Genomic DNA, 144,179 nt, shown 5'->3' with positions numbered 1-144,179 from the left:
GACTCTGTCTTGAAAATAAGATGGACAGCAATAGAGGAAGATGCCTGCCATCAACCTATGCCCTCTGTACACACTTGCACACATGTGCTTGTACAGCTGAACATGGACTCACACGTGCACAGACACCACACACCTAAGGACAAGCTGTTTAGGTGCTGTGCGTTAAGATTTCCTAAGTCTCTTGTTACAGAAGAAAATTCAACAGGAAGCTCTAAGATCTGGGGCTGGAAGCACTGAGGGCTGTTACACCCAAATTTGTTTCTTAGTCAGGAACTTAACAACTCTTGTCAATGGTGAAATCAGAGGGAGATGCTGCCTGAACAGGGGCTGTTCTGCCACTCTGAGGTCTGATGGAATAAAATGCACAGAGCCCCTAAGGCCATGTGAGTAGACAGTCCAGAATCGATAACTCTTTGTTAAATAAGTGATAAAGGGCTCCTCCATGATGTTCTGGGCCACATTTTACTTGGCATAAATAGCTGTGGACAGTGCAGTATCTACCTTGAATTCTTCCTGTGTGAGACAGCCATATTTCCAAGTTCTCTCTCTCTCTCTCTCTCTCTCTCTCTCTCTCTCTCTCTCTCTCTCTTTCGTGTGTGTGTGTGTGTGTGTGTGTGTGTGTGTGTGTGTGTGTGTGCAGTGACCAAAGAAGCCAGAAGATAGTGTTGGATGAGATTCCCTGGAGTTATAAGTGGTCGTGAGCCACCTGATGTGGCTGCTTGGAACTGAACTTGAACCCTTTAGAAGAGCAGCAAACACTCTTAATCGCTGAGGTAGCCCTCTAGACCACATCTTAGAGCTTCAAGTTAGTTGACTGTTCCTCTATAATGACAGACTATTATGAAATCTTGACAGCTCAGACAGCTTGTCCTTTATCACATGTAACTCCTGGCATAAGGAAAATCGTATGTGTGGGTTCAAGTTTTAACTGCAGTGACAGAAAACCCTCAACCAGCAAGGCCCATGTGAGACACAGAGCTTTCATCCCTTTAACGTTCGGCTCTGAAGCCTCGATCTCTCCCAGTGTTGGCATACCCTTGGTGCCAATGTGGAGTTTCTCACTGAGTTGGCTGACATATGAAGGGAGTAGCTCAGAGCCCCTCAGTGGCCCACTCATGAAGTAACTTGTGTACCCCAACTCTGGGCTGATCCCAGCTTCCTCAGCTGAGCCACTGCCAGTACACCTACAGGGTAGCAGGGTGAGTCTTGCTGGCCCACATCCTTATGACGTGACTCACAATACTGCACAGCCCTTGCTTCTGCCAACACATTTGAGATCGCCTAAGCTCCACTGTGATCTGAACAGGCATGCTGAATCCAGCTTGTGGTGGCTATCACCCCAAGCTTTCTGCTTTCTGTTTCATCTCCGATCTCAGGCTTTTATGAGGCCATCCCTCAGGGTGAAAGGGATTATTGAGATACATTCCAAAAATCTCATTAAACTTGTGTTCATGGTATTGCCTGCTACAGCTGTACCTCTTTCTCCAATAATCTAGTGAGGTCTGTAAACCTATTTCTTTTCTCCTCAGAGCATCAGACAAATAGAGCAACTCTTCATGAAAATAGACTATGAGACAGTGGGGAGAATCCAGTGGGTAAGTTACATTGTGTAAACCCAACTTAAAGTTGGTAAGGAATGCGCATGACACGTCATTTGGAGGCTGGCTTAGTCCCCTCGGCCAATCAAAGCTGAAGCAAAGAGAAGTGCTTGCTTGCAACTTTCAAATTCTTCTATGAAGGAGCTTGCATAGGAATCTCATTAGCTTAGGCAAGCTCCATCCACATAGGCTACCCTAAGACCAAGAGACAGAGCCATGTTCACCTAACTGCTAAAGAAAAAATAGGAAGCTAGAAATCCCTTGGATGCAATGGCCGCTGGTGGCCGGTTCTGTGAGAGAAAGGGCTTAGAGCCAGGACTGTCACAGAATAAGTCCTGCATGAGTATCACACCATCAGTATCTAGTGTATGATGATGAAGAGGTAAGACATCTGCTTTTACCATTCTTGTACATCGTGCGCTTCAACGCCTTTCCATTGTCTGGGGATGGATTAAGTTTAAAAATGACAAATTGAGCAGGAAGCCATCTCTATTCAGACCTTTGGCCAATTCACCAACTGATCCAGATGTAAGTGCCTTCAATTGTCATCTGGTTTTAAAGGGCGCATTCGAGGTTCTGATGCACAAAAAGAAACCGTCTAGCAAAGTGGGGTTTGGGAGAAATCGATAGGAAGTAAAAATTCCTAGAGTCTAAAGCTACCCACCCCCACAGAGTGTCTTTCTGTGGGCATACTCCTAAGATTCCAAGGGAGGCACATGAACTATGAAGCTCGTAGATAGGGGCACAAGTCCCTGGCCAGCCATTTCCTAGGTATTCATTCTAAGTGACCCACTGGGCTTTTCCATGCTTGAACCTTTCAATTTGTAAAAAGGGACAAACTACGTTCCTATTGAGAATTGAGGTATAGGCCCACGTTGTGTGGGTCACAAGTGGTACATGGCTAGAAACAACAACCGTCATTGCTGAGATGCCTACCTCACCTCCAAACCACCCTTAGAGAAGGAGGGAAAGTGTAGAAAGGAAGGTAGACAGACAGCTGGACCTCCAGGCCCAGCTGTTACCGCTCCCCAAGTTGGCAGTGTGTACTAACAATGATATCAATGCCCAAGAAAAGAGTTTTATCCATTCCCTGATGGGAAAGAGAATTTCTGGAAGCCCAAAAGACAACAGTTGTCCTTTGCTTTCCAGGACGGTTTGTGCACATACCTGCAGCTAGAGTACTTGGAGCAAGCCAAGGCTGCGGCTCGGCGGGCAGAGGCTGCTTTCCTGCTGCCTGCCGTACAGCAGAGGCTGTCATATGGGAGCCCCGTGCTACGCATCCTCTCTATGCCTGATGACACCTTAATCACCATCCAAGAAGATGGAGCTATTTATTTCTGGTCCCTGCAGCTGAAGTTGAAAAGGAAAAAGCCAATTTTTGTATGTGATTTTCATTTGATAAGGATGCTGAGTGCCACAATTTGATTTTATTTGCTATTTTAAACTGCTTCTCAAGTGGCGTGATTACATAAATTGTGCCCTTGAATATATATTCATGGCAGACTTTGCAAGTCTCTGGGATGCAAATAAAACATGAGCCCTACGTGGAGTACAAGATAATGCTTCGTTTTGCTTCTAACATCAGATGAAATGATGAATTACACATGCTTCTGTCATGTAATTTATCATGTGTCTTACTGAATGACAAATGGAATGGAGTCCCCGCCCCCTTTGTGGTTCCGCCTGCCAGGCGGTTCTGCTAGGCTTTCTTCTGAATCACTGATGGGACACTCAGAAGCCAAGGTGCATTTGGGAAGTGTAATTAGGAGAAAGAATGCCTGGCCCGTTTCTGCACCTTCCCTCTTCTCATTCAACAAATATTTGAGCTCCTGTGATAAAGTTGGCTCTGTGCTAGGGGTGGAAAGCCCTGTCTCTGCCCCTGGGCAACTTAGAAGCAGTTATTGCAACTAAATCTCTCAGGTTGCTGAATAGCCCATACCAGGGAAAGGCATTGGATCAGCTCTTCAAAAGTAACATGTTCCTTCTCTTGGAGGAAAAAAAAATCAATGAAGGAAAACTACAGGGGCTAGAGAAATGGCTTTGGGGTTAAGAGCACTGGATGCACTCCCAGAGGACCTGAGTTCAATTCCAGAACTCACCTGGAGGCTCACAATCCTCTATAACTCCAGTTCCAGGGGAACTGACTCCCTCTTCTGGCCTCTGAGGGCACCAGCCACACACTTAGAGCTCATACATGCAGGCAGGCAAACACTCATGCTCATAAAAGTAAAATCTTTTCAATAAAATAAAATAAATATAATTTTTTAAAACATGAATATACATTTGTTTATTTTCACCTTTCAATCCTGTAGGGCAAATCCACCAGCCGAAAGTCCCAGTGGGTGACAGACATCGTCAGCATGCCCCAGTATAACAAACTAATTGTTGGGACTGGGTAAGTATAAGAAGTTGCAAACCAAAGTGAGCAGTTCATGTTTGGTGAGATGCATAGACATGTCTGAGGTCACAGAAACATACACGTTTGCAGAGTGAGGCTAAAGTGAGTCTCTAAACTATTAGAACCCATGTGTCTGCGTAGAGATACACTTTCATGCAGTGATGGCATTATCTCGGAGGATACCCTCTTGTAGGAAATACTTCTGGAATCCAGAAAGGGCCACAGGAAGAAGACACTAGTCTGCGTACTTCTTAAGCACACTTTATTTGGATTAAATGGCATATTTGTTTTCTTATCCATCTAAATTGAGTCTCGACTGCACTGGATTAACTCAAAGGGTAAAATACACAGCGCAAACAAGGGTGCACTCGATGCTGTCACTCACAGCTGAAGCTGCAGAGCGAGCTCCTATAGGGTCCAGCCCCGAAGCAGTGTGAACTAAGATTACTGATGGAAGGTGGAGGCTGAAGGCAGCTCAAGCTCTGGGCTTTGGTATGTGTCTACAGTAAAGGAGCAGGCTGCGGGTCCCACAGCTCTCAATACCATACAAGCTGCAAAGCCTTCTCCACAACCACTCCCAGCCTATACCAGTTGTTTTATTAGATATAATTGTTCATGCTGTTTAATATTTTCTATATTTATTAATTTTATATCACAAAATATATTTATTGAAGTATCCATGTAATTAATACAATCAATTTAATATGCTAACTACTAAACAACAAATTTAAGTTGGTAAATTCAGCTTGATTTGCTTTTTAAATTTTTTTATTATACTTACTTTTTATCATCATTTTAAAAAATATATTAATTTGTTTGTGTGTGTGTGTGTGTGTGTGTGTGTGTGTGTGTGTGTGTCTGGGTATGGTATATGCATGTGGGTGCAATACCCAAGGTGGCCAGAAGAGTGCATCAGATCCACTGGAACTGGAATTATAGGTACTGAGAACCATTTGATGTAGGTGCTGGGAACCGAGCACAGGACCTGTGAAAGAGCGTCAAGCTGAGACATCCTGACATCCCCTATTTCCTTTTTTTTTCTTTTTTAAACCATAACATTTGCATACCTCTGTTGGGTACAATATACTAATCTGATAGATGGATACTATATGTAATGATCAAATTGTGGTAATCATCAATCAAATCTTAATCATTTTTATATGTTGGAAATTTCTAGTTGTTGAGAAAATGAAAGGTATTGTGGTTTATTTTAAATAGTAGCTACCCCCAGTGTGCTATAGAAAGTAAGAATTACTCTTCCTTGTGTTTGGTGTTCCTAATTTAAATTCTTCCTATCCTCCCCCTCCCCTCTTCTTTTCCATTGCCCTTCCCACTCTCTAGTGACCCCTACTCTGCTCAGCTCTGTGTGGCCCATGCATGTCAGCTCCACCACTGAGAACACTGTGCCTGCCTTTTCTCTCTGTGCTCTTTCACTTGACACAGTGACCACTGCCCCCCCCCAGTTTGATTTTTTTTTAAAAAGATGCTTAACGACCTTGTTGTGTGTGGTGTCACCACAGGTCAGAGGCTGATCTGGTAGCTTATTAAACACTCTGAGCTGGACAACAGAAAGAGGAGTCAGAGCAGACTTCACCAGGAGCCAGGGGACTGCATTTGAACTGCACTGTTAGAACGGAAATGAGAGAAAGTGACATTTAGCACAATGAGGCTCAGGCCTAGGGGCTGGAATAAAGAGTGGTGTGAACTTGTCAATTGTCATCCTCACAAAATTGCTCTCCTCTCAGCAGCCCCGAGGTAGGCCAACTGCAGGAGGGCTGGGCCAAGGTACTAGATGCATGGTCTAGGGAAGCGGGAAAGGAGGGAAGGCCAGGTTAATGTTTCAGTCAGTGAAGAAGAGCCCCTCAGCCCTTCTCTTCAAGTCTGATGCCCTGACGTTCCCCCCATACCAAAGCCTGACATTCTTGGCAGTCCAACTGCTTTGAACCAACCACTCTTTCATATGTCATCATATGTCTCAGTGGCTCGTCTCTAACACAGAGATTGCTAGGACAATATTTTCCAGAGAAGAGAACTCAGTGGTGAGCTCCAGAGCTTGGGCAGCAGAAAACTGTATCAGGCCCTGATGGAGAAGGGCTAGCAGTGAGGTCAGGCTTAGCAACCAGCTGAAGAGACATTTCCATACGGAGCTTTAGGAAGCCCTGGATTCAGTCCCCACAGGGCAGGATTTTAACTGGTTGGGTCCTCCTCTTTATGGGATCTGTGGGATTTAAAATAGTTCACCAGAGATAGAGTAAGAAGCTTCCAGTCACTGCCAACAATGCTTGCCTTAAACAGGAGCCGGAAGCTGCAACTGTATGAACTCTCAAATTTGGAGCCTTACTGTCAGATCGGTGGCCTGGAAGCTGTCCCCCTGAAACTGGACTACTGGTAAGAAGGGCCACCCAAGGGAGGCTGCCTGTGGGTGGCTCACCACCAGGCATGAGGACCTGCTCCTTGGGCGGCTACTCAATCAGCACAGGCTAGGGCTCCATACAGCCTGCTGCCACCATGACACTCAGCCCAGTTTTGCGGAGCTGAGGGACCACCTTTACCAAGCAGAGAGATGAACACTAAGGAAGCGAAATTGGGCTGGGCAGTGGTGGCCCACGACTTTAATCTCAGCACTCTGGAGACAGAGGCAGGCAGATCTCTGTGAGTTCCAGGACAGCCTGGTCTACAAAGCAAGATCTAGGACAGCCAGGGCTACACATAGAAACCCTGTCTTGAAAGAGCAGAAATTGGTTTCTGAGTCATGAACTTATCCATGATACTTTAGATATGGTTAAATTAATTTTCTTGAAACTCAATTCTGATCTGCCAACCCCCTGTCCAGCCACACAGACAGCACTGGGATGGTGTCTTAGTCCGTTTCCTGTTGCAGTAATAGAATGCCTAAGAATGGCAGGAGGTTTATTTGGACTTGAAGCTCTGGGGTCCAGGAAGCATCAGTGAGGTATCAGCAACAGCTTTGCTTCCAGCTTCCGGCTCCCAGCTCCCTGAAGCGCTAAAACACAGTAGAAAAGGGAAGTGCGTGGGTGTGGAAGAGAAAACCCAAGGACTAGGCTTGATCTGTAACAACTGTCCCTGGCAGCAACTCAGCCAGGGTTGGCCCACATGACCCAAACACCCACTAGTCTCCACCCCACAACACTGCTACAGTAGGGATTGAGCCCCCCACATGAGTTTTGGTGGGAAATAAAATACTCAAGCTAGAGCAGATGGCTGCCCAGCCTCCTCTGACTCTGCAGCCTTCAATGCAGCAGCATTTTCAAGTCATGGACACAATAATCTAATGAGCAGGACTCCCCGGTGCATTCTGGACAGAGTCACCGCTCACTACTCCCAGCACTGCTCCTCCTCCAACCAGCCTTCCCACAGTGCTGGCCGAGCATGCACTCACTGTGGGCCCACATTGTTGAATGAGGGGGGCACTGAAACCCTGCTGTTCTCCGCAGCCCTCCCTGAAAACTCCCCCAGGCACCCTCAGACATAAAGCACCCCGAGGAGCTTCCCCGACTGACTCTTGACTGTGCTGGTCCTTCATCCAGCCACAGTGACGGTAGCATCTTGGGCTTTGCTGCTACTCTCTGGCTTCTACAACCAATTAGCATGTACTAGGAGTGAGAAGCCTTGTACACACAGCTCCTGTCCAGAGGGGCCTGTCCTCCACCCAACAGAAGCACCCATTCCTCTCCACCTGCAGTCTACTGTGTAGCCCTGAGGGTTGCTTCAAACACTCCCAGCAGGGGTGCCTAGGCTCCCCGCCTACAGGAGGAGTTTCCCCAGTGAATGGTTGACACTGATGGCTCTGGTTTTTGTTTGCTTCTTTTTATTTTCTTAAGCCCATGTTCACTTACATTTTCCTGAAATGACATAATGTGATAACATTGCTTTGAGAAAAGGCCGGATAGGAAACTCACAGAGATGTGGTTTATCCTGCTGAGATGGCGGCTCTTCCACTTCAGGTTCTCCCAGGCCTCTGGGGAAGCTAGGTTGGGTGGTGAAGACACTGCAGAGGCTCTGAGTCGTGCGTGCCCTCAGCCCCTTTCCCTCTGGACGGTTGGACAGTTGACATCTTTATCCACAACCATAGAGCACATCCAAGCCTTCCTATATATAACGCCCCAACACAGCATTCAGTAGCACACAACACCCTCCTCTTCCAGCTCCCATGTGCTCTGAGGACAGTGACAGGGCTAGATAGTCCTTGCCCGGAGAACTATTCAGACTCTCTTGGTCCATTCTCTTCCCGAGTCACAGGCTCCCTGAGTTGAGCACAAGCATCAGCCTTGCAGCTGTCAGTGTGTCCTGCCCAGGGCTCTTCAGTAGCCACAGCCCAGAAGCCCGTCTGGGATGGAGCCAGACCCAGGAACCAATGGGACTATCTGTTGATGATGTCATTACCTGAAAGCTAGTCTGTGGTCCCAAGAGTCTCAAAGTGAAGTCTAGGGTGCTTCTCTGATGCTCTGAAGTGGACCCCACTTTTCTCCTCCTGTTGTCTAGCTTCCAGATACCCAACAGAAACCAGTTTGGAACAGCAGGTTATAATCTCACAGAGTAAGCAGGAGGGTTTGGGATTACGGCCTTGGACTCTGAAACACCCCTTCTCCCCTTACGGCTGGCCAGCTCTTTCTAGCAGAGCAGAAAGGCAACCACTTGGACTTTATCTCCGTTTCATCTCGCCACACCCAGACCTAATCACTTAGCACAATCCGAGACCCAATGTGGTATTTATCATAATATCCTGGGAGAGTGGAGTTCTGGGAAGTACAATAGTAGCTACTTACAGGGGGTGGCTGCTTGAGGGAACATTAATCACCGTGTCTGAGTATTTTCATGGGAGCGTATTGTAAGCTAATTACCATGTTCAGGGCCCACTCTATCATTACCTATAATGCATGATTTCAAATGTAATACCACTTGTTTTGTTGTGTTCATGCCACTGTAGACATACTTGGAGGTATTCCTCAGCCAGAAAACATCTATACACAAACATAAAACAGAAGGAGGTAAGAAAAATCCTTTTTCTAAGATGGAGCCTGGGTCTATAAGCAGGCCAGGCAAGCACTCCACCCCTGAGCTAGATCCCCAACAGACATATTCCTGATGAGACAAAGGCCCATCTCCTAGAGTCTGCAGATGGCAGAAGACATTTAAAAGCTACTTTTGACAAAATGAACAAATATATTTAGCAACAATTTTTATTTTTCTAGCTTGACCTGCTATTGTCATGTACTCACCCAGAGAAAGATGCTGATCTCTTTGTATGCTAAACAAGAGGCAGTAAATAAAAAAAGCCTTTTCAAACTAGGGATCTCAATGTCAATCTATACTCAAGATCTCTTGAACAAGACATAAAATACTATCTCAGAACCTCTTGTTACAGCGTAGCTGAGAGAACAAAGGTTGACCTCACTCCCTAAGGGCTTCCTTCCAGTTCTGTTCTGCATAACAGGGTACTCGAGTCTTGAAGCCAACATTCCAAGAAATGGGCTCTAACATATGGATTGTTAAAAATTCAGCTTTTCCTGTGTTTGCATTCTTGTGGATGAGGCAGATACACACCCTTACAGGTGGGAATCAAAGACCCAGAGGGGGGCCTTACCTTTTCAGATCCACACTCACCCCATGTTACATCTGGGGATCAGGGCTTGGGGTGGGCATCATCACCCTTGCGGGTTGCTGGAGAGATGGGGTTCACCATAAAGTCCCCGCTAAAGAAACACCTATGAGTTGGAGCGCAAAGAAGAGAAGTGACGTGTGTGTGTGTGTGTGTGTGTGTGTGTGTGTGTGTGTGTATTACAGTCAACAAGCACAGGGAATGGCAGGAGAGTGGGGAGGACTTGGATTCTTTAGAGAAGACAGTATAGATTGGAGTGAAGGACCTATTGGAAGCAGAGAAACAGAGGTCAGCCAACATGGTCAGGTTTGGTAATGAAAGGCCACCTCTGTCCTGCTAGGACTTTTGTCCTGGATCCTAAGAACATGTCTGTTTTAATATATTCTTTATAGATGTATAGAATATGTGTTTTGCTTTCATGTATGTGCATGCTTAGTGTGCCCACAGAGGCCAGAAGAGGATACCAGGCCCTCTAGAACTGGAGTTACAGATGGTTGAGAGTCACCATGTGGGCTCTGGGGATCAAACCCGGGTCCTCTGGGAGACCAGCCAGTGCTCATAACAGCTGAGCCATCTCTCCAGTACCAGCATGTATATTTTAAGTAGCTGTTAAAGGAAATGCACTCTGTGACAAACCGAGGAGGGTGTTAATAAGGGCCAGAAACATCAATGGGGAGAGTATTTGCAGCTGTCTTGAGTCCCTCACTTACAGAATGAGGGGTTTGTTTCATGGACAGCCTATCAGCTTTTTGACCATTGAATGGCACATAACATATACTCCATAACCAACAGCCCTTATCGTTTCCTTCTCCAGCTGGGCAGGGCTGAAGGTGGCCAATAGAGGTTGAAGTAAGGGTGTAGGAGGCAGAGAGGAAGAAAGGAAGGTAGAGCTTTCCGGAGGCCAGCACCAAGGCCAGCGTTCTGCCTTCTCCATTGCCAGACAAGCTTTCTTTGCCCCTCTGCTAACTTCCCCATATAGGCCTGGTGCTCAAGGCCATGCCTCCTTAAAAAGAAAAAAAATCTCCCTCCCCGCATCTTCCATGATCTTTTCTTTCCCCACTAGATCCAGCAGATCTGCTAATAAAGGTGCTATTTTTTCCACATACTGGAAAAAGAAGCAAAAGAAATTTTTTTCCTTTCTTTAGTTCAATTGTTCTTCTAGTTATTACCGCATCTTAGTCTCTTTTCTGTTGTCAGAGTACTGGAGGCTGGGTGATTTATGAATAGAGAATAGAGTCTCACTCAGCATCTGGAAAGGTCCTCTTCCTGTATCGCAGTGTGGGAGAGAGCATCAAATAGCAGAGTGCAAGCATTAGAGTCTTTCTCTTCTGTAAAGCCAGGAACGCTATCACAGGCACCTACCCTCATTACCTCATCCAACCCTAATTAGCTCCCAAAGGCTGGACCTCCAAACACCATTAACATAACAATTTGAGGGTTAAATTTCCAGTCCCTGAATTCAGAGAGGGAACAACATATTCAAGCCAAGCCATGCAACTTACAGCAGAACTTCTTAAAAGAATCCAAACAGGGCTGAACAGAATGATGCATGCTGGTACTTGGAGAGCTGGGGAAGCAGAGACAGAAGACTAAAGTTTTAAAGCTCTGGGTTATATAGCAAGTTCTAAGCTAGGCTGGGACACATAATGAAGCCAGGTCTAAGACAAGTAAGTAAGTAGGTAAATAGATAATAAATTAGAAAGATAGATGAAAAATAGACAGTATGTCGATAGAGGAATAGATGATAAATAAATGTTAGATAAATGATGATAGATAAAGATAGATAGATGGATAGATATGTGCATACACACACACACACACAATAAAGACCCAGAGACAGATTTGGGTTTTTAAGCTTCAAGCTAAAGATCAGAGAAGCAAAGCAGCCAAGCCAGTAGATCTTACCTCTACCCAGATAAAATGGCAATCCTGTCTCCATGAATTCTCAGAGGCAAAAACTCTGAATTCCTGTCTCTTCCTCCTTATATTTCTTTCTCCTCCCAGCCATATCACTCCTGACTCTACCTCCCTAGTGCTGGGATCAAAGGCATTGGCTCTGTTACTCTTCACTCTTGTGTAGGCCAGGGCGGCCTTGAACTCAGAGAGATCCATCTGCCTGTCTCCTGAGTCCTGGAATTAAAGGTGTGTGTCACCACTGCCTGATTTCTATAGCTTGTGGCTGGCTTTGCATCTTGAACCCTCAGGCATGATAGATTGTATGTAGATAACAGATACTTGATAGAGAAATAGATGATTTATAGATGGTAGATAAATGGATGATAGAAAGTATGTAGACAATAGGTAGATGGTTGATAAATAGATTATTGATAGATGGGATGGATAGATAGTGATAGGTAAATGATAGATTAGCTATAGTTACTCTCCCATCCACAGCAACCAGGTTGTCCCCTACCTTGCCTACATATATGTCTGTGTGAAAGTGTCAGAAATTCTAGAACTGAGGTTACAGGCTGGTGTAAGCTGCCATATGGGTGCTGGGAATTGAACCTGGGTCCTCTGGAAGAGCAGCCAGTGCTTTTAACCACTGAGCCATGGTTCCAGTCCGACCATGATGCAATCCATTATCATTAGGGCAGGACATGGTGGCGTGCAGGCAGATGTGGTGCAGGAGAGGTAGTGGGGTTTGATATCTTGCAGGCAACAGGAAGTTGAGACACTGGGTGGTATCTTGAGCATATATGAGACCTCAAAGCCCACCCCCACAGTGACACACTTCCTCCAAGCAGACCAGGCTTCTCCAACAAGGCCACACCTCCTAATAGTGCCATTCCATATGGTGGTCATTTTCTCTCAAACTTTAATCCTCTGGAACCATACAGGATGCAAACCCTTCCTTCTATAAGTGCCTTAGTCACGGTGTTTTATCATAGCAATGGAAAAGTAAGACAGAGTCCTTGATAGACTTTCTCCATCACCCTCTCCAGACACTCCACTCCACACCTCCTTTCAGCCTTCCTGGCACTCCTTTCCAGCCCCCTTTGGTGGCTCCTCCTCTTTTCCCAGACTTCACCCCCCCCCTGGAGCATGCCCAGTTCCTATTCCTGGTCCTCCCTTTGCACTTCTCCCCTTGGCCATCTCCCCTAGACTTGTTTTAAATACCTCCACAATGCTCATGACTCCTAAGGCTGTGCCTCTAACGCAGGCCATTCTTCCAAATTTCTGCCTCATATATTCAAATGCCCTCTCACCCTCTAACTTTCCCCGCCTTGAAATCTGGCAGAGGTACCCAAACACCATGACAGAGACAGGAAGCATTCCTCACTGTTTACACTCTGCCCTCTGCCCCTCCCTCATCTCCCCCCAAGGCTCAGGTTCCCACCCTCTGGGTCACTTGCCTCTCCCTGCCTGCGAGCAGGATCCACTCAGCATCCTGTTCAGTGTCCTCGTTCCCTGCCCACGCGCTATACATCCACCTCAACCACTAACATCCTGTCAGCCCCCAAATCCAGCCCAGAGGCCATCTCTTCCAAAAAGCCTTTGCTAATCCTCTGAACCAGAATTAATTTCTCCTGAGCCTGAGGGTATTTTATTTTTATCTCTAGTGCCAACATCAGCACCCTCAGTTTGTATCACAGCCGTGAACAGTCACTCAACAATGACCACAGAAGGACCACTGTGGGCCAGACACCTCTCTGGACACAGGGGATCTTCACGCCCTTCAAGTAGTGACAATTGGAGTTGGAGGAGACTGACAATGAAGTATGAACGCCAGGGGCTGAGAAGATGGCTCAGCTTGGAAAGCAGTTGCCATACAGTTTGAGGACCTGAATTCAGGTCCCCACGAAAAATGCTGCATGTGGTGGCCGTGTGCCTGTAATCCCAGAGTTGGGAGTTCGGAGACAGGAGGACCCCTGGCCAACCAGCTCACTGCATATCAGTGAGCTGTGGGTTCAACAGGAGACACAGATTCAGAAAGCTTAAGTCAAGAGAAACTGAAAAAGACATACCGCATCGACCTTTGTTCTCTATATGTGTGTGCCCACGCACGTGTGAGTGAACACACACACTCACACACACACCTTATTTGTGTAGTATGTGATAGATGGCTTCACCTCTGTTTCATCATTCAATTTTGACCTTGAATATTCCGGAGTTGCCTCTCACCCCTCTACCCCCCCCCCTTTAACTTTGTCTTATCTTTCCCCTCATTCTGTCCCATCTCCTCAGTCCCCATCTGAGACCCCATCCTTTCTTACCAATGCTAGTTGATAGATTTACTTCCCACCTCTCTTTCTAACTGAGCCCAGGCTCAGGATGGGTGTGATTATTCTTTGCTCAACAGCCTTCAAGGGACCCAGGGGGCTTTGACTCCACCGAGGCAGCCTTTTTGCTCACTGCAGCCCAGCATGCAGGCTGCATTCTCCCCTAGGGTCTCTGAAAGGCAAATGTGATCAACATGTCTCATGGGTCCTGGTTTTCAGTCAAGTGGAATTTAAGACATTGGCTGGCCCTCTTGAGATGTGACGACAGTCCCAATGATTCTCCAAGACAAGCCTCAGCACCTGACTGACCTGACCCTGGCCACCTTTCAAGGCTGGGTGCCATTGACTTTGTTCCTTAACAAGCACACGTCAAGGCAAAGATGACCTTGAGTCTTTCCTTAGTCGGGTTACATGTGGGATTGTTCTTTCTGGGAGTCTAGAAAAGAGAAAAGATCTAACAGCAGCAACTGTAATCAGAGTGCTCATTCCCTCTTTCACATGCTCTGAAAGGGCCAAGGAGCCCCTTGAGGATAGGTTTTAATTCATCTCAGTCTTCCCTTCATCTTTCATAACCAGAGTCAATGCTTCCCTCCATCCCGAAGAGGGAAACCAGAAGATTTGTTCTGCAATCCATCCTTCTGCACCCCGTGGGGTGGGAAGTGGTGGGGGCAGGGAGAAAAAGAAGAAAGGCTCTTTGAAAATCAAAAGCAGGTCCAGTGTGGAGGTGGTGAGGCCTTCGGGGTTTCCAATACTGAGACAGGTCAGAAATTGCCTCCCTTGCCATTCCCCGCAATTCCAAAAAGAAACAGAAACCGGAGTCTGTCCAAATGTGCCTAGGTATTTGCAACTTCCTAGCCCCCTGTTCTTCCCAGTGGCCTTGCATCTTGCATGGGCTTGCCCTGTCCTGGTGGCTGGCTGTACAAGAGCTCAAGGTGTTTAACTGTGGGAGTGCTCTTGTCCATCACTGCATTGAAGCTAGTTAAGTAAACTCACCTTTGGCAGCCTTAACTCCTTTGCTTCCTGTACAGAGGGTAAAGAGAGTAGACTAGTGGCTCCAGGTGGGAAAACCCATTTCATGGTGTGCCATGTTTGCATGCCCCAAGGGTACTGTGGCAAGTATGGATTTCAGTTCGAAGGATGTACCATATTCCCCAAACTTAATTCCATTCCTATTTTGAGTTCCTACCACTGAGAATAAAATCGACCACTTCAAGGTTTCCCCAGTAATGTCTTACTTCCAGGGTCCTGTGGTAGAGGACACCTCCTGCTCTTAAGGAGTTGACCACACAGGGTGTATTAGCCAGCTTTTTGTTGGTGGGGGTTGTCCTATATGCTGTGAATATATGTTTTTCTTATTGGTTGATGGATAAATGCTGACTGGTCAGTAGCCAGGCAGGAAGTATAGGTAGGACTACCAAACTAGGAGGATTCTGGGAAGAGGAAGGCAGAGAGGAGCCTCCGGCGAGACACTGTGTAGCTACCGGGAAGATAGGATGCCAAGCATTCCCTGGTAAGATAAGGCCATGTAAAAATACATAAATTAATAGTTAAGGGTTAATAATTAAGAGAGAGCTAGCCAGTAAGAAGCCTAAGCCATCAGCCAAATAGTTTACAATTAATATAAGCATCTGTGTGTTTATTTGGGACAGAAACTCTGTCGTCATTTTGTCACTATAGCACAATACTTGGGATAATTAACTTATAAAAAGCAAATGGTTATTTTGGCTCAGTTTTAGAGATGTTAGTATTGCCCTTGCTGTTATGGGCCTGTGGTGACATAGCACGTTGTAGTGTATGGTTGAACAAAGCCAAGAGAAGAAGACACTACAGGTCTTGAGACCCCTTTGGGGTCAAATCTCCAAGACCTAAAGACTTCCTGGCAAGCCCACCTTAGAAGGTCCCATCGACACCTAACAGTGCCACCTTGGGGAGGGGACACGCTCTCAGCACAAGGGCTCTGTTCCCTGCACCATCTCATCCCAAGGTTCTGTACTCTGTGGCCCATGCCAGCCTCTGCCTCTGTGCGTTATTAGCTTTCTGTCACACCTAAGATCACGGGTGTAACATTACTTTGGACCTGAGCTGAGGCTGAGCTGGTGGCGAGTAGAAGTGCAGGAGGAAGCTATTCACTCAAGGTAGACAGGAAGCCACCAGGTCTAACTGTAACCTTCAGAAGCATACTCCCAGTGACTTACACTAGGCAGACCCTCCCTACAGATTCTTATTACCTCCCCAAACAGCACCAGCAGCCAGACCAAACATTCAATACAGAAGCCTGTGAGGGTCATTTCACATTCAAAACATCATTTTACCACCCAGTGCCTGCTGTCACTCCTCCTTGGGTGCTCACTGCTTTCTTCTCCACAGTACATCCACAGTAAACACACAGTAAACACACAGTACACACACAGTACACACAGTACACACAGTACACACACAGTACACACACTACACACAGTATACACAGTACACCCACAGTAAACACACAGTACACACACAGTACACACAGTACACACACAGTACACACAGTACACACAGTACACACAGTACACACACAACACACACACAGTGCACACACAGTACACACACAACACACACACAGTGCACACACAGTACACACAGTATACACAGTACACACACAGTAAACACACAGTACACACACAGTACACACAGTACACACACAGTACACACAGTACACACACACAGTGCACACACAGTACACACAGTACACACAGTATACACAGTACACACACAGTAAACACACAGTACACACACAGTACACACAGTACACACACAACACACACAGTGCACACACAGTACACACAGTACACACAGTACACACACAGTACACACACAACACACACAGTGCACACACAGTACACACAGTACACACAGTACACACACAGTACACACAGTACACACACAACACACACAGTGCACACACAGTACATACACAGCACACACACAGTACACACAGTACACACAGTACACACAGTACACACAACACACACAGTGCACACACAGTACACACAGTACACACAGCACACACACAGTACACACAGTACACACAGTATACACAGCACACACACAGTACACACACACAGTACACACTCAGCACACACACAGTACACACAGTATACACAGTACACACAGAACACACATAGTATACTCAGTACACATACAGCACACACACTACACCCACAGTACACACACAGCACACACACAGTACACACAGTATACACACACAGTACACACACAGTGCACACACAGTACACACACTACACACAGCACACACACAGTATACATAGTACACACAGTATACACACAGTATACCCACAGTACACCCACAGTATACACACAGAGTACACACACAATACACACACACTAAACACACAGTACACACAGTACACGGCACACACACACACAATACACACACACTAAACACACAGTACACACGCAGTACTCACAGAGTACACATACAGTACACACAGCACACCCACAGTCCACACACACGGTGCACCCACAGCCTTCTGTCTTGTCGTCTCTTGTAATTCTTCTTTGCCTAATTCCCCTCCAGCCTGAGGGCTCATTTCTCTGGGGAAAATCTTCCCTTTCTGCCCCTCGCCATGGCATTGATCTCCCTGACACTGGCTTGCTCACTTTACTGAGGGACACCACTCCTTGGGTTCTCCTAACACCCCATACTCCCCCTCACTCCTTGGTATTAATCATTATCTCCTTTAGGAGGACCCTCCCGCTTTGTACTCCCCACTCAGTGTGCCCTGGTCAGAGAGGTCTCCTCCCACCCCTGGACCCAGAATGCTTGGGACTCTCACCTGCTTCATCCACCTCCAAGGCACTTTTAAACATGTGATGTATGTATATTAGGCTCAATTTCTTTATTACCGCCCCCCACATTGAAGCACAAGGGCCATGATAGGAAAATCCTAACCCATTATGCCCCAAGGGTCTAGAATCAAGAGTGGCTGGATTTGGAAGAGTTCCCAGAATATGCCAGGCCCTGTGCTAAATGCCACACTCATTTAATTGGAAGCAAAACACGATGGCTAATTTGATTGGCAGCTTGATTGGATCCATAAATGCTTGGTCAATTGGTAAAGCTCACCTCGGCGTGTGTCTATGGGAGTTTCCAGACACCATGAGATCATAAGGACTCTCATCCCATGGCTGATTTGATCCCTGGACTGACTCATAGGTGGGAGGTGGTGAGGGGTGGGGGGGGGGGTGAGAGGCCTGGAGGGAGAAGGAAGTAGAGATGGTGTGTGTGTGGGGGGGGTTCCATCTTGCCCGGGCCCCTTTCTGCTGTACTTCTGGCCATGTGGTTGACAGCTGTTCTTAGCAGTGGCCCAAATGCACCAAGTGAGGGCTGAGCCCAAATACCTGAGCCCAGAGAGATCAGGGTCAAGGGCTGGAAGGAAGAGGGCTGAACCTCTCCATGGGCTTCATCAGCAAGGAGACCCCTGCTGACGGGGTGGGGGGCAGCTGCTGTGGGAACTGCCAGAAGACACGGGAAGGGATGATGGAAGCAATGTTACAAAGCGTTTTTTTCTGAATCCAGTAAAAACTGGAAAATGGACAACAGAAGAGAAAGAGAGATGGGTAAGATGAGGAACCAGACGCGAATCAGGGCTGGCTTCTTGGGGAGCATGACCGGTTTGTCTGGGGGAGCAGGAGGGATGGATGAGCTGGTATGGTAGGTCCAGATACAACCGTGTGTGCTTGAACGGTAGGAACTGACTGAGGGTCCATTTGGGCCAGTTTCTCCAGGCCCTAGAAAGTTCCTGTGCTGGTTAGCTTTTGTCACCTGTCTGGTAAGAAGGAGCCTCAGATGAAGGACTGGCTCCATCAAACCGGTGTGTGGGCATGGGTGTGGGGCATTTTCTTGAGTGGTGGTTGATGTGGGAGGATCCAGCCGACTGTGGGTGGTACCATACCTAGGCAGGTGGGCCTGTGCTGTATAAGAAAGCAGGCTAAGCACACCAGAGGGAACGAGCCTGGTTCTCCACGACCTTGGCTTTCATTTTTGTCTCCAGGCTCCTGCCTGAGTTCTCGCCCTTGGCTTCTCTTGATAACTGTAACCTGTATGGCATAAACCATCTTCTCATCACCCCCTCTCTTTAGGTCAGAGCAACAGAGATGCAAACCAGGACAGCTCCTGCCTGAGTGTGGGCACTGGGGATGAGATAATGGGGATCTGAGGAGTGAAGTGATCTTAGAGAAGAACAGACGAGGACCAGCTGCCTGCCCGGAGCACTTAGAACCCATTAGTGGTTTGTGGCCAAGAATTTGCCATCAAATCACTCATTCAGCTTCGTGGTTTGTCTCCAGCCACATTTGCATATTGACAAAGGCAATCAAGCCAAGCTTAGCCTAGAGAGCAGCTTCCCCACGGGTAGGACTAAGCATAAACAAACAAGGAAAGGGAGCAAGGGAGCCCAGGGTGTAGGAGGAAGTGGCTTTGCTCCACTGTGGGGCTTAAGACAGGTAGGAAGGGAGGGGGTGTACTACAAGGGTCAGAGACCCTGAAGTGTGTTAGTATCAGCATCACACCCAGCATCAGAGTGTGTAATGTAAGGGGAGAGTGTCCCAGTTACCACCAATGGCAAAGTCAAGGCAATGACAGTGGCTGAGTTATGGTTGAAGGCAAAAGACGGAGAAAATGAAAGACCAACAGACTAGAATTGTTTCAAATTGATACTAAAATCAAGAAATACAGGCAGGTGTTTTCAGCTTCATTCTGTGGCTATGACAAATTCCAGGATCAAAATTACCCAGAGGAGAGAAAGGGTTTCTTTCATCTTAGAGGTCACAGTCTGTCACCGAGGGGAGACAGAACTCCAGCAGGAACTCAAGCAGAAACCATGGAGGAATACTGCTGGTTTGCTTGCAGACCCTTGCTTAGCTAGCCTTTTCTTCCAGCCCAGGATCACCTGGTCCTACAGTGGGCTGAGCCCTCCCGCATATATTAATAGCCAAGGCCCCTCACAAACATGCCCTCAGGCTGTTCTGCTATGGGCAGTCCTTCAACTGAGACTCCCTTCACAGGTAACTAGGCTGTGTCAAGTTGGCAGCTGAAGTTAACCAGAACAACAGGGCACAGGGGCTAAATTCTGTTTAAACTCTTCAATAGAATATAAGCTATACAGAAAAACAATTTTCTGGTACAAAATGCTCTCGGCAATTTAGCATAAAGCCAACTGCTTTCTTCTTCCTCTTCTCCTCCTCCTCTTCTCCTTCCTCCTCCTTTTCCTTCCCTCCTCCTCTTCTACTTTCAGATCTATTTACTTTGTCTTACTTACATGAGTGCATTTGTCTACATGTGTATGTGTGCACGATGAGTGTGCCTGGTGCCCTCAGAGGTCAGAAGAGGATTCCAGATCCCCTGGGGCTGGAGTCATGGGTGTCTGGGAACCATCATGTGGGTGCTGGGAACTGAATCAGGGTCCTTAGCTGCTGGGCCATTTCTCCAACCCGTCAGAGAACCTTACCAGGCATGAATGATACTCTGCTCTTGCTGCTGGCTCAAGCATTCCAACACTCTTAGCTAATAGTGTCACTTCCATGTGACCCAATGTACCTTGGCTAGAAGCTCTGCCTGCTCTGCCTGCTCTCTGCCGGTGAGCACAACAGGGTCTCCACCACCAGAAACGCAACACTCCACAATCTTTCTCACTTCCTCTCTGCCTAAAAGCCTGGACTAAAACATTACATGTGCCCAGAAATGTAAGGATTCAGGCATTATGCTGGCCTGCCCCTGTCACCTGGCAGAATGCACTCAGGCAGTGCTCTGGTCAGCCCAGGGTTCCATGATCAGTCTGCAGACAAGTGCAAAGGACCCCTTTAAAAGACAGACCCCACCTACTTACTCTCTCTTTCCTTCTCTCTTTCTTGCTCTTCTCGTGGGGCAGACAGGACTTTTCCTGTCTCCCTCTTCTCTTCTGTCCTCTCTCTGTCTCTGTGTCTCTTTACCTCTTTTTTCTTTCCTTCCGTGCCCCCGTCCCTTAAGCTCTGTCTGCCTGGCATGTTTGTCCCTCTGCCTTGCTCACCCTTTCCTGTCATGGAATCCGCCAAGGTCCCCCATGCACTTTATTCTTAACAAGAAATACCCTTAACAACGATCCTTCCCAAGTCATGAAAGAACGCTTGTATATATAGGTAGCCCATGGTCCTTGATAGAAAATTCAATATTGTCAAGATGTCCCAACACCAAAGCTCAATTCAACATCCAATCAGAACCTCTATGAGACTGTCTTGGTTTTTGGAGATAAATTTGTTATTTTAAAGTTTATCTGAAAGAGTGCATATTTATATGTCAGGATGCTAAGAAAGTGTTGAAAAAGAATCATGATGAAGGACTCAGAACTGCCCTACCATTAAATTACAGCCAGTGAGAGCAGTAGGCTGTGGGTACAAAGGACAGTGAGTAGGACAGAGACAGACCATATGATAAAATCCAGATCCCAAATCAATGGGAGAGCTGCATAGCAAATAGCCAGTTTGTTATCATCATTAGCTTCAGGGTCAACTTGACACAACCTAGATTCAAACCTGGGGAGAGGGGACCTCATGGGAGGAATCATCTTCACCAGCATGTCCTGTGGGCATGTCTATGGGGCATTTTCTTCATTGCTAATTCATGTAGAAGGGCCCAGCTCACTGTGGGCGGTACCACCCCTGGGCAGGTGGTCCTGAGTAGTATAGGAAAGCAGGCTGTGCTAGCCACAAGGAGCAAGCCAGTAAACAGCACCCTCCATGGCCTCTGCATCAGCTCCTGCCTCCAAGTTCCCTGGATGGTGGACTGTGTTGGAAACCATCAGTCTGCTGACTCCTCCCCTTGACGATGTGGGGGACACTCATGGCCATGTCATCTCTACGCCATGACTTACCTGGCTGTGCAGGGGACTCAGTTAACGCATGCACAAGCCACCACGCAGGCCCCTCTCTTGCCTTGTTCTCTCTTGCTCTCAGCTATCCCCACTCCCCCTCCCCCACCGCTTTCTCTCCCCTCTACCAATAAAGTCTATGTGGGCAGTCTCATGTTTGTGTTGTTAGGCTGTAACTAAAACAAAAGAACAGCAGACTGTGACCTGTTATTTGAAATAAACCCAAAATGGTTTTGGTCAATGATTTATCACGGCAACAAAGCAGAAACTAGATTACCTTTTATCTAGGGAAGACATTAAGCCCTTGTGTTATAGATGACAATGAAGTATAGGCACGAGCGACACGGAAGCAGAAAGGCCAGATGAGGGAGGGGTGAAAGGTCAAAGGGAGGAGGGGGGTAAGGGAGGAGAGGAAAAAAAATAGTAAAATCAATTTTTTTTGAAAAAATTCAATAACAAAACCTAATGTGCATGCTAAAAAAATAAAAAATAAAAAGTGCAAGGAAAGCAAAGATCTAAAAGGGTTTCTTAATCAATTTATTTAACTCTAGTTTATGTGCATTGGTGTAAAGGTGTCAGATCCCCTGGTACTGGAGTTACAGACAGTTGTGAGCTGCCATGTGGGTGCTGGGAATTGAACCTGGGTCTTCTGGAAGAACAGTCAGTGCTCTTAACCACTGAGTCATCTCCCCAGCCCGATCTAAAAGTTTTTAAGCTATATGCTTAAACAAAATATATAAGAGTTTCTTATGTTGTTGTTGTTGTTGTTGTTTTGGTGGTTTTGTTGTTGTTTTGAGACAGGGTTGCTCTGTTTAACAGCCCTAGCTGTCCTGGAACTCGCTCTGTAGACCAGACTGGCCCAGAACTCACAGAGATCCTCCTGCCTCTGCCTCCTGAGTGCTAGGATTAAAGACGTGTGCCACCACCACCCGTCCTTTTATTTATTTTCTTTTTCAGACAAGGTGTCTCTGTATGTATTCCTGGCTGATCTAAATACTTGCTCTACAGACCAGGCTGGCCTCAAACTCACAGAGATCCTCTTGCCTCTCCTCCTTAATGCACTATAGCTCTATGGTTGGTCAAGAGAATTTTTTCATCTTGGTGGGGTGAGAAAAAATGTTTGCAAGAACAGGATCATAAGGCAAATGTGAGAAACAGAATTTACAATGACAGACTTCTTCAGGATATTTTATATTATGCAACAAAAGGCTAAGGTGCCAGAGCATAGGTAGGCAAAGCGTAGTTATTCATAGTTTTGTTAATCGATCACATCAGTGTCCAAAAGAGGGATCAGAGATATTTACATGGATGAATGTGGAAGACAGTACACAATAGCATTCTAACACACATTTATGAATAGAGGCAAAAGTGAAAAATACACATGAAGATAAAAATCAATAAATGAAATACAGCCCTTAATACCCTCTGCAATCTTAAGAAACAAACACCATCTTTCTTGCACTGTTCAGATTTCCAGAAACACAGAGAAATGACATTCAGTGTAAGGTTTGTGCAGTATCTAGAGAACGATTGTAATTAAAGTGTGCTGATGACAGACACTTCTCTGATGCTGACCCAAGAAAGAAATGTATTCATTTACTCCGTTCCTTCTAGAACTGAATAAAGCTGATGTTCACTGATGCGTTATTCGTGAGCACTTAGTGGAGCCACAGCACGGCCACCAAGCCTTGCACTGGTTGCTCTAGGGGATGACTCCTGGATGCAGCTGGTGCTGTCACATCCTTGGATTCCGCCACTTCAAGCATCATGAGAGTTCTGTACAGTCCGGAGCTTGTTATGCCACTCAGCATCTTCCCAAAGGGTTCTCACCTCCCCTTTCTAAACTTCCACACCATCTGCCTGTCACATCTGCCCCCGTGCGAGCCCCACCCTACTCAAGTATTTCTCCACTAGAGAATTGCTCCCCCAAATTCTAGTTGCCCCCAACAAGCAATGGCACCCAAAGTCAGACAGCCACTCAAATGGGAGCTTCCCTCTTCCTTTCCATTCTTCTTCAGATGGGACAGACGATGGGTGGCCATGCCGGGGGAGTCCTGGAACCTCCTTCCAGGGCACCAAGATGGTACATAACCGACTCTCAGAAAGACTCTTGGCCCAGGAATCTCCTGCTGGTCTCTCACTCCCACACTGCGCTGAGTTTTTTGTTTGTTTTCATTCTAATCATGAATCTGCACAGTGGAAGTAGATGATTAAAGAGAACTAGAAAACACTTCTCATGCAGGCAAATAAGTGTGTTCCCAAGACTGTGACAAACGGGGCTCGACATGAAGGCCCCTGGCAGCTCCTGTTCTCCATGTCCTGCCTGAAGGTGGTGTTTTCTGTTTGTGTCTTTGCTTTAGCTCCGTGGAGCATGACAAGTGCCTGATCCTCTATGGTGATGACCAGGTAGGTGTGAAGATGCAGCTGAGGCAAGAATCAGAATGGTGCATCCAAGGCAGAGGTGGAGTACTCCTACGGGGGCATCTGTGTTCTGAGACTGAGGCAGATGGGAAGGAAAATTGAAAAGGAAATACACAAGATCATTCAGAGAAAACTCAAGTGGTGCTCACTAACGTGTGTGGTGCTCCCTAAGATGTGAGTGGTGATCAAACATGTGTGGTACTCCCTAACATGTGAGTGATTCTCAAACGTGTGTGGTACTCCCTAACATGTGAGTGATGCTCAAATGTGTGTGGTACTCCCTAACATGTGAGTGATGCTCAAACATGGGTGGCAACCACTCACATGTGAGTGATGCTCACTAACATGTGTGATACTCCCTAACATGTGAATGGTGCTTGCTAATGTGTATGGTCCTTCCTATCTTGTACTTATTGCTCTGCAACGTGCATATGGTACTGTCTAGTGTGTGTGGTGCTCACTAACATAAAATCAGGTTCACTAAGACACCCATTGTGATCACTAAAAAGCCAGATGCTTTTAGTTCTATCTATTCACATCACCACACTCCACAAAGGCAGAGATTACCATGAATACTTATAAGAATGAAGAAACTGGCCTGGTGGTATCGCGGTTAAATAAGGATCAGGATAAACAAATAGGCCGAATAGATGTTTATTCAGGGAGAAACAACTTACAACCTAGACAGATGAACACCAGGAAATTCAACCCAATCCTCTCCTGTCCGAGTCATGCCAGCCAGAGAGCCTTTCCTGGCTCCCCTCTGACCTCCTTCCACAGGTCACTCCGCCCATGGCTCCACCCCCCAATGGGCGTGGTCAGTGCCACAGATGGACTATCTCACTACACTGGTGGTGGTGGCACACACCTTTAATCCCAGCACTCGGGAGGCAGAGGCAGCCAGATCTCTGAGTTTGAGGCCAGCCTGGTCTACAGAGTGAGTTCCAGGAAATCCAGAGCTATTGCACAGAAAAACCCTGTGTAAAAAAAAAAAAAAAAAAAAAAAAAAAAAAAAAACCCTGAGGGGCAGTGGGGCTGCACACAGCACAGTTTGCCCAAGGTTCTGTGTCCTGAGCTGGGTGGCTAGTCTATGTCCTTGGCTCTGGATCTTCATGACCACCAAGTAAACAAACAAACCAAAATGTCTCCGGGGAATAGATGTGTAAAGACATGGGCTAGGGACAGAAGAGCCCATGTGCAATCCCTGGAGTCATGCTAGGGAAAGGGGGAGGGTCTTCGCCTAGCCAAGATGGTTTTTGCTTCACAATAATAAGGCTTAAATGCAGATTCCTCTAGTGGAGGAGATTGAATAATGCCAACATAAACTGTGTCTGGATGCCAGGATATTCTACACTCTTCCCAATTCAGACAGGCCAGGAGGGAATGGAACATGCATGGAATTGCATCTGGCTTCCCTTGCCGGGCTCACTAGGATGCTGTCCCTCTGTGTTTCTTGAAATGCAGAGGTTTTTCATAGGAGACAGCAGAGGGGGCTTTTAATCCTATGGAGATCTACAACCCAAGGTCCATATGCTGGAAGAGGGGGCAAGCAATGTGTTGCCCCACTGTAGGGGGTACCGTTCATACAGAGTAGTACAGGAATGGTGTCTTGAATTTGTGCCACACAGTCTCCAGGCTGGAATTCCCCAAATGGAAGCCGGCAGAGACTTTGTGGCAGAGGGAAGCCTCTCTGTGTCCGTGGTGTCCAATGGCGGCCAGACTCTGTGAGTGGAGTTCTCTGCCTCTGCCTCCTCTTGGATGCTTTCCTGGGTATGGTCTGGCCTGGTTACTGCTTTCCTGCACAAGCCAAAGAGGGAAGCCAGGACAGGTCCAGGCATCACAGGCTGCTCGTTAGAATGCAAGTTCATTGCTGAAAATGCAAATGACCCATTTCACCTTATCCTTCTGACAGATGAGCTGGGAGCGATGACTAGTTACTCCCTACCTGTCACCACTGTAGCTCTGATCATTGTGTGAAGCGCCTGCCACACTTCAGGTGCATAGATAGACTGCACAAACGCCCTCATGCTTGAGACACAATCATCCACTGCCCCCTAGTGGACTCCATGTGAATGACATGATAGGCACCCAGTGTGTGTTGGTTTAGGATCTAAGCAAATCAGGATTGCATTTTAAGAATGGCTTGCAAATTCTGTTGATTTCATCTCTGCTGCTCATATCTATGCTTCTTAATTAACAGCTCTGAGATGGAATAAAATGTCAGTCACGGTGACTTTGTGAAGCTGTATTTGAATGTTAAAAAGTCATGGCATTTTCAAACCATATTAAGACCTCTTTTGATGATCATTTCAAAATAATTTTTTTCCTTAGTCTGGGAAAGGGTTTAAAATGAATGTAGTGTTAAATATCTCAGGTTGGCATTTTGCTAAGCCTCTGGTTATGTGAAAGAGAAACAAGATTATTTGTAGGACAGAAGCATTAATTGTGCTTGCATTGTCATCTAATCTGTCTCCGAACCCTGCTCTGGCATATTTCAGAGGCTTCACAATTTGCATAGTTCTTTATTATCCTGCATCCTTGGCACCAAGGACCCAGTCATACTTAGTATAAGGGAAGCCACATTTGCGACAGGGGAACTTGTTTATCACTATGCTTGTGAAGGTTGCTCCATGAGTGACTGTCCTTGAGATGTCTGCAGGTTGAGCTAAGCCTCATAGCGGCTTAAAATATGGCTCCCAGCAGTGCTCCAGGAGGCTTAATAAGGGATCTACTTTTTCTTTAAAGAGTTAATTTGCTATTTTTAATTGTGTGTGTCTGTGTGTGAGCATGGACACATAAGTGCATGTATCCACAGAGGCCAGAGAGTGTGTCAGATCCCCTGGAGTTAGAGTTACAGGAGGCTGTGAGCTGCCAAGTGTGGGTGCTGAGAACTGAACTCGGGTCCTCTGGAAGAGGCAATATGTAGTTGTCTTAATCACTGAGCCATCTCTCCAGTCCTGAAATCTACTTCTTATATTTTTATTAATCTTGAGTGTGTGCATGCGTGAGCGTGTGTGTGTAAACATGAGGAGGTCAAAGGACAATTTGCAGAGGTCAGTTCTCTCCTTCTGCCAAATTTGGGGCATAGGGATCAAAATTCAGGCTGCCAGGCTCATGGTAAGTGCCAGCTCACCAGCCCTAAACCAATGCCAGAACTTCAGCAAGGGTACTTTGTGAACATTATCCCTTGGTCAGTGTTCGGGGATTTCTGACCTTGTTGAGGAACCTGGCCACAGGATAGTTAGGAAAAGCATTGTGTATCTGAAGAGATTGTGCACAGTCCGGGTGATACCACCACAGGCCATGATACCTGGGTGATACAGTCAGGGGATCATGCTATCCCCCTCCCTAACAGCTCAGTCCAGTGCCTTTGTTTACAATAGGCTGACTGTGGGTCAGTTAGCCCCACCATAGGAAAACTTCTAAGAGAAGGTTCTACCAGTGAGAAAGCGTTCATGTGTACACAGGAAACAGAACTCGATCAACAAAATTTTCCACCCATGTAGAGCTGAAGCCACGGTCCACAGGGTGCTCCGGCGTTCTTCCTCAGCAAACCGTAGTTTTCCCCAGCATGCTACGGAAGCTTCTACCGCTGACTCATCATGTTAAACTTTTCCTCTTGAGTCAGAAATGAACTAATGCTGAGGCTCAGTGTGGAGGGGAAAGCTGCTGTCTGGCCAGTGGTGTCTGTCATGGGGTGGGGCTCGACTGTTTAGTAACTAACCAGAAATTGCAGGGACTGCTGAAGAACTCCATCAATCCAAATCAAACTTGCAAAGAGGTGAAACCAGTTAGGACAGTCAGGAAAGGGGTTTTGTTTTGTTTTGTTCCCACTGTTGTCCATTATATTACAATGACCCGATTTCGATGAGTCGCTGTGGTCCATAGACCCTAAGGTCCCAGGGCTGAATTGGATCACCGCTATTAACAAAGTCCTAGAGCTCAGATAAGATTTAGTGGGAGGAAGGCACAGCACAAAGAGGCTGTGTTTGAAAATTAAGGTTTTCTTTAAATCTTATTAAATCTATATTGAAATTAAGATGGATGTCTCCATCTATGCCTGGCTATTTCCAAAGAGACCTAGAGGGTCTGGGGTGTATCTCAATGCTAGAATGCTAGCATGTTCAAGGTCCTGGGTTCAGTCCCCAGAACTAGGGGGAGGGGTAAGTGATTTTTAAGCCATTTTAAATAATTCATATTTAAAATGATGGCATAGAACGTACTGACGTTTCTGCTTCTTAGCCTCTACTACAGCTTCATCTGGTACTAAGATCCTAGAGACCTGGTGGTAGGCACAGAGAAACCTTGTTCTGAGCTGGCTGTCATCTGGCTAAGAAGCAGCTGTCCTTGTGGTGTTTCAAGCGCCATGCCGGGGGTTGCCGCTCCCCCTGCCTCAAGGACCACACCAGGAGGGTTTTATGTGAGGGCTTTGAAGCCACTGCAGCCACTGCAGTGGCTGTAACCTGGCCTTTCATATTGCAGTCCAGACAAATGCATGATTGAAGAGAGGATTCATCCAAGCCTGTGTCACACTGGCCATCTGGAAAATCGCCAGCCACTCATTTAGCAAATCACTTTGTTTAAAGGCGGCTCTGTGTCGCAGTATTTATGCTACCAGGATGGATAGCATAATTCCTCCGCCTTGGTTTATCTGCATTGCTCCTCTTCGTCTGCCTAGCAACTTAAAGGGCCGTTAATGCGTGACAAGGCACTTGACCCGCATGATTTCCAAGCCAAGGGAGAGCATTTGTCTTGTGCTGGATTGTCCTCTCCTCCAAAGCAAGGGCGCTTCGCCCGCACTCTCTGTCTTAATGAAGCCTGCCTTTATTAAGGATCCCATTAAGCTCCACACAGCCCAGCCATCCAGCACTGTAAATATTACCCTGCTGAGATGTACCCAGGGACCTGTCTGGGGGGTTTGAAGGGGGGAGGCTGGCTCCACAGTGGAGGGGACCTCAGCTCTCTGCAGAGGAAAGTCTGTTGGTTAACAGCTGGTGCCTCTCTGTTTGGGAGGATCAGTTAGAATCATTAGCAGGTAATGTCACAAGGCCCCTGGGGTGGCTTGAAGAAGAGCTGGAAGCAACATGACTTCAGAATAGCAGTGAGTTCTCAAGGGTCTCATCTGAGTTTCCTTTTTCCAAAAGAGGAAAGAAAAGGAAGGAGCTCATGGAGGCCAAGGCCACTTCTTAGCAGAAGATTCATGGTCACTCTGTCCTGATATGGATTATCAAATGTCATTTACCAGGACCAATGATCTCAGTGACTGTTGCTTCCATAAATTGCTCATCTGAGGTCATGTTATTATTAAGTCTGGAAGCCAGGAGCTCAAATCAATGAGCCTGTGTGTCCAAGACGTGTTATGTGCTCAGTGCTTAACTAGGCCCATGGGGTATAAAAAAAATAGCACAATAAATGTGTTCCGCAATCAAAGCCTTTCAAAGACAAACAAATACAAACATGCCTGTTTAGTGACTAGTAAAGACACAGACTTTGGTGCCTAGTGCTGATGCGATTTGGGTCAAGGTTTCTGTCTGAGATTTATTCTCCTTGTCTCAAAAGGAAACAGATATTTACCTCTTTGAATTATTTTTAAAAGTACCGAATCAGCACTTACATAGAATAAGAACTCAGCAATCCTTCTAATGGCAGGTAGTGGATAGTGATCTTCTGTGTTGACTGGAGAAAATAGTCTTTGGACTGGGGTAAGGGAGGAGACTCCATACTACAAGAAGTACCAGCTCCAGGTCGGGTAAGGATAGCCAATGAATGGCACCCTGTAAACAAGACACGGAGATGGTGGACAGGGAAGGAAGTGGGTAGCCTGGTGGACTGGAAGGAAGCTCTAACTCAGAGCACAGAAGTGGAAATGATGAATGAATGAATGAATGAATGAATGAATGAATGAATGAATGAATGGCTCCATTGATGGAGGCTTGAAGGCCACGATCTTTAAAGGATTTCAACATAATCAAACAGGGAACAGGCTGCCATCCTGGGTTTTTTCAGGAGAGCAGCAGAGTGGGCGCTGTAGGTGAACAGGCAAGATCACTGGAGAAGATCGAGGCTGGAAGATGGGGTCCAAGGCCAGACATCAGCCCAGATCAGATAGATGAGTTCAGTGGAGGGAGCCAGGGGATGGGGGGGGGGACTGAAGCTGGAATTCCCTTATAAAGCAGAAAGACCTGATGCCCATATGTGCAGCAGGCAGGTGGAAGGAGGGAAAGGAAAAAGAATTCAGCCTTACAGAACGAAGCTGGTTGCTTCCATTCTAGCTTAGCTTGCCCAAGCATAGGTCCCTAGGACACCAAGAGAATAACAAGTGTTTGGAAGCAGGCGAAGCTGGCTAGCTGCATTTGGGGCATCGGTCTGGCTCTGTAAACGATGTGGGCATCAAAGAGTGAAAGTCAAGGGCAAGGGCCCAGTGGGAAGATGCAAGTCCCGGGGGCTCGCGAGATCTACACAGACGCGAGCACCATTGGTTTAAGGAAGACAATGCCATGGTTAAACCAGGTCCTGCAAGGACTCAGATTGCTGGGAGAAAGCTGCAAAAGCCCGAGGCCCAAACTGTAAAGTGAGACAGGAGCGAAGATAAACGAGGCCCTTGCAGAAGCCAAGGGCCAGGAGGTGCTCAAATGCCTTGAGAAGAGTGGCAGGGGAGGGGCGGGGAGAGGACCCAGCTGGCCGAGGGAGGGGTATGCAGTAAGAAAATAATGCTTTAGTGTTGATTAGGAGAGGTCTGGGGCGGGGGAGGATTTCTTAAAATGGAATGAGTTCCTCCGTGACAGTGTAATGTCATGGAAAGGGGACAGAACCCGCTGGCGCTGATGAGATTCCCATTAATAGATTGTCCACTGGAATGGTCTTACATAAGACACCAGTGGCATGGACTTTGTAGTGTATGTCACACTGAGGGTTTAAAAAGCCCGGCAGACTAGGAGTGTGAGCACCCAGAGTAGGTGGCTTATCAAGAAAATGACACAAACCACTGTGAAGGCAACAGATTCTGAACCCTGCCAAGTTTCTGGCTTGCTGGGTCCATTTGTCTGAACTCAAAGATCCCAAAAGCGGCCCTGCTCTGCAAATAACAACCTTCATTGCTTCGTGTATGTCATTGAACCTCACTTTCCCTGCCTTAAACAAAAAACAAAAAACAGGAGTCATAAAATTGTCAGTCATATGACATCAGCATCATTATTGGTTCTTTGAGACAATGTCTCATTTCAAAGTTGAGTTTGACCTTGAACGTATCAGCCTCCTGAGTTCTGAGAGTGCACGTGTTTATAAAACCTATAGGATTATTGTGAGAATTTAATGCACTAAAATGTGTGATGTCATCTCTGGATGAGTATTCCTGTCACATGGATATTGCAAAATGCTAGCCCCCTCCCCAACAGTATACAGAATCTATTAGATACCTCGTAGCAGCAAGGGCTTTTATTGTTGTATTCTTCTTAATTAAAATAAAGTTACACCATTCTTATATGTGCCATGCTACTTAAATCAGTGTATTCCACCACATAATGCAATCCCAAATACAGCTCACTGTGAGCCTTATGCCACTGTGTTCAAGGTCCTCTATGTGCCACAGCGCAGTCCCCTGTGACTCTGAGGCCTGACACTTGGATAAGTGCAGTCTGGCTGAGCTCATGTCCCACTCAAGGTTGTGGAAGCTCTGGAGTCTCTTCATGTGACATTCGACCTGCCTGGGGAGGGGCAGAACAGTCTAGAGAAATGTTGTTTGCTGTTTCTGATGAGAAAACGCATTCTTTTGGCATATGGGGAACAAGGGGGACTTGTTGAGTTTTCGCTCATTTTTCTTTCCTTTTCTTTTTCAATTGATTGCAGGGATGTGTGAACATTATGGTTCTGGCATCTGTAGGTGAACTATTAAGGTAAATATTGAAGTTTAAATGCAATTGCAGAAGAAGTGGAGCCATATGTTTTTAAAGCAAAAAGTTTTTTTCATAATATTTCATATATGAATTGCAATAGGGTAAAAGATTTGAGCAAATGTTCTCAAGATGGCCAAGAGGCTTGGGGATATGGTTCAGTCTGTAAAGTGCTTATTGTCCAAGCATGAGGACCTGAGTTCAGATACCCAGCATCCACATAAAGGCTGGGTGTGGAGTACCAGTAACCCCAGCAGCAGGGTTGGAATGGAGGAGACAGGAGACTCCCTACAGTAGGGTGGCTTGCCAGTCTAACTTAATGGGTGAGCCCTGGGTTCAGTGAGAAATCCTGTCTCTAAAGGAGGGGCGCAAATGGAGATACCTAGTGTCAACCTCTGACTCTATAGGCATGTGTATATATGAACCTGCATGTGTGCATGCATGCATAAACACACACAAACACACACACACACAGTGAGAGAGGGTAAGCAAGGGAGATATCTTGGGGCTTTGCTTTTTCTTCTCCTTTCTAAGTTCCTTACGCTCAGAATCCACTTCACATTCCTGCTCCATTATACATTCATTTCTCAGCTTTGGCCTCATGCTCCTGTCATGACTACAATACCAACATGTACCTCTGAAGTTGAATCTATTCATTCATTTCATTCAAGAAAAGTTCTCAGTATAACAAAGCAAGTGATAATAAAATCTGTAATACAAAAGATCAAGATGGATATTTCAGGTAAGCATAAAATATCTAGAGATTCCTATAACTAGCTGTATAACTCAGGGTGAGCACACTGTGTGTAGTGGTTTGGATAGGAATGGCCCCCATAGGCTTACAGCTTTGAATGCTTGGGCATTAGATAATGGTGCTACTTAACAAGGATTAGAAGGTCTGGTCTTGTTGGAGGAAGTGTGTCACTGGGAGTGGCCTTTAAGGTCTCAAATGCTCAAGCCAGATCCAGTGTCCCTCTCTCTTCCTGCTGCCTGAGAATCTGGGTGTAGGACTCTCAGCTCCTTCTCCAGCACCATGTCTGCGTGCATGCCACCGTGATTTCCACCATGATGATAATGGACTGAACCTCAGAACTGTAAGCCAGCCCCAATTAAATGTTTTCCTTTATAAGAGTTGCCATGGTCACGATGTCTCTTCACAGCAATAGAGCATGACTAAGACACTGTGTAACAAACATCCAGCAAGTTCAGTGGGATTTCACAACAGAAATTGACTTGCTCTTCAAGTACTAGTTCAAGTAATTATTCAAGTAACAGGTGGGCAGCCTCCATGTGGTGACTCAGGCACCCAGCTTTCTCCTACACACAAACAGCAAAGTGGGGGAAACACAAAGGCGTTACACAGAAGTCTTCTAAGTCCCTTGTACATGCTGCATGGCACTCCTGCCTAACGGATTAGTTACTTTTCTGTTGCTTCGGTAAAACACCATGGTCTAAAACAACTTATGGGAGAAAGGCTTTATTTTAGCCTACAGACCTGGGGGTGGGGATGAGGTCTGTAATGCCAGGGGGAGAAATCACAGCAGCCTGAGAGATCACCTCTTACACAGCAAACAGGAAACAGAGAGAGTAAACTTGAAGTAGGGTGGAGCTGTGCACAGTGAAAGCCCACCTCCAGGGATGCGCTTCCCCCAGCAAGGCTGCATCACCCTCCTGACAGCGCCACCTGCTGGAGACCAAGAGTTCAATCACCTGGGCCCACGAGACACATTTCTCAATGAAACCACCACAGCCTGTATTCCAGAGGCCACTTGCAGGATCACCTTTACTGCAACTTCCTATCACCCCACTGTTCTGAATTCTCCTCCCCAACAATCCTGGGTTCCAATCCCGACTCTTCCAGAACACAGCTCACAGCACTCCCTCTGTGATGCCCATGGCATGAGTCACACCCAGCACCTTTCTTACCATCAAATGTGCTGTCAGGAAGGAGAGCACCTGTCCTTTAGCCTGCTCTCAATTCACAGTTGCAAAGGCAGAGATAGTGTGTGTCAGCTTTCTGTCACCATGACGACATACCCAAGATAGAAATCTTTAAAGAGAAAAAGGTTTCTTTTTGCTCAGTTTGGGAGATTCCGGCCCTTGATCACTTTGCCTTGTTGCTTTTAGTTCATAAGGACACAGTACCTCATGGTGGAAACACGTTGTAGAAGAGGCCATCTCATGGTGGCCCACAAGCAAAGGACACAGGAAGAGGAGGGGCCAAGATCCCAATATCCCTTCAAGAGCATCCCTCCAATGACCTAACTTCCTGCCTGTAGGCCTCATCCCTTCAAGGTTCTGTCACCTCCCACGAGTTGGACAAAGCTGTCAACACGTTAAGCCTTGGGGGATACTCTACACCCAAGCTATAGTAGCGAAGGATATGGCACACCAGCCCAAAGGTGTGGTTCCTGGCAGGGACTCCCCCTGCCTCCAAGTCCCGGATGATTACCTAGAAAACGTTACTGCCCATTACTGCCAGTTGAGATTGGAAGAAGGTAATTCAGGTGCATCCAGGAGGAAAGACAACTCAACTAATGGAGTGACATGGGGGCATTCTGAGGACAGGACTTGGACGGGCAAAGCTGTACCTGTTCTGGAGAGGAGCAAATTGACTGTGAGAACTGTATGGTCACCAAAGCTGCTTCTTGGAAACTGAAGATGGTCTCCTGAAGGGACTCAGAAAGCATAAGTCAGGAATGAACTTGACTTCAAAGTTAGCTAGATGCCCCTTTCAAAGATGGCCAAAAATCACTATATTGCCACAAATCAAGCTCTGTTTTGACTATATGGTAGCTGACCTAAGAAGGGGGAAGCAACCCCTTCCCCCAGTATTCTGGGTTCCTGAACATTCTATACCAACATGTGCAGACACTCAAGTCCCTTAATTAAAAATGACACATAATATTTGCTAGAGCCTACATGTGCTTTAAACTGTCCAGTGTTGCGTGATATCTGACAGAATGTAAATGATATGTGGATAGTTGGTTGTTATACTGTGGTGTTTAGGGAGCATCAAGAAGAAAGGAGTCTGTATGTATTCAGTGTAGATGCAGTTTGGTTTGTCCTGAGCATGTTTGGTGTTTGGTTGGCTTAACCAGAGAATGTGGAACCTGCAGAAAGGCAGGCTGGGTGCGCCTCTGTCCAGCTCAGACCTTATAGCTTTAGTCTCATGCTTTTAAAGCTTGGGCCTCTGGTTGGCTTCCGGAATGTTGCTTATGCTGCCTGGGAACCATCTCAGAGAATCTGGCAAGCTTGATAGACAGGGATCACCCACAGTGATGGGCAGCTCTGTGAACCTATATCATGTGGGAGCTCGGGTAAGAGGGTGAGCATCCTCAGCGCAGCTTCCTCAAAGGGGGTGGGGGACAGCTGGGAGAAAATACCAGCTGCAGCCCAGACATGCTGGTGGGATCCTGCCATTCCTCCTGAGCATAGATAGACTATGGAGACAATGGAGATACTGTGTCCTACAGTGGCCTCTTGGTGAGGAGATCTTGGATTCTTCCAGATGGAACTGTTCTTGTTTGGTGTTCTCTGTGAAGCACCTCATTTCCAGACTCCCTCTGGAAACAGTGGACAGAAGTACAAGGCTGTCCCTTGTGCTCACTCTTATAGAATATGGCAGATGTCAGGCAGGGAGGGCACTTGACACACTACCTCTTCAAGCTTCCTCAGAATAACTCTGGAGATGAGGAGTGTGTGCCTTTGTGGGCTGAGGTATCAGAAGGGTGTTAGGTAGTGGGTGACCTAGGGATGGGTATGACCACTGAATGACCACAAGTGCACAAGGTTTTACACACACACACACACACACACACACACACACACACACACACACACACACGATCAACACCACCTCTCCTTTCAGCCACTGGGAGAGAGCTACCACTTGCATCAAGCAATCAGCCAAAGCTGGTTCATTTTACCAGAGACATCGGCTGGTAGCTTGAAGCTCCAGAGAGACAGAACAGCCTGGGACCAAGGAGAGCTACGGGGCAGATTCCCCAACACAGAGCCTGCAGAGTCCCGATACTGTAAGCCCACACAGTACGGGTGTCCTGCAGTCAACCCCAAAGATCCCATATATCACATAGAAGCCCTCAATATACCCCATGGACATCCATCCCAGAGACTTTAACATATACACCCAATCCCTACCCCCTCAAAATACATCCCCAGTGTTATGGGGGACGTCTCTAACACACACTCTCCACATATCCAGATGCAGCTTCTGGTCCCCGCCCCCACCTCCACAAGCATGAACCACAGAGCAGACACCCCTCTCCAAGACACCCCATAAGGAGTCCTGACCCTCACAACACATGCCATAATTACAATGGACCCCCCCAAAACCTTGAAGTGCCTGAAACACGAGCATACACATAGTCAATCATACTGATTCTCCATATGAGAGAAACAGGGAGGTTGAGAACTTCCTGTCGTACAGGGTTCTATGCACACTCAGGTGCAGATAGGATGCAGGTATCACAGTAGCCTCTCATCCATGACAATGGCCCCACCTCAAGAAGAACTTGCAGAAAACACTGGGGGCTTCATAGAAACAGCCGCTTCAAACCCAGTCAGGCACAGATAGACACTCCCTGGCCTGACACAAATGCTCAAATGCAGACACAGACAAGCTCCCTTCTGCAGTTAACATCTCAGACACCCTTCCAGCTAGGATCTAGAAAGGCAATGCAATCCATTCATCATAAACAATGGATGTTATGGTACAATACTCCAGCACACAGAGGAACAGAAAAGCACCCAGGTGACCTCAGGAGACACAGTGTCCCGCCACTCTGGCTGACCTGTGTAGTCATCTCTTTTGTCATGATTTCAGAGAAAAAGGAGCAGAGAAAATTTGAGAAAGCTGTTTCAGGAAATAGTCCATTCTGAACCCTATGAGGTAGGGGTGCCCCGTCTGCCCTTGAGACAGCTATCCATCTGCTGAATAGTAGGACTGAGGACTCTGTATTGCTCTGCAGCCAGCTAGCCTTACGATCCAAAAATTACAGGGAAAAATCAAACCAAGCCAAACCAAAACAGAGGCAATGCCTCAAAAAGAAACCTTCAAGATGTTCTTCAAAAATAGGTCCTCTCAAACAGAGCTTAAGATGGTGGGTGGCAGAGCAGAGGGAGGAGGGGACAGACGTAAGGATCAAAAAGAAAAGCAAGTGGCCTGATAAAAAGGTTGGAATGCAAGAAATAACCCTGGGCAGCTGGGAACCATCTGGGAGCCATGAGAAAGGGGAGGATTCTAACAAGTGGGCACGGCTTATCGTGAGAAAGGAGTTTACAGCCTTTCCAGAGCTGGAGAGAAGCCGAATTCATGGGGCCATTTACAAACCTAGTGTTTCCCGTAAGTTTCAGTTTGCTGTGTATCTGTTCCTGTCTGCAGTGGACTAGCCAAGGGCACCCAGGTTTTAGGGGACATCAGAAGGCTTCTGGGAATGTGCTGGAATAGAATACACACTCTCCAGAAGTCGGAGAGAACATAGAACATGAATAAATGTGGTGTTTGCCTCAGATGGAGTCTTCCATGAGTTACATGTCACCTCGACCAGCGTACCTGACAGAAATGACACGGGGAAGACCGTCTTGTGACTGCTCCTGTTTCAGAAGGTTCAGCCCATGGTGGATCATCTCTTGGGCAGAGCACCACGGTGGCAGCATGTAGTGAGGGATATCTTCACTTCCTGACAGTCAGCCATCAGTGTGACAGTAAGGAGCCAGAAGACCATGTCCCCAAGAATCCTCCCGGAAGTGATATACTTCCTCCAGGCATGCCCCACATCCAAAGTTCCAATGGCCTTCACAGTAGTGGCATCAGCTAGGACCCAGCATTCAGAACACTACCTGTGAGAGGCATGCCTTATTTCAAATTATGGCAGTGATTTTTAATGTTTTATGTAGGAAGAGTCACCCTTGTTTGCTTATCTGATGCCCAGGTACTGGCCACCAAGGTCCGACTGTTTTAACTCCTGTAATAACACTAACCCATGGTCACCTCCCAGGGACCACTGTCCTCATTCAACCTGTCCTCATTATCACAGACACAAACTTCTACCTTGTCTTTCTTGCCCTCATTTCTGATCCCGTATTTCATTTGGGTGGTTGTGTGTGGGGAAGAATACATCCAGTCTTATGTTCATTCATCAAACACTGACTGAGTGTCTGCTATGGCCAGTATTTGCCTTTAGTGTTCATAATACCTCAGTGAACAAAACAAGAGATCTTGCCCCTTGTGCAATGACAATCCAGTGTGGGCAGAATAAAACAAATATAACAAGTTATATGGTATTTTGGAAGCCCATAAATGTAAAAATTAAAAAGGTAAAATGTCCCATACCCACATGTAGATGCATGGGTGCCCACGGCCAAGTGTGCAGTGTTTGGTGAGGTAGCTGGGATTCACAGACTCAGAGGATGGGGAGGGATGGAAGAGAGGATGGAGGAGAGAGAAGGACAAGGGAGGGTACCTAGGGGAAGGATTGGGGTTGTTGCTGAGATGGGTGCCAGCCATGGGCCCTCACATGGGACATATCTGGAAAGCTCGAGAAAGGGCTGTATTAGCATCAGTGACCTGCAAGTGTGGGGACACGAGATCTGAGCTCTAAGGGAGATCCAGGAGGCCAAGATGGATCTGTCCTGGGTCTGTCATTGTGTACAACATGTTGTGACTTCTGTACTCGTAGATCTCTGCCATGGTGACGTCCAAGAGCAGATGAGATGGCGAGAGGTGACGGTGTCTCTCTTCTGGCTAAAATCTTTCATGACTGTTTCATGTGACCCACAAAACACACTGGGATGGAGTCCCTGTTTGATTTCCCCTGTGCTTTTCTTGATGCTGTCTGCATACCCCAGTGACCCCCATGGTCTGAAGCGGGTGGACTTCTGACAAGCATCCTCTTCTGTCATGTCCCTTTGTGTCTGTCTTGGTGGCTTCCTCTGCCTGCTTATAGTCCCTCCATGGAGCATCTTTTCTTAAGGAGGCCTTTCTCTCCTCTCCACATCATAATCCCAAACAAAGTTTGGATAAGTATGCTACTGACTGGCACTACAGCCCTGCACTAGAATGTCTTATTCACAGCCTCTCTGTCACTAGACTGGAACCGGCATAGGAATTAGAAGTTTTATTTATGAATCCTAGTGGGTGGGTGGGTGGATGGATGGATGCATGGATGCATGCATGCATGCATGGATGGATGGATGCATGTATGGACAGATGAAGAATGATGGAGAATGGATGGAGGGAGGCAGAGAGAATCAATGGTGAGTGGATCCACACCACCTCTCTCACCTGATCTTGAATTCAAAGCATTCTATTTTTAGTGTATAATTAGTCAAGTGCTTTTAAATGTTCCGATCTAACAGGATAACATTTACTTCTCTACTCCTGGGGGCTGGCTGGAGGAGTCTGTATGGGTACCTGTAAGCAGATGTACTCATCAGTTGCCCGTGGGGGGCTGTTTTTTTTTTTTTTTTCATCAAGTTAAAAGGAAGGAATTTTGGTAAATAGAGTCTTACTTGCCCATTGACCAAACATAACTTCAGAAATGCTTTCTTTTTTGGGCACACTTTCCAATTAACCATTTGCACTCTCGCTTTCAATTTTGTTGGACTCTCCTGTCCCTTATAACCTCTGTCCCACTCGTCATGCAAGTGAAAGTAGCTGATTTATGTCTGGCATTGTATTGGGGAGGATCCTCTCTGAACGTGAATACCTTCGCCTTGTGTGAACACCTCTAATTCATTTGGTTTTGTTTGTTTGTTTATTTGTTTTTTAATGCTGCCATGGTGAACATCTTTTTTTCTTACCTTGAGAGAAGTTGCAATATGCTGGCTGTTTATATTCTACTTGGAACAGATTGTTTAAAAATATTTTATTAATTCTTTGAGAATGTCACTTGAGGGTGTTCTCCATATGCCTGAAGGAGAGTTTATGCTATGCTGTGAGTGTACCTGCATTTATTACAATCTGTCATGTGAGATCAAGTATGAGATTTGCCACTTGTAGCCTTTTGGATTTGGGGGACATTTCTGCCTCTTTACGTTTAGACTATGGATGTTCAATCTGTAGTAATTTTTCTCTCTTATTAGGAATATCATAAAAATGTTTCCCTTGAACATCTTAATAACCCACATACATGGGTGTATTTCACCCTTTGACTACTTTTCAAGTATTAAATTTCCATGTTTCAGCAGACTGGAGAGTTATCTCTTGATAACTCCCAAGGCATTTAATCAAATGTACTTCAGAATAGGAGACCAAGGCCTGGGATCAGGCCTGTCCCCTCAAACTTGGGCTTTTAACCTCGGACCTGTGGCAAGGACATCACTTGAGGGTGTAAGAACTGTAGGTTCTCCTTGACCTGGCATCTCCATTCTGGGCACACTTACTGAAATATTATATTTGAATCACAGTTCTGAGTTTTATTGAACCATGAGACTACCATCAAGTGTAGGTAGTCAATCCATTTGCAACCATTGAAATCCACATTGCCCAAACTAGGATTCTGACTCTGCTATGTACTCACTTTGGCAAATTCTTTATCTTTTGTACCTCTATTTCCTCCTCTTTCAAAGAGAAGAATAGCAATACTCTAGTAGAGAGTTCTTTTTTTTTTTTTTTAATTACTTGCTCACTACAGAAACCCAAAAAAGGCTCTAAAAGGAGCACCTTTGCCTTCAAGTTGTACAATCATCTCATTTTTAAAAATTTAAAGGGAGTAGCCATATTATCTGTGGCAGTTACACTCTGGCTTTCCTTCCTCCCTTCCCCTGGACTCTAGAAAAGGCAGAGCTCAAGGGGTGTGGTGCATTCAGAGAGATCCCTACTGACAGTTCTGAGGTCACAGAGAATGGATGAGGATGAGGAGGGCAGGAGGATCACAGAAGACAAGGCTCCTGGCTGAGGACGGGGTGAAAGATGGCAGGCTGCTCCTATTCTGTCTGAGATTCTTATGTTCTTCTTCTTAGAACATGGAAGAAGATGCCTAAAGTTGAAGACATGCCAAGCATCTCCATTCGCAGCGCTGCAGCCTCTCCAAACACAGAGTATATCCGCTGGAAAGTGCACGGAGACTGTGTCACTCAGGTAAAAATAAACATGCAGGCTGTCATCTCTGTGCTCAGGGACACCACCGGAGCCATCAGGTAAGATGGCTCTATCCTGCTTAGTAAGCCACCTCTGCTACCAAGGTGACTTTGCAAACCTAAATGGAAACAAATAAATGTCACACAAAATTCATAGACAGCCATAGAATGATAACTAGCTGGTTTTGTGAAATGGACCGCATGGTGGGATTGGTTCTTGCTCAGTGTCCTCGGGTCTGAAGATTGTAGATATCTTCCCCTTCCTCTTCAGGGCTGAAAGCAACTCAACTCACATGATCATAAGGACTTAGGATAATAGTGGAGTTATGTGTGCAGAATTGAATTTCTGAGCTTTCATCTGACCCCGAGAGAGAGCCTAGGCCCTTACTTCTCAGGTATTCATGTAGGAAAGCAAGCACTGTCTTTTATACTAAGAAAGTCCACAACTCAGTGCAGAGTGATGTGTGGGGACATCGGGGATCCTAGGGACAGACACAAGGTGTGCAATCCTACACCGTATCTGTTCTTACTGAACACACCAGGCTTAAGCCAGACCAAGGAGATTCTAACTAAGAAGCTTATGCAAGAAACAAATGCTAAGAAACATTACTGAGGGCTGGCAAGATGGCTCAGCTGGTAACAGGTTCCTGCTGCTAAACTTGGGGACCTGGGTTCCACGCCTACGGCACAAAATGGAATGAGAGAACTGACTCCCATAAACTGTCCTCTGACTTTCACATGTATGTCATGTTGTGCACACACACACACACACACACACACACACACACACACACTCAAATAAATAAATAAATGTAATACAATTTTTTTGAAGAAATAGTATTGAGTATAAAAAATAAATTCAGGAAACCACCAAACTTACTTTGTAAATAAAAAAGAAAATGAAAGGGAAAGAAAAGTTGGATTAAGATCATTTTTCTACAACATAAAGACCAACAAAACTTCAAACACAAATTAAAGAAACAAAATATCAATCTTGCAACAGACAGAACTTTTCGGTCACCCCACAAGATCCCTTCAGATGGCTCCCTCTCCTGCTTGGTCACTACTCTAGATTTTTGTCATTTAAGTTGTCACTGGTAGCCAATTTTATGTTAAAAAGCAAACAACATCAACAACAAAGAAGCATGTCAATCTATAAATGTGTCCTTCTTGCCTGGTTTCTTCAGTTAGTGTAACTTTTTATAGAGTGTGACACTTTGGGTTCCTTGCTACTAGATATCTACTGTGTGGCAATGCTAATCCCAAAGAGTAGAGGAGAAAGACCACCTACCCAAATCATCATAGCCAAATTAATTAAAGCAAGCCTTTTCACTCATGTACACCGGTTGTCTCTCCCTAGGGGTTCAAGAGATCAACATTGGGAGTGAGAAAGGCAAGGTTTTTATGGCTCAAGGGTAGGGATTTCCAAATGGATTTGGTGAGCAAAATAGATGGGGTTACAGGAGCAAAACATAAGCATAACATAACAGAGCATAACAAATTAGTTATAACCACCTCCTGAAACAAAGACATGCCTTTGAGGTGGTCAGAGCAAGGTAGTCATAAAGACCTTTTGAAACAAAGGTAGGGTTGTAAGATGGTTATAACAACTCTTTGAGATTAAAGGCATGGTTTCTGTTTCCTGGAACAGGTATCGCAGAACCATTTGTAGTTAAGGTTACAGGTGGGACATAGCCCAATCCTTGGGAAACAGGTTTAATCATAAACAGAGATTTAATCATAAAATGAGCCTAGTTTGTCATTCTTATAAGATGATTCTTAAGCCTAAGATAGAGGAGGCAGGCTGGTCTTCAACAGCCCAAGATGACTGTTCCTCTTCAACACTTTGAGGCCCTGAAGGTTGACAGAACAATTCTCATATACAGATCCAGGGCAGTAGAAGAGATGATCTGCAGAGGGCTGGGTAAGGTAGGAAGGATCCATACCAAAATGAGGCATCAAAGCATTGGAGTTTATGCTTTGCTGCTGAAGACCTGGACCAGAAGGAACTAACTACAGTAAGAGTTCTCTGGGTCCTGCTGTCCTGCTGTTCTACCCAGGGGTGGAGGTGTTGCTGATCTTGTCTCTGAGAATACTAACTGTAATGAGTGGGTGCAGGCAGCTCCTGGCCCTTGCTGTTCTCTGTAGATGGTATTATGACCACATTGGCTGGTTACCCAGGGCTCCATCCTCCATTCTCTCTGCATTGAAAATTTGTTTTCTTCCTTCTGTCCCTTTGGATCTCTGGCCTCTGGGATCCATGGGGATCAGAAACGAAGGTTGCCTTTCTAACAGCCACTTCTGAGCTTAGCCTCCTGCCTACAAAGACCAAATGATAAGAAAGCCTATGGATCTTATAGATCACAATGGCTCTTCTCACAGAACTGTGGCTTGATCCAATTTGGAGCCTAGAGCTTCTTTTGGGAAGAGAGTGGCCTGAGACAAGAACCTGGACTGGTTCCTTTCATCTGGGACTGGCTCCCTCCCTCCAATCAGAGTCCTGCCCCAAACCCTTTAATGTCCAATCCCCCTGTTCAAGGGCCAGCTTAGTCTTCATAAATTGGAAAAGTAAACAAGCCGAAAAACTCTCGTTCAGAGTCTCTTCTGATAAAGAGTTGATTTCCAGGGAGGATAACTGTTTTCTCTGCAGACCTTGCCCAGCTTTCAGCTTTTCTCAGAATGAGCTAAACGAGACAGTAGAAGCTGTCGCCTCTGCCAGCCAGAGAATGCCCAAGGAGTTTTTGTTTTGGCATTAGCTTCTAACCCTGTGAAGGGAAGAAAGAACTGAGTATTCTTCCAACTCACCTACATGTCTGCCCACAAAAATGGGTGTTTTAAAAGCCATTCCAATTCCTGGATCTGTGGATTCCTTCTCCCTCCTGAGATCTGTGGGGAAAATTCTGTGAAAACATTGTTATTTGACCTTGTGGGTGATCTCTCTAACAATTACTTTTTTCTAATTTTTTTTTCTAGCTGAACTACTATGACTCTATGAAAGCTGTCATTTCCAGCTCCAATCATGAGCCCACGGCTTTAGTAATAGGTATGGTGCCTACTGCTTTTGGGTGGGGTCTCCCACATTTAGGGCTTCTACACTGGGACAGACTTTCTATACCCTGAGGTGTCTGTTTCCCTCCCTTCTTTTTTATATAATCCAGCCTTCTTGGTTCTCTTGGTCTCTTGGCTCCTGGTTCTTCTCTCTCCTTTCATCCTCTTTCTCTCTCCTCTTATGGCCCAGTCCAGTCTGGACCCTTCCTGCAATAAACCTCAGCGTACTTTGGAGTGGCCATGTCCTTATTTTTAGAGGACATTAGAGGGTGTATTTCGTCCCTGGCACCATCCTTCCCTTCTTTTGCTTCTTTAACACCAGAACACCAGGAGGTGAACCTTTTCAATCCATGTTTACCACACACTGTTTCCACACAGCCCAGGAGCAATGCAGCCCTAGAACCCCTGTCCTTAAGGGCCTAGTGTGAACTCACCATGCAACCCATTTGCAATGCACAAACTACTTAGGACCTTTGTAGCAACTCAGATTGGCTACCCACATGATGTCAGCTTAGGTAGACCCGAGCATTCTGAGACTGTGGGGAAGTGGACAAGCGGACATCCCCCCACTTCCCCACTTTTATTCTCAAAAAGCTAGTTCCACTTGCCAGGGTGCATCCTGGAAAATCAATGCGACTTGCAGTGGGATCTCCGCCTCTTGTGAGCACAGTCTCGCTGCTTTCTTGATAGAAACCATGGGATGCCTCTTCCAGCTCCCTGATTCACAGCCTGGGGGCTCATATCCTCTCAAGGAAGTTTCTCTTTTATAGATTTCTGATCCACTGACATTGAAATCCTCAGAGTGTTAGAAAGAAATGTTCAGTGGCTGAATTTCTTGGGATCTCTCATTGGTTTTTCTTGGAACTAGAAAAGCTTGTTTTCTAGAATGCTAGTGGGTCTGAATTCTAAGAAGCCCAGACTTAACCTCTGCAGGCAGCTCAGAATGCAGTGTTCATCTGGGAAGATCAAAGGCAATTGTTCCAGAACAAGGATCAGTGAGTCCTAGCCGACACTCTGCTACAAGAACAGCTGTGATGTTGGGCTTCGGTTTTCTTCAGTTAAATTAAATGGTGTGGTTGAGATTTCATCTGAATGTCTCCCAAAGGTTCCTGTGTTGGAGACATGGTCAGCAAAGTGGTAGCAGCAGAAGATGGTAGATGCTTTGAAGCAGGGGCTTAATGGAGGATTATGGAGTCATTAGGAACGTCATATTTGGAAGGGATTAATGTAGTTCTTCTGAGGTCTTGGATAGTTCCAGAGTATGGTGTGTGTGTGAGAGAGAAGGGGGGAGGGCGGAGAGAAAGGGAAAGAGAGAGAGAGAGAGAAAGGGAGAGAGAGAAAGGGAGAAAGGATATCCTTTCCTGCTCTGGCTCTGTATTTGTTATCCATGTTCCTACCTCTCTACCCACCCGCCAACCCCCCCCTCTCTCTCTCTCACACACACACACACACACACACACACACACACACACACACACACACACGCTTCTACCACCAGGGCATCCCTCATTAGAGTGTACCTGCCTTAGCTAGATTTCTATTGCTGTAATGATACACCATGATCAAAAGCAAATTTGGGACAAAAAGTTTATTTTTACCTTACAGTTTAGAGTCCATCACAAAAGGACATGTGATAGGCCAGGGACTCAAACAGGAACCTAGAGACAGCACATGACACAGAACCAAGGAGGAGACTTACTTACCAGCTTGTTCTTCAGGTTCATTTTCGGTGTGGTGATTTGAAGAAAATGATCCCCAAAGGGAGTGGCACTATTAGGAGGTGTGGCCATGTGCCCTGTCATGATGATAATGGACTGAACCTCTGACATTGTAATCAAGCCACTTCAATTAAATGTTTTGTTGTTTCTTCTTTTCTTTTTTAAGTAAGAGTTGCTGTGGCTGTGGTGTCCCTTCACAGCAATTAAAAACCCAAATTAAGACATTCAGCTACCTTTCTTATACAACCCAGGGTCTTGCCAGACGATGGCACTGCCCAGGGATTACTGGGCCGTCCACATCAATGGTTAATCAAGAAAATGCCTCACAGTCTTTAGCCTACAAGCTTATCTGATGGAGGTTTCATCTGAGGTTCCCTCTGCCCACATGACTCTAGCTTGTGTCAAGTTGAAATAGAAAAAAGAAAAACAGTACAGCACCCAAGGGAGCTCTCACCAGAGCCTGAATGGATGGGCTGCCTGATCCTAGACAGTAAGCCTCCAAAACTGTGATGTAAATAAACCTCTTTTGGTCCAGCTAGGCATGGGACTAAGCCGCAGTAATCCTGGTGTCCAAGATGCAGAGGCAAAAGGATCACAAACTCAGGATCAGCTGGGGCTTCGTAATAAGACCCTGTCGATAAGCAAACAGGTCTTTTTTCTTTCTAAGCATTGGGTTTCAGGCATTTTGTCTTAGAAATGTAACTCAGACTAACATATTAAGTTAGATGCTCCCTAAAGAGCTTACCAGCTCAGAGCCCAAGTCCTCATTCTGCTGTAAATATCCTGACCTCTGTCTTTTTCTGTCACAGAGGGGGAGGTCATAAAAACCATTCACAGCTCTAAACTGCTGTGACTTTTACCAACTAAATCTCTCTGGAGAGCTAAATGTCTTTAGGAGGGAAGGGTTAGCTCAGATCAGCATCACTCTAGTGGTTTTTGTTGGTGTTTATAGTGTGATGAGCATGACAATGGATGAAGAAACTCTTAAAGAGCCTGTAAAATTAAGCTTCAGGGAGAGTTGCCACACTTGTTGCCACACTTGTTGCCACACTTGGGAGATTGAATGTCATTGGCCCCCATAAGCTCATAGGGAGTGATGCTATTCAGAGGTGTGGCTTTGTTGGAAGAAATATGCCACCGTGGGGGTAGACTCTGAGGTCTCATACATGCTCAAGCCATACCCAGAGTCTCAGTTCACTTCCTGTTGCCTTCAGATCCAGATATAGAATTCCCAGTTTCTTCTCCAGTACCATGTCTGCCTGTACCCTGCCATGCTCCCCACCATGATGAAAATGAATTGAACTTCTGAAACTGTAAGCCACTCAATTACATGTTTTCCTTTATTAGAGCTGCTGTGGTTATGGTGTCTCTTCACAGCAATAGAAACCCTAACTGAGATACTTGTCCTTTCCAATTGTCTCTTCCCATTGTCCTTCAACCTGGCCTTGATCCCCACATTATGCCAGAGTGTCACCAATGTCCTTCATGTTTCTAAGTCTATGAACTAGTAGCTATCTCATTTTCCCCGTTTGCATTTCAGACACTTGACCACTCTGATCTTCTTCCTGCCCATCTCTCTCTTACCTTTAAAATTCCAACCTGTTCTGCTTCTCTTTCCATTCCATGCGCTAATCTTTCTCTGTCTCTCTTGTTTCTTCCTTCATACCTCCTTGACAAAATGTTGGAGGCTCCAGAGTTCAGTCTTTGGTCATTCCCTTTCCATTTCTTCACCTTTCCCTTGATGATCCCCTCAGCCCCATTAGCACACAGTCTACATGTGAACTCATTCATAGCTCTAGCCCAAGCCCGTCTGGTATTTCTAACTTCCCAGGCTCTACAATGGTCATATCAATCCAGATAGATAATGTACACCATCATTAACTCCAAAGCTGAGTCAGAACGTCTCCCTCACCCCATCCCACCATCTTTCCCACCTCAGCTAGGGCTGAGTCCAACTTTTGAGATGCTCATGTCAAAGACATAGTTAGTCAACCTTGAGTCTTCCCTCTTGCACCCAACATCTGATCTGTTGGCTCTACATACACAAGGGATGTGCTTGCCTTCTACCTGGGTCATCTCTTGCACTAAGGATTACTGTCTTTGCTTCTCTGAATCACTTCAAGAGCCTCATAGTTAACACTCCCTGCTTCTAACTTGTACCCCAGCACCATACAGTTCTACCCACCACATGCCAGTCAGAGAGTTTCAGAAGTTCAGACCATTATCATCATGGAGCATGGAAACTGGGAGTATGGTGGCATGCTAGAAGACATGGTACTGGCTATATCTTGACCAGAGGGCAACAGGAAGTGCACTCAGACACTGGGTGCTATCTTGGACATAAAAAACGTCAAAATCCACCCCCCACAGTGACACACTTCCTCCAACAAGGCCACATGCACTTCAATAAAGCCACATCTCCTAATGGTGCCACTCCTTGTGAGCTTATGGGGGCCAATTACATTCAAACTACCTTATTTGCTTTGGTCTTCCTGTAGGTGGGATTTTTCTGTGTTTCAGCAGCTGCTTCCAAATAACCAACATGGAGACTTAAATATTGCATATGAATGCTCAACTGATAGCTCAGGCTTGTTACTAGCTAACTAACTTTTGGCATTTAAATTAATCCATATTTCTTATCTATGCTTTGCCAAGTGGCTTGACAACTTTTATCAGTACAGCATGCCCATCTTGCTTCTCCCTGCGTCTCTCGGTGACTTCCCTGACTCTACCCATCTTCATTCCAGCATCCTTAGTTTGATCGCCCTACCTATACTTCCTGCCTGGCTACCAGCCAATCAGCGCTATATTAAACCAATTCCAATGGCATATCTTTACAGTGTACGAGAGGATTATTCCACAGCATCTTCTCTTGTTTGAATTCACAGTTCTACCCTTTTTCTGATATGCTGTCTGTGTTCTGTATAGTCAATCTCCCCTTGGTGCCAGGATTTCTCAACTGTTTTGTTCATCATTAGCACCCAAGGTCTTAGGACAGTATCTAGCGTCTAACAGAGAGGTGCTCGGCAAATATTTGTCAAGTGAGTACATTTGTGAAGCCAGAATTCAAAACCACACCTCTCATTTAACTCTGACGTGTCACACATCAGGGCAACCAGAAGACTGAGGTAACAATCCTGTCAAATGCTTATCTCATATGTCATTGTCCTTATAGCACCCCACCTCCCCAAACTCCAGGGTAGTCATATAGTTCACAGTGCCTGCTAATTGCCACTCTGTGTGTGTGTGTGTGTGTGTGTGTGTGTGTGTGTGTGTATGTGTGTGTGTGTTACCATGCTCATGCCTGGTAACAGCCTTCACCCCTCAGTAGCAGCCAGATAGTCACAGCCTCATCAGAGAGGAAATTCTTCCATTCCTAAGATTCCCTGCCACCCTTTTAGGCAAAAAGACCTTTGACAGAGCTGGAAAGCCCTTCCTTTAAATACTCAGAGGCTTTGAAGCTGGTCTTCTGGTCAGCTAACGTATTCCCAGGTAGAAGCACCTTATAAAAGGGGAACGCTGTAACTGAGGAAAGCGCTTGCCTGTGGAGCACCACAATCGTTGTCAAGCTGTTTGAAGCACCATCCATATTGCTCTTTATCTAAGACAGGAACGCCTAACCTCATTTTTTGTTGTGAATGAATATGCAAAAGGAAGTGCATCTTGGTTAAAGTCACAGGGAACACAGGGCTGGATGCTTGAGGACTGCCTTGTCTCCTACAAACAGAACCTGGGCTCCAATTTGTGACACTCCCCCCAGATTCATGGGGCACCTGCTGTGGTAAGGAGAGTAGTGAAGAGTAAAGGGTAAAACACTGGGCAGAATAAGTCAGACAAGCCTCAAAATGCAGCTTGAGTCAGAAGAGGCAAGGGCTGAACTAGGAGTACCCTCACCTGGCTGCTGACTCCAAGGAGTACCGTGAACCTGTGGCTGTGGAAACTGCATCTGGGTAAGCCGGATGCTAAGATCGAAGTGGAAGATCCATCTCAGTTCATCCAGCACCCTCATCCCTGAAGACTTGCCTGCTAGTTAATGTGCTGGGGATCTGAACCAGCACTGAATCTTGCTCTCAGTTTCCATGGTGACCACTTAAACTTTTCATCATCCTTTCTTCAGACTTTGGAGAAGAGCTATGCTCTCTGGTTTCCATGGCAACCATTTAAACGGGTATCCTTGCCTGGCTCTATGGGAAGAGAGTCGCTAGAGTTCATGCAAATGAACTTGGATTACTCTCTTTTTTACTTGGAAAATAAAATAAATTTCAAATAAAGTGACACACCTGCTCAGAAGTTTCAGAACTCTGCTCATAACAAGGAGGACGAGCAATTGTGGCAAGCTGCTGTTTGAGGCAGGTGCACCATGTCTCTTTGACACTTTAAGTGCTCACCGAGATCCTCTGGTTGAGTCTGCAGTCTGTTTGTTTGTTTTTTGGTTCTCCAAGACAGGTTTCTCTGTGGCTTTGGAGCCTGTCCTGGAACTCACTCTGTAGATCAGGCTGGCCTCTAACTCACAGAGATCCGCCTGCCTCTGCCTTCTGAGTGCTGGGACTAAAGGCATATGCCACCAACACCCAGCAGTTCTGCCATCTTATAAAGGCAGGATGGAGGGCCAGTAGCCAACTTCTCTACCCAATGCAAGCTTGAGCCATTGTGGAGAGACAAACAGGATTTCCATCTGTCAATATCTTTTCTGTCAATATATTCACCAAAGGTGACCCCAGACTGAGATGACAGCTGTGAAAATATGGAGATGATACACAAGTAGCCTGGCACTACTCCGAGTTCTCCAGCAGGACTTGTGGAGTGCATGGCTGGCGTTCCCAACTTTAGGGCTTTGGGCCAGGCAAAATGAAAGAGCTCCAGAGAAATGAAGGGGGCAATGAGGATGGCCTCTCTATATACTTAGACGCATCTCTGAACTCTGCTGCGATGTTTCCCCAAACTAGAGGTGCCAAGAGGCTGACTACAGAATAGTGGCAATATTGAAAACTACAGGTTTCTGCCAAAGAGACTTCCCATTTCTCCTGAGGAATCAGAAAGCCCATGGCAGAGTCCTACTTGACATGGTCTGCTGAGAAGAGCAGCACATGCCCTTGAAGATGGAGCCTGCATTAGACTGCATGGAACTTTCCAGAATGGCATGTTTTTCTTCCTGGTTCTTGGGAAAGTGTTGACCTTGTAACTTGTAGTGACAGACACAACACTCAGACAACCCTAACCCCAACCCAGTCACAAGCAATGAGTGGGGAGATGAACATTATTCCTCAACTTTCTTTCTCCAGAGTTCTTCTAAGTCACTTGGAACACAACGGAGGCGAGTGTCCAAGGGAAACCAAGAGACAGGGAGCAGGAAGGCCCCTCTGAGTGTGTTGAGGACCCCTCTTTATTCATCCTCCGGCCAGATCCAGATTGAAAACCCGCAGGAGGACATTGATGCCACCATTTTGATCCTCTTATAGAAGAGATTCATAAATCAACCATTCAGCTGAACATATCTATCCAAATCAGTGGAGGAAATGATTGCCTGGTTGCTTGATAAGCCCATGGGCACTCTGTGTACTTCAGTGTAGCTTCAGACAGTCCTGGGCTCAGGTCTTCCTTCTGCGATCTTCTTTGTAATTTTTAATTAGTTTTTATGTATATGGGTGTTTTGTCCACCTATTGTATGTTCACCATGTTCATGCCATGTCCTGTGGAGGCCATAGAGAGCATCAGATTCCTGGAACTGGAGTTACAGATTGTTAAGAGCAGTTTTTCTCACTATGCCAGCCCCAAATAACAAACAGAGACATTATATTAGATATAGAGACAGAATCCACACTGTCTTTAAAAAATCCCATCACGTCTCCTGTTGTGACCCCCCCCCCAAAAAAAAGCTCCAAAAAAAAGCTTGATGCCTCTGGACCCAGCCCTCCAGTGGCACTGGGGACACCCGAGCCTGAAATTGAACTCCCCAGCGATCCTCCGCCTAATGAAGAATGTCTGCAGATTCTGGAGAGTGCTGAGAAAGGTGTGAAGTTCCTTAGCGATGTAGAGATCATCCAGTTGGTCAATGCCAAGCACATCCAGACCTACAAATTGGAAACGCTAATAAAAACTCATGAACGTGATGTATCTATTCGCCAACAGCTCCTCTCCACAAAGCTTCCAGAGCCTTCTTCTCTGCAGTACCTGTTTTACAGAGATTTATAATTACTTTCTGGTGATGGGAGCTTGCTGTGAGAATGTGATTGGATATATGCCCATCCCTGTCAGAGTGGCAGGGCCTCTGTGCCTGGATGGGAAGGAGTACCAGGTTCCAGTGGCAACAACGGAAGGCTGTCTGGTGGCCAGTACCAACAGAGGCTGTAGGGCAATGGGTCTTGGTGGAGGTGCTAGCAGCAGGGTCCTTGCAACAGATGATTGTGAACCACTGTCTCAGTCAGGGTTTCTATTGCTGTGAGGAGACACCATGACCACACCAACTCTTATAAAAGACAACACTTATTTGAGGTGGCAGCTTACAGTTTTGGAGGTTTAGTCCATTATCATCATGGTGGGAACAGGCAGACATGGTGCTGGAGAAGGAGATGAGATGCTATATTTTGATATGCAGGCAACAGGAAGTGAACTGAGTGTCAAGGCTCGCCCCTACAGTGACACACTTCCTCTACCAAGGCCACACCTTCTTCAACAAGGCCACACCTCCTAATAGTACCACACCTTTAGGGGGCCATTTTCTTTCAAATACATTCCATTCCCTGGCCGCCAAAGGCTTGTAGCCATATCATAATGCAAAAATGCATTCATTCCAACTTCCCCATGGTCTATCACAGTCTCAAACATATTTAAAAGTCTAAAGTTGAAAGTCTCTTCTGAGACCCATGCAATGTCTTAACTGCAGTCCCCTGTAAATTAAAATCAAAGGGCAGATCACATACTCCCATCATAAGGGAACATAGTGAGGAAATACTGGACCAAAGCAATACCAAAATCCAGCTGGGCCAACTACAAACTCTGCATCTCCTTGCCTGATGCTAAAACTCTCTTCAGATCTCCAATACCTTTTAGCTTTGTTGAGTACACCACACTTCTTCTCTTGAGCTGGTTCTACTCCCTGTTAGCAGCTCTCCTTGGTAGATATCCCATCACTTAGTCATCTCCAACAATGGGATCTCTAAGGCAATGTGGGTGCTGGGAATCACATCCGGTCCTTTGGAAGAGCAGCTGGTGCTGTTATGCGCTGAGCCATCGCTCCAGGAGAGTTACATGTTTTCTGGATGACAAGTATCCTAAGTTTTCCAAGGAAGGTTTCTCACTAAAGATGGGGATAGATGTGCTTGCATCCACTGAGGTTCTGAAAGACTCACATAAAAGTGTTGCCAGCAAGGCTGGACCACTGGGCGATGAAAGCCTAAAACGCAAATGACCTTCACACTACCTCTGCCCTCCAAGGTGTTTCATGTCCCTTTTTAGAAAAGTGAGAAGAGTCTTTTTTTACTCACATCAGTTTTATTTTCTGGCTGTCTGGAATTTACCCCTGGGGAGGAAAGAAAATACCCACATCGTTTCTAAGAACAAGTCTGGGGCTGTCAAAAAATTAAGTGATTGCTTTAAGAGACTGTCTTGTTTTCCTGGGAATATTTTTAGGGTTCACTATGGGAGCAACAGATGTCAAGGAGAAGCCAAAAGAAATAAGGAATGTTGGGAAGATTGTCAAGATGGGGAAAAGCTCAGCATCGCTTGCCCTGCCCCAAAGGCGAGCAGAATGTGGTCACACCGTGTTCTGCATCCATAAAGGAGTCAAGACATTCTCTTTCTGTAGGAGAAAAAACCTGTTGGTGACAGGTGGGGTGGATCGAATCATCAGGTTCTGGAATCCTTATCTGCCAGGGTAAGTAGTCTTTCTCCTACCTACCAAGAGCACGGTTGATAAAGTGAAAGAGAACGTGACTGGGATTCCCTACGGGAATCATTGAAAAGTCTGTCCACAAGTAATCTCTCTCACCCAGAGCCTGGAACATTTCTGTTTCTAACCTCTAAAATTTCACTATGGGGGCTGCTGGAGAGATGGCTCAGTTGTTAAGAGCAAGGATCCGAGTTCTATTTCCAGCACCCACATCATTGCTCAAAATCATCTATAACTCTGGTCCCACAGGATCTGACTCCCTCTTCTGGCCTTCACATGCATGGTGCACAAATACACAAACAGCAAAGCATCCATACGCAGAAAACATTTAAAGCTTTTTCACTGTAACTGATGTGGAATGTAAATCCCAGCAGAGCGAGGTGTAATGCCAGCACTTAGAGAGGTGAAGCATGACTTCAAGGTTAAGGCCAGCCTGGGCTACACAGAGAGACCAGGTCATCACTAACAAAACAAAACAAATGTAAAGACTTTACAATGGCACAGACTATGGGATGTCATTCACCGGGATCTCAGAGTGACTTCCTCTTGTCTGATGGCATCCTTGCCTTTAAGGGGACCATGATCAGCTGCAGAATGACTGGAGGATTTTGTACACAGTGAGTGTGTGCCACATGTGGCCTCAGAGAAGTGGCCCCAGCATTCTCCTGAGGACATGGGGTTTAGCCCCATCAGAACTAATGACTCTACCATGCCTGCATTTTAACAGAATTATCGTAAGAGAACAGACACGAGAAAGCCATGACTGGTCTGTAAAGGCTGGGACTGGGGCCCTGGGGAACGCAACAAAAAGCCACTGAAGGTTCATGGCTACCACCCCCTCAGTGGGACACTGTCATATGCTTTGGGCCAGGCCAGCACTTCACACAGTAGGTGAGATCAATACCACCAGAACACTTGAGGGTTTCATTCACTTCATTCTTTTCAAATGCGAGTGCTGTGCACTCATGTTTATGCATGTTGGTACATGTTGGCATGTCTATGAGAGAGAGAGAGAGAGAGAGAGAGAGAGAGAGAGAGAGAGAGGGGTCACCTGAGGGTGCCAATGAGAGTTGTGCTGATTGCGTTTTGTTTTGTTTTTTGAGGCAGGGTTTCTCTGTATTGTTTTGGAGCCTGTCCTGGAACTAGCTCTGTAGACAAGGCTGGCCTGAAACTCACAGAGATCCACCTCCCTCTGCCTCCTTAGTGCTGGGACTAAAGGCATGCACCACCAATGCCTGGCTTGCTGATTGAGATTTTTATCAACCTGACATAAACTAGAGTCACCTGGAGAAAGGAACCTCAATCGAGAAAATGCCTCCATCAGGGATAGGGTGTGTGACCTGGGAGTTGTAAGCTTGAATAAACCCTTTCCTCCCCAAGTCACTTTTAGTTGTCATGTTTATCACAGGATCCGAAAGCAAAGACAGGGGCCTTCTTCTGCCACACTCTACCTCATTCATTACAGCAAGGTCTCTCAGCTGAACCCAGAGTTTGTTGTTAGCACTGGTCTAGCTAAGCAGCTGTGCCGGGACTCCCCTGTGCCCACCTTCTGAATGCAGGCTGCCGCTCCCACCCAACGTTTCCGTGGGTTCTGGGGATCTGAACTCCATTCCTCATGCCTGCTGCTTGCACTGAGCCCTCTCCCCAGTTCTACCCTCTTGATCATATTGAGACCTACTGTGTAGTGATTGATGTCTGTAATCCATCTGTCGTTTCTGGTCCTTGCATCAAGTCCCCTGATCAACGAAGGCCCTGGAGCCCAGAGAAGCAATGGCAAAGGCAGAGAGCCCCATAGGCAGGCCTGCCATTTCCCTGAGTGGTGCTGAAGATGGGAGAAGAGTGGGAAGTAGGGGGCCCACTTGATCTTCCAGTTGTGATGGGCATGAACCATGCAGCCTATGTCCAGGTTCCTGTCGGGGTCACTCTCTGTGGCGTCTGTGGGGACCCATGAGGTGACCCTGTGTCCATCCATGGCACAGGTGATAGCAGGACCATGAGGCACACTCTGGGTAAGCACACTAAATCTGATTGTGCCTCTATGGCTTCCCAGCCAGGAGGTTCTCCTGACCACCTTCAGCCGACTCAGTTTCCCAGTGTGTGATGGGGACAAGATTCTCACCCTCTAGGGCAATAACAAAAATTACAAAACAATAAAGAAAAAAAAAAGACTCAGAACAATGCAAGAGACATAAAGGCAGTTTTCTGCCTGCTTCTGTTGTGGTTAAAAGCAGGCATGTGCTCTCCCCCTTAGCCTCAGCCAGGCTTCTTTTCTCTCAGTCTCTTGACCCTCCCAGAGTACCTAGCCACGATGTCCCATGAGGGCACTTTAAACTCACTTTCTATCGCAAAGCCCAGATGTAAGCGCTGTTCACTCAGGCCTGTAGAAAGTGCCTCTGTGTCCCAGAATCCACGGCAGCCTCACCTTAGCCTCTTCCTTTTATGTGGTTACTGTTAACAGCTGGAGAAGCAGAGCCCCAGGCTTCCTGTCACCCCTAGTTCTGTTGCTTATTCTTTTGCCTCAGTCCTTTTATTACATGAAATATATACTTGTGTAATATCAGAGGGAAGCATAAGCCTCCTCCAGGCTGAATAGAACTGCTGGATCCAAGCCAAGCTGAGTTTTGCATTAAAAAGGAAGAAAGAAAGAAAGAAAGAAAGAAAGAAAGAAAGAGAAAGGAAAATAGTAATAGCAAATAGAATGGCTTTGTGTTACTTGTTCTTTTTTTTTTTTTTTTTTTTCTAGAAAACCAACAGGTATGCTGAGAGGCCACATGGCGCCTGTGATGTATGTACACATATCTTCTGAAGAAAGCAAAGTATTTTCCATGTCTGCTGATAACACTGTCAAGGTCTGTCTCTCCACTGTTTGGATGTATGCATCCTTTAGACAGATTCTACTCATAGTTTGTTTGTTTGTTTATGTAATATTTTATTTACTTTTGCAATATGTTCTCCCACTGTAGCCCAGAATGGCCCCACAAGCCTTAGCCTCCCAAGCAATTTGCCCATCCCCATCTTTGGCGATGTGAGGGGCTCAGCCTTGACAAAGGCTCATGTGGGGTTTAAATGGGGGCATTTTCTTTAGGAGGTATGTGTGTATATGTGTATGTGTGTGTGTCTACATAAGTGTCTGTGTTGGGGTGTGTGTGTATGTGTATGTATGCATATGTGTGTGTCTGAGTCTGTATACACAGGGACAGGCAGATGATCGCTAAGGCTCTCTCCATGCTGGTTCTTGGGGTGCTATGTAGCTGGGCCCCTGACTGCACACCATCCAGATAGTCCTTGTCCCAATCATTTCCCTATGAGTCTAGAAGATAGAGACATAGAGCTGGGAATTCTGCCCCTTGCTATCAGTGGCTAGCTCTTGTTTTGCAACACACTCTGGGCAATTGCCTTCCTGAAATGTCACCCATGAAACTCAAAATATGACATTTCTGACCTAGATGGGGCCAGTGGCACCATGGTTTGCCTTTGTTTGCCTTCATACACTGAACATCCCATCTACGTCTAACACTTGGTTATTCCGTGACCTCTGTGTGCTAGGATTTTTTGTTTTGTTTTTATTAAAAAAAGCAGTCTGACTGACTCCCCTCCTCCATCATTACTCTTGCTTTTTCAGAGGATACCATCAGGCTTCAATCCATTTGCCTGCTTTACTGGGCTGTCAGTGGCCACAGGGTAGGAATTTGGACAACATTAGTAGGAGGTTGGAGATCCTGTCCCAGAGAGAAAGAGAGAGATAGCTTCATGACCTTGAACTAGGCATTAGTTTTTAAGAAATGACACCAAAAGTTCAAGAAACAAAAGAAAACAAATCAGACTTTGTCAAAATTAGAAACATCTGTGCTTTATAATGTGAGGGCATCGTTAATACAAGAAATAGATAATTTATGTAATGGAGGGGATATTACAAACCATATGTCTGATAAAGAACTTGCATCAGGAATATAAAGAACTTTTAATGCTTAGTAATAAAAAATCCTGATAACCAACTGAAACACGGGCAACAGATTTGAGTAGGCATTTCTTTGAAAGTGGCCAATCATGGCATATGGCTCTCAACACCATAGTCATAGGGAAATGAAAACCAAAACCTCAGTAAGATACCTCTTCACACTCTCAAGGCTAAAATTAAAAAAAATAGTAGAGACTGATATGATATGCTGATAGAATGAGAAGAAATTGAAATATTGAAATCTCTATATACTGGCATAAAAGAAGAAATTTTTAAAAAGAAACCATCTTATCAATTCTTGAGTAGTAAATAGTTAACATATGGTCCAGAGCTCCTACCAACAGGGATATGCCCAAGAGAACTAAAGGCTTACATTCCTCAAAAATGTACTTGTTGATGCATATGATGGCATTATTAATCATAGTTAAAAGATAGCCGAAACTCAAATGTCCAGCAACTAGTAAATGGTACAAATAAAATGAAAGCAGTGTGTGGCAACAGAATGAATCCCTGATCTACATTATGACAGGGGTGAACCTTAGAGCCGTGGTGTCAAATGAAAGTCACAAAAAGCCACATATTGTCTTTGCTTCTTCCATTTGTATGAAACATCCAGAAGAAACCAGGCACTGGAGTGTGGACAGAACATGGAAAGGCTGGCAATGGGCATTGGGGTCCTAGAGGAGCTGATGGCATGCCTGGTAGTGGTCATGGCCATGTAACTCTATGGCCATGCTGAAGGCCCCCTGAGCTGAACATGTTCCAAGTGTGACTTTGGTGGTATGCGAGTTATATTTCCATAAGGACGTTTCTAAGGGTGTGAGGCCAGAGATGACTCAAGAGTGACACCAAGATTTGGGGTCTAAGCCAAAATCTAAGACAGCGTAAGTGGCAAGTGAGGGGCATTAAGACCAGAGTATGGCTTTGGACGTGTTGGATGGGGTCAACCTGAGCTTAGGGGGTGTGGCTGGGGCTAGTGGTACAAAACCAGGCCTTATTAACATTTATATAGAATCTTCACTCTGGGCTAGGTAAGATGACAAAAAGAGCAAGAGTGAGCAGAGGAAGGCAAAGTCCACTAAAGACTGTGTGCCAGGTCTGTGATGTGCTATCAGTTCTCTGGGTGGGGCCAAGATGGCTCCCCTACAGTGAGCATGGTCCACCCTGCAGTGAGCTCAAAAGTAGTTCTCCACAGCTAGGTGTGGAGAGTACAGCCAGCGTTATAGCTGAAGCCCAAACGCGAGCCATGCAGTCCTCTGAGCAAACTTGATTAAAAAGATGAGATTTATGAACTCCACTGTTTGATTTATTTTGAAAATCAAATTCATCCAAAGGCTTCACCGAAAGTCACCGTGTGGAGGACTCCAAGTTTTTAATGAGCTTTTTTTTCTTTTTTTCTTTCTCCCTTTGAATCTTGTGCCTCTCGGAAAATCATAATTTTGTATGTGGGGACATGTCTTCCGTCCTTTTTTCTTTCCCCATTGCCTCTCCATTTCCTTCCAATCTCAACTCGTGATTACAAGATTAGCATCTCGCCCAGGATGAGTCAGGCATATTGAATAGCTTCCCAATGTGTGTTTAAAATATATTAAAATCCCATCTTAGAAATATGGTGTGTAAGTTATTTCAGACTGCGCTATTCCTATTGAATAACAGCTAATCAACAAGGAGCCAAACAGCTCAATGACTAGCATGCCTGAGCAGATTAGCCTTCCTTCTTTGAGTTATTTTTCAGCCCAAATATTTTATTCCTCCAAATCATGGGGACATACAAACATCTCAGGAGGCTGCTGGTTTCTGGCATCTTCTAACGGGGAATAAAGTGACAGATTCAGATTGCCTTGAAAAAGGCAAATGAAAATTTGGTAGTCTACAAATGTACAGACAGGGCTGGGTTTTGTCAACCAGAATTAGAATTCAGGGAAAGACTTTTTTTTTCCCCCCTAAGGAAGGTAGTGTGGGGTGCTAACTAACATAACATGTGAACCTCTATCTTAAGCACATTCAGGTTTTCTCTAGGTTAAGACAGTAGGTTCATTTCTGTCCATTTTAACCCAGCACAAGTGATTCTGTGAGTGAGTGTTCCCATTGTAAGTGAGTGCTCCCATTCAAGGGCTGGCATCTCTCCGGTCAGGAGCCCTACCTTCTTCATCCAATGCCAAGAGGCAGGTAAAGAGGATACTGCTGCCACCTACAACTCCAGACACCTCTTCTCACAGCCATGATAGGTGAATGGGAAAGTGGCATGTACCTTAGTTGGTCACCCTCTTCCCAGCAACAATTCTGCAAATGGATGAGGATGTGTGGATTTGGGAGAGGGTAACAGAAAGCTTCAGAGACATACAACAAGCCAGGTGACTTGGGCAAATCACTCAATCTAGCTAACTGGACTTTGTTCTTTAGTCCTTCAGAAGATGGGAGAAAGGCCTTGTAGAGTAATGGTCCTTGTTGAAGGCAGTACATAGACTGGGCTCACTATATAATGGCCTTACTAAATGAGACTGACTTCAGCCCAGGAGACACGGGTGACATTCAGTAGGGAAGGTGCCAGGGAGGGCTTGGTGGCCACAGAAACAGTTATTAAGCGAACTGTCACACGGCAGTAGATGCTGGTCTCCTCCTGAACCTCCACTGCAGAAAGCTGCTCTCACTCATGCACCTGTGTTTGTAACAGGGAGTTTGATGCCAATTTGATGACTCAGTCTAAACTTCTATGATACAAATGTCTCCCCTGATGGACTCTTGGAAAAGCCATTTCAGGCTTAGGCACCAACTCATCCTACCTGAAATGGCTTTTCCCAGATTCCAGAATTTCCTGTGTTCCTCTCAGGAACCATATGTATTAGTCCCTTTCCTGGTGTTGTAACAAAATACCTGAGACAAACCAATGTGCAAAAGAGCCCAGGTTTGTTTAGTACAAGGTTCTAAAGCTAGGAAATCCAAAAGCATGAAGCTGGCATATCCCTGGGGTCTTCTTGCTGTGTCAGTATAGTGAGAAACATCACATGGTCAGGCAGGGCAAATGTGCTGGCTTAGGTCTCTCTTCCTCTTTGTTTTTCAATACATTTTTACAGGAAGCCCATGGTCTTGCACGTGCTAGACAAGCACCATCAAGTTATATCCCTAGCTCTGTCTTTCTCTTCTTATGGGGCCACTGATTTCATCATGGGAGCCCTGTCCTCTTGACCTCAACAAATCCCTACCTTTAGATATCACTAACATATAAACTTAGGTACTGAGCTTGCAATAGAGACTTTAGGAAGCATTTTTAAATCTTGGCATCTCATGCCAGGAAGTGGGAAGAAATCAGTGAGTAAAGTCTCCCCAAAGCAGGGGAATAGACAATGACTGTGCAGGTAATTTTCCTTCAGCAAAATGAGTGTGTTCCACTAGACTGATAGCAGACAGGGGAGGTACTGTCCCTTAAGCAAGCCACTCTTGGAACTACCCTTTCCACGGGGAGTCAATACTGGGACCCCATGCTGACTTCCCTGGAGACCCACACAGATCCAGGGATGGCCTGTTTGCTAAGAGCTCAGAGAACAAATGGAAAATATGCAAAGTGTAAATTCAAAGGATTAGAATGCAGTTTAAGAGACAAATATTGCAAATGGCTGGCATTTGGCAACTGAGCCAAGGAGAAGACAAAGCTCTGCCCAGGCTCATGGGCTCACTCGTGTCCAGTGTCTTGGCTACTTCTTAGCCTGTAAATTCAGAACTTTACTTGGAGTCAACGGATAACATCTGCCTCCCAAAGCTGGCTTAAGAGAGCACTAGTTGGAGCTGGAGAGAAGGCTCATCTTTATGTGCTATCTTCCCATTGTGTACCTCTCTCTAACTCCTCTCTTCTTGCAAAATCACCCATTGTATTGGAGTCTAGCCTGCTCCAGAATGACCTCGTCTTCATTTACTGCTTGTATCTCAACAACCCCATTTTCAAATTGATCCCCATCCTGAGGGACTGGAGTTATTTGCCATTTGAAGGGAGAGTAGCAATTCACCCACAACAAGAAGTGAAGGAAACCAGGACTCAAAAGTAGCTGACACACAGTGGGTGCACGTCGCCACTGCCTCTCTGATGGTCATGCTCTCCCTCTTTGTGCTTGGCCCAGCTGCCCTTCTAATCTACTGCAGCCTCTACCAGCTCAGTCTGCTCATAGAAGTCCAGAGCTATGGCATGATTTACAAGCATAACAATGGTTGACAGCAATATCATTCTAATCACGTTAGACCATTACTATATTTTATCCATTTTCTCTAAGCATGCTGTCCTTTAATCAATTTTCTGACTTCTCTAAGGAAAGTTATACACTAGGCAGCATTGTCTCTCTATTTTACAGACAACACTGAGGGGAAGAGTTCTTGGGGAACTGTGTGAGGCTACCTAGGCATTAGGTAAACCCACTTGGATTCCAGCACAGGTCAATGGACGCTGGGCTGTCATGTCCTCATAGAGCAGCCACACAGGAGTCTTCTGTGTGTCCTCCAAATATCTGCCTGGTGACTGGGTTGGTGGTGTATTCTTGTATTAAGAACTGGGGATAGAGGGCTAGAGAGATGGCTCAATGATTAAGATCACTGGCTGCTCTTTCAGAGGACCCAGATTCAATTCCCAGCACACACATGGCAGCTCACAGCTGTCTGTAACTCCAGTTCCAGGGCACCCAACATCCTTGTGCAGGTAAAACACCAATGCACATAAATAAAAGACAAAACAAAAGAAAAACCTCAGAACAGATTTGGTTATCAAAGTACCACAAATGAGATCCATGTCACCCGCTCCCCTTGAAAGCTGGGTGCATAGAGAAGGGGGTGACTGTTCATTTCCTTGTGGAACGAGCAGAGCCTAGAGCCTTGTGGTCACAATTGTCCCTTCTCTCTGATCACCTTTCACACACCCATGATTGAGGGAACCAGGGGTGTAGGCCTTGCTATCTTTGTCACAACAACGATGGAGAAAAACTCCTCCCTGGATTTGGACTTTTGGCAGGGGTGGACAAGGGGTAGAATTTAAACTTGGTCAAGTCAAGCCAGACCCCACACCAGGCAACAGCTGTGGAAGCACCACAACCGTGCGAAATGTTCTGAGTGTGTGACACACAGAGAGCTTAGAGTTCGAGGCCAGCTTGGGCTATGTAGGCAGATCCTATCTACACAAAGAACAAAACCTATTGCTGTCCCCCATTTCCTCCACAGATCTGGGATCTGGAGACCCATGGTTGCTGCTTTACAGCTTCTTCCAAAGCCAGTGGTATCAAGGGAGAACTTGCAGCTTGTCTCTACCTCTCTGGACCAAGAGCTCTGTGTGTGGCCACCGATGCCCTGGCTTTTCTTCACCTGAAAGTGGGGTATGAGGCTGTCTGTCCTCTGAGCTTTGTGTGTAGAATTTTCTAGAGGATGTTAGAGAATTCCAGCGGCATGGTCAGTGGTCTACTTGATGCTCTTTGCCATTCAGGTCACAGGCTCTGAAACTGTAGTCCTGAGCCTCCGGCCTTCAGCTTATATTTGACATGGGCCCTTTTAGCATCCCCTCTAGCAACACTGGAGTAATCTGCACTATCCAGAGGTAATTTTCCCTTGGTCCCATCCCACCCACCAGCCTTAAGCCTATAGTACATAAAGATTCATTGTATGGGAACAGAAACCAAATCCAAAGGCAGAAGATGAGCACACAGAGAACAGACAGAGGTCTGATAAACCTCATAGTGATGTTGCTTCTTCCATGCCCCATGCCCTAGACACCCCCTCCCCCATCCATAAAGCAAGCTAGCCATTCAGGGAGCACATACCCAAGTGATAAGGCAGGACTGTAATGGGGACCTCTGAGTAGATTCCCTTCCCCAGCAATGGGCCTTGAGAATGGACTCTCCTCGATTTCACATGTATTCTAGTTTCCTTGACATCCCCACACTCTACCCCAAATCCCAATTATAGCACCATTGCCTCCCTGACAAAGAGTCTAGTGACCACTTGCCCTTTCTTCCACTTCTGCTCTTCTGGGCTGAACCTGTCTGGTCTTACACACTCAGAGAAGACACTATACAGGATAAGAATTGGCTCCAGGTCCTTGCCTGTCTCTGCCCTACCTGATCTAAGGCTTTCTACTCTTATAGTACAGATGTATAGATGTTGTCTAGTTCAAATCTTCATAGATGAATAATTATGGATCCAGGAGTTGGGGAGTGGATGGCTATGATGCATGGGGACCAGGAGCAAAAAACAAGACATCCTGCCTCTGGGGGAGGGTAGTCTTCTGGCTTCTCTGTGCACCTTGCTACAATGAATCCAAAGGAAGAGGGGATGGTACATTACAAACCAAAACAAGGATAAAAGCATAAGAAACAAATATTGACATAGAGACACACAAATTGACTCACACAGAAATCCCCTAGAAACAAAAACTTAGAATCTATAAAAATACAAGCAAAAGACCTGTGGGGTAAGAAAAAAAGAGAGAGAAGACACAGACAAAGCATTATGAGACAAAGAACCTCCAAAGATGCCACTGAGTTTGTTTTCTGTTGGCCATCTTCTGCTGAACATGGGGCCTGGCCTTAAGAGTGGCTCATACACCAAGTGAAACTCCATTAGAGAAAATGAATTTTTCATTTGGTTATCAACTAGAGACAGCTTCTGGGTTAGGGATGTGGGCTTATGTCCACCTCCACTCTCAGCATCTCAGCACAGGCATCCCATGAGGTCCAGACAGGCGCAGGTCCTGTGCATGCTGCCACAGCCCCTGGGAGTCCACGTGTGCATTGGTCCTGCTCTGTTGAGGTGCAGGGCCTGGTTTCCTAGGTGCCCTCCATCCTCTCTGGCTCTTATACTCTTTCTGCTCCTTTTCTACAGGATTCCTTGAGCTGAGAGGAGAGGGATTTGATGAAGACTTCCCATTCAGTAGTGTTCCAAGACCTCTCACTCGCAGCACACTGTCCAGCTGTGGTCCCTGTATTTATTCCCATCTACTTACTGCAGCAGGAGGCTTCTGATCTATGAGTACAGCAGAATGTCACTAGGAGTCATTTTGTGGCCGTGCTCCTTTAGCAGAACAGTGGTATCTGCTTTCCCCTGGGTCCCCAGCCTCAGTTTCTTGGCCACTGAGCAGTGTCAGAGATGGGTTCCATCTCATGGAGTGTTTTTTTGTCTTCAGGGGACTTCTACATGTGCCAATTTGCATGTCTCTACATCTACATCTGCTTCTTGGGCTCTTTGTTTTTCTGTTTTGTTTGCTTTGTCCTATTCAAGTTTGTTTTCAGTTGTGTGCCATTCAATTTTGTTTACTTGTTTATTTAGCTGCCTGTTTGGTTTCTAATGAGAGAGTAGGAAAGGATGTGGATTTGGGTGGATGGGGAGGTGGGAGGAAGTGGGAGGGGGTGGGAGGAGGTAGGGAGGGGGTAGGGAGGAGCTGGGGCAGGACCATAATCAGAACAAAGGGCTGGAGAGGTGTTTCAACAGTTAAGAGCACTTGCTGCTCTTGCAGAGGACCCAGGTTAAGGTTCTAGCACCCACATGGTATCTCAGTGGCTCACAACTATCCACAACTCCAGTTCTAGGAGACCCTCTTCTGACTTCTGCATACATGAGGCACCAGTGTGGTACACATACATACATGCAGCCAAAACACTCATACACATTTAATTAATGAATTAACCTAAAACAAAGCCTGGGACAGAGGGAAGCATACTTCCTAATACTGGTTCCCACAGCCTGCAAGGAGGCATCCTTGCTCTAAGAGGCCCAGGGGCTATGGAATAAGCCACACCCTCCTGGGAACGGAGCTCTTCCCTCCCTGCCCTGCCAGCATGAATGATGGGGTGCTTGGCATATGCTTTGAGAACTGCAGGACTCTCTGTAGTCCAAAAGCATGGACCTCGGTACAGCCAGCCCAGTACAAGTGTGGCCCACTCTCCTTTTATTTGTTATTTTTATGTGGATACTGGGAATCAAACCCAGCTTCTCTGGAAGAATGGCCAGTGCTTTTAACCTCCGAGCCATCTCTCCAGCCCCATGTGGCCCACTCTTAATCCCCTGTTACTCTTCCTGGCTACACAACATGCATTCTTCCTCCCTACCACAGTTTTGTTTTGTTTTATCATGGTTCAGCAGTTCTGAGAATCCAAAGGCAGAATACACAGGACCAGAAGGATGCAGAAAAGTTACAGTGAATGTCATAGCATCTGTGTTTCAGGTACTGTGACACAGTGGTAACTGGCTTCCTGTGCCCCAAATCAAGACCTTTTTTCTCCCCATGTTTTCTCTTGATTTGTGTACATAGGCATGGGAGTCAGGGTCAAAGGTCAAACTACATGTTAAGAATTCATTTCAAGGGGCCTGGAGATGACTCAGTGGTCAAGAAGACACACTGTGGGCTGGAGAGATGGTTCAAAGGTTAAGAGCACTGGCTGCTCTTCCAGAAGTTCTGAGTTCAATTCCCAGCAAACACATGGTGGCTCACAACCATCCATAATGAGATCTGGTGCCTCTCCTGGTGTGCAGGTACACATGCAGTCAGAACACTGTCCATGATAGATAGATAGATAGATAGATAGATAGATAGATAGATAGATGATAGATAGATGATAGATAGATAGATAATAGATAGATAGATAGATAGATAGATAGATAGATAGATAGATAGATAGGACACATTGTCCTTGCACTAGGTGGTTAACAACTGCCTCTAACTCTAGTTCTAGAGGACCTGACACCTCTGGCCCCTATAGGCACCTATACACACAGACACATATCCACAATTTAAAGAAAATTTAAGGGCTGAAGAGATGGCTCAGTGGTTAAGAGCACCAGCTGCTCTATCCAGAGATCCTGAGTTCAATTCCCAGCAACCACATGGTGGCTCACAACCATCTATAATGAGATCTGGTATCCTCTTCTGGCCCAAAGACATGCAGGCAGAACACTGTAGACATGCATACATACATACATCTTTTATAAAATTAAATTAACTTCTTAGAAAAGCAAGCACATTTCAGGGCATCACATGTGTGGCCTTGGTCTTGGCCATCCACTCCCTTTCTAATCTCAGTGAAGCCATGCGGCTGGCTAGAATGGCTCAGAAAACTCAAATAGAGCCACAGCTGAATGACTGGTGTAGCTAGGCTCCTGAGCAATCTGGAAGGTTTCACTCAGGATGCCAATGCAGCCTGCCAATCAAACTGCTGTTTGCTCTGTATGATAGAGTTGTGTAGAACAAACAGCCCACTTGATTGATTTCTTTTGGAAGGTAATGCAATGATGGGAATTCTGCTTCAAGGGCAACACAATCTCAATCTCTAATGCTAACACTTAGCTGCCAGATCATGTCCCCTGTCCTAGCCCACCCCATCCCTGACATTACTCAGGAGCTATGCTACCTAGAGTTACCTAACCCTCATTTGCCTAAGCTCCTCCCCCAGCACTTGGGAAAGTGATCAGACCAACAGCTAGACCCAGAGATTCTTCCTTTCCCTTTGTTACTCCCTTCTGTGGACTTCTTCCTGCCTGGACCAGACCCCCAACCCACACACACTATCTCCTAAAGCACCAGGACAGGCTGCTCTTCCTTGGAGAGTAATCTGAGCATCATGCCTGAGGCTTCAGGTCCATTGGAGAGGCTCTGCCATCTTCCTGTAACCATGCTTGAGGATTCATTGCAGAAGGTCAATGAAGAGGGAGGCGGCAGGGAAATCACACATGGAATTACTGTCCACTGCGTGACAGCATTTATATCCCTTTCCTCATCATTTTGCCTCACATTCCCATAAGAGATTGTATTTTGCAGATGAGGAAATCAGGCCATGGGGCTTGAGGTGCTGTTGAGTGTTGGCCTCCGAGAGGCAGTTGTGGAACCAGGCTCTGGTTGCACTGCTCTGCCCTTTGAACCTGGGTACCCATGGAGTCACAGGGCCCTGCTGCCTGGGCCTCATCCCTGCAGTAACCAAGAAGTGTCGCTTTTTGGACACAAGGATTCTTAGTGTGCTAATTTGTTTACATTTGTTTGGGAGAAAAATCTAAATTCTCTGCAGACTAGATCATCCTGTCAGCCATCAAGTTACACTCCTCCTGCCCTTAAAAAGAGATTCATAGCCCCTTGTGGTGGCACACACCTATGATCCTAGTATTGTTCAAGAGGAAGAATCAGAAGGATCTTGAGTTTGAGCACAGTCTGAGCAACAGGAGAACCAGTCTCAATCAATCAGCCAGTCTGTCAGAAGTGCATGCTCTATTTCTTCTTTAGCAGTCATTGTAACTCAGCATGTGTCAATCACATGTGTTCTGAGTATGCCTTATCGTATGTGTGGCATTGTAAGAACATGCCCGTATCTCTTCCTACTTAGTCCCTGTGTCCTAGTTAGGATTGCTATTGCAGTGATGAAACTCCATGACCAAATCAGCTTGGGGAGGAAAGGTTTTATTTGTTTTACACTTCCATATCACTGTTCATCATCAAAGGAAATCTGGACAGGAACTCAAGCAGGGCAGGAACCTGGAGGCAGGAGCTGATACACAGACCATGGAGGGGTGCTGCTTACTGGCTCGCTCCCCATGGCTTGCTCAACCTGCTTTTTTATAGAAGCAGGAACCACCTGCCCAGAGATGACACCACCCACAATGGGCTGGGCCGTCCCCCATCAATCACTAATTAAGAAAATGCCCAACAGGCTTGCCTATAGCTGGATCTTGTGGAGGCAATAGCTGGATCTTGTGGAGGCAATTTCTCAATTGAGAATCCCTCCTTTCTGATGACTGTAGCCTGTGTCTAGTTGACATAAAACCAGCCATCACGTCTTTACAACACTTAAAGCAGGTGTTACTGCCCCTACATTGCAGGTTAGAGAGTGGGATTTTGAGCAGTTAGGCAATCTCCCCAAGTGCCTAGATGCATCATTTGAGCCCCAAGCTTCTGCTGGCCACTGTGTAATGGAGAATCAGATCAGCCCCCTCCTAGGTATCACTGGCATGCAGTCACCTCAGCTGTCCTTTGTCTCTTTTTCATGAGCCAGATCTGTCCCAGAGCCCCACCTGGTACGCTCGCACCAAGAGCCGGTGGTATGCTGCAGGTACAACCCAGCCTTCAGGCATGTGGTCAGCTGCTGCGAAGCATCCGTAAGTACCATCCACTCCTGATGTCTTAGCGATGACATGTTTGTGAGGTAGCTTGGTCCTGACATTACATTACAGATGAGCAGTGTGTTCTGCTCACATTCCATTCCTAGAAATCAACAATGGGATGGACATTCAGTTCTGCTCTGTTAATGATCCCGTATTGTTTGAACAGTCTGCTTAGAGTCAAGTGGAAGAAATTGCTGTCTCCCCAGTGGCTCCCAGGATGAGTTATTAGGAAGGAACATCCATCCTGAGAGTTATCTTGTATGCTGTAAAGCAAATACTACTCCAATCCACTATCTGCTCAGAGGACTTTGAGAGCGGGCTCTAAGCCTACCTCAAAGGAAACCCCACTGTGGTAGGAACTGACTTCAGCTATCAAGACTGAGGACACTGGGCTCCCTGGAGGCTCCCTTCCTCATTCAAAGGAAGGACTCTTACTCAAAGCCTGCTCCAGAGGTGACCAGAAAGAGACTAATGGCGAGAACAATTGTGCTGAGGGAGATCTGAGGACAGGGAGTTTAGAAGGTACAGGAAATGAACCCTACTGTCACAGTTTCTTTCCCAGTGGCTTCAATAAAATACCCTGACAAATGGGGGTTATTTTAGTGAACATTCCAAGACACAGTCCATTGTTGCCTAGAAGGCATGGCAGCAGAAGCTGCAGACAGCTAGTCCAGCACCCAAAGTACAGAAGTGTGAGCCTAGATCAGATCCACAGTCCAGAACAGTGAACTTAGGTCAGACCATATCCAAATCCAGAAACATGAGTCTAGTTCTTCATTTAGTTCAGGACCAATGCACGAACCTTTCACATTCAGGATGGGGTTTCCTACCTCAGTTAACCCAAGCTTAAGAAAATCCCCACCATGCATGCCCACAGGCCAACCTAAATCTAGACATTTCCTCGCTGAGACTCCCTTCCCCAGCGAGTCTAGATTGTGTTGAGGTGCTAGTTAACACTAGAACACCCACAACCCCTTGACTCTGGACAATGAACCTGCAGATGCTGAAACCGAACATTTCCATTGTTTAAGTGATCTAGTCATGGTAATTTGCTATAGCTGTGCTAGCAATTGGATACATTCAAATAGGCTGTATGGGAGTCCAGACACTTTCTAGGCACACATTTATTTTTATTTAATATATGTGGATGTTTTGCCTGCATGTGTGTCTGTACACCATGTGGGTACTGTCTGCAGAGGCCAGAAGAGGACACTGGATTCCCTGGACCTGGAGTTACAGATACAGATGGTCGTGGGCTGCCATGTGGGTGATAGGAACTGAATCCCTCACCCTCTAAGCCATCTATCTCTCCAGTTCCTTTAAACTGTCCTCTTTGATATTTATGTCACCAGGCCTCTAATTTCCTTTGATTTGATAGTAATTATTGCTAAGCCATCTTTCTTTCAATTTTTCATACAGGTCGTGAAAGTGTGGGACTTTGAAACTGGAAGACAGGTGTCTGAATTTATTGGGACTCATGGCAATGCTGGTATCACCTGTCTGACTTTTGACTCCAGTGGAAGAAGGTAAACCCTTTCTCTGGAGTCCAGAACCTTTCAGTAGGGTGATCTGGGTCATGTCATCCTAGGGGGAAAATCTGTTTCCTAGGCTCGTCACTGGGGGCAGAGACGGCTGTCTGAAAATATGGAGCTACAACAATGGACACTGTCTTCACACCCTTCAGCATGGCAAGTGAGGCTGGGCTTCTCCAGCAGTGTTCCCCTGTCAGAAGCTGTCTTTGTGGGGCTGCAATTGGAACCAGCCAAGCATCCCCAAGTTTGTACCTGAGTGGAAGTGTGTGGATGAGGGAAAGGCTAACTATAGAAGATAAAGAAAAGACAGAGACACAGAATAAAAGTCAGGAGGGCAGATCCAGTTAATACTGAATTGCCATGAGTTTATTTTTCACCACTCTTATATACCATAACCAAACAGGGTAGCATGTATACTGAACAGACTTTTCTTCCTCCTTTCTCTATGGGCTCAGTAACCACACCTTCGATTCAACTTGTCCCCTAGCCTTGAGAGTCAGGAGTAGTCACACCTCAAACCAGGTCTGTTGTTATTTAGAATAAGACAGACAAACATCCTACTGTGGCCAGGCCTTTGACCTCTAGGTCTTATGACTTGCTGAGGACAGTTTTGAACTCTCTGCCCTTGTGCCAGGATGGAGTGCAGCCATCCTTATGGGCACTGGCACTCCCCATACAGTACTGACACACACTTGGCACCTACCATAAATGGAAAAGGAAACAAGTGGGAAGGAACCAAATGGGGGCAGAGTCTACAGCGTGGGTGACATCTCCACCTCCCCTCTCTCCGTATTTCACATTATTCAGTGCTGCTGAGCTTGAGTTTCGTGGGGATATGCTCACAGAAATTAAATGCTGCTCTCTTATAAATCTCCTCACCTGCCCCAAGGCTACTCATTCATTCCTTTGCTTTATCTATTTTTGGTTAAAAAAGAAAAAAAAAAAAAGTTCCTCAATTCTGGCCTGTAAAATGCTAACAGAGCAGGTAAGATGCACATTCTTCAACTACTACAGGGGAATAAATAAAGTCCAGGTGAAAGAGACATGAAACTAAAATTATGAGTCTCGTTCCTGAATCTGCTTTGACCTCCTCATGACCGTCTGCCCATTCACTCACTTGGCCAGTCACATGCTATCGGATCCTCTCAGGAGAAGCCAAGCCTCTTCCTGTAGCCAATCAAAGGCAGACTCAGGGAAGGCTGCCATTAATGAATGATGCTTTGTTGATCTGGGTGACATTTGATCCCGTGCTGAACACTAGAAAACAATGAAGTCTGTTCTGACCATCAGGACAACGTATGAAAGCTGAATTAAGAGTTAATAGAGAAAAATGTTTGACATAAGATGATAATGTATTTCTAGATGAAAATCAAAGTGAAGTCTGTGATTGTACCTACATGGAGGTGAACCAAAATAGGTAAGTTTCATTCACCTTCATATATTTAATTTATAGGACCTTCCCCCCACCACCACCACCCTAGTTGTAAAAACAATTAGTTGTATTAGTTAGCTTTTCATCACTGTGGAAAAAATAGCTGAGATAAAGTGGGAGTGGTATTTTGGCTCACAGTTTCTGGGTCTCAGTCCATCATCAGCTGAGGTCTGTGGCAAGGTGGGAACGTCGTGGAAGAAAGGCAATGGTACAGGAGAGATACTCACATCATGGTAACCCAGAAAAAAAGTGAGTCAGACACAAAAGCCAAACACAAGATACAGCCTTCAAAGTCATATCCCAGTGGCCCACATCCTACAACTAAAATCCACCTCTCTTTTTCCTTCTTTAGAAGATTTACTCATTACATATACATGTGTGCCACATCCATGGAAGCCAGAGGCCATAAGATAGGTGCCCCAGAACTGGAGTTACAGACAGTTGGGACCCACCTGATATGGGTGCTGGACCCAAAACAGGAGTGGGGGTTCCTCTGCAAGAACTGAACTGTCAGTGCTCTTGGTCAGTGTGTGATGGCCACCATGTAAGGCCACTGTGTGATGGTCACTTTGTGAGCCCAGAGGCTCAGCAGTTAAGAGCACTGATTTTCTTGCAGAGGACCCAGTTCTGGGCTCCATGGGCACCAGAGATACATGTGATGCACATACATAGAAGCAATCTTAACACCATGTATTCATAAGATAAAATAATAATTATTACAAAAATAAAAGTTTTAAAAATTCAAAGTAACAAATCAGAGTGGAGCAAGTTAATTCAACCACCATAAACCAAAGAATAAAAACACAGTAATTCCTTCCTGGACACTAACAGAGTGAAGCAATCTTTGGGCCATTTCTGTGAATAGCTGGGGGGGAGGGGGCGGTAGTGTCAAACATGCCCTAAAGATCAAGCCATTCCCAGGAAGGCAGCTGCTCACAGAGGATCTGTAGACCTCAGAAATGATGGGATGGCCTGTTTCTGGCTCCCGATGCTTTAACAACTGACCCTAATTTATCAAATTCCATTTCCCATTGTTCTCCATTACGTTGGAAAAGCTCATATCAATTTTCGTTGATGTTGTGGATAGGGCAGAGTTAAACCACAAAATTAGTTCCATATAAAAGTAAACCAATGGAAGCTGAAGTGTTAAAATGTAACTTTTTGTTGTTGTGTTGCCTTAGGTGTGTCATAGCTGTTGGATGGGACAGAAGAATAAATGTGTATTTTGTAAGTGAAATGTAACACATGAAGACATTTCAAAAACCCTCCGCTTAGGTGGACTTTCCTCCCTCCCTCTCTCTCATTTTTAGTGTGTTTTTATTAGTTTTAATTGTTTGGGGGTGTGTCCACATGTGAGATACGCATGTGAGTGTAGGTGTCTACAGAGGCCAAAAGCACTGACTCCTCTAGAGTTAGAGTTAAGAGTTGAGTGCTGAGAACTGAACTGGAGTCCTCTGAGCCATCCCTCCAACACCCTGCCTCTCTCTCTCTCTCTCTCTGCCTCTCCGTTAAGAGTAGATTAGAAGCCAGGTGGTAGTGGCACACACCTTTAATCCCAGCACCCAGGAGGCAGAGGCAGGCAGATCTCTGTGAGTTTTTGGCCAAACTGGTCTACAGAGTGAGTTCCAGGACAGGCTCCAAAGAAATACAGAGAAACCCTGTCTTGGAAAACCAAAAGGAGAGAAAAAAAAAAAAAAAAAAGGAGCAGATTTGAATATGCTTTTGCTGCCTGATATAAGACAAGTGACATGCACAGGGTTCCCTCTCTTTATTTTTCCTTCTTCTTTCCTCCTTCCTCCCTTTATTTCTTTTGAAAGACGCCCCCACTACCCCCCCCCCCCAGTATCTTCCCAATGTTTCTCTTGAGAGGATGTGCCAGCTAGGAAAGCTGTCAGGATCTCTGGGTTCCTGGGAACCCTAAGGTGCCTTCACAGGTCTTGAGTTCTCCGGATAGCTCACACTTTCTCCTGCTCCCACCACCTACATCTCCTCCACCCCAGCCTGAGGGGTTTCCCAGCCTGCTTGTGAAAACACTGGTCTTAGGGGAAGACTTTTGCTTTCTTCCTTCCTCCCAGCCTATCTTTTAGAGCTTCCTAGAGCCTCTCCAAGCAGGAAGAGGAAATGAAAGGACACCCATAGGCATATCTACAGACACGAAATCCCTCTTTATGGGGGGGATTAAGAGACAGAAGTTTAAAGCACTGCCCAAAACTAAGTTTTAAATCTACCTGTGACATTTTATTACCATGCTTGCTATACTGGGTGGTCCTGGCTTTCCAAATGCATTTAAACGCTGTCCGGGCTCCTTATTCATTTGAAAGTTCACTATATTTCACAGCCTAAGCCTTGCATCCTGAGAGTGATTTGAGAGATGAATACCTGGGAAGTTTCAGCACTGAATTTGTCCTTTGGTATTACAGCTTTCGAGGCTGATGGCTTTGGGTTCAGCCCAGGAAACAGCTCTGGGTCTTATTATGAAGGCAAAGTTATGCGGTGGATAGAGAAGAGCTTGTCAGTTGACATACGATTTGCTGAAATGCAATCACCCAGACGTCAGGAGTGGATTGCTTTTTCTTCCCACTGGCACTTGGGGAATTTGCTTTGACATTTCAAAAATCTGCATCAGTGGTGGGGTGAGGGGTAGGGTTATGAAATGTGCCAACACCTTCTCTCTGAAGTTGTGAGTGTGTTGGCAGCTCATTTTATGGCTCACACAATGTGTCCTGTTTGGCTTTGAATACAGGACATACCTTGTGATTTTCATCACTTCTGGAAGCCTCAACCCCACTGGCAGGATGACCTGGTGAGCCACAACTACTGAGTGGCCCTCAGTGCACACGGTAGCACACAAGGAACATCTCCTTCACTCAAGGGGCTACCCTACATTTCCTGGACCTACCACACATGTTCAGTTTCCCAAAAGCCTCTGCTATGTATGGCAAAATTCTTGCTCTCATAGAACAAGGTGCACTGAGGTCCAGGCAGATGTCTCCTTTCTGGGAAAGGTGATGGCCCCAATGTTCAAGTAGTGGTGTGAGGCCAGAGGGCAAGGTTCCACACTGCTCTCCATGAGGCTAGCTGGGAGTCCCCATGTATGGGAAGCTCAAGGTGGGGAGGGTGTGTGTTTTTGCCAAGAAGCATTCATTTCCTCCTTCTTCTTGGTGAGCCAAATTGCATTCACCATGTCATGACATTCCTGACTCCCCATGGCTGGTTAGAAGCCCAGAGCTGGGGAGTGGCTTGCGACGCTTATTAGGGATCAGAATGTTCCAGCACTCTATAGCTTCCCAGGGATGAATGACTTCCTTCAAAACTGTCTGGGTGTCAAAGCAGCAAGACAAATGTACAGAAAACAAGGCCACCCCACCCAACTGTCTGCCACTGCCCCACCTACCTCATGTGCCCCATAAATATTTCAGAGGGCGCACGTCACTAGAATACAAACTCCATTATCTTAGTTAGGATTACCATTGCTGTAATGAAACACTGTGGCCAATGAAACTTGGGAGGAAGAGGCTTTATATGGCTTACACTTCCACATCATAGTCCACAATTAAAGGAAGTCAGGACAGGGACTCAAACAGGGCAGGAACCTGGAGGCAGGAGCTGCTGCAGAGGCCGTATTTAAGGGTGCTGCTTACTAGCTTGCTCAGCCTGCTTTCTTATAGAACCCGGGACCACCAGTCCAGGAATGGCACCACCAACATGGAGTGGGCCCTCCCCCATCAATCACTCATTGAGAAAATGTCCCACAGGTATTTTTATTTTCAACTCCTCTCTGATGACTCTAACTTGTGTCAAACTGACATAAAACTAGCCAGTACATCCCTGAAGCCAGTCCTTACCTGTCCTCCTCCTACTAGTGCCCAGCTTAGAATAATTGCCCAGTGACTAAGTTTTCATTCATTCAGCATCCACTAAGTGCCTCTTGTGGATCAAATATTCTTTATAGTGAACAAGCTCTGACACGGCCTTGTCTTCGAAGAGCTTGCAGTTTAACTAGCATCGAGGGAAGTAGTAAAGCTATATACAAGGTTCCCCGGGGGCCATGGCCTATGGATGTCACACTGGGTCAGTGAAGTGCATCTGCTGCCCTTAGTCCTCCATCATGCACACATACCTGTGCAGCACTCTATACTCGTGCATAATGATGCACAAGTTAACACACTGGATGAGGATAAAATATGGGTTATGTATTTTATTCTGGGACAAGTCACTTACATGAGAAACCAATGACCCACAAGTTCCCGCTCCAAGGATCCACAGCCAGGCGGCTCTCCATTACCCGTCCAGAACCAAGAGAACAAGCCTGTCCCGAACCCCAGACCAAATACTGCATGGTCACCTACACACCTGTGACATGGTCTCTCACTACACATGCACTTAGGAGGCAGGCAGAGGAGAGACAAATAGGATTCTTGAGATGCCCCCCCCCCAGGCAGGTGAGCAACAGAGGAGATAGGAAGCATGGAACCTAACAAATGAAATGATGATAAGTAATGATCACGATTTGAAAGCCACTAGCTTTGCTGTAACGGTATCTGAAAGATCACGAGGGTTTTTTTCCTGAAGGGAAAGATAATCTTCCTGAGGACCAAGAGGAGAGGTTTGAGCACAGCATGGTGGCATAGAAGTATGTTGTCTGGAAGGACTGTGGGGAGCCTGGCTGATTGGCACATTAAGAGTGGGAGGAAAGATATGCTAATGAGCTGCCCTAGCAGAATGTGCATGCTATAATGCCTAAACAACAGAAATCTATTTCCCTGAGTTCCAGTCCTGACGTCGGGGTGCCAGCATGGTCCGGTTCTGGTTAGGGTTCCCTTTCTGGCTTTCAGATAGATAGCTGACTGCTGTCAATATCTCTTTGCTATGTCCTCACACAACAGAGAGAGCATGAGCTGTATGCTTCTTCCTGTTTTTAGATGGATGCTAATCCCAACATGGGGACCACATCCTCTTGAGCTCATCTGATGCCAATAACCTCTCTAAGTCCCATCACTTTGGGTTAGGGTTTTGACATGTGAATTTGAGGGTAGGACACAAACATGCAGCCCAAGAATAGAAAAGAAAACTTTGTTCTACAGTTGGGGTAGGACATTGTGGAATAGTAGGGTAGGAGTGGGGATCTGGCAGTAGAGGATCATGGGAAAGAGATAGCCATTACCTTTCTCTTTCCCAAGTCTGGCATTATAATCCGTGTTTAAACAGAGCCTCTAAGGTGATCAAGCCAAGTCCTCAAAAGACACCCTGTGAGTACATGAGGTCAAGGGTAGAAGGGATGCTGGAGTGAGGACATACTGCTTCCCTAAGAACGTTAGGGCCCTAGAGGTGATGGCCAAGCAGAGACATGCAGCAGCACTGTGATTGGCATGCAGACAGAGTCGCACTCACAAGAAGAGGTAGAGGTCCCTGAGATCCCCTATGCATCTGATTTTAGGGATCAAGTTATCCCTAAAGTGGCCCTAGGTGACTTGGGCTCTGTCTTTCTTTCCTAGAACCATGGCCACAAAGAGGACATCCTCTGTGTGGCTCAGTGCCCGCCTTTTCTTCTGGCCACCTCCAGTTATGATGGAGAGATAATAGTGTGGAATGTCATCTCGGGCCACATGTACTGCAAGCTGAACCCTCCCAGCCCCATGGATGGCCAGGACCATAGAGAAGGTAGGTAAGGGGAAGCCTCTGTACACTGATGGACAGCCCCTGCCCCCATCAACTTGAACTTGGTGACTCCATGCTAGGCCACTTCCTGTTTGGGGCAGGGCAGGGGTAGCAGGAGGTGGGGGTGTGGGGGTGTGTGGGGGAGGGAGAGAACTGGCCTCCTGTCATGTTTCTCTCCCAAGGCTAGGATGAAGCTTAAGTCCAGCCCACATCTCTGGACACCTGTCCATCAGTCTGCTCCCAACCTGAAGCATGTCCCCACTGAGCCTCCAGCATTGCTGCCACCATTCTTCCTCTTAGGCCTCTATTACCATCTACCTGACACACGATTCCTCCACCCAGCTAGCAAGCCTGTCTCCCGGTCCAGCCCAGACACTGACATCCCCTCAACATCTCACCCAACTGCCAGTTTTCAGGCTTCCATGGTGTCCTCAGCCTCAGCCTTCTCTGGTGACCTGGACCCACAGATCTCCTGCCTCAATTCCACCTTATTGTTCCAGTATTCAATTGCGAAACTTCATCCCCCCCACTCGGTGGATTTGTTTGCCTGATTCCATTTCTTTTCCTTTCCTTTTTTTTTTTTTTTTTTTTTTTTTTTTTTTTTTGAGACAGGGTTTCTCTCTGTAACCCTGGATGTCCTGGAACTCACTCTGTAGACCAGGCTGACCTCAAGGCCTCAGACTCACAGAGACCCACCTGCCTCTGCCTCCTGCGTACTGGGATTAAATGTATGCGCCACCACTGCTCGGCTAGCCTGGTTCCATTTCTTCAGGGCCCTCTCTGCGAATGGGCATAGCTTCATTCACTTCTGTAGTCATTAAAGCAATGACGAGACACACCTGCGGTATGCCTGGCCGAGAGCTAAGTGTTGAGGGTTAAATCCAATCAGAGTCCTCTCCTGAATCCTGAACTTCTTCACAATCATGTGTGGCCAACAAGGCACAAGTAGGAATGTCTACCAGCTTTACTGCAGGGTGTTCAGGGCTGGAAACTGGCTATAGCCAAATAGGCTTCCTCCCCAAGCCACCCCACCAACCAGCCCAGTATGGAAAGGAGGAGATACAGGAAGTTAGTTGTTTGAGCATAGAATTAAGGAAAACCTTTCATTTCCTGAGGCTCAACCCACAAAGCCTTAGAGAACCATGAGCCAACATTAGATCCTTGCTTTAAGCATTTGAAAACTCAATAGCAATTAAAAAAAAAAAAAATCTCTGAGTCATTCAGTCAGAAAATAATTCTGAACTGCTTGAAGAGGCATAACACTCTGAGGAGTGACATCAGAGCTATATGATCTACAGGAGGCTCCTGGTCCAAATGCAGAGACAAGCTGTGGGTACAGGCAGTTTAAAAAAAAAAAAGTCAAGTCACGTGGTCAGCTTGAGCGCCACCTAGAAGAGAGAGATGCTAAAACCTCCTCCGGCAACCTAGACATAAGGGAGTCTTGCCTGCAGACCTCGTCAGTTCCTAATCCCCTTTTCTCCACTAGTTTATTGAAGTCATGTTCCAAACCAACCCCCAAAAGATTCTTCTCTGCAGTTCTCTCTGAGAACATCTAACCATTTATTTTTGAGGGTTTTTGTTTGTTTTTGTTTTTTTGTTTTGTTTGTAAATATTTTGGGAGGAAAGAGATGGTATCCATTGCATTCCAGAAGTTTATTTTCTTTGACATTAAAATGAAATTAAAGTCACTGGCCAAGACTAAACTGTAAGCAATCTCTTTTTTGAGAAGCCCTTTTGTTACAGAAACACAAATCCAGTCAAGTCCACGGTAACACTTCCACAAGGTAAAATTCTCTCTCTCCCTTTCTCTCTCTCTCTCTTTCTCACACACACACACACACACATGCACAATCACACACACTCTCTCTCCCTCCCTCTCTCTCTCTCTCTCACACACACACACACACACACACACACACACACACACACGAGCACACACACTTTCACACAATACATGTGCTCTCTCTCACACACACATGTACACATATACTCACATGTACACACTCTCCCTCTATATCTCACACACACATGCACACACACACTCACACTCTCTCTCACCCACACATGCATGTACACACACTCACGTACAACCCTCTTTTTCTCTCACACACACATGCACATACTCTCTCTCTGTCTCTCACACACATCACACACTCACACACTCTCTCACACACACTCACACACATACAAGCTCTCTCACACACATGCACACACACTCACACACACATCCACATCCACATCCACACACATGCATGTATATACACACTCTCCCTCACATACACTCACACTCACGCATTCTCTCCCCCATACACACTCACACACACTCTCTCTCTCACACACACACACACTCACACACACTCTCCCTTTCTCTCTCTCACATACACTCACATACTCTCTTCCCCCATATACACACACTCACACACACTCTCTCTCTCTCTCACAGTCTTCCTCTCTCTCACACACACACACATGCAGACACACGCACGTACACATACACTCTCTCACACACACAAGCTTTCTCACACACCTGCTTGTACACACACACTCTCCCTCTCTCACACACACATACACTCACATACTCTCTTCCCCCATATACACACACTCTCTTTCACACACAAACTCTTCCTCTCTCTCTCTCTCTTTCACACACACACACACATGCAGACACACAAACACACAAGCTTTCTCACACACATTCATGTACACACACACTCACACATACACTACCCTCTCTCTCACACACACATGCATGCGTGCGCACGCACGCACACACACACACACACACTCACACACACAGTGGTATACCCTTTCAAGAAAGGGCAGCCTGGTGGTTTCTGAACCGTCATGTCAAAGCTCAAGGAGGATGGTGAAGAGGGTGCCATCTTGTATGGAAAACTACAGGTCTCCTCAGGGAAGGGGCTTGCTCTGCTAGTGACACAAAGCTGGACTAGATGAAGTTATTATTTGGCTAGTGCACTAATGCGCTAGCTGCATTCTTTGGCATAATAGGGACTGTTGATTCTTCTTTCCCATCAGAAAGAATCTGATTGTGAGAGAGATCAGGGGATTCCAACCAGGCTGAAGTTTAGGAAAAGTGTCCCATCAGAGATGGAGGAGTTTTATGTAGGGACGTAATCACTACTCACTGGTTAACTCTGTCATCAGGCACTTTTCCACAGCTTATTTTAGCTGCTCCTCACACTGACCCTGAGACATAGGTGCTGTCTACCAGCTTCCATCAATGGGGAGCCTGGCACGTGAGAGTTCAACAGTAATCACTGTTAACAGTTGCCAAGGGTTGAGTAATTTTGAGAGGGGCACTTGGGGATCATTAATCCCTTCAGCCTTCACAGTGAGGTCGTATAAAGGACTTGCATGATATACCCTGTGAAGGATAAGGTCATCTCCATGTAACAGATAGACACAGCTGAGGTACCAGGAGGTGAAACATATTCCCAGACTTCACATGGGTAAGAAAGAGGCTGGCATTCCTCACCATACTTCTGCCACCATCCCTGGGATGGGTGTGGGCAGGTAAACGGACTTCACCTTTGGACCCGGGAGCTTTAGGGAAGTGTCTGAGCATCCTGGGCTAACTCCCATCCTGACCCCAGGGCCCATGGCTGTTTATGCTGTCTGGGCTTCTCAGATCTCTCAGCCTGTCCTTGTAGCTCATACCGCATTCCCATTATTTTTCTAGAAGTCCTAGGGTTGGGGGAAGTGAGGGTTGGAGTGCGCACAGGCTGCTGGAGCCATTATCCTTCAGCCCCTGGCTAGATTTTTAGCCAACGAGGCCATCTTTCTCTGTTTGCTTTCCAAACGTTGCCAGGGCAGCTATGTGCAAGAGAGATGAATATAATATGTCAGAGAAAGAGAATGAGAGCAAGCTACTGAGGGAAAGACAGAGAGAGGAAGAGGGAGGAGAGGAAGAGAGATGAATGCACGTGCTTGCTTGCACGCGCGCGCATGCGCACACACACACACACACATTCAGTGGGGGCATCGTGATGGAGTGGGGGGGGGTCAGGTTTAAGGCAGAGAGACTGTGAAAACAGACAGAATTGCTTTTATTTCCAGGCCCAGACAGAAGTGTTTCCCAACTCGCCTTCCTAAAGACTCGGGCAACAAAGTTGGACTCTGCATCTGCTTCTCTCATAAGCAATGGGCCCAGAGGTGAGCCTCTCACTTCCAAGATAAGGCCACCCTGGTCCAGGACGGGTGAGTTAGGCACCTGAGTGGCACGGTCACCTCAGGCTTCCTCTGCAGTTTCATCACTGGCCTTACTAACAAACCCCAGGCTAACAGCCCAGCCCACGTGAACCTCAGCAGACACTACAGGAAGACAGTCAGGTAGCTAGGCCCTCAGCCCATCTTCCTTCAAACCAAGACTCCATCCATGCCCTGTTCCAACTGCCTGCTGGACACCCGCCACCTGCAAGAGCAATTGGCCTGAGGCATGCCAAGGAGAGTGTGAGGCCATCCAATCAGGCTAAACAGAAAAGCACAAGACGAAGGAAGCTGGCATAGGCAGCCACAGGTAGCCCTACAGAGGAACCAGAGAGAAAGGCGGAAGGGTCACACTGTGAAGAGTCAGCCGGATGTTGGGGTCAGCAATGGAACTGGCAGTGTACAGAGAAGAAAGAGAGGGTTCAGCAGGGGCCATCAGCTAGCTGGCTGGCATAACCCAGAGGCGGGCCCTTCAAGCTTCAACTGTAACAAGAGGGCCCAAATCCAGCCGCCAAACACTCTAGGACTTTTAGTAAAATTACAAGTTAAAGGCAGCAGCCATGCTGTCCTGGTAGCAGGGGGAGGTTAGGCTAGATATATATTTGGTCCGAGGGTGCTTGGTTGTTTGTCACCAATGAGAAGCCACCTCTGCCTCCTTGTCACAGCCCCACACTGTGGAGCTTTTGGTATCAGTGCTGTTGTGGATGGTGGTGGTGGTGGTGGTGGGGGGGGACCAGCTGGCTCTGCCTCCTTCCTGAGTCACCATTCTTTTCCTTCCTGTTTTACCTGGTGGGAGCGCAGCCCTCTCTCTCCTAAGAGGAGAGCAGGGTTCTACAGCTAACCCCAAGAGGAGATGCCCACCACTTCACAATGCCTGGATACCTGAACCCACAAGTAAACCACAGGCAAGAAATGATGAGGTTGCTAGGCCAGGTGCATTCTGGCAAGTTTTTAATTAAAATAGTGCTCACTCCCACACACCCTAACAACTGGAAGACATTAAATCCCAGCATGGCACATACTGCCCTGCCCTTAACAGCCAAAAAATGAAACCCTCCTCTGCCAAGTAGACCCCTGATTAGTGGAGGAGAGCCCACTGAATCATCAAAATCAAAACCCCTCCGTAATGTGGTCTTACAGTTCTAACTGAAGAAAATACACCAAATAAGGAAGAGATGTTTGCCCCTGGTGTGAGACCACAGGTTGCTGTTTTACCTTCCTCATAGTGGCTGCGCTTGCCAGTGCCCCTCCCGGCATTAAGGCAGTGGGGGAGGGGGGGTGCAGGGGATTCTGTTTCTCCAGACAATGGCTCTGTTACTGCCACTAAAGGTAGTTGTAACTAAGTCTCTATCCTCTAATACAACTGGAGATTCAAAGGTTAGGGTGAAAACCTGCAAGCTCAGAGAGTTAGAATAGCAACTGGCTAGCTTTCTGTCTTTGCTGCAACCCTGGAAGCCACTCTCTTCCCCCACCACCCTCCACAAACAAACAAACAAAATATGCTAAGCTCCTACCTGCTACTTCTGGTCAAACAGATGCCAACCCCACCTCTCTGAGTCCAGGCTTATTTAATTAACGCAAGTGAAACATTCTGTCGTAAACAAAAGCAGCATGAACAAATGTAACACATCTTTGCCTAATTAAACAAATATTCATTCCCACAACAATTGGGTCTGCCCAGTATACATTCCCAGCCCTCAGCTGGCACATGCCCCTTACTGCTTCCCTCCTACTTAGGTTCTGTCACTTTCTGGAAACTCTTTAGTGAGGCTGGCCTCATTGCAAACTTCACCCCGGTAAGTTGCAGGGAACAACTGGGTAGCTTTCTGGCTATGGGTTTGTTTTGTTGCCGTTGTTAGTTTGTTGTTGTTGTCGTTGTTATTGCTTGCTTGTTCCCTGACACTAACCTATGTATTGGGATTGTCAACCAGGCTCCCATTCTTCCCTTTGATATCTTCCTGACATTTCTCCCTGACTGGGGTTGGTTACCTTCTTATTATCTTTGCCTTCAATGTGTCTCAGTCTAGAGGGAAAGCCCAGGTGAGCAGCATCGTGGTGACATCAGAAGACACACTCATCTATCTGGCTGACCATCAAGGCTTTGTACATGTCTATGACATTCAGGAGTATGGTCTCCAGGGACCAGAGCTTCAGGCACCCAACAGTATGCAGTGAATTTCTTCATGTTAAACCTTAGATAAGATTGCTTTGGTTTTGGTGATTGCCTTGTGGGGAAATTAAGTTGTTCCAGTGGGGAGGGGTTACTCTTAAAGCCCTTGAAAAGCAGAAATACGGTTTCCTGCAAACATGTGATGTCAGCAAGGATGCAGGAAAGGGGCATCAGATAACATGGAACTGGGCTGATTGCTAGATGGTGGCAGAGGGGCATGTTGACAACCTGTGTCTAGTGCTGCAAAGGATAGTTGTACTCCTAGATATTTGGTGAAGGAAATGACAAATGTACACAGTGATTTACTTGCAAGACTGTACAACACATTATTTATCAGAGAGAGAAAACACTTACATGAGGAACATAGTTTGTATTTCCAACACTCAAATAAAAGGCGGGTACACACACCCTTACATCCCCCATCCCTTCACTCCTAAGAGAGGATGGTGGGCATGATGGCCCACCTGTAATCCCAGCACTCAGGAGTTGGAGACTGAGGACCACCAGGGCAAGCTGACCAGCTAGATTAGAACCTATCAATGAACCCTGCCTCAGTGGATAAAGTGAAGATCAAATGGAACAAGACCCCAAACATCAACCTTGGGGTCTTTATATCTGTATATGTATGGGCACACACACACACACCTATACCTACACACTTGTAAACTTGCAAGCATACCATGTACATATACATATACACATGAATAAAGATCACTGAGGAAAATCATTGTGCAAGTATGTCACACTGCTCCTATTTCACACACGTTCAGAGCTGGTATTGGGGTGGGGGTCTTGCACATAGTAGGTGCATGGTGCTTACTTAGAGAATTAAAGCAGAAAGTGGGTGCCACTCTCAACTGGGCACACACACATTGCACTAGACACCTTCCTGCAGGATCCTGTTCAGATGTCTTCTTTATTTTTACTTAGCAGTGACATCCTGGAGGGCTCATGTCGGCATGGTAACATCGTGAGTACCATCCCTTGAATAGTACGGTAGTCTATAAAGGAAGGGAAATAATTGTTCAAGTTTTGATCAGATCAATCCTCTTACGATCGCTGTGAGTTTGTCAAAGGAGAAAAGCTGCATTTCCATTCTGCCCCTGATAAGACAAGAAGAATGTGGTCCACATGGAGCCAGAGGAAGAGACTGAGTCATTGTTTTCCTTGTTCATGAATAGTACTCCCTGTACTGAGCTGGCATTCTACTGCAAGTTCATGAGCTTAGTAGGTCTGGGTTTATATGAGGCTTGAAAGGAGCCAGTCCGAAGACAGGAACCCAACTTGCTAGGTCATTCTTTTTGATTGCTTGCTCCTCCACCACCCACCTGATCACCTGCAAAGCTATAGATCCCCCTTTGTTATGATCACTTTCCCACCAGCCTGGTCCCACAGCCACGTTAGCCCCAAATAACACACGGAGACACTGTATTAATTATGAAAGTGTTGACCAGTGACTAGCATTTCTTACTGGTAACTCTGTCTTAATTATTAACCTTTAATTACTAAATATGTGTTTACTGAGAACGCCAGACTCACACATTGTGACTCATCCTACATTTCCCAGAATCCTCCTCATCTCCTAGTCCTATCCTGCTTCCCTATTGGCCAACAGGGCGTTATTCATTAACCAATAAGAGAAACATATTTACAGAATGACATCTCCCATCACCCCTTGATGTCTTGGGAGTGTTCTTGGGATTTTGGAGGGTGCATGGTGTGAGAGGAGGTAGGGGAAAGAATGGCTTTTAAAAATGTATCTATTGTGTTGCAGAGCAGCCTTGACAAACCTCTTCTCCCCTTTATCTTGCTAGTCTGGAGCTGATAGAGGGAGATGGCATCTTACTGTCCTCCTCCCTTGACTGCACTGTGAGCCTGTGGAGCAAAGACGGCGCGTACATCGGTAAGGTTCTACCTCTGCTTGGTTCAGAGCCAAAGGTGCCATGGCTCCTGTGGTAAAGTATGTTAGTGTGTTCAGACTGCCATACACAGGGTACCATAGACTGGGTAGCTCATTAACTCGTCTCAGTCTAGACTTTGGAGGTCCAGGATGGTTGTCTATACATGGCCAGGCCCTGGTGAGGAATCATCTCAGGTCTCAGAGCACTGGCCTCTTGATGAACACATGTTGGAGACAGCTCTCTACTGTCTTTTACAAGAACATTAATGTTATTAGGTCTCATGACCTTATTTAAAGTTACTTACCTCACCAGAGTCCCTGTCTCCAAATGCTGTCACCTTGGGGGTTAAGGCTTCAACACACACATTTTTGGGTGATGTGATTTGGTCTGTACCATAACATCAGCTTCCTGTCTCCAAAATTAGAAAAACAAAAACCAAAGACCTTTGAACTCATCGAGATCAGTGGACTGAAGGTAGTCACTTTGGGAAGGGACTATTTTATCATAAGGATTATATCTAGATAGAGACATTCGGCTGTATGGTAGGCAAAGGCCTGGCATATATTGACCATAGCACCAAGACTAGCCTAATCCACTGCTCAGAGAGACTGTGGCCTGTCTGAATGTGGTATCCTGACCCTTGGCTTGCGTTTCTTGAAATAGAAATGTGACTGATTGAATTTTATTCAAGTTCTTAGTACATTATTGATTACCCTGCACACTTACATGGTAGGAGGCTTTCTAGGATTCTCTTTCAAGGCCTAAATGTCCTATACTTGTTTCCTATGAAACTTCCAGGGCACAGCTTAGCTGGACTAAGGTGACCTTGCCAGTGTTGAGGAGATCTGTCCATGTTAGCAGTTAAAAGACAGGTTACCTATTGTCATTTGTGTGATATTTATCTTTATTCCTCCAGGGACCTTTGGGCAAAATCACCCCTGGGATGTTTTCACTCCTGCCTCCTGGAGTCACCCAAGAGTTCCCTTTGAGATTCTGACAGATCCTCAGAGCATGCCCACCCACCTGGTACTGGAAACAGATGCTCCTGATGGGTGCTCTGGAGGATGGCCTGAGCAGGACAATGTGATGGAGAAGAAGGTCCTGTCTGAGGTTGGTGCCTGAACCAACCACTTGTGTTTCCTTCCTGGGTTCTCTGCTGATCAGTGGGGCACACATATAGGCTAAGAGAATCAAAGCAGGATCTGGTGAACCCTGGCAACAGGGGAAAGAGAGCCCATCTCCTCCATCCTGGGCAATGGCACTGATATGGACCAGGAGGACACATGTTCTGTCTGTGGCTATAGAAAGGCAGCTGTCCCTGGCCTTGGGACCCAGTAGTATGCTCAACCCTAGTGTCACATCTGAGAAAGGCAGACCTTTCTCAGCCCATACTTTATTCTGAGAAGCTTTTAAAACCAGGGTCTCCTAATAACTGAGAGGAGGCTGTGGTCCACGAAATGTTCAACTCTATGAGAGTTAACATCGGAGCAACAGATTTGGAAAAGGCCCTGGTCAATGCAGCCTTGATTTAGAGTTCCCATGAAAGATATGGCTTTCTAAGAAATGTGTGCCCCTTAATAAATTGAGAAGAAGGTCATTTCATGAGCTATCACTTGTCAGCTATGTCACAACTCAAAGCAGGACACTGCTCTGCCAGCAGAATCATGCCTGCAGCATTTCCTTGGGAGCCTCACAAAATACAGACCTTCCAGTATAACCCATCCACTGACTCCAGTTTAGAACCCCAAGGTGATCAAAATAGACACAAAGGATCCAGGCCAGCATACTCGAGGGACAGCCCCCACCTCACCTGACTCACCGCTCCAGTCTCAAGTCTATCAAATGATAACCACGGCTACAGCCTGGGGACACTTAGAATGTGGCTTGCACTGTTGGCTGATTTAGAAACAGTCATTGCAGCCAACATTCAACGGGGGAGAATGCTGATGTGTTCATTAGTTCTGATAGGCCCATAATTTGGAAAACAAAAGCTCAGGCGGAGGTGGGAAGAGAGAAGGGAGGGGGAAAAAATAAAAAGACAAAGCCCCAGCAAGTTCTTGTGTTCAGAGGCAGACCTAGGGAGAAATCCAAGTACAGGGTCAGTGGTGGGGGGGGCAGGTAGGGGGTGAGTGGGGGTGTTCCTAGAGGACAAAGTGGGAGGAAGAGGAGACAAAGAAGAAAAGAGGAAAGGTGGAGGCAGGAAGAGGGATGGAGTGGGAAGAAGGCAGATGATGCTTGGTGTTATGACAAAATAAGTCATGGTGTGCTTGCTGTCCAAGGCTGAACAAAGTCTTCCTGAGTGATCTTGATCTTGTCTAAGAAAATATCATTCCAATCAGTCGGACTACAGTAGGTACTTGGGAAACCAGTCAAAAGTTGAAATTAGTTGCTTTTCTATTGCCATGATAAAAAACACACATGACCAAGGCAACTTGCAGAAGAAAGGGTTTGACTACAGGTCCAGAGGCATGCTACCAGCTGCAAGATGGCACAGTAATTAAAAAGCCTCACTTCACAGGTCAGCCCATCAGAGCTCTGCAAACAGGAATTAAACCAAAATGTAGGATGTATTGGAGTTATAGCCTTGTGAATAAAAGTGGCTGTTTCTTGCTGTAAATTTCTTGCTGTAGCTTACTCCCGTCTATTAAAAACTTGGAATTTATTTCCCATAGCTCAGCACTATTTGATCATTTATTGGGCATAGTTTCCCCTATGCAGTTGGAGTATATTGATAACATTCCTCAGCTATGTGTGAAACCTGTTTGCCACCAGCAGGCAGCTGTTCCTTTCTCCAATGTAAATAGAGATCTGCCTTCCTGCAGTTATCTTTACTGGCAGGCATTTGGTCAACTTTAGTGCCCAGGTAAAAGTATTTCATTTAAGACATTCATAGTCACTGGTGATTCATAGCCACTTAGATAGATGAAAAGTAAGCATGCCCTGGTTTTACCTCACTGACAGATAGAGAAGCAAAAACCTAAACCCTGCACTAAAAGATTCTCAAGCGTCTTGTAGTTACCTTCACCTCTGTTCACTAACCCAAGATTTTAGGTCAGTGTTTTCCCCAGAAGATAATGACAAAGGTAATCAGCCCATTTGCGAATCCTCGGGAAAAAGTAAACTTTCCTGAAGGCCTGTGCCACCAAGGCCAGAGCACTGGAAGGTGCCAGGTTCCATTCCCTGTGCCAATTAAATTTAGGTCCTCTCCTTGACTTATAGTCCTAAGCAATTGATGCTAAAACCTCTCTTAACAACAGACCATGGCAAGAGATGCTGCTACAGACTGAAGCTGTATGTATTTCCTCTGCTGTTTATGTAGGTTGCTAGTTACCGCCCACAGCTTACCCCACCCGTTGGAAATGGCATGTGAGAGGCGTGGAAGGGCACATGAAGAAAAGGCAATTTTACCTCATTCATAAGATCTGCTGATCAATAGGCTTTTAGCTTAAATACTTCACCACATTAAAAGAATAGAGATAAGCCCATGATTTCTTCCTTTTAGATTCCCTTGTTGATTTAATCCTGAGTTGGCCCCATCTAGGAGCCCTCAATAACCACACTTACCTAGTGCCATAAAGCATAGCTGACAATTATTGCTCTATGGGTAAATCTTACCTGCTTTGGTGACCCTGAGTAACTCAAGCTTCACATTGCATTGCCAAAAGAATTACTGTTGCAAATGTATACATACCAGTGCACCCACGAGCTCGTGTTCAAACAGTAAAGAGATATACTGCGTGGAAGTCATATGTGAGCTGATTAGCATCTTTTACCCTAGACATTTTCCCTAACCGGCTATGGAGCCTTGGCTGGACCCTGTAGGGATTTAAGGGGGCTGGTGCCCCAAAAGAACCCCAAAGAGGCATAAGAGTCCATCACACCAGGGAGACATGGCAGCAAATGACAGCTAGAGCAGAAGCGGAAAGTTCATGTTCTAAAGACCGACACCAAGAGTGAGCGCTGGAAATGGTACAAGGCTCTGCAAGCCAACAGAGTACACTAGAAATGGCGCCAGTCTTTATAAACACTCAGACCCCATCTCCTATGGCACACTTCCTTCCACAAGGCCGCAGCTCCTAAGCCTCCCATACTGCACATCAGAGGTGGGCTGTCCTGGCTAGTTTCATATCAACTTGAACTTGACATAAGCTAAAGTCATCTGAAAGGGGGGACTCTCAACTGAGAAAATGCCTCCATAAGATTCAGCTGTAGGTCATTTTCTTAATTTGTGATTGATTCGGAGAGGGCCCCACCCATTGTGGGTGGTGTCATCCTGGGGCTGGTGGTCCTGGGTTCTATAAGAAAATAGACTGAGTAGCCATAAGGAGCAAGCCAGTAAGCAGCTCCCCTCCACAGTTTCTGCATCAGCTCCTGCCTCCAGTTTCCTGCCCTGTTTGAGTTCCTGTTCCGACTTCCTTCAGTGATAAACAGTGCTGTGGAAGTGTAAGCCAAATAAACCCTTTCCTCCCGGCTTGTTTTTTGGTCATGGTGTTTCCTCAAAGCAATAGAAATTATAACTAAGACAGGGAGCAAGTATCCAAATACCTAAGACTTTGGGGGGGACTTCTCATTCAAAACCCCACAAAGTTACTTCTTAGATTAAAAAAAAACAAAACAAAACAAAAAACAAAACAAAACAAAACAAAACAAAACAAAAAAAAAAAAAAAAAAAAAAAAAAAAAAAAACCCTGAGCCCTTATATAGTATATTTGGACCAGGAATCCGAAGGGTAAAATTGCAGAATAAGGTGTTTCATTGCTGTTCCTGGGAGAAGGACCCCTGAGTTTCACTGTAAGGTTGATTCATTAGTTATGTGATCTCCAGCAGTCCCTTCTGCTGAGCTATAAAATGAAGAATGTGTTTAGATGATCTAGAAGTTTCTTTCCAGCATTAAAAATTGTGTGCTTGTCTAAATATCCATTAGAGAAAAACCTAATGTATTCATTGGACTCGGAATGTTGGTAGTGCCTCTTCTAAGGTTGTCAGGACCAGCCAACCTGTTCTATCATGCCTGAAAAGGGGAATGAGTATTGAGAAAAGAAAGAGACAAGAGCTGGGAGGGCTTTCAGTGAATACTGCAGCCGCCCCAGCCTTATTACTTATCACCCTTATATGGGGGAGGGCAAAAGACTTCCTTACCATAACACAAGAGACAAGCAAATGTAACTACCTCCTTAACACTCAAAAACATCTAGTAGCCACGCCCTAAGTCAAACATCCTGTTATTTGGTCTTGAGGTGCAAGAATAGGTTTGAACTCTCTGACCTTAATTCAAGATGGAATGGAGTCAATACTGTGGGCTCCCACACAAGATGTCAAAAGATAGCTCACAACCATGGTCAAAGTAAAACTGACAAGGCTGAGAAGAGCTCACAGGAAAATGGTCCATACTAGCTGGTGCTGGAACATAGCACTAAAGCTCCAGGGCAAGTTTTCTTGTTATTTGGTCAGTTCAGCCATCATGGGTCTTGTTCTAACACAGAAAAGCCATGTACCCCACAGGTGGCTCTTGGTCCCAGTTACCGGAGTGGTCATGGTTCATGTCCTCACATCCCTGTCTTCTTCCTCCAGACTGAAAAGGCCCCTAACCCTCCTCCCTCAGAAGGACCCATTGTTGAAGCGGAGGTGAAAGAAGATAAAAGCCAATGGTCTGCGTTTTGCCCTGGCAGGTCAGTCTGGAAAGTCAGGCAGGTCCAAGCTGTTCTTGGCTGAGGCCTGTTATCTGGCCTCACACATCACCAAGGCCCACACATCCATCTTTGCTACCAGCTCTGTAACTGGTGTTGCTGGCCTCAACAGCACGAAAGGCAGTGTGGCCTCACCATCTCTCACACAGGTGCCTTGTATAGCCCTTCTGGCTTCCTGAGGACAAGGGACGAGGAAGAAGACCCCAGGGATCCCAAAGTTGCAAATCCCAGGCTACCTCAAAGCCCTGTGTGCACTCCAGGTCTCCATGTGCTGGAACATGGCAGGTTCTAGAGAAGCAGAGTAGATGAATGCTCCTCTCCAGTTCCCTGAGATGTTCTTCTCTAGATCTCAACCACCAACAGACCCAAAGAAACAGCCCCTTCAGTGTCCTCCGATGCTCCTCTCACTGTAGAATCTACAGTGAGTAGAGTGATAGAGTGATGGCTCTATCCTCACCATGTGTCATGGTCATCTACAGCTCAAACTCCTTCCCTGTACAGCCTGTTTCCATCTTCTACTAACAGTAAAGGCAGCTACAGGGACCCCTTGCCTCCCACCTACACCCCTGGAAGTGCAAACAGTGGCAGAGGGAGTGGGGGCCCAGGGCACCTACTTTCCGGCTGAGTCAGTACCCTTTACAGAATATTCTAGGAATTTCTGCTTACTTCTGTTTACATCTAGCCCTTAGTCACACAGCCACTGCGGATCACAACGGAGGCCATGACTAAGGAAGGGGTGAAGGGTGAGAAAAGGTTTTTGGTTGACAGCTAGCAAGTTCTGTCCCAGATACTAAACATGTAAAATGCTTTCGGTGCTGTCAGAATTAGAGGGCCAGGCACACAGAAGCTCCACCCACCATGTGTATCATCCTAGAATGTATCAGAAAGCCACAAACCGAAAGTTTGACTGGGTCGAATAGCCAGCCTGTGGGAAAAGATCATAGACTTGGGTTGCAGTTAATGTGACTAAAGTCATTTCAACTTCCTGTTTATATACTTGGTGATCCCCTAAGAAAGCATGGGATACACCAAGATGGCAGATGTGATGATGTGTTGGTGTTGGAGACTGGATATGGGAGGCTCCTTCCTTGGCCACTGACACCATTAGCATCTCCACTCTCAGCTGAGAGAGTTAGCAGAGAAGCTGCAGGATGATCTTTATACACATCTACTGGCCATTTTTTGCCATTGCCTCTTAAAGACACTGATGGGAGCACAAAGCACTGAGGGAGCACTGGTACAAGGGATGCTGAGAGAGAGGGTGTTTGGACAGAGGGAATTCATGCTGATACTTAAGAGGTATCAGTGCAAATACAAGGATGTGGCCACTTTAAAAGGGTTTGAGAGACAGAGACCACATGGATGAACTTAAGGATATTGTGCTAAGTGAAACAAAGCAGTCAGAAAATGATTCCAAGGCACAAGATACCCAGAACAATCAGACTCATTAGAGTCAAAGTAGAATGGCTGCTATTAGGAGCTGAGGAGAAGGGCATGAAGGGAGGATGTTGTTTAATGTGTATGTGTTCAGTTTTGTAAGGTAGAAGAGTCTGGGTGCTGAACATGGTGGAATGTAGATATAGTTCTGGCACTTGGGAGGTGGAGGCAGGAAAATCCAGAGTTCAAGGTCACCCTCAACTGTATAGGGAGTTTAAAAGGCCAGAGACCATCCCGAGGCTGTATGGGATCTTGTCTCAGAAAACTAAAGGAAAACAAAGTTCTGGAAATGATTGGTGATGGTGGTTGCACAGCAGTGTGAATGTACTAAGTATGTGTTTTGTTTAGGTGGTTAACCTATATAGTGTGTTCTACCACAATTAATAATAAAGAACTGGGGGGGGGGCTGGAGAGGTAACTCTAATTAAAAGCACTGGCTGCTCTTCCAGAGGATCCAGGTTCAGTTCCCACACAGCAGTTCACAACTCCTGGGGCTATGACACCCTCTTCTGGCTTCCACAGGTACCGCACATACATGGTACACACACACACACACACACACACACACACACACACACACTCACACACACACACACACAGAGTGAGAGACAGAGAGAGAGAGAGAGAACACCCATACACAAAACAAAAATCTTTCTTCAAAAAAATCAAAAAGAGAAGAGATAGGAATATGAAAGAGCAAAGCCATAATGGAAGAGAGGAGAGTAAGTTCTGGACTCGAGGAGCTCAGTGTAATTGGAATGGTGTTGGGGTGGGTGGGCACGATTGGAACAAGAAAAGAATTGTAACAGTTGGAGCAGTTGGCTTTCCAAGGAACGGAGAAATGACCAGAAGGAAAGAGTTGGTGACAGACAGCCAAGAGGAAAGGATCACACAGACATATGTATTTGGAAGGCCTGCTGGGGTGCTCAGTTGGGGGCTCTTGTAGATGGCAGTCTCCAGACATCGAAAGAATCCTCACTCTTATTCTCTTCCCCAGACTGCTACCAGCAGTCAGAAAGCCTCGCTGGAAGATGCCTGAGCTCAAATGGCCCAGCATTTACCAGGCCCTCCAGTGCCACGAGGTTGCCCGTGTGTCTGCTCTCGGGGAGAAGCCAGATCTGTCCATCATTGGCTCTGATATGTTCAACATCAGTTTCCGAAGCCAGGAAAGAGGAGCGGAGCTTCTGGGAAGGAAGGAACTCTCACCCTGGAGCAGTTTCTTGCCTGAGTGCTAAGGATCTCAGCTTCCATGCTTAGCAGTTCTTTCCCTGTGTAAATAAAGGTCTCACTGAGATTTAAGCTTTGCCCTGCGGGAACATCCAAGAACAAAATGAAGTATGATCTCAGCCCAGGTGGGCTCATCCCAAAACAATTAGAGCTGAAATTTCAGAGAACAAGTTGGATTCACAGTGTTCTTTCTGCAAAGTCAATGTTTCACTGTGTGAAGGAAACCCAGAGCAGGTGCTCACAGCCAGTGGCCCCCCAAACAGCTCCTCCACAGACCACAGACCACTTAGGGCATCTGTCTCTGGGTAGGCTGAGGGCAAGGCAGAGCAGAGAGGCTGCTGGGAAACACAGATGATGTTTTGCTAATGTGCTTTTTGCTAGAAGGTCTGCTTTCAGACAGATGTGGTCTCCCATCAATTCCTAACAGTACCCTGGGAGTAGACAGAAGCCATCTTACCAATCAGGAAATGGAGGCTTCCGGGAGTCATTTGCTGTAAGAGATAGAGATCTATCAAGAAGGGCTTGGCCTTTTCTTCACTCCAATACTCAGGGGAGGCTAGGTGTAACTCCTAGGAGCTGAGGGGTGGGGATCAGCCCCTCTGTGACCAGTACAGGTGGCAGATTCTGTTCCTGATCTTGAGATAGAACGCTGTGGATTTTTCTGCTGTCTTTAGAAGAGACAAAAAGAGATCTATGGGAAAGAGGAGGAAAGGAGGAAGGGAGGGAGGGAGGGCGGCCCCCAAGGCTGGAAGAGGCAGACGGGATGCGCTGAGATAACCCTGGAGCAAGTCCTGCTCACACCTTGGTTTCACACTTCTGTCTCCAGGGCTGTGAGGGGATAAATGTGGTGTGTTTACAGCATAGGCTACCATGCACCCGTGACAGGCCCAGAAACCTAATGTAGACAGCATGCTTTCTAGAAGGAAGGCAGAGTTCCCTGAGGCACACAGAGCATGGTCAGTGCTGAACTGCTAGTTATTTCTCATGCAGTTCACATTCCATGCATATGTCAGGCTCCTGGTACGCTCTGGGGACACAAACAGAACTAGGAATCTGCTCTTTTTTTTTTTTTTTTTAATCCCAAAAGCATGAAGCTTGGTGGCATAGAGATGCGTATCACTATGAAGTAGCACTGTGAACAAGACAGGGCAGGAGGGCTAGGGACCCCAGAAAAGGGGCTCCTGAGCAAGGGGTGATGAATAGTTAAAGATTGTCCTCCCATAATGCTGACCATTCCTGGGCCATCCTTGTGTGATGTGTATCCATGACCTAGTGAGTGTGTGTGAGTGTGTGTGAGAGAGAGAGAGAGAGAGAGCAGAGAGGAGAGAGAGGAGACAGAGAATATATGCATATATGCGTGTACATTTGAGGTGTGGGGACAGGCAGGGCTACCGTGGTGAGGCACTAGAATTTAGGCTGCACTACGGCCCTTCTCACCAAAGCCCCAGCCCTGCTTTAATGTCTCCTCATCCACTTCTCCTTATTTTAGGACCCTCTTCAGTCAGTCCAGATCTTTCCATTCCAATTGTAGGATAGAAGCGCCCAGCCGATCTCTTAGGCTGGGGCAGCGGGGTGGGGGTACTAACTCAGGAAGGAAATGGTGTCATAGCGAGCATGACTCTGCGAGCCGCTCGCCAGGGTTGGGCTTGTTACCTGACAGGCCTTGGCCCACAGGTCTGCTTTCACCTGCCACAGGAAGTCGCAGTCCTGGTTGTGTCCTCCCTGTGTCCTGGAAACAACCAAAATGTCACCTATCACACTGGTGGCTGGGCAGATAGAGACTTCAGTTAGGTCTTTCTTTCTTAAGATTTATTATTTATTTTCTGTATGACTGCTCTGTTTGCTTGTATGTGGGCATGTTGGAAGAGGGTATTAGACAAAAGAGGGCAACAGACCCCACTATAGATGGTTGTGAGCTATCATATGGGTACTGGGAATTGAACTCAGGACCTCTGGGAGGGTAGTTAGTGTCCTTAGCCGCTGAGCCACCTCTCCAAGGCAACCTATTATGCCTTTATCGCACAATTTTATTGTTCCTCTGAGGAACAGAGTTTGAAACGTTTTGTGATGAGACAACTGTGCAGTAAGTGCATCAGGGACGATATCAGCTATTGGCTGCCACTGATCCTTCCAGAAGGTCCCAAGTAGGAGACAGGTATGGGACAGAGGGCGAGACCTGGGGGAGGCCAGATGGACAGTGAGGCACAGGGCACTCAGGCTGCCTCGAGTTTGCAGTGTTAGTTAGCCACTCTGATTTTCAGGTCTTGTTGATTCAATGGGCAAAAGGCAAGCACAATAATCCTCTGATAAACTGAGCTAAGAGAACCTAGTGTGCACCTGCCACCTCCACCCCAGGCTCCAAGGGATACACAGGGGCTCTAAGTCATTTACTGTCCCCAGGTGACCACTCCCTTTCCTAATTCTGCCTGCCTGCTGTGTTGTTGGGATGCAGTAGTGCGAGAGGTTCCTTACACTGCGAGCATTAGCAGAGATCACCAGGACATGTTCTGTGGCACGCCTGTCCTGTGCATCCTCGTAGGCCTGGTCTCCCATCCAGTTTTCTGGCCAATCCTTTGGTTTCTTCTGATACCCTCAATACTATCCTTCTGAAGGGTTTGTTTGTTTGTTTTGTTTTTTAAATGGCATCACTCTGTTAGTCATTCAACAAATAATGATTGTCTACCAAAACGAAGAAGGCTGTGCCACATTCCTCCACTTGAGAGTGAGGTAGTGTGACCCCAGTTCCTCTTGTGTTCACGTGGAACAAACCCATTTGAGCATCTACCCCTGCTGTCTGAACCACTGCCTGCTTCATGTGTTTCAGCTCGGCCTTCTCTCTTAAGTATCTGCTGTGTTGAATACCACAGCCACTGATCTTCCTATGGTCCATTCTTTGGAGTGCATGTTTTCATTTCTCTCTTATTTTCTTCCTCCTTCCCTTCCTCCCTCTCTCCCTCCCTCCTTCCTTCCTTTCTTTGTTTTTTCAAGACAGGATTTCTCTGTATTGTTTTGGAACCTGTCCTGGAATTTGCTCTGTAGACCAGGCTGGTCTCAAACTCAAGAGATCCACCTGCCTCTGCCTCCCAAGTGCTGGGACTAAAGGCGTGTGCCACCAATGCCTGGCGGATCACATGTTTTCAGCTGGGTTTTCTTTCATGGAACAACCAGTAGTCTGTCCAATAGAAAGTAAGTTGTCTCCTCCCTGAGGACCAGGGTTCAAACCTACAGAGTAATCCCCAACAGCTAGGGACTGGTGAGAAACATGGCCAGGACACAGAACTATTGTGCAAAATGCTCAAGAAGGCAGAATGGGCATGTTTTGTCGTCTACACATGTACCGCTAAGAGAGGTACCACCGCAGGTTTTCTTCTCATGGCTGTTCAGCCCAAGAATCATTTGATCTTAGATTTGTACCATCCAATAAGGACAAACAGGGTTTTAATCAGGTCGACCAGGTAGCTTCAGCTGTCAGCTGGCCAAATGCTTTCTACATAGTGTGTCTGCCTTTTTCTGGACTACATTTAATTCTCCAATGGCTCTAAAGTGATCCACCTGGCTAATTTGTTTTAAAGCTATCCCCCAGGTTAAACACTTCGGTGTGGTAGGTGGGAAGCCTTCAAAATTCTCAAGCAAAACTTAGATCATAAAATGTTGGGTTGACTGTGGTAACCACAGTCAGTGATCTTTGATTGTATCTCAGATATAAGAAACAGTTGTAAACAATTTGCGAGAGAATGGGACCCGATGATACAACTGTATCAGGCAGTGTTCTCTTGGGCACAGTGGTAGCCAGTGTCAGGACTAGAAGGCCCCTGTGAGAAATGCGTGGGAAGCTGTGTGTGGGGCCTAGAGTGAATGGCCATGTGTTCACTGCACTGTTTTCTGCCTATATAAATAAAGATGAAAGATGGGAACGTTACAGGAATAACAGTGAGGGCTGATTTGGTATTTAAGGAAGGTTTTCTTACATTTGTGTGAAAGCTGGCAGAATCCAAACGGAATTGTGTCAAGCCACAAGCAACTAGTAAAACCGGGAGGGACTTTCACAAACTTTGCTAAAACCACAAGGACTATTCCCACACACTCCAGCCTTAAGTGAAGACACTACGTATACAGAGCATCCTAACCCCATCCACCCCAGCCTCAAGCAAAGATACCCCCGAAAAAGCCAACTCTCGCCCAGCCTCACTTATGTCCCCCATCCCCTGACTCTTATCAACCCTGCCTTTCTTACTCTTGTCTCTAGACACCCATAATTGTCAATCCTGAGCCCAAGGATTATGGTTTTAAAGTATATTATGTAGTTCTCATTTTGTCTTTGAAACCGCCCTTCCAAAGTGCCCAGGTTTTCCACCACTACCCTTTGGGAATGTGCATCTCAACCTGACTCAGGTAAACGTACAACTCAGGAGCCCCTCATCAGTAGGCACACCTTTGGGACCAGGAAGAATGGCCTGATGCTTCTGACCTGCAAATGATGATTCTGCAGACATCATTGGCACCATCTGATTCACAGATGCCCCTGAACCTAGAGGGAGCCCTGGGCACCCAACAGTAAAAGACTAGGTTTTCACTAACACACAGCATCGGTGTGGTTCACCAATCAGGAAACAAGGCATGCCCCTGATGCATGGCAGTGTTGATGTAGGAAGTCACCAAAGTGGGACCATGCTTGTGTGTGTTGTGTTGATACCACAGGCGTACTAGAGACTCAGGGATTGTTGAGCAGGAAGCTCACCAATGTCATTAAAGCCTCACTCGGTGCTCACTGTGCAAGGTCATAGACACTGCACTAGTTGCTTTAATAATCAACCACCACCGTCCAGAGGCAGGGGCTGATGTTACAGAGGGAACTAACTAGCTGAGGGTAGCACCAGGCTCTTAATGAAGGTGTGTGTTAGCAAGTATTTGGTAATCTTGTCCAGATCTCCCTCCCTTCCTCCCTCTTTCCCCTCTCAGCTGGATCCATCTCTGTACTCTCATGTTATTGATCAGAAAGGCCAACTCCAAGCACACTGGGAATGGTTTGCTTGGCTAAGACTTGTTGGAGTTCCTATGTTGGAGATGCTAAGTGCTACAAGTAGACAGAACCTATGGGCTGGTGAAATGGCTCAGTGATTAAGGTCACTTGCTGCTCTTGGCAGAGGATTGGAGCTCAGTTGCTAGCACTGACGTGGCTCAAAGCCCCTAAGTCCAGGGGATCTAATGCCCTCTAGTAGCCCCCTTAGACAAATGTGTGCCCTTGAATGAACTTGCCCACACTTTTTTTAAAAAAATCTTAAAAAGTAGAACCAAGTGCAAGGTTACCAGAGATACTGCTCCCAGGAGTTGGTAGATATCTTAGGAGACCATGCTTAGCTCTTCAGAGAAGATTGGTAAAGCAGGGCAGGACTGGCAGCTCCCAGTCTCTCGAGAACACCATTCTTGAGGGCATCCGCCATTCTGTGGAGTCCAGGAATTTTCCAGAGCTAGTGTATGCTAATTGTATGTCAACTTCCAAAATGGATCTAAGTTATCTTACAATATGCCTACCCCTGACTACCAAAGACCACCCAATACAGCAGATCTCCAGGGTAGTGTGTGTGCACCTTAAGTGTTAAGCTTCCCAATGCCCAAACCAAAGATTTCAGGCACAAAAACAAATGCCTTGCACTTTAACAAGGTCCCAAGCTGTGGCACATGGGCTGAGGAAACTGGACAGAGCCTCACCAGAAGGTGTGCCTTCAAAGGTGACACAGACCAATCTACTTTTCCCAGGCTTCCTGGCTGATACTCTCCTGTCACTTGCTGACAACCATGATGCCCTGGGCTAGGGACAGGCCACCCTGAGCTCAAAGAACTCTACTAGCAAAACCTTGAAAGACAACAAAATCACTAAAGAATACTCACATCCACCCCTGGTGGGATTTGGCTAAAATATTTTATAACAGGTTTCAGGCCAGAATTCACCAAAACTATGAATTTTTAATACTGGGCAAAACTTACAGGTAACTTCTGGGCTTAATACAGAAAACCTCTGAATGGGTCCTCACAAGAGGCCTACCCACAGTCAGTCGCCAGAGGACAAGGGCCACGAAGGTCACAGGTGCCAGCAGGGTCTCCCCAGGTGGGATTTTAAGCTGCATTCAGCAGGCTTTAAGATGCTTTTACCCCAATGATGTTGAGTCAGTGACAAAGCCGGCAGTTTAGAAATGACACCACAAGGTGAACTTTATTTTAAAGCTCATGGGGCGTTCACAATGGTCACATGATTCATAATCTCCCGTGTCACACCTCTACGGGACAGTGCACTGTGTGGTGATAGTTACAGCCTTGCTTTGCATGCTGCTACAGTTCATTAGCTGTGTTGTACTTGTTGAATTTGTAATAATGAAAGCAAAATCACTCTACGGGACAGACTTAATTTTTGAAAGCCCTTATGCAAATCAGACTTAGTCTCAATATAAACACCCACAGCCACACACATGCGGAAATGGAGAGCAAAATGCAAAAAAAACAGCCTTGGTGAGAACAACTGCTCCAAGATTCTCATCACAAGAGTGCTGAAACAAGCAAGGGTCCGTCTCATCAAAAGACCAACTCCTGAGCAGTCCAAGCAGTAATACTGTAGAGCACTCAGTGTGGGTCACATCACCACACACAACTATGTCACCAAGGCCATTCTCCCTTAGGGTCAAAGACTACAGACTCAGGCTTTTCCTTTTTCCCATATAATACACAAAATTTCTAGACAGTCTTAAAAAAGAAAGAAAATATAAATAGACGCAGTCTGTTGTACAGAATCACATACTATGGCAAACACATTTCATGAACTGGAGGAGTTACAGGCAGCGCCTAGTCCAGGTCCATGTTGACAGAGCCCTTTTCGTTAGGGTGGCATTCACCGTTCTGATGCGGGACTTCAGCACCAAAATTATCTTTGCCTTCTAAATCTTCTTTCTTGTCAAGATTTGGGCCATTTGGAGTCCTCTCCAGTTTAGGTGACTCAATTTTTGGTTTGGGTTGAGTTACAACAGGTTCACACACATTGTTCAATTCCTAAGAAAACAAAATTAGTCATCATGCTAACTTCCATCCACCCAGTTCATTCAGCCATTCCCTCATACACATCCCAGATCCAGAAGTTTCTTACCCAATTCCATTTTCCTCATCAAGCCTGTATACAAACCTTAGTGACAAGCCTGATCAAAGTGACTACATCCTACGGTTTCTTGGGGACTGACTTGCTAGGTGGCTATGGATGCTAACTTATCACTACAACATAAAATGTAGGAATTATGAACTCCACAATATGGGAGACTCAAGGTTAAGTCACTTCAAGATAAGGTTTATAGCCCAGAACTTCAAAGTGGCTGAAAAGGAAAACTCTCCCCTGACTTCCTCACGTGGTACAGACAAGAAGCACGTCTCAGGACTCTAGCTCATCACAGCACAGCATCCTGACCAATTTCACCACACTTTCTTTTTCTCCCACAGTTAACACTGACACCTGACAGGTATTGCTGCTCTCCCTCCCTCAAAAGACAAACAGCAACTACTGGCACATGGAGGGTTCGGCATATCACAGCCAACTAGGCCTCATGGAGAAGGGACAGGAGGAGTCCGTTTTGCAATGGCAATGAAGGGAAGCCAGGACAGACCAGTACAGAGAAGGTCAAGGATTTACAGCGGAAATGCCATGTGTTAAGCTGAATGAGAGCCCAGAGAAAGCTGACACACTCACCTTGACCTTCGCTCTTATTTCATGAGTGCGCACAACAGGGTCTTGGTCAAGACTCCTTTTAGCCTGAGCATTCATGACATTATTCATCCACTCCATCACTTCATTAACAGACTTCTCAACCTTCTTCATTTCCGATTCATCAATGTGGCTGTACTTCTCATCCTGGACAGAAAACACAACAGTCACTGTAGAGTCCAGACCAGACACATCTACTCTGACCCACTCTCTCTAAGTTCAAATCCACCAACACTCCTCACCATTTATTAGGACAGAGCACCATTTATTAGGATAGAGACCCCCAGGCCACGTGTTGGCTAAGTCTAAGTCTAGGTCACTCCTGGGGTGAGAGAAGCGCCCACCTTGCTTCTGAAGTCAGCTGCGATCTTGGCATAGTGCTGCAGCCGCTGTCCTAGCTCCTCCAGTACTTTCGGCCGTTCCTCGGCTTCTTGAAATCGGACTTTAACAGGAGTGCCCATTTTCTAAAATGTAATAGAAGGATAATTAACAATTGCCAAACTTACACTTCACTGATCGTCTACTGCTTAATACGTAGCTTGCATCTTTTAGGGGAGAAAAGAGCTTACCATCAACTCTTCCAACTTGTCAATATATGCTTGCTTAGCCTGGTCCTCTCCTTCCTCATACAGCCAGTCTTCTGTCTCTGTGAGAAGCCTCAGGAACTTTTCATGTTCCTTTATATGAAAGACCAAGTTTAGTGGCAGAGTTCTTAAACAAAGCAGGCATCTTAGCAGTGACCCCAGTTAGCTCACTGGGGAAGGACTGGACACTGGGCTCCCTTTGCATTAACTCTAGAGTCCTATGGTGTCACATGAGTCACAGGCACTGGGCTTCTGTCTTATCACAGGATTTTAGCATCATTTCTGGTGTGGGTTATGGAGGAGCAATCATGTTCCTATTCTCCAAAGCAACTGTCTTAATTATGCCCGGCCCAGGACTAACCAAGGTATACCGCAGGGCAGCTCGGGGGTTGAGGAATAGAGGGGGTCCCAACCCAAGTGTAAAACATCTTTTAAGAGTTAATCCCCACACCATACTAGGTTGTCTGGTCAGTCTTTGTCAGTTCTATCTGTCATACAGTTGTGCTCCTTTCTGGATTACCCAGGGCCTCACTTAGGCAAGCAAAGGGTGAAGGGGATGGTGATGCTTAGTAACAGTGCCATGATGGACTGAACAGGCCTCACCAGGCGACAGCAACAAACAGCTGCCCAGAGAACACCATCATAGAAGCTGAAGGGTTCACATTTATCTTTCCAGCACCTAAGTCATCCACCAGCCTCAAGAGCAGATGTTTGTATGGGGAAGACTAAAAGAGTGACATCCAACACAGCAAGTGAGCCTCCCTCCAGGACCCTGCTCAGTTTCTGCTCCCAGAACACTCAAGTGACCACAAGCATAGATGATAAGTGTTAAACTTGACTCTATCTAGTAACAGAACCTGAAGCATACCTGCTCGCATATGAATTTCTCATATGGTCCACACAGCTTGTCCCTGAACTCATATACACACTCTTCCACTGCGTTCTTAGCGTCGTTTCTCTCCTTCTCTAGTTTGTCCTGCATTATCATCTTTCCCTGTCAGGAAGCAGAAGTTAGTTAACTTTCCACCGACTCAATCCACATCTGAGGATGATGACTACATAAAAACCATTTCAATCTATACCTCACAAAATGTTTTGTACAAAATGCCACGGTCCTTTGATTTAGAAATACACACAGACACTGTTTCCCAAAGCAATGATAAGCCATTCCACTTTTCATTACACTCTTCAATACAGAAATAGGTGGTAATTTTTACTACGTTTCTGGATACAGTGCCTCATCTAAGTGCAAGTGGACCATGATTAATCTCAGGTTCTTACTCTGAGACTATGAAGGCAACTGCATGGTGCATGAGTATTCTAAGAGGATAATCCTATGGTTGTTTTCTACTGTGCCTGTGCTCAGATTATCAACCAACTACTTCACAGGAACATAGCAATTCTCAACCAAGTACAACTACCACAAACACTGACCCCACAGTATCCAAACCCAACAGACTCCTAGATACTAATCAGAAAGGTCCATTCTTTTGCCTTTATCCCATCTCTGAACTCACTCAGAATGTCACACCTGGTGAAGAATTAGTCACATATCCATGTAATATACAGACACAACCAAACAGAAATATCTAATTAAAGCACTTACCTCGGTCTCAATGTACATGTTAAGAAGGTCTCTCCCTAACTGCCAGACCAAGTTGGCTTCTACAGGCAGTTCTACGTTTACCACTTTTATTTTAGGTTTTTTGGCTTCTGGAGGCTGATCAACTTTCTTTTCATTTGCCTTTAGGGTTAAGAAAAAGAAAAATTCTTAAACCTAGGAAAATAAAGACCCCACCTATTTACTGATGTTTTATGCACAGATCTCTAATTCTCAGGCTGGAACTATCTAAGAACATCTACACCCTCCACCCACCTCGGATTATGGCAGTAACTACATGCATCATCTTCCTGCATCAACTCACCACTTTCTCTAGTCACATTAATCTTTACTCTAAGTTTTTTCCAAATCCCTTAAATTCAAAACTAAATTATCTACTTTTCGAGTCTAGAACCTGACAATAATACTTTCACATAAACCCAGACCAACACCAGAGGTGTCAGACTTTAGTTAGCTGCTGAAATGCCTGTCTTAGTCTCTGTGGTCCAGCACAGTACCTGTTCTGTCAAAATTAGCACCCGAGAGTGCCTCTAGATCTCTGTGTACCACGTGCCTTTCAGCTGTATCCCTTCTCATTTGGAACTTTGAAACAGCCAGGCACAGTGGTCATACCTGTCACCTCAGCACTCAGGAGCCTGCAGCTATGTGTTTGAGGCCAGGTTGGGCCACATAACAGATGAAAAGATTTTTATGGTAGCAAGTGACAGGGTATCCCAATCTGAAAAGCTTCTAAATCTGAATTTGAAGCCAGTATGCACCTACAACATGTAGAAAAACTCCATAGCTGACTGCATGTGATAGGTCATAGCCAAAATACAGCAGAAAAGTGCCTATGTGCTATGCAAGGAGTATAGAAAACACCAAATGTTTGACATCCTAACCTTAGGATATGTCACTATGTGTATGTGACCAAAAGGGAAATTGCCAGCAAATAAAATGAAACATTACTAGCAAGTATTTTAGATAAAGCCTAGTCAGTCTATTTTACTACAGATTATTCAAATGATATCAGTACAATGCTAGAGGTGGCCTTTAATTGTCCAAATACTGTCCATTTCCCTTTCTTCAGATGCATCCTGCCCCAACTGACACAGTGCTGAGGAGACTCAGCTGCATGGTAGACTTAAGATAAATAAGGACTGTGAGTGGCATAACCTAGCAGGATTGCCTAGGCTACCATGTCAAGATGGGAAGACCAATTCCACTGCATGCCTTTCCCTGGACACCTCAACTACAAGCTTCCGGGCTTGTTCAATGGCCACACTAAGACCACAGAGTGCATGCTCCCTAGAGACTGCACCTCTACTTAGTGTTGTGGACCAAGTCAGCCTGCCATGCCAATACATCACACCCTGAATCCCAACAGAGAAAAATAAACTCACTGCCCACAGCTAGCAAGACACAGGAGTGCAACTGATACTCCAGGAACGAAATACAACTGCAGTATATACAGTAGTTAACAGAAACAAAAGAGTACAAAATTCAACCAACCCCTGACCAAACCAAAACCACAAAATGGCATTCCGACACAGATGAGAAACCCTCTAACAAGTGTTTAAGGGCTGAGATCCAACCCAATGTTTTCTAGAAAGGAGCTAAGACTTTCTTTCTACAAAAGTCTGTTGACACTTAACTCCAAATTAAGGGAAACAATATTAAAATTTTTCTAAATAAATGTCACCAACTCAATTCTTTTCTACTAAGGGTAAAAACTCAGTCAGGACACAGAGTTCATGTATGCCCTTAGCCACAAGATTAATCAGGCAAGTGAAAAACTGGCAGAAAAATTAACTCTAGCCCCCACCAACCTTTCCCTTCTGTAACTGGCCTGAGTGAGGGTGAGGTATTCTCAGGATCTGAGAGGAAACCAGACAAGGACAGACAACTAATCATTTACACAAAGCTTGCAGAGATGTGAGCTCAAGTACATACAGCTTGAGCTGGAAACCACGGGGCCTTTCTTCTTAGTACCCCACTAGTTTGAAAGATCTGATTACAATCTGCCATTTCTCAAGGGATGCAATAGTTTTATTTAGCTTCCAATACTGGAAACAAGGCAAAGGAATAATCACCTGGAAATGGAGGTGGTTATTACCAGACCATCATAATTAACTCAAAATGGACAGTAACTTGAAAGGAGAAAAAGTTTACTAGACTCCTAAAACCCATGTATTAACTAGTTAATTAATCTTGCAGCACTGGGATGCATCTTTCTGCTTCTGGCATCAGCAGCTACCTTTGCCCTTCAGCAAACATCAAGCCTGCTTTAGGCTCGTCTGGGAGTGGTGTTATCAGAAGCTTTGGGATCTAAAGGAGAACACTGGTTCCCTGCTTAAGGTTGAGTACTCCTTCTGGCTGGTTTTTAGCCAGAGTCACATGTAGAAAACGAACAGAACAAAACCCTACAGCCCACAAGTCACCTGCATTACTCTTGAAGGCACAGGTTTCTAGCATTAACCATCACATGCTGCAACATTGTCTAACGGAATGAACTGGAAGAGTCACTCACTTTGTCAGCATCTGGGATTTTGTTTTCTTCTGAGGGAAGTTCAGGTGAAGGGGGAGACTGTGAGGTTTGTTGACCATCTGTTTGTACCTGGGGCTGGGTTCCAGCTTCACTGTTGTCTTGCTGGCTATTTTTCTGAAATGAAAGCCCAGGCACAAAGGATGTAGAAAGCAGGTGTACTTGTATGAATTTAAAATTATAGGGCACCAAAGACAGTACTCTCAATTTCTGAAATCTTAGCAAGGGGCAGAAAAGGTACTAGATTAAAAACAAAGCAAGTACGTGAAACTGTAGACATTTCAAACCTGTAAGAAACTTTATGAACGACAGTGGTTATGTAATCCATGAAGGCTATGATTGGTGAATGATAACACAGAGCTTCCCTGGAAGAGCCTTTCTCCTAAGGCTGTACAGATCTGACTCTCTTAAACACAGGAAACACGCTACTAGCCCAGGCTCTTTCCAAACCCAAGTGTCCGAACTCCAGGAGCAGCAGCAGCAGCAGCACAGGCCTCAATGGCACCACTCAAAAGTTACAGAAAACAACCAAACTATTGGTTATTCCAGGGTTTATCATCTCCAGCTCGTGACTCAGAACAAAGAATAAATAGCACATGCCAACTAACAACCCTGCCTAAAAATATGCCTTAAAGACAAAAGGGAAAGACAATTACCCACGAAAGTTCTTTAGTAACCCTTAATCCCCAACAATCTGTACCTGCTATGACCTTTCCCCTGTACTAGAGAACAAGGCTGAACTACTAACTACTCTCTGCCCACTCCACTCCCTCAAGTCTACCACATTTTCCACCCACAGCTTCTAGAACCTAAGGAGGCACTGAGAGGCAAGGCATTACTCACAACCAAGGCACTACACCCCATCGCTCTGTGAACAGTATCCAGATGAGAACAAGGCTCAGGTCATATGATGCTGATGGTCCTGCAGTGTTTGAGACCACTGGATACCAAACACTTACATCAATACGGCACTGCCTGCCTCTGTCTGTTCCCAGAAATCAACTGTAAATCTAAGACGAGCAGTCACAGCACCACCATTATCTGTGACATTCCTCTTCTCGACTCCCCCAACCCAGAAAGCCATGTTAATAAAAGCTAGTCCTGGAATACCAAGACCAATTTTGCCAAACAATGAAAATGAAACAAAACCCACTTTGCCATTTCAATTTTTATAGTTGATTTTTAACTAGTCAGCATCTGATCTTAACAAAACTCTTAAGAAAGCAAGAAAAAGCAACTTTTCCTAGCCATATACCAGTTTCTTCAAGGTCATGCACCTCAGTCATAATATATAATATTACTATGTCCTGCCATTAACTGGCAGGACCAGTTATTACACCAACTTCTGATCAATGTTACATAATTGAAAACATTTATTTAACCTTTAACCTCCTCCTATAGCTTAAAATGAAGTCAATTCTACCTTTGAATGTGACAATCGCTCTAGCTACTTACATCCACATCTGAGCTTTCTGCTGGCTTCTGGTTTGGACACTCCATGTCTGCTTCAACAGAAGACCCGTCGTCCTCCTCTGTTGGGACTTTTTCCACCATGGATGCCGTGGAGATGGTAAAAATGCCATGTGTGTTCACACGCACCTTGACTTTCACTTTAGACTTTTCTCCATCTTTCTGTGCAGAAACATTTTGAACGACGAAACGGCCTAGAGCAAAAAAGAACTGCCACTTTAGCGACCCTTTTTTATACCTAAAGACAGCCAAGAAAATAAAAAAGGCTAAAGAAATCAAACCACTCCACAACTCTTCCTCCATCCCCAACTTCCAAGTTCCTTGGCTGCCAGTCGGGTGTTTATTTACAGCCACACTGCTATTCCCAGCATGTCACTGAACCTGTGTGAGGAAGCACACTATTGTAGTGACTAACACTCCAGGGCAGACATTAGGGGCAGCAGCTCCTGAAAAACAGCCTTCTGCCTCCTCCTCATCTCCTGGTGGGTGAGCACATCCCAGACATGAAAATCTATGAGCAAATCGGAGACCAAGCACACACTAATTCAGGCTTTTAGAGAATACTAATATTTTCTATAGTTTATTTACTTTTATTTCATTTGCACTGGTATTTTGCCTGCATGTATGTCTGTGTGAGGGTGTCAGATTTTGGAGTTAGAGACAGTTGTTAATTTCCATGGGGGTGCTGGGAACTGATGCCAAGTCCTCTGGAAGAACAGCTATTACTCTTAATGGCTGAGTCATCTTCTCCAGCCCAAGGGAATATTAATCTTATGACTGAACAATCCCAATTATTTTAAGTCATGTTTTAAGTAGGGACAAAGCCTGCTTGCTAGGGTAGTCCTATAGTCTTGCAGAATAACTAAGAACACACTCTGAATGCTGCTGTGAACTGGTCTCCTAGAGTGGAGGTCTTCAACCTGTGGGTTGCAACTCCTTCTGGGGTTGAACAACTTCTATAGGGGCTGCCCAAGATCATTGGAAAATACAGATATTTACATTTATGGTTCACAATAAGAGTAAAATTATGGATATGAAGTAGCAACAAAAATAATTTATGGTTGGGGTTACCACAACATGAGGAAGTGTATTAAAGGGTCACAATGTTAACAAGGTTGAGAAACACTGCTCCAGACAATCACTACTTACAATGAGCACTTACTGTAGAGCCAAGCACAATAGTTATCCCCCCCACTAAATTACACACCTTTTGAAGGCTGCTGACTGACCCAAGTTCAAATGTCGAACCTACAGTACAAGGGAACCAACTCCCAAAAATCGTCCATATGTGCTTTCCATATGTGCACTCACACAACAAATAATATTCTAAAAATATGTATTTTTCCGGGCACAATGGCATATGTCTTTAATACCAGCACTCAGGAATACCTAGCAAGCTCCAGGACAGCCAGGACTACATAGACATGGTCTTCAAAAATAAAAGTGTTTGAACCAGTTATATTCATGAGTTACATGGAATGTAACTGTCTTTTAGCTAAGGTACCGTCTGCAAAGCACATACAGCTAGATTTAATTACTGGACTGGGTAAGGATGCTGGCTGGCATAGATCACTAAGTCAGGAAGTAACTGCCAAATGGTTCTTTACAGAAACAACATTTCTAGGTACCACACTCATGAGTAAGGAATGTGAAACCGCTCAGGATGGACAGCTCATGATGGACGGTTTTACTTATGCAACAGCTCATCTCTGTACAGTAGTGGACAGATAATGCAGAATCCAACCCTGACAATCTCGGTCCACAGTCTACAGCTTCCCCAGCTCTTCTCCTACATGTCAACAGGGTTTGAAAAGCAGTATGTGATGGGCCAGAACACTTCAGTCTTCAGAAGAAACCATGGCAGGCTGACTGGAACCCTTCATATGCTTTCTTTGTTAAATGAAGCGAGGGCAACTCTTAGAGACCTGGCAATAACAGCAGCCATTCTAATATAAAAACTATGAAGTTCCTAAAACTACAAGCAGATGGGACAATGACAAATCTCCCCCAGTGAAAACTGTACCTGAAGAGACACCCCTTAAGAGGGTGAAGTACACACAAAGACCTGATCAAATGCCACCTTGTTGTGGGAGCCAAGCTTCCAATTGGAAGCAACACCTTGCCAATAACACCCCATCTTGGGAGGGGGTGGTGGCCAGTATTCTGCAAATATTGACTCTATCACAACAGGAGGGAAATGCAGCAGCCAGGCCAGCAAGTTTCCAGGTCACCACTCTTCTACAGAAGCAAATATGTCTAAGTTTACACTAAATGACGGGCTGCAACTCTAACCCAAAGGGCAGCTGCACACTGGAACTTGCTTACCTATTTTTGCTTCTGGATATGGAACTCCTTGAGGGTCCGAATAGAATGCTTCCAGCTCAAAAGGCCCCCTTCTCAAGAAGGTGAGAACTTTGGAGAAAGGTGCAGCATGGTTCCGACTGAACACCTCGTGAACACTAGGGAGGAAGGAAGCAAGGAAGCAAGCTCAGCCTTGACAGACTTCTCCAGCCTTACTCACTCTGCCTGTCACTCACAACAACCAAATCAAAGGTGGACAACAGGTTCGGCTCCCAAAGACCCCAATTATTCAACCCTTATCTATCTAATGACAGCATAAGAAAGCAACCGACGGATACATACCCTTCGGTTTCTTCTGAGTCGTGGTTCCAGACCAGAGAAATTGGAAAAGGAACTGCATCGGTGACAGAGAACTCTCTAACTTTAAATGCTGGAGACAGAATGGCACACTTGAAAAGACAAAGTAGTTAATGGTTAGAAATATCATCAGCACATTATTTCCATACACCTTTTACTATGACAATTCCACTGGGATGGGCAGATTCAAACTGCCTGCAGTACGTGTCATCTTAAGCATAAGGAATGTGTCATCCTTAGGCGGGTGTTGGTGGTGCAACTCTTTAATCCTAGCACTCAGGAGGCAGAGGCAGAGGCAGAGGCAGGCGGATCTCCGGGAGTTTGAGGCCAGCCTGGGCTACAGAGTGAGTGCCAAGATAGGCTCCAAAGCTACACAGAGAAATCCTGTCTTGAAAACCCAAAGAAGAAAAAGAAAAAAGTGTCATCCTCACATTATGTTTATCACTAGCCACAAAGACAAATCACGAATCTTGGGCCAGCAATTCTTAACTCCAAGTTTCACAGACTGAAAACACAGTTTTTCCAGAAATGCCTTGCTCATGGCATTTTCGATTATGAGCTGATATTCTTTTGATGAGTACACCCACGAGAAATTCTGCTTTATTGCTTTCACATGCCAAAGAAACAAAAAAGGGCAAAACTCAAAATGTTTGTATTTTCAGTAAGATTTGTAAAATGAAAAGCAATGGCAAATTAAAAAATGGGACAGGACAGAGGCCCTGTCTACTCAGAACACACCCAACTAACTAAACAAATGAAAGCACACAGCCCCAACAAGATAAAGAGGCCAAAATATAGCTCTACTTTTCGAGACTAGTGGTCCCCAACATTTGGGGACCCATAGATGAAGCAACACAACCCACCACAAAGGAAAAAGAACGAAGCCCTCCCGAAAAGGGCTACTGGGGAATGAGACACCCATGGGCCGGTTAGCCTGGGCAACAGGTGGTCAAACACTCTAAGTGTACCTATGTACGTGTGACAGTGCCATAAGGAAGTCCACTGTTTGAACAATCAACATTAATGAACCCCAAAGCCAGGTTAGGTCGTGACACGACAGTAGGCAAAGCTGCCTATTCTTCTACTGTGGTACCCAAGGCAGGTTCTCTAAAGACCTCTGCTCCAAATATCTTCAGTTCACTACCAACATCTAGACTTAGTGCTTCTGCATCCCAATGTAGCTCTTCGGCTTCTTTGCGAGTGGAGGAGACCTATTTTCTAAAACCATTTGGTTACCAGTAACTCCCAACCTCTACAAGCGTTCTTCAAATGAAGTCTTTATTACAACTGAGTAACATTCGAGTGTTCCACCCCCGAAGTGTGCTTGAGAACTGCTGTCATCACCGCCACACAGCTGACTGTCACTCTACAGCTGTTTTCTGGCATCTCGGGAGCAGGCCCCTCCTCAACACCAGCTGGGGAGCAGTTCTTTTCAACCTTCCTCTTTCTGCACCTCCAGACAGCAGCACCCTTGTCTCTCCTAGCCTTAGGGATTTCTCTAAAGTAACTTCCCCTGGAACGGAAGCAGGCCCAGGGCTCACGTGATGAGGGAGGGATGGTGGAGACTCACCTGCAGTGCGCACCCTCTAGCCACAGCTTCGTCTGCATTGAGTGTGGTGCTGACATCTTTTCCAAAGAATTTGGCAATTCTTTCTTTCACAGCTGGAATTCTTGTGGCACCTCCAACTATCTCAATGGCACTCACATCTTCGGCCTTGAGGTGAGTTTGTTCCATCAATGAATGAAGGGGGACCTCGATTTTCTGCAGGAGTTCGGCACACAGTTCTTCAAACTGTGACCTTAGTAAACGAAAGGAGCACACCGTCAGCCATTATTAGGAGCTTTTACCAACCCAATTCATTTCGCCTTTTCCTCCCAGTACCCTAAGTCCCACACAGGCCAAGTTGTTAACCTTACATAAGATGCATATATACATGCTCATCACAGCATCAAGAGGATGTGAACAAAATTCTGTGGATAATATACAAAGAAACCAGTCGCATTTAGGAAAGATAGTTCTAAAACCCCCACAGGCTGATGAGATAGATAACTTGGCAGGCAAAGGCACTTGGCACCAAGCCTGACAGCCTTTATGGAGAAAACTGAGTCCTGAGAGCTGTCCTAGAGTTCCACATGTGCAGCATGGCAGGGAGACAGACAGACAGACACACACACACACATACTCTCTCACTCTCTCTTAAAAATGCATTCTTCACAGACACGTCCTTAAGTTCTAAATGATATACAAAGGTGCCAACAGACAATAGCCAAAATCCTGAAAGGAAAGTCAAGACAGGGTCACAGAGATCACTGGGGCTATTTGTTCAACTTTCATTTATGCCATGTGTAGAACTCAAGATACAAATACCTGTTCATCTTTGCAGAGACATCTTTGTCATTCATGAAGCATTCGATGTTCAGCGGCAGGTCTGTGCTGTTAGAGCTCATGAGCTTCTTCAACTTCTCACACTCCTGATGGAGGCGAAGGAGTGCTCGGATTTTGGATTTTGCATCTAACTTGTACTTGGCCTTAAACTCAGCACAAAAATGCTCCACCAATTTCTCATCAAAGTTCTTTCCTCCTAAGAAGGGATCAAACGCTGTGCCCAGAACCTAAAGTTGGTTTAAAAAAACAAAGAATGAGGTCACTTTCAATCATAGTTTAATTAGCCAAACGCTGTGCCCAGAACCTAAAGTTGGTTTAAAAAAACAAAGAATGAGGTCACTTTCAATCATAGTTTAATTAGAATCTTAGATAGTCCTATTCAAACAAAAGGCTAATAGTCCCACAACTGAAATCCAAGTCGGGAGGGACGTAGCTGAAGGAATGGCAAACTCTTTAAATCTATGGTATTCCCTACTTTTACTATCCATGCTGAAGAGACCTTAACATTATTTTTTTAAAAACACAAGAGACACCTGGCCCCGCAGAGCCTGCTATGAAGATGCAAGCAGTTTAAAGCTCCCGGCTTCATGGTTCCCCAAATGCTTCTCCAGCGTGGGAGTTTCAACTTTACCTTGAGTTTCCCTTTATTAAAAGCGCAGGCAGACACTTGGAAAGAGGAGTGGCCCATGTCCACAAACACCACTACCCGAGGCTTTTCATCTGCATTTGGGAGGTCCTGCTTATAAATTCCATAATTCAAAGCAACTACAGAGAAAAAAAAAGCCACATCACCAGTTGTCCAGTCTATTTTCTTAGGGATTTATTCTTACCGGAAGAAGACCCTTTACATCTTATAATCAGTTACTACTCTCTTTGTGACTGTTAGATAATGACCCATCACTCTTCAATGTAAAAGATATGATTTTAACCACAAGTCACAAACAATGCGCCAGACTATACAACACTACCACACTCGCTAGGAGACTGCTTATCCAAACTTAGTTTTCCTTAACTGTAAAAGCACCATCAGTCAACAGAAATTGGGATGTAAATCAGAATGTTTCTTACAAAGGCACCACTAAGGAACACACTAATAGGCGCTTTCTCTTACCAGCTGTCATGTCATTCATGAGCCGCAAGCAGTTCAAGCCCACGATCTGTGCAGCATCCAGGACAGACCTCCTCTCGGCGTCGGTGAAGAAGGAGGGGACCTGCAAAGGAAAACAGCAACTCTAGACACAGTGCTTCTAACTGCTCTGCAAACCATCCTAATAGTCTTAGTGCGTGCCTGGCCAGTCCCTCAACATACACTAAATTTACACTGTTTCAAGTGATTTTTTTTCTTGACTGTCAGTTGCCTTGAAAAGAGAAGAAAATTGAAAAACAATAATAATAATCTCCAAACAATTTCCAAAGCACTGGTTTTCAGCTGAGGGAAGCTCCATGGGAGACCCAGCTAAGTTGCAAATCTCTGTAGATAAGAACCCTTGTGGCTTCTAGCTAAAATTACCACCAAGCTTACTTTGAAATGCTCCAGGACATTCAGTTAAGAATACTGGTAAGTAAGGAAAGAGCATGCATATATGCAATACTGGAGGCAAAATCAAGGCAAGCTGGAACCAAGCGTACTGCCTGGCTGGGTTCTACTTACTGAAATGACACAATCTGTTACTGGCTTCTTGAGGTTGTTTTCTGCAGTTTCCTTTAACTTAGTCAGCAACATGGCTGTTATCTGCTCCACGCTAAAGAGATGCTCTTCATCCATGTACATGACCTACAATAGAAAAAGCTCAAATGTGTAACACTTCAGCAAAATGCTAACACGAACTTCCAGCTGTGGGCACACACCCTGCTCCACAAAATTTGAGTTTATTGGTTTGGGAAGAGAAAAGGAACTAAAAAGAAAGGGAGGTAAAGAAGGAAGCACTTTTCCCTAGAGAGGCTGAGTCACTAAGTGCAGGCTGACCAGACAGCTGCTATCAGTCGCATCTCTGGTGGTCACTCTACTGCTCTCCACGTGCTCCCAAAGGGCTCTCTCACTATGTTTGAGTCACCAACGTTATTTGATTTTTTTTTTTTTTAAATACCAAAGCAGCCAAAATATTACTAGAAAGTTAGTAGAACCACTGAAAAAAAATCTATGTATGTATTAACTGCTAAGTAAGTCTCCAGAGATGGCTTCTATTAACTACACTTTAAGAGGAGCCAGATGAGACGAAAGACCCCACTGTGGCCAGTCTACTCGGGTTAAGACAATGAGCTGCGAGCACTCCCTCTAGAGACACTTAAAAGAGTAGAGCCGGTGGATCAGTTGTTATTACCTTTATCCCGACGCCACCATTCTTCATAGGCACCAAATCATAGCTCAGGCCTTCCTTTTCCTTTTGAATGAAGGGGTCACTGAATGCTCTGCCATGAAACCTCTTAAAGCTAGACACTGTATTGTTTGCATGAGTGATTTGCTGCAAAAGAAATGGAAGATTTAGACTGTTTTCTGATTTTATTACCTACCAGTACCTACAGCTACTGCAGTCACTGTGCAACTCAAACCCACTGAGGGGATACCTAACTTTCCCTCACAGTCCTCGATTTTCCATGAATAGATAGCTCCTAATGTACTTTCTTCTATGGAAAATGCCAGAAGGCAATGGTATCATCAGACATTGGGGCAGATCTCAAAATTTGCAAGATAAAGGAAAAGATGGTGCAACTGTCTCCAAAGCTCTAGAACTCTTTAGCAACTGTGCTGCTGTACCCCATTGTTTCCCAAATAAACCCATAATCACTGTCCCACTGAGATCAGACTTGGAGTACCATCATTTATGGACCTTACGAATTTCTGCCTAGAAACTGGCCTAGGCTAGAGCTAGAGGTGAGGGTAAAAAGCTTCTAAATGACCATGGGGGAGGAGCCAAACTTGTACCCATCTCATACTGCTGGGCATGCATGCTAAAAAAGGCTGTACTTAGCAACCTGTCCCCTGGAACATGGTCTTGTTGCCAGGTACACATAGTAATAAGGGGCATGAAATTCAGTAAAACTGGATGGAGACATGCCAGCTTGTTCTGAGATGGCATTTCCTCAATCTACTGTTTGGGTCAACCCACTTTAGAGGACATTTCACTCAAAAGTAGGCTCCTCACTAAAAATGAGTATGAAAAACACTTAACTTCTGAAGTCATTTACGCTTGCAAGCGCCAAGAAACTATTTCTTTCATCTTCTACAGCAAGACAGTACCCCGAGGTTCATCACCAGTAGGTGTGCTCATACACTAAGCTTCTAAAACCCATATAAGTTAGACACACACACAACTATTAAGACACTTTGTAGGAGTTAATCCTCTCCTACTACATGTGGGTCCCAGGGATGGAAATCAGGTTTTCAGCCTTAGCCAACAGGTGCCTCTACCCACCAATGAGCTAGCCTTTGAGAAACTACACATTCAAAAAAAAGTCAAGTATGTTATTTAAAAAAATTTAAAGCCCAGGAGGCAGAGGCAGGCAGACCTCTTGTGATCTGTGAGTCAAGAGGCCAGCCAGAGCTACACAGTGAAAGTACATACCCACACATACACACATTTTAATTGAAGGGCAATGAAGTTACCCTAATTAAGGTTGCCAATAAAAATCTAAGGAACAAGCAAGAGTAAACAAACAAGGGTGGGGACGATAAGGCTATCACCCGAGGGTTCAAAAAGAACACACAGGCCTTCAAGAGTTCTTGTTTTCATTTTTAATGTACATGTACAGTGTCTGAATGTATGTGTAGCACGTGTGCTTGGTTCCCATGGAGACCAGAGAGGTTGTAAGAAGTGGAGCTACAGGCAGTTAGTGGCGCTGGGAACCAAACCTGTAAGAACAACAAGTGCTCTTAATGGCTGAAGAATCTCTCCAGCCCTGAAGTTAAGAGTTTCAAAACCTAGACTATATTGAACTTCAGTGCATCACTCTGGGGTGCTACTGGGAGTTTCCTTTAAGCTGGCCAGGCATCCTATTCAAGAACATACCTGATTTTTGGCTGCAACTCCAATTGTTCTGTTTTTTGGTCCAAATGATATGACTGACCTAGAAGTAATAGAAAACAAACATTTCACATTTGTCCAAAAGCATACACGTGGCCATTTCTAAACTGACCAGAGGGAAATCCCAACTCCAATGAAGCACAATTCTGCAGCTTACAACTTTCACCAGATACTCAAATCTTAGTCTGGGGTGTTAATATTTTAAAACCACAGCTCTGACTATTTGCCAAGTGTCAGCCCTGCGTCTACTCGCAGCTGGGGCATTCTTGCTCAATACCTTATTAAGAGCTAATACAGTGTCACCAGGTCACAAAGGACATGGACTGAAAAGCTCTCAATTTTAGAGTATTATTAAACTTGGCATTATGCACAACCAACAAAAAGTACTGCGTAACTGTACCTCTGTCATCAGCTTCATACAATCCTAAATGTCACCACCACTTATTTTTGTCCTGATCTACCACCTGTTCTAGAATTTAAACGGTTTTATGTAACTTGAAGAGGTCTATGTATTGCCTGTAGAGTTTAAAGCATACAGATGAAGCTTCCATCTAGAAGATTCTACTAAACAAGGTCAAATAAGAAAAAGACATAGAACCAAACTCACTGCAAACTGAAGTAAAAACTGAAGTAGAGAAAGGAGTCACATTAAACCTGCTCTGACCAGATGAAGAGTGAGGCACTTTTCTCAGCAAATGCATAGTAACAGAACAGAGACAAGATGGAGAGGTCTTGTGAGGAGGCGGCGCTGATTAAGGTTTTGGATTAGAGGAGTAATCCGATGTGCATTACTAATCCAAACCTAATCTAATTTTGGTTCAGCTACTCCTACGTGGGTAAATGAGTAAAATGTGACTATACGGAGGACATTGAAATTTGCTGTGGCAGAAAAATCTTGGAGATGGTGGTCTCAGCTGGTACCAAATATCACCCTAAAAGCCAGGGATCCTCCAGCAAAGGCTGGATTTTTTAAGGTGCAGTCTACAAATCCTGTGATTCTGAGCTCAGAGAGACGTAGACACTTGATCTTTCTCATTTTCCAAGTCAATTAACCGACTGCAACAGGAATCAGTAGTCAATTCAATCGTTAACGCTGTAGTTTAACAGTAATGTAATATAAAACATCACTCAACACACCGACTCAAGCATCTCTCCTGCCTTCCTCTGAGCCGATTTTTTTTTTTAAACCAGAGAATAAAGAAGCACAAAAGCATCCTGAACATAGAGAGTCTCGGAAGACTGGCATCTTTCCTACTAACGGCCAAGAACAGACCACCACAGCTATAAAGAGGTGGACAAGAGGAGCAGTTGCACTACTCAAAGTATTACCAGCAAGACTTATTTCCTATTCACTGTCATAAGTGTTCCTCTGCACAGAAGTAACCTAAGGCCAGAATGATTTTATCTTCAGGTTCCATGTTTAATAATTTTGGACTCTGCACATGAAGAAAGCCCTACAATAATTGTCTATAAAAGCAAGCAGCTGTTGTCATTGACTGCACACGCAGGTTTACTTGCCTATGTAATCTTCAGAAACTAACCCCCCTCAAAAAGTTGCTTTTTTACCATGCTTCCGTTTGCCCACCCACAGTGCTGCAGAATATTTAATTCAGAGACAAAAATCCATCTTTCCCACCGAGTGCTTCCACAGCGGCGTGTTAGCAACAATATGAAATTTGTATTGCTTATTCTAAACCGTGCCAAAATAAACACTCGGTCTGGAAACTCTAATGAACGGCTTTCACGCTGAGCCTTTTAAAAAAGGACTCTTCCAAAAAAACGATTCAGGGCACTAGGGCAACATTAGCAAACCGTGAGCGGATGAAAAGCCGAGGCGGTGGATTCCTCCACCATAGAGTGTTTCTGTGGTCGCTAACAACAGTCCACCCGCTCCCTAGGCAAGCAGCAGGGCGCACAGGCTCTGGAACCTTCTAGGTCATTTGGAGATTCACCATGCGGAAGAAAAGGCTCAGCAGCTCAGACTCCGGGGTGATCCCTGCTGAGGTGCGAGCTGGTGCCAGGTTGAAGCTGGATGGGGAACGGGGTGGGGGTGGGGGTGAGGAGAGACGACCCGGAAAGGCCAAGTCAAGCCAGGTGGTCACCGGGTGTCACGGTTTTCGGAATCCCCGGTCCACCATCTCCCACGAGAAGCGGCGAGCTCGAGCCCTCCCCGGCCACCCAGGCTCCTACTTACGGGGTGCAGCGGTCGCTGAACTCGTTGGCGATGGTCTCGATGCCCCCGGCCCGCGCCACCGCGATGTAGCAGCTCTGCGAGCCCACGTCTAGTCCCACCACCGACATGGCCGGCCCCGTCAGCCTCCGCCTCGGGTCCGCTGCGTGCGCCTCCTGCTCGCGACCGGCAGGGAAGATGTCTCAAGCTTACCCCGCGAGACTGCGCTCGGTCCCTGCCACCGCTCGCCCTCTCACACGCAGCCGCCGGCTCTGCTGCTGCTGCTGCTGCTCCTGCCGCGCCGCTCTGCTACCAATCCAATAGGGGAGGTCCCAATTGCTCAGGCTTATGTAGCCTACTGAGAACTTTCCAGAATCTGCGGCATTTACTCACCGGCGCCTCCACCGGCCCCTCCACGTGCCACTTCCGCTTCCTTCTTCTCGAGCCTTCGAGAAAGATTCTACCCAATGGACCGTCTGTCTCCCCGCGGGCGGCCTGCGTTGCCATAGTGACAGGGCAGCCGCTCGGATGCTATTGGCTACAGCAGACCGAGCTTGCCCGGCCTCCATCCGCCCTCCCCGGCCAGGGGGCAGTATGCGCTCCGGCGATAAATGAGAGCCGGAAACTCCTGTCGCTCTTGAGATGACCCCGAGCAGCATTGTCCGGCTTCAGATGACGAAGAACTATTGAACGGGTGGAGACAGAAACCACCGATCCGAGACCCAAGGCCTCTCGGGCTGCCGACTTTCTGTCGGCAGAGAGCATGTCGGGAAGCGTAGTTTGTCCGGGAGACCTGAGCGTCTTGCATGCTGGGGAATGCAGTCCAGCGGGGAGGCGCTTTGCGTGCTGGGATATGTAGTCTGGGCCGCGGTGCGTGCCGGGACCGGCTTTGTCTTGAGGGCTCAGAAGAGGAGGCCCCGCTAGTGGCTGCCTATTCGCGCGCTTTTTCTGGCATTGCCTTTGTACTGCGTTCTGTTCATGTCTGTTATTTCGTCTATTAGTGAATTCCGATTTCGGAACGTTTTATGCTACAAATAAGCATCACGGTTTGCATCTTTCAGACATTCATCTGCTGGAAAGATTCTTGCAGAATAAAACACCAGAGGGTTTCTTCTTCTTTTCTTTTTAAGAAAGCAGCTTTTGGTTGCTTTGCAATTTGGAAACTGTTGGGTGGGGTCACTTTTAGCTTATTTTGGGTACTAGTTTATGTCGAGCGACTGAGTTTAACCCTGCCACCTCTAATCATTAATATAAATCAATGTGGTTTCTTACTTGTTTCATATAAACTTTCGTTTTCTTTCCTTGGAAAGTGAGTTTTGGTTCCATAAACAGACAGAGAAAGGCGAGGCGGGTGCTGCTTGTTCTTGCTTTTAATTCGTATATATCGTTAACGTAAACACCCCTTGTGTACTTTAATCTCCAGGATATGGAAATAAGCACAGTTCAAACGCGTGCTGCTAAGTATATGTGTCATTGAATAAAAGTTGGGACCCAAGGTTAAAAAAACTTCCTCCAGCAAGACAAGTGCGGTTGGTTAAAACGGAGGCTGATACACAAATTACAGAGTAAATTGTGTATGCTGGTGATGGTTGGTTAGCCTTGCCACTTAGTTATTTCACCTGCTACACATAACTATCATATGGGAGAAGAGTAGTAGTTATCTCAGGGCGGCTGCATTTTTTAATTTGAAATCTGTTTAATGTAATTACTTTTGTTATGAATTTATCTGATACTTCCATGACGCCAGCTTATTTTTTTAGTATATGAAAACTTTTATTAAAATCCATAGGATCATAGTTATTTTTAACAAAGAGGACCTATAAATTATTTGATCTCCCTCCCACACTGCAGAGCGAACGATGTGGACCAGGACAGATCTGGGTCAGGTTCAAATCTTAGCATGCACTGCTGATATGCATTACATAAAATACAGCACCCAAATTTGGACTTCATGGGCTTGTGTTCTGGCTGTCCTTATTAATTTGTGAGCTGTGTGAACTTGTAATTACCAGCCCTTCTTGTATACTCTCTCACAGGATTTTGTCATGATCAAAAACTTGCACAAAGCACTGACCATGTAATTATCATGTAATCGTGCTTAATGTCTGTAATCCTGGGCAAACCCGTAAAATGCCAGTAACACCCATTCTTGGTGGGATTTTGGAAGGATTGGATGTAATAAAACATCTAGTATGCTAATGAGCATTCAATAGATTACTGTAAGAAAAATTGTTTAAGCACGTTTCAATGCTAGAATTGAAGTCTCAACTCGATTGATTGTGGAGGTTGAGATGTGCCATGACCCTGTGCTACCTTTATTTAGCCAGCTTCCCTTATCTGCTTATGTACAGAACGAGTCAAGTCACAAAGGGACTTTAGAAGCCCTCTATTTGTTATTTGAACACTTGTCACTTTCTGTTGGCCTCATTCTGTTCATTCATTTTTATTAAGTAATTTCCCATGCTATTTTTGTCATAGCATTAGAAATCTTAGGTGGAAACTTGAATCAGATTAAAAAAAAAAAAAAACCTGCTGGAGAGATGGCTCAGTGATTAAGAGCACTTGTTACTCTTGTAGAGGACTATTTTCAATTCCCAGCATCCACGTGGCAGCTCACAACCATTTGTAACTGCAGTTCCAGGAGATCTGTCACCCTCTTCTGACCTCCACAGGTACTGTACAGGTGTAATGCAAATAAATCATGCAGGCAAACACTCTTAGAGCTTTTTTTTTTTTTTTTTTTTTTTTTTTTGAAGACACTTTATCTCAAACTAGCAATGGGGGCATAGGAATATTATATTAGAGGATTTTTTTCCTTTTTTCTTTCATAACAAATACATCTTTAAAAAATTCATCATATGGGCAATTGCTCCTGCCTGCCCCTGTAGACTTTGTGTGTGTTTCCCTGCTTGGAAAGCTTTTTATTTCCAGTCTCTTGGGTAGGCCTGCTCTCCCGCACCCTTCAAGACTAGGATTGAATCTCATCTTCCTTGGAGGAGGCATCTGTCTCTTTGAGAGATACTGGCCAGGCCCAGTGCTAAGCATGGTAACTTTGGCCTGAGTCAACCAGACAGCCCATTCTCCTTGGCCATGGTGATTGGTTCAGGAATGGCATGTGATGCTGGCAGCCCAAACAAAGTGGCTGTAGCATTCTAGGATTATTTGAGCCTTATCGATTCCTGCTCAGTTTCTGTTTGTTCCCTGCTTTTTCCCGTCCCTACCCCTTCCTGGTCTCTGTTTAAGACGCTTGGAGATAGAAAACCATTACTTTGGCCATCTGGTCATTTTGGAAAGGAAAGCGACCATTGCAGAACTAAGAAATTATAGCTGGAGCCAGGCACTTAAGTCAGTTGCCAGACTACTGGGTAAGCTGTGTGAGCCACGTTGCCTCGTTGCCAGCCACCTTGAATTGGATTTTCCTTGGGAGAGCCTTCCTTGAAGGTCTTATCTACAGCACTTCTCAGTTACAGTCTGTGATTACTTACCATGCATGTATGTGCCAGAGTCTGCAGTGATCCTAGGGTATGTGCGTGTGCACACGTTTTACTCCTCTGATGATATGACGCAGGAGGTCAGTGACTCTTGTTTCTTCTTTCCAGTGCTGTGGAGAAGCTGAATAACTATTAGAATAACTGATGATCAAACTCCATCATAAATGTCCTATGAAAAAAGGGCTATTTATCAGCGGTGCACTAATCTAGTGGTTTTCAACCTGTGGGTCTCGGCTCCTCTGGGGGTCAAAAGACCCTTTCACAGGTGTTGCCTAAGACTGTTGGGAAACAGGGAAACACAGGCATTGGCATTATATGATTCATAAAAGTATCAAAATTACTGTTATGAAATAGCAACAAAAGTAATTTTATGGTGGTGGTGGAGGGGGGGGTCACCACAACATGAGGTACAGGATTAAAGGGTAGCAGTGTGTGTTAGGGAGGTTGAGAACCACTGCTCTAATTCAAGTTTATCAACTTACTCTGTGGACATCTTTGATTAGATTAATGCCTTGTGTGTGTGTGTTACAAGTTTTTTTTTGTTCATCCCAGGCCACCATCTATGGGAAGTCAGTCTTCTACCTTCTTCACAACAACTAAAACTGTCCCCATATATTGCCAACTGTCCTGGGCATACCTGCTTGGGCTGAGGCTCCTTCCCTCAGTCCGGATAGTTTGATTTACAAAAAGGTATGCAAATAGGACCTGTGTGTAGAGAAAAGAACCTGGCTTGCTTTCTGAACCACATCGGCTCAGAGAGGAGGTGACAAGCCAGACAGCTGCAGCCTGCACAGATACCACATGAGAGAATCTCCCACCATGTCTCATTTGGTCCCAAGATGCCCACTGTTGTGAAGATGTCCGCTGCCTGTTCCAAGGCAGTGGTGATGAACTGTGCCCTTCACTTCCTTTCTTCTGAAACAGTCATTTGAATGCCTGCATGGTCATTTCTTAAGTAAGGAGGTAAAGGACAGATGTCAACTCCATTGCCATTCACTTGATGAGAGAAGAAGGATGGGAGGAGGCAGGATCATTTGTGCCTTACATAATATTCTGGGTTTCTGCCCTGAGGACTAAATTCACATACCAGAGATAAAAATAGAGGCTCTTTTTATCTTAGCTTTGTTTCATCAGTGCGTGTGAGACAAAAAGGGAGCAGGAGGAGAGCCAGTGGCTCAGGTCTTTTCTATTCTGAGCTATATTGGCAAATCCAAAATGCTTGTACACAGACAGACTTTGGATTGCACTTGTTATGATAGATTGTGGGTCTGGGATGGGATCTGTTTGCCAGCTACAGATGTTAGCAGCCATGTACAGACAGACACCTTTGTCAGGGTGGTACGCTGAGTTTTCTGAAGCAAGGGTGTGTTTGCTTTCCCAAATGAATTAATAATTCACACAGGAAAGTGGGAGTGTTGAAATTAAAACAATAAAACCACCTTGGGGTTTTCATTTTCAAAAGGAAAGCAGACTGCCACATGAACGAGGCATGGATGTTTCTGGAGTCTTGAAGCTTGGGTCTCCATCCTTCTGCAAACTGAAGAGCTGTTTGAAGTTCTGGAAGAAGATGCAGCTTCTTACACACATCGGACCAAAGACTTCTCTGTCTATTCTCTTAGACCCAGTGTGCAGCTTTGGGGTCAAGAGGGAGATAGGGGACACTTCCTAGCCAACCCTGACCAGTGGCTGACAGATGGAGGTGCTACTTCACATAAAGATCTGCTTTTATCAAGCAAGTCAGGCTGCTTTCACATTCCTTATTTGTATCAAGAGGAATGAAATTCCTCCTTCCAGACATGCAAGAGACCTAATTACCTGAAGAGAGAGTCACAGTTTGGCAGGCAAGGATAGATGCAAGCACCGTTATTTGTCCAGTGGAACATGGCTAGAATAAGGTAGTAAAGAGTAGTTACCTCAAGCCACACAAATCAAAGTTTATATTTAATTCAGTGACCCAAAGGAGAAATGGCACACAGGTAGTTTCTTGCCAATCTGGAATGGCTTGGCACTCTAGGATCGGTCTGAGTGCCTTCCAGCTGCTTTGTGTGCTAGGAAAAACAGTCACGTGGAAAGAAGTCAACTGAGAGGAATACAGCTTTGCAGCACACACACATCTCCAACCTCCTGGAAAAGTTACTAGGCCTGGCACAGTGGCCCATGCCTGTGATCCCCACACTCAGATGGGAGGAGCAGGAGGACCAAGAGTTCAAGGTCATCCTCTGCTATATAAGAGTTTTAAGTCAGCTTCGGCTCCATGAGGCCCTGTCTCAAACAACCATAAAGCCATCCTCTTTGTGCAGCCCAAAGCACAGGATTCAGTTTGAGGTTTGGCACATCCAAAAATATGATGCTCAGGGCAGCTCACTGATGGTGGTGTTGATAATGAGGTTGCCTACAGGTTCCAAAGCAATACAGAGAAACCCTGTCTCCAAAAACGAACAAATAAACAAACAAGCAAACAAAAGAACGAAGAACCGAGTCAGGCATTGGTGGCACAAGCCTTTAATCCCAGCACTTGGGAGGCAGAGGCAGGCAGATCTCTGAGTTTGAGTCCAGCCTGGTCTACAGAGCAAGTTCCAGGACAGGCTCCAAAGAAATACAGGAAAAAAAAAAAACTGTCTCAAAAAACAACAAAACAAAAAAGAATGAAGAATTGGGCAGGAGAGATGGCTCAGAGGTTAAGAGCACTGGCTGCTCTTCCAGAGGTCCTGAGTTCAATCCCCAGCAACCACATGGTGGCTTACAAACAGCTATGATGAAATCTGGTGCCCTCTTCTGGTGTGCAGAAATACATACAGGCAGAATGTTGTATTCATAATAAATAAATCTTTTTAAAAAATGAAGAATTGATATCGGCGCAGCAATTTAATCCCAGCACCTGGGAGACAGAGACAGGCAATCTCCATGAATCCAAAACCAGTTTGGTCAACAGAGGGAGTTCCAGCACAGGTTACATAGGCTACACAGGTCACAAGGCTACACAGAGAAACCCTGAGGCCCTGTCTCAAACAACAACAAAAAAGGAAGAATTGAGAGGCCATGAGATGACTCAGAGGTTTAAGAATACTTCTGCTCTTGTATAGGAGCTGGGTTCGGTTCCCAGCTCCCCGGACTTCTTGCATGCTGGGCAAGCGTGGCACCAATGGAGCTACGTCTCCAGGCCCACATTTGTTCTTGAAGAGACTCAAAACCTCCTGGGAGCAGAGTAGGGTGTTGTTGGGGGAAGGGGACTGAGGGGTGCATCAGGGATAGTGAGGAGGGGATGATGGAGTAGAGACGTCCATTTGGTGGGGGAAGGAATGACACTGGGAGCCTCAGCCCACCATAGATGCTCACCGCACCTGCAATCAGGAAGCAAGCAAATGTCGGAAGTGGGGGAAGGCCTCAAGGCCCCACTGTGGCCAAGTTCCTGTGAGGCACCACCTCCTAAAGCTTCTCCAACCTTCCCAAACAGCACCTGTGGAGGGCACTTCATATTCAAACCACAGCACTGCAGGTCTCCAGGAAATTAATCATAACAAAAAACCAATATAGCCACACTTTTATGACTTCCAATTCCTCTTTATAGCTTGTATAATGAAACTGCCTATTAACCTTCAATTTTAAATGTCTTTTTCCTTAACAAACTGTATTAGTCTGCTTTTTGTTAGTAATCAAAATACACACACACACACACCTATATATATATGTAATATTGTAGGATAATCTTACTTTGGATGCTATAAAGATGTGCCTCTACCTAAAGCTCCTTCTGATTGGTTTAATAAAGAGCTAAATGGCCAATAGATAAGCAGCAGAGAATAGATAGGACTTCTGGGAAGAGAGAGGAACTCGAAGAGGAATCTAGGTGTGTGGATATCTCCAGCAGACTCAGAGCCAAGTTTGACATGCTGTACTGAGGAAAGGTAAAGAGCCATGTGGCAGAGTGTAGATTTAAAAATATGGGTTAATTAAGTTATAAGGGCTAGTTGGAAACAAGCCTAAGATACAGGCCAAGCTTTCATAATTAATAATAAGTCTCCACGTCATTATTTGCAGACTGGTGGTCCCATAAAGAAAAACCCAACTATACACCCACATTACACACACACACACACACACACACACACATACACACACACACACACACACACACACACACAAAAGTAAGTAAGGAGATAAGCTTATGAGTTGGCTCAGTGGGTAAAAGCAGTTGCTGACCTTGACTCTGTTGCCTTTTTTTTGTTTTTGTTTTACTCTTTTTAAGTTAGTGTCTCTCTCTGTAGCTCAGACTGGCCGAACACTCTATGTAGTCTAGGCTGGCTTTGAACCTGCTGTTACCCCCACGCCTCAGTCTTCTGACTGCTAGCATACCTGGCAAGACCTTGTGTCTGGAATACCAGGATGAAGGGCTGTCCTAGTTTGCTTCCTATTGAGGTATTGAACACTGTAAGCAAAAGCAACCTGGGGAGGAGAGGGTTTATTTCACCTTATAGCTTGCAGCCCACCATAAAGGGAAGTTCGGGCAGGATCTCAAAACAGAAACCTGGAAGCAGGAACTGAAGCAGAGGCCATGGAGGGATGCTGCTCACTGGCTTGTTCCTCGTGCCTCACTCTGCTAATTTCTTATATACCCCATAATCCCCTGGCTAGTAATGGCATTGTCCACATTGGGCAGTCAGGATCACATACATACATATAAAATAAAACTTTTAAAAAAGCATATCTGTTTTTACTATCTTTGCAGATAATTCCAAATACTTTTCTTTGCACAGGATTACCAAGAATATTCTGCATAACTCAGGTTTTAATAACATGGAAATGGTTAACTTTACTCTCTGCCTTTGTTTTAATGACATTGCTTTTAGGGCCCTATTTTCAATGTTATCTTAAAAGGCATTATGTAGCTGGTCAGTGGTGGTGCATACCTTTAATTCCAGCACTGGGGAGGCAAAGGCAGGCGAATCTCTGTGAGTTCTAGGTCAGCCTGAACTACACAGAGAAACCCTATCTCGTGGGACTAAAGCAAGCAAACAAACAAACAAACAAAACCCTATTTATTATATATGTGCTCTGTGGATGGAGAGCTACACTGACATCATAAACTTTTCCACAAGAATGTTGTGGTAGCATACATGAATGAGCCAGCCACCCAGCTCTGATCACCCAGCTCTGGAAGTTTCCTTGGCTTATTCATTCATGCAGTCGCAAAACAAATGCCTGTGGAATTCTTCCCATGAACAGCCAGTGTGGAAAATGTTACTTACAGCTGTTTCAAAGATAATCATCATTGACCAATTAGCCTGCCTGATGGGATGAGAGGCAGAAAGATGTATATAGGGCTGGGGTGTGACTTGGTGATAGAGGAATGTCATGAGGCTGCAGGCTTGATCTCCTGCACCAAGAAAGGTAGCGTGGTAAGATAATGAAGGAAATTATGAGATTCCAGTTGGTGGCGTAGGGACTAGAGAGGTCAGTTAGCTCTGAGGGAGTCTGGCCCACCTTCATCATTTTCACCTCTAAAGTGGGTCTTCCCTCAGCCACTCACTTTGTGCTAGGCACACACCACTGCCATTTACTAAGGCTCCTTTAAAAAGAAAATTCTTACCCCAGCATTCCAAGGCCTCTAGGCAGGAGATTGTCCCTGAGTGTCTGAGGGTGGGAAAGGGTTCCAAGGACTTTTGAATGGGCAGGAAGTCCCCTGGAAATAACCTTGATGAAGTAAAGCTGGTAAAACACAGTGAATATGGACAGGTCTTTATTTTAAACTTGCCCCGAAGGATTGTACAATGGAGAAGCCTATCAGCTGGTGAAAAGATTTGTTCCTTTTTGTTGTTGTTACTCCTCAGAGTAATCTAGAAGAAGCTGGTTCCAATGCTGGAGTCTGAGCTGGTGTCTGTAGCTGGCTGGCCCAACCTTGTCGTCATGTCATTATGGTGCTTTGTTATTGTTGTTGTTCTGGGGAAGGGTGACCCACTGCCCCTACTTCAAGCTACTTGTCAGCTTTGAACCACACCCAATGACCACCCCAAAGCAAGAACAGGGATGAGCCTTGGCCAGCTTGCTGGAGGCCCCCAGCCACAGCTGAGAGCAGACTAACAGGGAAAAACAAATTCTAGTCAAAGCACTTACAGGGCGGAGAGCAGACTCAGTTCCACTGGAGACTGCAGAGCAGGGGAGTAAATAAATTGTGGAAATGAGCATCCTTATGCAGAGAGCTTGAATCCTGGAGATGTGAATTTATTTTCTTTGCCACTCAGGGGAGCCAGAGACTCATGAACATTATCCACAAGCTGCTGGGCGGGAGAAGCTTTGTGTTTCACTTTGGACTTAGTCACAGGGGCTAAAAACCCAACCGAGCAAAGAAACTGGAACAAAGAAAAAAGCAACAACAGCAACAAAGTGACAATAGAAGAAGAAAGGCATTGGTTCATACACCAAGAGCTTGTGGAGAACTTGTGGTTTAGCCTCCACCTTGTCTATCAGGGGCTCAGGGTGTGCGCTCTCTCTCTCTCTCTCTCTCTCTCTCTCTCTCTCTCTCTCTCTCTCTCTCTCTCTCTCTCTGTGTGTGTGTGTGTGTGTGTGTGTGTGTGTGTGTGTGTGTGTGTGTGTCCATTCTTGGCTGAGGTCTGCTTTGCTGATTTCACTTCCAGGAGCTCCAGGGAAAGACTCTTGTAGCCTGGAAGAGAGGTCTAAGCAGGTGTCATCTGCCTCCCTCCTGTCACTGGGCAGGTACAAGCAGTCTTTCTCTGTCTGCCAGCCAGCTCCCAAATAATGACCCGAGTCTTCTTATTAATTATGAAAGCTCAGCCTATAGCTTAGGTTTGTTCTTAATTAGCTCTTATAACTTAAATTAACCCATTTATATTAATCTACATTCTATCATGTGGCGTTATTTCTCTTCCATCTTGCATCTCCTGTTCCCTCTCCTGTAGTCTCTGCCTTTCTTCTTCCCAGAGTCCTCTCTGACTCCGGAAGTCCTGCCTAACCTCTTCCTGCCTAGTTTTTGACCACTCAACTTTTTATGACACAATCACAGCAAATACATCTTTACACAGTGTATGAACAACAAGCAGGTTCACCTGGCCTACTCAGGTGCAGTAGTGTTAATCCCGGAGGACCTCAGGACTCTTGTAGAATCCTGTAGAATGATTAGGGGTGTTGCCACAGACATAAAAATTAAAGCCCGGGGTGGCTGAGGTGGGAGAGACAACAGCATCTCAGCCCACCACTGGGTACCAAGCGTGTGTTTTCAGATAGCCTTTTAGGAGCCCCCTTAGATCGATGCCCATCATGCTCAACCCTGTTTTACAACTGAGAGTGGTGCCCAGCTGGACTCCAGAGCTTCAGCAAAGCGGGTGAAGGTGTAGAGTCAAGCTTGAGCTCTCAAACCCTTGCTTAATCAAAGGGGAGGGACGGAGTGTAAGGGAAAAGGGCAGAATAAAGCAACACCCTGAGCAGTGCAACACAACCGAAGAAATGCACCCTGACCCAGAAACCAGTGCCAAAAAACCACACTTTGCCCCTGGAATCAGAGCCAGTGAAAGAAATACACCCTGATCCTAAACTTAGAGCCAAGAGGCTAAAAAAGGACCAGTGAAAGACACACTTTGGGGCTGAAACCAGAGCCAAATCTGACCCTAAACCTGTGCAGAAAACCAACCAATTGCTGAGAATGAAATCTAGTCAGTCTGAGCGCAAGGATTGAAATTTGACCAATCACCACCCTGGAAACCCCCTAGGAAAACTCCACCCCCTAAGTTAAAGACCTGCCCCATGTCTGTTCAGCCTATGGCTGTAGGGCCTGCCCGGCTGTCCTCTGCCATGCTGGATTCTCCCAATAAATCTCTTTAATGAGGTTTGGGTGAGACCTTTCGCTGCTTTTGCAGGAGCAGAGATGCAGAGATGCGCCTGAGTGGCTGAGTGGAGCGAACAAAGTGAAGTTGTTATACTCCACTCTTGGGAGGACTGGAACCGAACTGTAACAACTTCACCGGGAAACCCTCTCCTGCCGGAGCAAAGATAATACACTGGAGAAGCCTTTCCCTGAAGCAGGGCTGTAAGCTGCTATGCTTACCGTGTGTGACCTGTGGTATTCCTTGGCTCTCGAGTGCCAGCATACCTTTCCATCTGAGCTGTTAACACTCAGTATTCTGGCTCCCAAGTGCCAGAATCCCTGTCCATCCCATCCTAGCTGTCAAAATGCTTACACAGAGTGAATGAGGCCTGGAGACAGGCAGGTGGGGGAAATGAAAGTGTCTCTGAGGAATCCTTACCCTGTCTTTGGGTACTCTTAAGCCGCAGGTTCTGGAGAGGTAAAATCAAGAGGATGTGGTGTTTGGCTTTGCGTGAGCATCAGAGACTAGTGGCCCATGCTGGGTGGCTGTGGGGCTGAGATGGGACAAAGTGTTGAGTGTGGGGGAGTCTTACACAGAACAAATGGTAACTCACCCTGGAGACAACCCTAGAGTAGCCTGGAGGCAGCTATCACAAGATAAATCCAATCCCAGGAGGCCCATTACCCACTGGGGGCTTTAGTCTCCTGATTCATTCTCCCTGCTAATAGATCAAGCTGCTAACACTTGCAGGGAATTTCACAGGGACCTAGCACACAGATGGCTTAGAAGGCAGCTGAGACAGAGGAGCCGGATTAGCTGGGAGGAAGGTATTCACTGTTCTTAGTGTCTGACTAGAAGCTGTGAGCTAAAGGACTCTGGAAAACGAGGGCTCACAACAAGAAAGCTGGCGTCCCAGTTTCTCCATGAACCGAGGAGAATGTTCCAGGGCATCTGTGCAGTGGAAAATGAGATAACAGTGACTCTGTGTGACCTGGAGATGGACGGAAGCTGCAGCTGGAGGAACCCTGGCCTCACTCATAAAAATTTAATCAGTTCTCCGAATTGACTCTAGTTATTGCAGGACCATGGCCTGGCTCCATGGTAATTGCTTTTATGTCATTTGTATGCCTTAGCTGTCTTTGATTTTACCTAAGAGTTTTGAAATATCAAACACTAACTGCTTCAGCTATCATTAAAAGAATACAAAGAAAAGGTAGTTGAATGACTTATAAACTGTATAGAGCTGACTACTTTTCAATGACACCACATATCCCCTAGTCTGGCCTTGGCACAGCCACTTCTGTTAGTTTCCATGGAGAGCAAAGTAAGGCAATAGTTCTCCATTCTATGAGACTGTCGCTTCAGATTGCGGAGTGGATGTCTTGTATGGCAGTTTGGGGGGGGGGTCCTACCTAGGTTAGCAGCAGACCCGGGGTCTTCTTACCCCTGCATCCACAAGCATTTATTGCTCTCCCATCGGCATCCCACAGCCACTGAGTGTCCAGCAAGTGCCAGGCATTGTTCTATGAGCTGACTATCTAGGGGTAAACAGTGCAGATAAAATGTTTGTTCTTGTGAATATTACAGAAAAATGAAGGGGCAGCTTATGGTAAGTGCTGTGAAGGAATTAAAGTGGAATAATGGGGAGGTGTGTGTGTGTGTGTGTGTGTGTGTGTGTGTGTGTGTGTGTGGTCACTGGTGTGCATTTCTGCTATAAATAAGGAGGCACCAAATGAGCAGAGAGCTGGGGGAGAGAGAGAGAGAAGAGAAAGGAAGTCTTAGCATTAGGGAAGCCGTCAAAGGCCCCGATGATGCGTTTCCCCACTAGCACGGTCAGTCTGCTCTTCACAGAGAGGCAACTGCAATGATGACACAGAGTGGGTTCAAGGGGCACTTAGCATCATCTAAGCCATTGGAGGCCTGAAGGACCCCACAGATAATTTACTTGCATGTGAGTAAAACACCAAACCATTGGCGGGCTTGAGCGGAAGTGCAACATGACATGATTCTTAAAGGATCTCTGATCCTGCATGAAGCCTTCCTTTTTGAGACGAGATTTCTCTATGTGGTTCCAGCTGGCCTGGAACTCACTCTGTAGACCAGGCTGGCCTGAAGAGCTTCACCTGCGTCTGCCTCTCAGTGCTAGGATTACCACCATGCCTGGCTGGTATGAGGTCTGGAGGAGTACTGGCTGATCGAAACATAATTTGAGGGCTGGGGAGATGGCTCAGTCAGTAAAGGGCTAGTTGCATAGTCATAAGGACTTAAGTTCAAATCCCTAGCCCTTACATGAAAAGACGGGTCTGCAGTCCCAGCACTGGAGAGGTGGAGGCAAGAGGATCCCTGGGACTTTCTGGGCTCAAGACTACCCCAATAAATGAGCTTTGGGTTCAGTGACAGACCTTGTCTCAATAGATAACGTGAGGAGCAATGGAGGAAGACATTTGCTGTTTACCTCTGGCCTCCATACATAGGCATGCACACATACTTTATCTTACTTTTCTATTAGGGGGACTGTAGTTTCAGAGGGTTAGAGTCCATGACCGTCATGGCAGGAGAAGGGGGCATGGTGGCAGGCAGGTAGACATGGTGCTGGAGCAGTAGCAGAGAGCTTACATCTTGATCCATTAGCAGCAGGAAGGGGTGAGGGTGGGTAGAGAGAGATGGAGAGATAGAATGTAAATGAGAAATGTAAGGCTGTCCAGTTATACGCCTCCTCCAACAAGGGCACACCTCTTAATCCTTCCCAAATGGTTCCACTAACTGGAGATCAAATATATGAGCCTATGAGGGTCATTCTCATTCAAACCACTTTCTCTCTCTCTCTCTCTCTCTCTCTCTCTCTCTCTCTCTCTCTCTCTCTCTCTCACACACACACACACACACACAATGAGTCACACATGTGAATCATATATGTCATTTACATTTTTTTTTCTAAAACTGGGTGTGGGCACATGACTTTAATCCCAGCACTTGGGAGGCAGAGGCAAGTGGATCTCTGTGAGTCCCAGGCCAGTCTGTTCTACAGAACAAGTTCCAGGCCAGCCATGGCTATGTAGTGAGACCCTGTGTCAAAAACAGAAACCCAAAATCCTACACCATACCCCCTGCAAACTCTCTTTTCTATTAGTTACATTGAAAGGAGAACAAGACGGTTTGAGCTAGCTTAATATACCTAAGTTGTTAAAAGCTCAAAGCAATGTAAGTTATTATAGTAAGAGCTTGTGTATCTTTCTTGAAACCTAGGCATTTTCATCTTGTAGAGCATCATAAGTGTTTTGCATGACTTCTGAACAGTACAGCTCCTCACTGTAACGGGTAAGGGTGGAAGTGAGGTCATCAGCAAAACCGTTCTCAGAAGCATTTAGAATGGCGAGGTGAGGTAAGGTAAGGCTGGGGCAGAAGTGGTACTGGGGGGGGGGAGAGGGCTGAGGAAGCAAGGCACCTGCTCATGTATGGGATGGACTTGCTGACTCACTCACTTCAGCTTCCTGAAGGAACTGAAACCTCAACAGAGACAACTGCAGGCTCCGCAGGACAGCTACTTGGAAGAAACGAATCTTAATGGATATCTCTTCCTGATTTCCATAGTGCTAAAAACTGTCCTTATCACACCCCCACCCAGTGCCCAGAAAGCTCCCCCAGGAGCCTTCCCTAGCATTCTCAAGGTTTCCCCAGCACCTAGGACCCACCCCTCCAGCATCCACGGGCCTTCTCTAGCATCCTACAGGTTTCCCTAGCACATAGGCACCTCTCCCAGCACTCAAGAGCCTCCCAACATTTGGGAGACTAGACCAGAACCCTGGAGGTTCCTGAGGCACTTAGGAGTCCACCTGAGTACCCAGAAGCCTCCTCTATCTCTGCACCCCAGATTCATATGTAAAATTTGTCTACCTTTATCAGCACTCTTGCACATGGCATTCTGGGGTGGGGCCTGAGGGAGCCCTATCTGTCCCTGGAAGCCAGAGTTGTTTGTGTTCTGGGTATGGTAGGGCAACACATGAGTAGGACAAGTCATCCATTGTTCCTTTGCCTTCCAGAGGGAACGTTAAAGATGAGTCTGGAATGCCCTTTAAAGGGATGAGTGGGACTCTAGGGCCTTAGATACACCCACCTCCATAGAAACTTCCTTCCATGACACAAATAACAGCCATAAAAGAAATGCACACACACATTTCGTACATGTACGTACTGTATTAGCCAAAAGATGAACTATTAACAACACATCTAAGTTATTTAATGAAGTCCCCCCCCCCATTTTAAGGAAATATAAAATGATGTCATAAGCCCTGAAAAAGTACTGTGAACCCTAAACACTGTTGGGCTTAAGGGGGAATTTGGTTCTTGCCCCTTCACAGGGTTATTCTAGCTACCCTTTCCAGGTCTCCCTCTTCAGTAATCAGTAAGACGGTTATCTGAGCCTCCCAACGCCTTTATGAATGTTAGATGTGTCTCCACAGGCCTCCAAGAAAGGACATTCATTGTAATACTAAATGTCATACTCCACAGTAGGCTGTGTGTCACCAGCAATGTCTTTCAAAACTCAACTAAGTGGATTTGGCAAGTTTATATGGAGGATAGGAGGTGTGGTAGGTCGAATGAGTAATGTCCTCCAGACACTCAGGTATTTGGATGTTTGTCGCCTGCTGGTGATGCTGTTCCGGAAGTGGTCATGCTGGAGGAAGTGTGTCACTGGCAATGGCTTTGAGTGTTTATAGCCCTGTCACACTTCTATTTTACTGTCTGCTTTGAGCCTGTAGTTGAAGGTGATCTCCCGGCCTCCTTTTCCAGCTGTCTGCTGCTGTGTGGACACCCAGTTGCTATGGATTCTCCCTCAGAAATAATAAATCCAAGGAACACTTCCTTCCATATGTTTCCTTGGCCATGGCATTTTATCGCAGCCATAGAAAAGAAACCACTTTGCGTTAACGCGTAAAATCCTGAGAACTGTGGATCCTCTCACGTTTGTTTCCTTGTCTTTTCATGAACGCAGTCTGGGCAGAGCAGTGTCAGGTACCTGGTACATTCTGGATCCTTTGTTCCTTAAGTACCTGCTCCTTCACTTTATGCAACTCTTTGAAAACCTGTGGACCTTGGTCAACTCTCCCGTAAATCGGTGGATAGAGCATTTGCTTTTTAATTTGTGCATGGCCCAGTGACCTGCTTTTGACGGCACAGAATGTGAGTGGAAGTGTTCTGTGTCACTCATGGCAAAAGTCTTGAAGACAGTGGGTCCATTAGGATGGTAGAGGCAGGAACCTGTGTCTATGAGGATGTTGGAACAGAGCCTCCTACTGGACTAAAAGGACAATTACAGTGAACAGAACGGGCCTGCCCGCCCACACTTCCTTTCTTTTATCTCTCTTCCTTCCTTCCCCTTCCCTCCCCACCCCTTTCTTCCCCTCCCCTCCCTCCCTCTCTTCTTTTAAGGAACATGTGCTCATTGCATTTCTTCAGGTTCAGGTAGTTCTCACGTTTCACTTTTCTGAGTTCTTGGAGGTCAAACTGAAACACAAGAATGCAATAGCATGAATCAGATTGTAATATTGGTTACTTGTGCCAGGAGCCATGTTTGTTACAACCAAGGAAAAGATGCAACACCCACCCCCTCGGCTGTGGTTTGAATGTGTCCCCTAAAAGTTCATGTTGGAGAAACCAAATCCCTGTTACAGTTTGAACATGAAGTGGCCTCCACAGGACACTTGGTCCCCAGCTAGTGGTGCATTTTGAGAGGTTATTGGTGGTGTCATTGGCAGCAGAATTGAGTCACTTGGAGCAGGCCCTGAAGGTGGTAGCTTCTGGGATTCCCAACCAAGCTATTATATTCTTCTTGATCTGTGCGGACGTGAGCAAGTGTCTTAAGAGAGGCTTGGGGTAGCAAGATCACCCTGTCTTGCCATGTGATGCCCTCTGCCATGTCATCATGAAGCAGGAGGAAGACTTGTCATTGCTGAGCACATGCTGTCATCACATTCTTGGATCCCCAGCTTCCAGGAATGTGAAGAAATAAATCTAGATTTTAAAAAAATAGGTTGCACATTAAGATGTTCATTATTCTACTGCAACAATGGGACAAAACACTTTCTGCTGAACTCATAGATGGCTGTGCAAATTATTTGAACAGTGAAATATTACAAAACATGGTGTGTAGTTTGTTGGGTTTCTTCCCTCTCTACCAGAAGTTTTAATGTCCCAAGAAGAGGCTTCTCTGGCATTCTAATGGGTCCTAGAGTCAAAAGCTACATCCTTAATACTCAAACAAGCCTTTATTCTAAGCCTGTGAACATGTAGAGATCATTTATCATTGCAGCATAGTGTAGCCCACCCTGACAGGTACATGACACAATTTCAAGTCCACATTATTTCAAAGCCCCAAATAAACCCCAGAAGCAAATACCACTATTAAAGGAGAAAACACATCTTTAGACATTAGCATCATCTAGACTCCTCTCCCTACAGTGAGTGTAATATGTTAGCTCATCCGTCTTCTGTTCATTCTTTTGTTTTTGTTTTTGTTTGTTTGTTTGTTTTTTGAGACAGGGTTTCTCTGTGTAGCTCTGTAGATTATGCTGAGGCCTCGAACTCACAGAGATCCACCTGCCTCTGCCTCCCGAGTGCTGGGATTAAAGGCATGCACCACTACTGCCCTGCTTCATTCATTTTTTTAAAAAAGATTATTATGTATATGGTGTTCTGCCTGCATGTAAGCCTGCTCACAGAAGAGGGCACCAGATTTTATTATAGATGGTTGTGAGCCACCATGTGGGTTCTGGAAATTGAACTCAGCACCCCTGGAAGAGCAGCCAGTGCTCTTAACCCCTGAGCCATCTCTCTCGAGTCCTTGCTCTTCATTTTTATCATGACTAATTAGCCTCAAGAACTCTGCTGGTCCATGCCTTGCTACCTGTTTTAGAGGTCAGAACTAACAGGGGCAGTGCCCTCTGTAAAGTTCCCACAATCCACTGCTAAGGATGTGTGTTGCTCTTCACTGTCTGATTTCCTAGGCATGTACATGTATGCACTCTGCTCCCTGTAGTCAGCGCACTTAGACCTAGAAGGAAGGGACAGGAAGCAAGAGGCCACCTTTAAGCATTAGTGGTATAGCTTCCTAGAGGTAGCATTGTGAGTGAGTAGTCAGTAGTACATAGTAGTTCATAGACACATGGCATTTAGGGACAAGTGGTTTCATTTCCCAAAAACCCCTCAAGCTTCATCTCTATAGGAGAGTTCAAACTTCCCCTTTGAAGTTTCATTTTTTTTTTCAATTAACTAATTAGACAGATTCATGGGAGACATTAAAAAATAGTATATGCACAGTGTGTTGGCTATTTTTATGCCAACTTGACACAAGCTAGAGTCATCAGAGGCAAGGAAGACTCAAATGAGAATATTACTTCATAAGGCATTTTCTCTGTTAGTGATCAGTGAGGGAGGACCCAGCCCATGTTGGGTGGGGTCATCCCTGGGCTGTGGTCCTGGGTTCTATAAGAAAGCAGGCTGAGCAAGCCATGAGGAGCAAGCCAGTGAGCAGCTCCCCTCCATGGCCTCTGCACCAGCTCCTGCCTCCAGGTTTCTGGCTTCTTCCACTGATGGACTATGACATGGAAATGTAATAATAAATAAACTGAATAAACCCTTACCTCTCCAACTTGCTTTTAGTCATGGTGTTTCATCAGAGCTAAAGAACCCCTGACTAGGACACACAGGAACTATTCAAAACACAAAAACTCAAAAGAGGATCAGATGGTTGAAGCTTAAATACCCTCTTCTTAGGAGACAGAAAAGGGTGGCCCCTTCTGGTGACTTAGAGCAGCAGTTCTCAACTTGTCAGTTGTGACCCCTTGGAGTCACATATCAGATATCTGCATTATGATTCATAGCAGTAGCAAAATTACAATGATGAAGTAGAAAGGAAAATAAATTTATGGTTGGGGGAGTCACCACAACGTGAGGAACTGTATTAAAGGGTCACAACGTTAGGAAGGCGGAGAACCACTGGCCTCAGCCAGATGGTGGTGGTGCAAGCTGGGAAGGCAGAGGCAGGTGGATCTCTGTGAGTTTGAGGCCAGCCTGGTCTACAGAATGAGTTCCAGCACAGGCCCCAAAGCTACAAAGGAAAACCTTGTTTCGGGAGGTTGGTGGGGGTGGGGTGGGAGCCAAAATAAAACAAGCCCGAAAGCCACTGTTCTAGAGGGAAGAGAAATGATTTGAGAGCGAATGTCCCCTGGGCTGCGGTGTCATGTTGGAATTTCAGTCTCTTCTTCAGCGAGATGAATTTAATCTTCCTCCATTAATGAAATTTCAGCTCGAAGATTGAAAGAGCAATCGTGCTCTCTTGAGTGCATCTGGTCTTTAGATAAGAGAACCCAGGGGAAGCCTTTCTCTGCATCTGCCCCTCCCTGGGCCCTTCCTTTGATGTCCACATGATTGCCCCTTTGGAGTGTGGCTTTCTGAGCCGTAATGCTTTAACAGCATTTAATCGGTCCAGCCACTTTCACTTCAGTGTGTCTCAAAGCAAAGCAGCATTCTGACTAGAGCCCTTGTACCTATCTACCTGTGTTATCTTCAGCAGCTAGGCCTTGGCAGAAATTCAGTGTTGTCCTCGGGTGGAAGTAATCAGAAAACAACACAAAGAATTAAATACTAGGTCAAGATTCTTTGCAGAACTCGTCCAAACCAGTTTCCCTCACAAATGCAAAAGGCTACATTTGAGAAGTCTATGAGGGAGATGAAAAACAGATTACAAAGCTTCACTCGGGGTCAACACACAGTGCCCCTCCACCTCGCCATCAGCGGTCACCACGCTGTGAGCAGGCAGATATGGCCACCGTTGGAGCACTTGCACCCAGCTAATTATTAACATAATGCATTGCATCCCTATAGTTCTGCCACCGACCAGGCAACTTCAGCACGTACAGAGAACATTGTAAAGGACCTCAAAATGCAGTACTTTTTACAGATCCTATTTTCTGTAGAATTTCACAGCTGGATAATTCTCATAAGTAAAACCACTGAGCCTTGAACGCCCAAACTGAATAGAATTTTCAGAAGAGGGAATTGTGAGCATCTAAAGTATATTTCTATGGTTCTCTCTGCCCTGATTTGAGACCCACACACATAACTGGGCTTTTGGCTTGTTTGGGGAAATACTTTGAAGCGTACGAATGAATGGCTCAATCCTAACTGAGACGGTAATGTGTTATTTTAAAAAACTGTATCTTTCTATTTTAACCTTAGATTCTCCAGGAGAACCTCTATTTTTAACCTTTATTATAACCTTAGATTGTGGATAGAGTTGTTGTAACTCATTTGTGCCCTCATGAGTCAAATTGAGACTAAAAGAGAACACTTAATTGGTGAGCATCAACACCATTTGCTTGACTTTGAAACTTCATTTCCTCAGATGAGGCAGCCCAGAACACCAATTCCTGAGTCCCTCCTTGCTGAGAAAATGAAGTGGAATAATCCTGTACACTGTGTAAATGTGTTGCTCTGTTGTGAATAAAACGCTGATTGGCTGATAGCTGAGCAGGAAGAGATTGAGAGAGACAGCTTGACACAGAGAGAATGCTGGGAAGAGGGAGGGTGGAGTCAGAGGAGTTGCCAGAGGCTTATAGTAATTGTAAATGCTCGGCCGGTAGCTCAGGCTTTTACTAGCTAACTCTTACACTTAAATCAACCCATATTTCTTATGTAAGCTTTGACATGTGGCCTGGTACTTTTTCTCAGTACTGTGTGGGTTCTCTGTCATCCCATGACTCTTTCTGACTCTGCCCTTCTTCCTCCCAGAATTCTCTCTGTCAGGCTGTCTTGCCCAATCTCTTCCTGCCTCGCTATTGGACAGGCAGCTTGTTTATTAAACCAATTATAGCTACATATATTCACACAGTGTAAAGGAATATCCCATAGCATATTAGAACTCCTTATACTGTTTACCTCACATTCTCTTTCTATCTGAATGCTTTTATGCATAGACAATTAGGGGGGCTGGAGAGATGGGACAATTAATACAACAACATACTTATGATGTATAGCCAGATGTAAGTAAATACAACTCATGTCCAACAGCCCAGAGCAGTGACCCTTAAATACAGGTTCTTATGTTGTCGTGTTGAAAAATTATTTTTTGTTGCTACTTCATGAATGTAACTTTGCTATAGTTATGAATCATAATGTAAATATCTGTGTTTTTCAGTGGTTTTAGGTGACCCCCATGAAAGGTTTATTCAACCCCCCCCCAAAGGGGTTGCAACCCACATTTTGAGAACCACTGGCCTAGATAGAGAGTATATTAGAAACAGTAACACAATGGCTCTCCCTACTGGTGAGAATATCAATTACCTGAGCTTAACAGTTCAAACATATTAAGTGGAAAATTCCAGAAAAACAATTAACGCTATATTGCATATCCTTCTGAGTATATTATGAAGTGTGTAGCATTGTGTTCTGTCCCACCTGAATATGAAGCATCCCTCTGTCCAACATATGCACATCATATAGACCACTGACCTGATAATCACTTAATAGTCATCTCAGTAACACGGCAGGGTTTATGTCCAAATAAAACATATTTTACTTTAAAATGTCTGCAAAACCTCACATTACAGTAGTGATACTCACAGTTGTCCTTCTCTTTTCCTATTCTTTCCCCTGTTGATTTTGTTTGAGATGGTGTCTCATTATATAGACCAGGGTGGCCTTGAACTTAGGATCTCTCTACCTCAGCCTCAAGTACTCAAGATCATAGGCATATACAACCATACCCAGCACCCTAGCAAATTTCTTAACATTATATCATTATATTCATTCTACTTTATTGCCCAATTGTTAATCTCTTTATTACATGCTTCTCCATATGGGGTTGATATTATACAGGGTTTTATATACCTGTGGAGGGGGGGTTAGACTGTATCCCCTGTGGATAAAGAACTACATGGCGAAGGACTTAAACAACTTTATGAATAAGCAATATTTGAGCTGAACCTTATAGGGAGGCTAGAATTTTGTCATGACAAAGAATAGGGAAATCAAATCAATAAAAATGGAAACCCACGGGCAAAAGAGAATGATGTGTGTGGCCAGAACCCCAGGTCGTGTATGTGAGGGACCAGAGAGGCAGATCTGTAGTGGGTGAAGAATCTGGCTTGCCACACACATTTTATCCCACAGGATGGGATAGGGGTAGGGGGCTGCAGAAGAACACCATGAGTTTGTGGCTTATTGTACCTTTCCACTGCCATTTGTCTGATACTAAGAGGAGTGCTTCCATTTGTTAGAGTAAGATAAAAGAATCAGCAGCAAGAAAGGCCTTGCGTTTAAAAAAAGATTTTTATTTTTTTTATTTTGTTGCTATTGTTTTTGGTTTTTTTGAGACAGGGTTTCTCTGTGTAGCCTTGGCTATGGTAGAACGGGCTCTGTAGACCAGGATGGACTCAGACTCTCAGGGAATTCTCTTGCCTCTGCTTCCCGAGTGCTGGGATTAAAGGTGTAAGCCACTATAGCCCGGCACCCAGCTAATTTTAAACTTTAAATATATGGGTACTTTGCTTGCCTGTGTGTGTGTGTGCTCCATGGACATGCAGTGCCTTAGGAGGCCAGAAGAGGGCATCAGATCTCCCTAGAACTGTAATTACAGATGGCTTTGAGCCTATCATATGGCTGCTGGGAATTGAACCATGTTCTCTGCAACAGCAGCCAGTGCTCTTACTAACGACTGAGCCATCTCTCCAACCCCAGGACCTCAAAAATTTAAATAAGTGATTTGTAAATAGTCTTCCTGCATTTGCTATCAAATCTTTAGCATTGCTTGGCACAGTATTAATTTCAGATATGTATGTGATTAGATAGACTTTGAATTTGCTGTCCTTCCTACTCCAGGTTGATTTTTTTCCCAGTTACCCACACCTTCCTAAAGTCACAGCTAAGCAAACTGTCAAATCAAATGCTCCATTGAACAATATTGCACTTCTTATGATTGACAGCCTGTTTGGATCAGCCCTGGATAGAGGCAGTGAATAATAGAAATGACTAGCTGCTGTACTAGAAAAGAAAATGAAAGCCATTACCCAGTTCAGATAATCTGGGGAAGTAGACATGGGTTTGGCCAGCAATCAAGACTGAAGCCCGGAAAGCTAAGAATAAACCATGAACTCTAGGGATGAATCCAAGGGTCTTATGCCAGCCCTTCAGGTTGCAGCATGCATGGTTGGAAGCATCTGTTGCTGCTGTCTTCTCATTGGGTAGGGGGAGTGTATCCTGTAGCATCCTTTTCTTCTGACTCAGGACCAGAGTGCTGATTGCCAAAGTCTCTGCTCCTGCTTCTCAGCTGCAAGTGGGGCTAGTGGAGTTGTCAGCCTCTGCCCGACAAGATGGGGAGTTCTCTAAACTAGCGATGGGGCTCAGATATTGCAATGTCCAAAGAGAAAGCTAAAATGGCGCCACCCACCTCTCTGATCGCCTTGCTACCAGCTTCTTTTTATTGCTAGGCGGTACTTATGATACCACAAATGGTATTCAAGCTGTGTTTCTCATCCCTAGTGCAGTGCTCCTAAAATCCTTGGAAATTCTGGAGTGACACTGGTTTTGAAAGCCCATTTGGTTCGAATGAGGCCATTCTTGGTGGGACCCTCACAGCTTCAGGATGAAGGCTGCTAAACCAGAAAGACCAAGGCTTGGTTAAAAAAGCTCAGGCCTTTCAGCCTTGTCCCCACGTTCTCCGGCAGGAAAAAAAGACAAAAGATGCAGTTAACGATCAGTGGCCAATTATGTAATCAACTGTGCCCAAGGAGTGATTAAAGACGGGATCTAGAGAGTGCTTGAGTTGGCAAACACATCCATGTGCTGTGTGAAGTTGCTTGGATTAACATGGAGTTGCTTGTGTCAACATTTATTAAATAAATAAAGCCAATAAATTTTTAAAGGAGGCCTTTTATGCATGGTTGCCTGATAGTAACTGTCAAAACAGACCACCAGCCATGCGGACCGCTGTGCATAAAAGCCACACAGCCTTGTACACAAAAGACTTCTGAGAGCACTTCTCTGCCACCTGCCTGCTCAACCTGGGGCTAATACCAATCTTGTGTGAACTATGGTGACCCGAGCTTGTTTTAAAATTCATTGTATAGGTACGAAGCTGGTAGTATAGTGGTGAGTACAGCTCTTGTCCAAAGTATGTGCAGAATCCCGACTTTTTTTCTCTCTGAAGACCTCCCCTTGTCTCCATGGCTTTGAGTATACCTATAGCTCACCGTAGCATCTGAGCATCTGTATTCGTGTTGCTGTGCCCTGTTATTCTCACTGCAGGGCTGCTACCAAATCAATCTAGATTTCCTTTGCTTCAGTTCTAATGTCTTTGTGTTTTTCTTGATTGGCAGCTGGGAGGACATCTTATGCTGACTCCATGGGGACATTGTTTCCCTGCTCAGGATTCCACTGGACCCCCATTCTGTGTACTGCTTCCCCTGGTGGTTCATGGTAAAACAATAAGCATAAATCAAAGTGCCTGCCAAGGTCCCCTGAGTCATTGTAGCAAATTATTGAGCCAGAGGAGAG

General features: G+C 45.7%; 2 protein-coding genes across 3 annotated transcripts; one reads left to right on the top strand and one right to left on the bottom strand.

Moving 5' to 3' along the window:
* Positions 1-53,584: 53,584 nt before the first annotated feature.
* On the top strand, positions 53,585-94,155 carry LOC127237353 (WD repeat-containing protein 49). The gene is made up of 18 exons (XM_051205584.1): positions 53,585-53,794; positions 56,553-56,658; positions 62,964-63,115; positions 68,768-68,870; positions 70,296-70,402; positions 70,485-70,564; positions 71,771-71,825; positions 73,022-73,067; positions 74,584-74,643; positions 77,336-77,501; positions 81,576-81,671; positions 83,463-83,521; positions 83,748-83,889; positions 84,826-84,865; positions 85,710-85,798; positions 86,713-86,906; positions 91,368-91,465; positions 93,918-94,155. The coding sequence occupies exons 1-18, from the start codon at positions 53,622-53,624 to the stop codon at positions 94,153-94,155; spliced, it is 2,004 nt and encodes a 667-aa protein (XP_051061541.1). The 5' UTR covers positions 53,585-53,621.
* Positions 94,156-100,331: 6,176 nt separating this feature from the next.
* On the bottom strand, positions 100,332-119,613 carry Hsph1 (heat shock protein family H (Hsp110) member 1). Of its 2 annotated transcripts, XM_051205327.1 has the most exons (18): positions 119,345-119,613; positions 117,136-117,193; positions 115,450-115,590; positions 114,780-114,902; positions 114,240-114,339; positions 113,760-113,893; positions 113,111-113,355; positions 112,313-112,541; positions 110,728-110,834; positions 110,410-110,543; positions 108,070-108,278; positions 106,600-106,731; positions 104,076-104,213; positions 103,338-103,463; positions 102,455-102,562; positions 102,230-102,349; positions 101,871-102,032; positions 100,332-101,185 (listed from the first exon to the last, which is right to left on the bottom strand). In XM_051205327.1, the coding sequence occupies exons 1-18, from the start codon at positions 119,449-119,451 to the stop codon at positions 100,982-100,984; spliced, it is 2,577 nt and encodes an 858-aa protein (XP_051061284.1). In that variant the 5' UTR covers positions 119,452-119,613; the 3' UTR covers positions 100,332-100,981. The 2 variants fall into 2 exon arrangements, with proteins under 2 accessions (XP_051061284.1, XP_051061285.1); XM_051205328.1 differs by lacking the exon at positions 106,600-106,731.
* Between the last annotated feature and the right edge of the window lie 24,566 nt (positions 119,614-144,179).

Source organism: Phodopus roborovskii, unplaced genomic scaffold (assembly GCF_943737965.1).
Source record: "Phodopus roborovskii unplaced genomic scaffold, PHOROB, whole genome shotgun sequence".
Lineage (NCBI taxonomy): Eukaryota > Metazoa > Chordata > Mammalia > Rodentia > Cricetidae > Phodopus > Phodopus roborovskii.
The sequence above is the reverse complement of the archived record's forward strand: the minus strand, read 5'-3'. Positions and strand labels throughout refer to the sequence as shown.

What these genes read in the sequence shown, in the direction of transcription:
- LOC127237353 (XM_051205584.1), top strand. Translation starts at nt 53,622, where the DNA reads ATGGGGAAAAGCTCAGCATCGCTTGCCCTGCCCCAAAGGCGAGCAGAA. An exon ending in TCAGCTGCTGCGAAGCATCC is followed by an intron (nt 68,871 to 70,295) that starts GTAAGTACCATC and finishes TTTTTCATACAG; the next exon opens with GTCGTGAAAGTGTGGGACTT. An exon ending in CCCACTGGCAGGATGACCTG is followed by an intron (nt 74,644 to 77,335) that starts GTGAGCCACAAC and finishes TTTCTTTCCTAG; the next exon opens with AACCATGGCCACAAAGAGGA.
- Hsph1 (XM_051205327.1), bottom strand. Translation starts at nt 119,451, where the DNA reads ATGTCGGTGGTGGGACTAGACGTGGGCTCGCAGAGCTGCTACATCGCG. An exon ending in TAACAGATTGTGTCATTTCA is followed by an intron (nt 114,340 to 114,779) that starts GTAAGTAGAACC and finishes TTTCCTTTGCAG; the next exon opens with GTCCCCTCCTTCTTCACCGA. An exon ending in CAGCTGACTTCAGAAGCAAG is followed by an intron (nt 102,033 to 102,229) that starts GTGGGCGCTTCT and finishes TTTTCTGTCCAG; the next exon opens with GATGAGAAGTACAGCCACAT.